The sequence below is a fragment of the Spodoptera frugiperda genome, chromosome 28 (genome assembly GCF_023101765.2).
Source record: "Spodoptera frugiperda isolate SF20-4 chromosome 28, AGI-APGP_CSIRO_Sfru_2.0, whole genome shotgun sequence".
NCBI lineage: Eukaryota > Metazoa > Arthropoda > Insecta > Lepidoptera > Noctuidae > Spodoptera > Spodoptera frugiperda.
In genome coordinates this window covers 7,696,726-7,840,904 of record NC_064239.1, presented here as the reverse complement: position 1 = coordinate 7,840,904, position 144,179 = coordinate 7,696,726, and the positions used below count along the sequence as shown (strand labels likewise).

Genomic DNA, 144,179 nt, shown 5'->3' with positions numbered 1-144,179 from the left:
TAATTTGGCCGGCCACCCGGCAACTCCGCGTCTGCCGCGCCACCCGCCCTACGTCTATATTATCAGTAGATAAATTCAAGCTTTGTCTTTGCCTCGTATTTCGTCCTCTCGAGATTTTGCTTTTGTTTCTTTTTTTCGTTCGCTTTGGACGGCAACAAAAAACTGAGTGGAGGCGAACGAAGTGGGTATAATTTATTTTATAGTCGGCTCGCTCGTAACTCGGCGGTGGACGGCTGGACGCCGATTTATCCCCATCTCGGCGTAATTAACGTAAATGGATTGGTCAGCGTCGGTGCCTGTGAGCGGGCCGCCTCGGACCTCGCTGCGCCGAGCCACTCCCTGCTCATCAACAGGAGCCGGGGCCAATCCGCGGAGGGCAGTGCCAGTGCCTCCAGATAATACCTCGTGTGATCTGGCTTAATCCAATTAGAGTTTTTTCAAACCGCAAGCCGAATAAGATACGAAAATCGTTTGTTGATTACGTACGCTTGGTTCCCAAGGAGCGCGGCGACTTATCCCTAAGGGAATTATAATTGTTTTGCATTCTTGCACGGGTATAAAAACAAAAGGGCGAGGTACGGGCCCCCCGCGCTGCTGCCCTGCAGACCAGACTAAAGTCTGACGACTTGCATTCCCTCGAGACAAAAAGCTACAAATGAATTGGAGCGAGCTTTCGACTGCGCTCACGTGGAAACTGATTGCTTTTGTTTGAAACATCGACTTTATACATTGTTGTATAATCATTTAATTGTTCGTTAATAATCTGGGCTGTTAACTGTAAAACACATTTTTGTGTAAATGAAACATGCCCAATCTTAGTTTGTATACGCCCAGGTTTTATTTCTGTTACTGGACCAAGTAAAAGCTTGACAAAATATAACTTTAATGTCAGTGCTTATGTTTGTTAATCGAAAAATGCGGTAGTAGAACTAATTCTACCTACAGAAAGGTACTACACTTAAATACAGTCCACACGTACTACACTTAATTACATTTAAAGGTTAATCAATGTTCAGTTTCGACCAATTACACCCTAATTTAAACAAAATAATTATAGCTGAAATATCTGAAAATAAGACATCCTCAGAGATTCGTTCGAATTGAAGTATTCCGTCATTCATAGTCGTTTAGTTAAAGTTTTTTTTTTAAATTCGTGCCTAGCAATTCCGAGGTCATGGCATCGATATAACCAGCCTCAACATTGATAATAGCTGTAGCAAAAACTCATTTCACATAATACCCAACAGGTGTGCTCCATAGCACAATATTGCGAAATTGTTTAGTTTACAATGTTTTTATGCAAAAGTAATAAAGTAATATGAAGAAAAAACCAGTTTAATTTGTGCATGCTTGGAATATTTTAGAGGAGGCGTGCGGTCGATGGCCGTACCGCGGCCGCGAGACTCCGGCGCAATACGACGCAAGCCCGCGGATGCGGCCGCGCACCCCGCCATCTACACAACCACCTTATCTTATCAAATGCACACTCAACATACGGATACCATCTGGCCACACGCGGTAACAATCAAACTGCACGCTTTTATTACCTACTTTCATACATTTTTTGACTGTTTAGCTTATCTTAATCTCAAGCTTTTTCATTTTATTTTTTCCAAGAATGTCGTATGCAAATCAGTTTTTATTTTTTAAGACTCAGTTTGTGTGTACACAGAATGCTTACACTTACGTGGCAACCCTAACAACTACTTGCGTTACGTACAAATTATAAGAGGCCGTAATCTGTTTTCTTACTTCGGCTCATTTGGAATTTTCAGAATTCTTGTTCACTTAAACGAAAAAGAATAAGGCGCACGACAGGGCGTGAAATATTTAACACGTACCAGCGACTTGTTTGCGTTTCGAATTTGAGCATCAGAGCGCATCTCGCTACCATCAATTTGACTGTCCATCACACTTTCAACCTTTCCCTCTGATGCTGAAGGTTGAAAAAGAAATATAATTAATTTGTCGAAGTAAAAAATAATATAGTCGCGTGTCACGGAACTCGCACGCCGTGCGTTTTGTTTGTCTCGTACGCACCTCAATCACAATCGACTTTCACCATAAGGGCAGCGCCTCATGGACCATAGTCATATCACAGATATCGAGCCACGCAACGTTACCTAATGCAAGAACCAGAACAAGGTTTTATTTTAAACAAATGAGTACGCCATACAAAGTAATTTAAATGAAAGGGCCCTTATGGACACGCCTTTATCGTCAAGTGCAGTTTGTAAAGCGTGTCACTCAAGCATTACTGCTATCACGCTGAGCTGAGCTTTTGATGTACGCCCTTAGCTCGTTCGCTGTTGTACAGTTTAATCATCCCGTTACAACACTGTAGCGAGCCTTTCTGAAATGATGCTTACATTATAAACGCTATTAATCACTTTCGTGGGGAATAACGTTTATAAATACGTTTACATTTGTTACAAACAATCGTTCTAAGTTTAATTGCCCATTGCCCATAGACCTAAACGACCAAAAAGTAAAGTTCATCGAGTGAGAGTGCAGCTCTAAAGAACAGTTACATGTGAAGCGAAAATAAAGTTAATAAGCGTGGTTGGTAATCCCACTAGTGGTGTAGTTGTCACGTGTCTGTATAACGGTGATGACATATTTAACCGGCCAGCCGGCCCCGCTCCGATGCATGCTACAACGCATCTCTCCGAGTCGTCGCGACTCGCGACAACACTAAACAAGAATTTTGTCACCACTATAAATGCAACGTAACTTGAAATTCTGTACAGAATTGCTGTAAACGGGCCGATTATTGTCCAGAGAATTTTAATTTGGAGTTAATTGCTGGTAAAGTGCTTTGGAATATTAACTAAAGGAACGTTGGTGCGTTAATCGTAGCTAACGTGTCGTATAGCTCGGTACGTGTCGATCGGCTGCTATAATCCACGCCTTATTAAGCCATGCACACTTACAACGTTTTCATAATACCTGGATTTAATTGGCACATAATTTGAAACTGTTGAACTCTGCGAATAACGCACCGAGTAGAGGTAAATGATTAAACTCGTTTGTGAACTATTTTCTTCTTTACTGGCTATGGACGAATTGGCGAGCAAAAATTGGAACACGTATTTTTCACGTGCACGTAGTTGAGATATGTTTTAGTGAAAATAAATTATTGTACGCCACATTCTTTCGCTTATTACGACAGTAAGCCGGAGCTAAGTGTAAATATTAGCGCTCAGCAAATAAACGTAATAGAAGAATTCTAGTTCACAACACGTTGAATAGAAATTAGCACCTTATCATACTTATTACCTATTACTGGTCTTTTGTTCGCTCGTTACAACTTAACACGTCCGCTGCGCTAGTCTTATTAACCGATCGTGTTAAGTTTCTTGTAGCTGCAAGAACTATGTATATATCTTTGTTAGCAACAGCAACAAGTGCCATAAAATACATGTAACGTCTTAACCTCCTTAGAAGTTCAAACGATTTTATATACCGAGTCTCTAAGTGGGGCTTAAGAAGTTAATGAATTTTGTTAAAAGCCTTTTAAGATTTTGATGCTTAAGTTTAAAGTGTTCGAGTGTATGTATCTATTAAAAATGGTGTACTGCAAATTATCAAATGTAACACCCATGTTTCGAAAGTTTGCTCATGAGTCTCATGGAAGCTAACATAGGTACAAATTGAGGCTACATTATTGAGTATTATTCAGCCCTTTAATGTGTTCACCGAGTATGGGTTCTGATTCGCGACCATTGGGCGCGGCTCGCTCAGTACGCTAGACAGACATAAACAGCAATTTATTTCTGGCAACGAACCCGCGTCCTTGGCGCCGACCTTATTGCGCAACACCGGTTTCGAAATGCGCACACGCACGATCTATGTGTACCTATGTGCTTTGCTTATTACAGGTTGATACATATCATCGATTTTGTTTTATGTTACATCTATAGTTATGTGGTGAAGCTATGTAAGTCGGAGAACTAAATGTCTTTTGATTCAGATAATTATCAAACCTTTTTGGTACACCTGTCAGCTGCTACATCTGTAACTAACCCTTCATTTAGCAAGTAACTAATTATAAATAACCTAAGGTTTAAAGATATAATGCGATCCAAAGGTATTTCATAATATAAACTAATACATTAACAGATACCTATATAACTAGTATGTATGTCTATAGTCTATACATACTTGTAATGAAAAAACTATCAAAACAAGTGCCAGGCGCGAAGCACAAGTGAAAAACAAATTGTAGTGGCACCTACATATTGTTTTCAAGACAGATTTTTTCTGGTAAGAGTATGAACCTCCAAAGTTATGGAACTACGAAATGTTGGAGGAGGTAAATCAATTGTAAAAGAATTTATTCGGATTTTTGTACAACATTGTTTACAGTTAAAACGATTATATGGAACACCTATTTTATTGTAATATCTTACACGATCTAATTTGAACAAAAATATACGATAAGTTTGTATTTAAATAAAACAAATAATCACGAAGATATTAAAGTAATTTCTTTATTTTTTTCTAAAACATTAAACATTTTCTAGAAAATTGCCGTATCCAAGCATGTAGAATAAGGTGTTTTATACGGATGCGTTGCGGTGGTCGAGTGAAAGTGGCAGCAAGTCTCTTGTCTCCGTGGAGCGAAGGCCGTCCACAACGAGACCGCTACAACCGCGCGACGTAAATAATATCCACACAAAAACTGTTGCATCTAACATAAACTAATTATACTAGGAAATAAATTTGTTTTCGTGCTATGAATTTGGTAACGGTAATCTTTGCTAACTTCTGAGTCAGGATTACATGATATGTTTTTGTTGTTTCGTCGACAAGGTTTCAAGCGACAGACGATCTCCGTCTATAGAAAATTGGGAAAACACCCTGAATAAAGTAAAGTAGGTCTTACGTAAACCTTGCAGCATTATTTGAAAATAGTACACTTTAAAGTAAACAGTAGACGAAGCTGATGTACGAAAAATCACTAGTAGTATAAGTAAATTAAAAACAACATGATCGATGACCAAAGTTCTTATCTGAAATACATTAACGTCAGGCATTTCGTTTTCGTCCATCAGTCGATGCTCCGTGAAGTGTGAAACACTGTTGATTAATAATATTTTACACTCACTTTAGCTAAATTATACTCGTACGTATAGTATGTAACACATGGTCAGTAGTAATCAACATAAAAACCATCATACATTGGCATAACCTTGTGTAGCGGCCGACATTCTGTCAGTGTGTTAGGCCGCCAACGCGCAAACAATTTTTTTCGACTACTACCGTTATCAAAGTAGTAATAAATGGCTTTGACGACGCTATTTACTGCTATATTTGCATTGATTAGATCAAAATGTAGTTGTTAGCTAAAAAATGTTACATACCTAAGTCTAGTCGGCTGTAGCTATTGTAAAACCATACAAAAGTTGTTATTTACTGTTTGCGCATGAGTCCAGTAACAGGCGGTTATTTATATTTCATGTTGTATGTAACTCATTAGTTTCTAGTTATAGAATCCGGATGTAAATAAATCTTGTAGCAAAAGCTTGGTTCGCGGTGATGTGTGCGGCGGGCGCGGAGCGGCGCGCGCGCTCTACAATTATCGGCGTGGCCCGCGGGGCATTCCTCACAACGCGAGGCCTAATTAGTTCAGCGCGCGATGAGCCTTTGTCTAACAGTTCAGTTCACCTTGCCCACTTTTTACGACTGCCATTCGCATATTTGACCTCTGAGCTAAGGACATGCCCTTTTTGCTTTTGCTACAAAAAATAAAACCTAAATATATACTACTAATATCTATACCTAACAAATTACTGATCGATGTATTGCGACTAGTCAATATTTGACATACCATATTTCCTAACTCATATAGCTGCGGTACGAATAGCATAAAGGTGAATAGGCGGGCCCGAGGACGATGACATCGAATAATAGATTACGGTTGAAAAAACTCTAGATTCGATGAGCCAAAAAATCACTAAGATTTTATCTTTGAATGCGAGTTGTGTTCGAGTATTAGGGCGCGACTAATGTGTTGGAACGGAGAGCGGTGTACAAGAACTAGTCGATGAGCAAACATTGGTTCGTGTGTGTCGTGTGCTGAACACAGTTTGGTGTGTTTGCCGACGGGCACCGCGCGCCGCCGTGCGCGCACCCAGCGCGGCCGCTGCCGACATCTGAACACTGTTACGTAAACATGTCGAACACATAGTGCACAAACACCGGCTGCACTGATCATTAAAAATAATATTTATTCAACTACTGGTAGGCTAGCTCGCCACCTCGCCGCATTGCTACCTCACACACTTTACGTTAACGGATTTGAAAAGCTCGTAGCTCCCAGGTGTGTTTGTTATTGTACTGGCAATTGTAACTATTCTTGTTATGCAGATACATAAATACATTACGGAAAATTATTGACAGAGATGCTGCGCAAAAAGCAAGTAAACAATATATTATTGGGTGTAGTATAGCTACTAAGTATTGTGTACTAGAATAATGTCTTGGATACTATAGAGTCGCAGATGAATAGCAATGCACAACGCCCTGCAACGAGGTAGCACCCAGATGCGACACCTCTTTGCTACTCACGACATAGGTGAAAACAATCTACATCTAGTCAACGTAACCAATTCAAATTACAATTGTCCTTAAGCACTAAACAATGTCGACAATATGTAATCACCTTCAGTCACATGAACATATTCCGTATGAGGTGTTAAACAGCACCTGCCAAAAACGGCTTTCAATGATGTAAATAACGTGGTTAACACATCTTTATTAGGCACACAAAATAAAAATTGCAAACAAGGAAAGCATGGTGTGATATTTGACAAATAAAACATACGTTAGGCAAAATTTGAGAACGTTTATAGCGAAGGCGTGTTGTCTGCGAAGTCTGTAAGGCTTATTCTATGTCGGAGGTACGGTCTGGTTTATAAATAGCTTGCGGCGCGGGCAGGTGTAGCGCGCACAGACGGGCGGACGCCGCGCGCTCCGCTTCCGCGAATCACCTCACAGAATATCTCAACACGCTACACTCGATCATGCAGTCGCCCTCACCTACACCGCCGTCGAGCCTCACGTATACCCTCGGGACGTTCAACATGTCTGCCCGTTAACGTCCACTGCTACACGCACACCTTCTAATAACAGTAATCGATTCTAAAAGACACGGACAGGCATTCCTCGTCTTAAAAAGTATACTCTTTGATCTATGTTACCAGAGCACGTCTCTCTCCAGGACTTATAATTATTATAGCATAGGCCACTACTGAAATAATTGAATCAGAATCTGCTATAATTGTAAAGTGATCTCCAATTTAGATTGCAATCAATAAGACAAAACATCTATTATCTATATACATATAATAAAATCGTAGAAAAGTGCTGTCTGTACATTGAAAATAAAAATAAAAAAAATAGCAGGGGTTATTGTTATGTCGATGTCGAACCCAAAAATGTAATTAACTTTTTTTTTGTCTGTTTGTCTGTTTGTCTGTTCGTCTGTGCGCGCTAATCTCAGAAACGCTGATCCGAGTTGGATGCGGTTTTCACGAATATATTGTGGGATGCTTAAATTTACATTTAGTGTTTGTTTCAGTCAATCGGTTCATAAATAAAAAAGTTATGTCAAATTAAAGAATCACGTCGAACATTCTATGCTTATACCATTAATCTCCGCAACTATTTGACGGATTTGGTTGAAATTTGGTACAGATATAGTTTAGAACCTTAGAAAGGACATAGATATATTTTTATTTCAAAAATCAAAAAATAAAAATAAGAAATAAATTATTTATAAATAATTCAATGTCGATCGTTACACGACTTCGGTTCATGTTATTGTTTTAATTTATCGAAAAAAAGTAAATAAATAGTAAAAAGGTATGAAAAAAATAATATCAATATAATAAAACATTTAGTACAAAGAAAATGCTCTAACGGAGTATAGATAATTCTATGTCGATCGTTACACGACTTCGGTTCATGTTATTGTTTTAATTCATCGAAAAAAGTAAATAAATAGTAAAAAGGTATGAAAAAAATAATATCAATATAATTAAACTTTTAGTACAAAGAAAATGCCCGAACGGAGTATAAATAAATAATCCAAGTTGTCTTTATCCTCGATAGATGGCGTTGGGATCGAAATAGATCGCGCTATGGTTTCGTTACATTCATTTGGTTGGGTATCGGCCGAGCGCTTCGGTACTATCGTAGAAAAAGTGTAGTGGTCCTGCTGTTTCGTATATTCTAAATTGGTTTCGTTGTATTTGTCAATTAATAAGTTTATTTGTTGGGTTTTCCTGGTTTTTTGGTTAAACTATTTAACGTAGGTTTAGTTTGATATCGATATCGATTATTAGTAGTTACTGTAGTTAGTTAGTTTTTTTTAATAAAATTGTAAGTCTAATTTATAAATTAATTAGATTAGATTTAAGTCGTTTCTTTTAAATTATTTAGTTTAAGCTTGGTTATTATAGCATAGAGGATAGGTTGTAATATAGTTTCTTTTTTAATTGTTATAAATTCGTAATTCGTAGCTTTCTTTAGTTTTAAGTTAGTTTAAGTCCGTTTTTAAACTATTTTTTCAATGCCCTAAGTGAGTATACATCTATTAAATTCAAACGCAGAGCTCATTATGTTGATTTTTGAAGAGATCCCGCGAGATCGGGAACTATGTGGTTAAAACCAAAAATTTGCCGGAAGTCACTATTCCACGCGAACGAAGTCGCGGGCAAAAGCTAGTAAAGAATAAAAGTTCATATCCCAAAAACCAAAAAACTGAAATAAGAACCCTGCAAAGGCGTGTCCGAGCCCCGCCAGCGAAGTAAGGCCGCTTGAAATGTTCGCCCAGGTGTGCTCATACATTGAAACCACTTAAACTATAATAGCCTCGTATCTAATCCTTATTTTAATAAACCAGATACGTATTATAAATGTCAATAACAAACGGTCGTATCGAGATATCATATTTCGAAAATTAATGATAAAATATTGATTCTCGTTTAAATATATATAAAGCTCGAATCATAGAAAAAACTATGAAATCGTACACCGATGTTTTAGTTAATTAATAACATTTAATTCTTTCCTTTGGCCGCGAGTTCCGAAGCTTACGTCATGAGAACTTTATTACATCGATGATTTGGCAGCGGAACAGATTAATTAAATGGGGGATCACAAAACAAAACCATTTAAAAGTTATTTCGCCTACCGTCATTATTGTGTGCTTTATTTTTACCCGACTGCGCCAGAAGGAGGGTTATGTTTTTTTCGAGTGTATGTATGTATGTATGTATGTATGTATGTATGTATGTATGTATGTATGTATGTATAATTGTTTGGCACGCTCTGCAGCCTAAACGGCTTGATGGATTTTGACTTGAGAGGTGTCGTTAGATTCGTATTTACTGTGAGAGTGACACTGGATATATCAAAATTAAAAAAAAAACAAAATGGCGGATTTTTGGCGCCAAATTCGAATATTTCTCACTCTCTAGCCTAAACGGCTTGACGGATTTTGACTTGAGAGGTGTCGTTAGATTCGTATTTACTGTGAGAGTGACACTGGATATATAAAAATAATAAAAAAACAAAATGGCGGATTTTTGGCGCCAAATTCGAATATTGCTCACTCTCTAGCCTGAACGACTCGATGGATTTCCACTTTATAGGGGTCGTTTGATTCGTATTTACTGTCAGAGTGACACTAGATATATCAAAATGAAAAAATAATAAAACTAAAAATAAATAAATAAAAAAAGTAATTTAAAAAACTAAAAAACCCGACTGCGTTTCTTTATAATATTAAAATGAAAAAACCCTAAAACAAGATCGTAAAATTTAAGCAGTCGGGACCCATTCTAGACAGCAAGCCGTATGTCACAAAGTCTTTATATTTAGAATGGGTCCCGACTGCTTAAATTTGAAATTGTTTTTAAAAGACCGTTTATTTGAATATACTATACTATACTTTTACTACAGGAATGGAGCTTCAAGAACATATTACTTTTGATTGACCAATTCTTATGGTTTAAAACTTGTTATAATTATAGAAAAGTTATTTGGAAACATTTGAATTTGTTCTTGAAACATTGTAAATTGTCGAACGCAAGATAATAATTCGCACAACCGAGACTGCAGAGAAAAAGCTAAGCTGATATTTATATAGCTAAATATAAGTATGAAGGTTGTACAAGTAATAAAAGTCGCTTGCGATTCTGCGCACTTCGCAATGCGCCTGCGCTCCAGTCGCATGCAGGAGATAGTTGGAAACAGAAAAACACCAACGATACGAATAAATGGAATCCCGATACAGTCGGACCCGGCCTGCGCCCGATGCGCGGACTTTATAAATAAATATTGCTCGCGAGTCCTATCCGCGTTCCTTGACCAGTAAAAAAGGGTATCAGTGACGAATGAAAAACTATCAGAATTATATTACATTTATTTAACTTCTTGCCCGGATAATGAAACCATTGAAATTAATGTGCGGCGTAAGCACAATGGACAAACAACCTACTCGTACAAACGTAATAATCAACAATTTTCCTGTCAAGGAAAAATGTTTCGAACACGTGCACCACGAAACGCTCTGTTGTGGTTTTCCTTTACCAAGTGAGCTTTAAATCGTTGCCATTATGAGATTCGCTCGAGATATTTCTGTGAAGCCTTATCTAAACTTATTTATTTTCCAAACTCAACACTAAAAGCGTTTATCGGTTCGATATGAGCACTAAATATCGCCCGAAGATATTAATATCTCACGAGGTCTACCTGATAAGTGGTTATGCAGTTTGTGAAAAAGGCTTTAGGATAAAAAGGTCGAGTGGTAAATAATGTTTGGATGGGAATAATGATAGGCGGTCGGTAGACGATAGGGCGCCGCGCGGTGACGCCGCGCCGCCTGAGCGTGTCGCGCGCCCACCTACCTACACACGGCCCGCTACACCGCTCAACTTTGAACCGCGCGACACCGTGCCTCCGCCGCGCGCTTATCGCCGCCCCACTTTATGGTACTTTACTATTCATCTTATGAAGAAAGTGACACAACTGTCACGCGACACTCTTCGTTTAAACATGTTTATTAACCAGTCGACCTGCACCTAGGTGTTTATTAACATAAAATTGCCAAGAAGTAATTATACGAAAATAAAAGTGCAACGATAAGTGGGTATCGCGTTGCACTGCTAATGAGTTGCATAAGAGAGTGTAGTGATGTTGGCCGGGTTGCAGGGCCGTAATGCTCGTGTTACCGTACACGTCCCACCTGCGCCTGCGCACCACCGCCACTTGCGTCATTTACAACTTTAAAATAATAAAACTGGTTTTGATTGTGATCTATACGATGGTGTATCACGATTAATGTCCCAAGCAGCGCACCTGGCAGGCGACCCCGTGCTGTCACGACACTTGATACCATGTAACCTGAAGCGCCTCATGTTTGTACAATATTAAATCCATATTCATATCACAATGGTAAACCAACTAGTTTACTGCCCGAATCTGACATAATCGCTCTTAATTATGTATCCAACTTGATCGCTATCGGCCATGTCGAACATGTTAATGACAATTAATATAAAGATGACGACTGATTTCTGAGGTGCATCTCGTTTTTATATAGGTTAAGACTTGATCGAGCATTCTTTTGTGTGTTATTGGTTTTATTGTCTCTTGTGAGACGCAAACAGAAACAATAATGTAAAGTGGTGCATCCAATGTGCGTGAAAGACATTTCTGAACAATGAGTCCTTATTTTCTTTTAAGCATTCATAAAAACGGAGGATTTTACACGTGATTAATTCCGAGTTGATTTTCCATACACGTACGTTCATACATATGAGACAAGTGTTATTTTTTAAACAAAGAAGACAACGACGGAGCAACGACCTGCCCTTATTTGGAGAATACAACATATCGACTCGGGCTGTTCTTTATGAAGTACTGCTTGGATCCACATAGGCAGCTTGGACGCTTTGGAAACAATCTTTAACCATAGTTAACATTATTACTTTAAACCGTTCAAAACCAGATGATACTGGATTATAATTGGAAGACATCTTAAACATGATTTTCTACAGCGAATCAAGAAATGTAATCGATATTTCTGGAAAATGATCAAAATGAAATAAGTTTGGTCTATTATCGTAGTTGACGTGAGCCTGGTCAGGTGGGCAGGTGTAGCAGCAACCTGTTCGATGTCACTATCATGTTACACTAGGTTTCACATTAGGAAATTTATACGACGGCTCATATGACTACTGACTGTTAATTATTGTTTTATTGACGAGATAAATTATTATAATTATTAATCGGTTCTGAGAATGTACTGCAAAACAAGATGATTCATCCACATTTATTTCGCCGTGGCCCGCGCAGATGTGCGGCCGCGCCACGGGGAGTGTTGATTAAATTAAGTGACATTTCATTTTAATTCACCGACATAAATCTCGGACATTACGAGAGACATTATCGTAGCTCGCAGGTGCCGCGCCCCGCTAATAAGCCAAAGGTCTCGCACGATAAACGGACTGACACAATGTCTGAGGGGCAGTCGAGTTGTCGCCGATTATGATAAACTTATTGTTATTGTGCACTCGCTCGCTGCACATAAACAAAGTTAAGTAACCTTATATCAATCGTTTATTGTTGTTTTCATCGATTTTATGTAATCGCGTGCTAATATGATGTAAGCAAATTGTATATAAACAAACATTGAGCGCTTTGTTTACTCTTCAGCACATTCAAGTAGCGTAGCGGTCGTTTAAATAATAAAATCCTACATAACGTGTATACGCACGTATGGGTCCTTACTGTGTAAATAAATATATATGTATACCTAAAGCTGATTTTATTTCTTCGAAGACATAGGTACATTTAAAGTGTAACATAATTATAAGTGTAATAAATGATTTATTGGAAATATTATTTATATTTACTCAGAGCGTGATAATACCCAGTAATACAACATCTTATTTAGATGTATTTTGCGTAAAATAGAGTAATTACGATAGTATTAATGCTAATAAATAAAGTACTACACCGACTTGTCGTAAGTGTGCGATGATAAAACGCGCGGTGCGGTGTGTTGCGTCCCTTACGTACGTCGGATGGTGCGCACCCAGTCCCTGTCACTTTTATGCGTCCACTTCATATATTTCCATGTATATTGTTTGTCAATATTCTGCATTTGCATAAGCGAGCCAGAGGAAATATTACGAGGTAGATACCAAGTACGAATGTGGCCGGTCCGCGGTGCGTTTACATTTTGCAATACAATCAATGCTATGATAGGCACAGGCGGGCGGTACCGCACCTTATTATCATAAGTATTTACGAGCACGGTAAACCAACACATTTATGTGTTTCTACTTAACGCACTGAAGATTAGGCACGCCCGTTAATCGTCCAGCTATAACAACCATTAAATGATGCATTAGCTGATTTATGTTGTATTTACTAATAGCGTTGAGTTTGTGTCCCTGTCGAGCGCCATCGAGACATCTCGGTACTTAGCAGTCGTGTTTCTAGCTAAAAGCGTGCTTAACATGTACGTAGGGTTAAGGTAAGCTTAGTAACACGAATTAACTTCAGTTCATAAATTATTGTGTGTACTAAGATTTAGATTTTCATTAAATCAGCTTAATTTAAATATGAATATTGTGTCTATAAAGCAAAGCAAATTACTTCGATTGCAAAACTTTCCTATTCTCATAACAGTGACTAATTCCATGGTTTTCCATGAGCATTACCTTTTGTAATTCAAGGTGGTAACTAATGGGTTTCAATTACTTATACCTATACATAAATACTTAAACTACTTAGTTGCCGTGGTACACGTGAATTAAGTTCTGGGTAGGTACATTACAAAATAACTGAATTCTGTGACTTCCACCAAAGAAAAACGTGTTAGTAAACTGTAAACATTAATACTACATATCAGTACTTACCGTATTCGAAATTAAAAAGTTACGTACAATGTAGCGCAGGAGTGTCGTAGCTGTAATGTTGTAGCTGCGGCGTAGCAGTGTCGTAGCTGTGGCGTAGCAGTAATGTAGCTGTGGCGTAGTAGTAATGTAGCTGTGGCGTAGCAGTGTCGTAGCAGTGGCATAGCAGATCTTCAATGGTGGGTTAGCGTCATAGCTTCGGCGTAGTAGTGTCGTAGCAATGCCGGCAATGGCGTAGCTGCAGCGTAGCAGAGTTGTAGCGTGTTGTAGCACTTTCGCAGCTGTGCGTAGTATTGTCGTAGATGTAGCGTAGCAGGTTTGTAGCTGTATGTAATGATATCATAACTATGACGCAGCAGGATTGTAGTAGGGTTATAGATGTGGTGCAGAAGTCTGAGGTGTATCTTTGACATACTTTGTTTCTTAGTAATCTTTGATACTGCTGCCGTCTTCTCCTTGGCCATAAGCCTAGTAAGACTAAATATGTTTTTTTTTACATAATGATTAATCAGTTATAATCTCAAACGTTCCTTGTATTTTGAAATATATATATGTAAGGTTTAAACCCTTACTTTTTACATATATATCACCAAGTAAGAAAGGTTCGTATAAAGATGTATAATAAAAGAAAAGTGTGTAGTGATGTTGGTGTGGCGATGTGGTGGTGTGGTGTGACAGCGCTAGGTCACGCATGCGCAGTGCAGTAGCCGACCTTGCGGCGGCGCGGGCGCGGGCGTCTCAAGTTGCGGCCACATTTCTGCCGCTCGCCGCGCGTGCGGTTCAATCCCGCGACGGAATGCCTCCATCCGATAGCTCCGACTAACATTTGATATACTCTCGACGACATTTCTCACATGCCATACACGCAGCCAATGTAACTGTACGAGAATCAATTGATTTCGTGTCACTGCGAAGAATCGTTGAGATCCTACTCGACTTTCTTGGAAAGTCTGAGCATCTATTGCAGACGAATGAGATGCTGTGCCCCAATTACATTACACTAGTGCCTACATATATGTATGTACATAAATAAAGTTTAGAAACGCAAACTACTTAAACTGCATTAAACATCAATGAAATGAAAGATATTTAATTTGACATTACATCTCGATCGTTGATATCGCAGTAGGTAATGAAGTATTATCTACTACTTGGTCAGTACAATAATCGTGCTTACATTTCAAATCGCTTTGTTCATCTGTCGCTCTTCTACACATAAAGAACGTTTGACGTAATTAGATAATAATTAATTCAATAATTAAGTAGTTAATCTGCGAACGCGCTGTATTGATCTAGCCGCCTTGTAAGCAAGATAATCGTGGTGTGACGTCGCGTTATTTATCGCCAGCTACGGAAGCAATGGAAATATTGACGGTAAACATGATTATGTAGAGATATCACAAGAGGCGCACAGTGGCGCACACGTCTGCAGGCAGTATGTAGGCCTGCGCAGATACTGCGCTAAACACGTGCACATGACACCAATCCCTATCTAACAAATGCAACTATTAAAATTTATGTAGCCACTTCTATTAATACCGCAGATACTGGATGTAATAGTGCGGTTCGCATGATATACGGTGGCGTTTACACGTCCCTCGATACCGCGCGCCTGCTCTAATTGAAACTTAAGCCTGCGAGCGAGAACTTTGAATATTCTATTGCCACTCAACAACCTATAATTAGACAAACGCTTAATGCGCCTAGTTAATATGCTAGGTTACAGCCCGCGCAGATCCTAATAGCTTGTATCGTGTAAGCCTGAATTGTTAACGATCTTGTAATGCTATTCGTTTCATTAACGCTGGAGGTGACATCATTATTGTTAAAGGATAAGGAAATATTTACTGCGATTGCGATATAGTATTCAAATTGTGTGAGAAACTATAGCTCTCGCAGAATGTACTACAGGTGCTCATTTACTTGCATAGCTATTAGCTAATTACAATTGCAAATGATAATGCTTTGAAATATGTATGCTTTTACTAAAAATATACCGACCGTTAAGTAAAATGTAAGTGGTGCTTTAGTTCTGAGTATTTGCATCTATTTTTAGTCCGGATTGTTGCACGGGCTCGTAACCACAGGCGATAAATAATGCAAATAGAGCTTTTTGCATTGACATACTATCTTAACTGGAAGCAACTCGCGATAAATTGTAATGCGAACCCCGCGTTCGATCGTGGAGACAAGTGGACCTTAATGTACTTGGTAAGTAAGTAATTATGAAATATCTCCGCACCAAGCACTCAGTTTTCCAATAATAAGATAAATCAATGTGTGACCGGGAATTCCATGTATGTCGCAATATTATTATCATTGAAACGTTAGAGGTGGCACTTGTAATTAATTGTATTCATCAATAATTGTGTGAGGTCTAGTTTGCACATTGTCCTTAAAACATTTATTACTGTCACGTCAATTTGCGTCAGTTTATTTAAAACAAAACACATTAATAAATTATGATTGAGAGGTGCATACAAACGAGTGTTTCTGCTGATATGATAAGAATGTGGGTAAACTATTTTTATTCGCATATTTTTAAATAAATAGGTATTAAATAGTCGCTTCAAAAATGTTTATATCTAGTAGCGCATGTTTGTAACTTTTCCTCGGTTAAATGGAAGTTAAAGTCGCGTTACAAGATTGCTCGGCGCGCCAGGTAAGGCAACTTACATGAAAAACTCACCGTACTCGCTGACACGTAAGCCTCGTTGGAATCTATCGGCTGACAAATTCAGCCACCTTTTAACAGGTAGGTGATCGCACCGCCACGGCTAACTCGAGATAACTTGTGTTTTAAAGGCCCCAAAACAGAGGTCTAACGATCGATCATTAGGACTTATTTGTTTTTTGACGTTGACGGGACACCGACAGGGTTAGTAGTGGACGCGTTTTCGTTATTATCTATGGGTTGCATCAGACCATTCGTCATGCTGTCAGTAGGACAGGGCCCAAAGAGACAATCAAAGTGACCGCTTGATAACGGCGCTTCGTGACCGTCCACACTTTCCCACTGCCTGATATCCTGGATCGTGTGATTAGCTCGACTTGTGTGTATCCTGTGAGTAATAAAAAATGTCAGATGACACTAATCCAGGCGCCATAACCAAGAAATAATGTTTAAGTCAGTAGTTGTCCAACATCTTTTAGTAACTTTTTTTTTTTTTGATGGGGGAAAATCATCCAATGACTTCTCCCGCCTTGGGCGAGGCGAGAGAGAGTGTCAGACTCTTACTGACTAAAAACCACCCCGTTCCTTCTCCTGCTTTTCGAGCCGGAGCCCCGGTAAACCCGCTAGGTAGTCCGCAGCTCCGGGGTAGTCCGCAGCTCCGGTTTAGTACCTACTACCCAATTATAGTAGTATTTTTTATATGAAACACTTTCGTAACACATCTTAAATCTATTATATAAAAATAAGTCTGATTTTCCTTCCTGACGCTATAACTCCAGAACGTACGAACCGATTTCCACGGTTTTGCATTCGTTGGAAAGGTCTCGCGCTCCGTGATGTTTATAACAAAGAAAAATCAGGCTAAATTTAATAGAAAAGCAGGAAAACAGGGAAAATCATTGGTTGCGGCGAAACGGAGTTCGCCTGGTTTGCTAGTTATTTATATGTTTAGAGACTTACTCACGTAAACTTTTTAAGGAATATCGACTAGTTTCAAGCTAGGCTAGGGGTTGATGAGTAACAGTGCATGATACAAGACGCAGTGTATATTTAATGAGAAAAGGTTCCTTTGCACATCCAATAAATGATGAAAAGTACATAATACAATATAACTCTGCATACCATCTCCAAGGCTATCAGGCGTAACGTTATGTTTAAATTCCTAAGACTTGTAACAATATAATACAATCACAATGAACAAGCATGTCGTGACCTGTAAATCATTTCAAGATAGTTCATCTTAATAGTCTCAACAAGGAATAAACTGTGCAGATTATGGTAAACTGCAGTACGCATAATTTAATATCAAGTTTGTTACTACTGAACTTTGTACCGATGACTAAAGTGGTCACCACATCTTGTACTGGTGTCTACTGATATTTTAATCTTACTCTTAGTTTTGTGTACATTATTTTCCTGTTCTTAAGTGAATACGAATGACAAGCTAGTCCTACCATATCCTTACCACACAGTGTCACTCACCAAATAAATGCATTAAATAAATAATCCATTTTAATAGTAAATAGTATTCGTGTGTACATTAGCTATGCATATGAGAACCACTTCTCGATAGTCCGTCGACGACATTCCAATACTTCCATCAATATTTAAGAAAATCTTAAATCCATATTAACTCTTATTAATGTTGATTCAACTTTGTAATCGAAACCTCAAGTAGTTGTCGTTTTAAAGTCATAATCCAAATGGTTGTATGTGACACTGGAATATTTGCAGAAATAATAACTTATTGACGTGGACCCGTCGACGGGACCAGTATCTGCTCCACCACATAAATACATACTGATGTTAGCTTTACCACACCGTAGTAACTAAACACGCCTCTATCAAGACGTCTTAGAGTCTACAATCCCTTGTAAACTAGATCATACAACCGCAAAATTAACATTGTATTGGCGTACGTAAGATTATCGAAGGCAAGTTTTGCATACCGCAGGCCACTACCATAAAATACAATACATTACGAGCGAGCCAGCAGCTACCGTGTTACGTGATACGCGCTTCTAAAAGAATATCAATGAATATCAATAACTATTAGACACTTTCTTATTAATTGGGCAACCGCACGGGAACTCATTTTGGCAGGTAACATGGAGTTGTGTAATTGTTTACTGTATTGTATGAATATGCCTACATTACATCATGTTTGTGATCCTGGAGTAGTTAACGTGGAACCTCAGTGTGTTGACATTCACATCAACTTCATAATGAACGCATCAACATTCCGTAACATAGTGAGATCTCCACTTAGAACCAGATAAATACCTCTCTTCCCGATACATATCTCAAAACGCAATAAAATTAATTTAAAGAATTCTTTACCACATAACATCAACCCTACAACCGCCTCGAAGGTCCAAATGATACGTGTTCAATAGGAATGAAATGACATTTGATTACTCTCATTCATCGGCGACATCATAAACGACATAAATCCCGACCTAAAACATTGTTATCAGTGTTCCCACTCTAATCTTAAGGCAATAAAATTTCGATGGCCCAAGAAAAACGGGGCAGCTCGATAACCATAAATTTGGGCCGAAACGGATGGGACAAATTTTTATAATGGGCCTCCCCCATTTGGGCGCTGAGTCGCGTTAATGACAACCTAACAGTTTGTTTTAACATCATTATAGGAGTGTATCGGGCATTCCATCACAGGTACCTGCAGGCGCACCCGCGCGGCTACACATGTCTCGACTCCCCAGCTTGATACACGCACCGATTATTGTCATTCTCTTACCGATTCCAAGCGATTGTAATCTTCCCGACTCAATTCGATAGCGCTGGGTTAATTAATTACATTCCTAAGAAATATCAAGCCGATGTACTTTATGTACCGACCTGAATGAACATTTCGTCAAGTATGATACGAGGTTTTTGCTAGGGTTCTCAACACTACAAGATTTCAATTTGCATTTTAGCAAATATATCTGTGTATAACATCTCAAATATTGTCATTGTACCTGCAGATATTTCATAGAAGTATTTATTATTCAAATGAATAAGATTTTCATTATAAAACTGACTTAATCGATGCTTTATCTGACTGATTAATTTCCCCTTAATTTGTTGGTTCTGTCGGTAAAGGCAATTTATAGAATAATGTGTTTCCAATCCAATCCTTTTGTTTCAAATCGCAGGTAAGCCTTCGATAGGTTGGAGCAAAAGAAACGAAGTCACCGTTTGTAGTTTTTTATAATTCAAATACAGAACCCAAAAAACGGTAACTGCCACTAATTAGAAACGGCTATTAAAATATTCCATTTTTTTATACATTCCGAGTGTCGTTCTCAATTATGTCATTGACCTTTTCTACATAGGACTACGGGAACGATGTGAAAATACTACATAAAACTATTCATGGTATGTAATACTACAAGGATAAAAATTCAAGACATTTATGAGTACCTATAAGCGAAGGGTTGGGTTGAGGTAGAGGCTCGGTTCGGAGCGATATATCCCAGGAACAGCTACACGCATTCACAATTACCTTATCTCGATCTGAGGAGGCTCCTGACATTATACGACAAATATTCGTAATCATCGATATTTTAGTCCTAAGTTCCTATTACAGCTGATTTATATTTATTACATCATTCAAAGGAATTCGCTTTCACCATCACGTTATCTACGGGTTTTCCTCGTATTTTCCAGTACTTCATTTTACCTAGGAAACTCATATATGATGCGCAAAGTTTCCATTACATTTAATATTTATAATACAAGTAAGTAATATAATTATCATCTACATTATCCTACAAGACATAAAATGTAGCAATTTAGCACTCAGCTATAAAAGACAATAGAATCACCAGTCGGAAACGAAGGTACAAAGCGGTTTTAATTGATTTTAGTTCACAAAACGCGAGGGAAGGAAATTGACGTTTCAATAGCAAAAAATAAGAGTAAGACGGTACAGTCACAAGCAAAGTGATTTAGCGCAGTCGCAGACAGGCGCGGTTCCCATGGGAAAGCGCCCGCAAATATTGACACTAAGGCAACATGTTTATATGCACTTAATGCATCGCTCACCTTTTTATATTTTATTTGTTCTGAGCGCGCGAGGCAGACGAAACGTCGGCCTCTTGTTTAAGTTGTTTTTCTCGTAATTTTGTTTAACAGGTAGTGTCTAATGCCGGTTATAAAAATGTTATTTTAGAAACACGTGATAGATATGTATCTTAATATTCATCTGTGAACCGTTCAGTATTAGGTTTCTCGTAAACATTGTTAACCTCATAGAACCGTTACAAAGAAGGGAGATCTATTAATTTTCAGGCCACAGGTTGCGCCGGAAATATACAAATTATAAAACACAAATTGTAAAAAATTAAACCCGGAAACCGACTATTAAGACAATAAATAGCGAAAGGTTAGTTAAGGAGTTAGTTTTTCTTCTATGACGCTTATTACACCGTACTGTAACAGTACAACTGAATTTTTAACTAATATCTATTCACAAATTAACAAAAATTATACACTTCTGATGTGTATCTACCAAGAAGATTGATTACAATTAGATAACATTACCATACGCGTTTTATAGAATTAATTAACATCGTTATGGTTGAGTGATTCATTTAGATAAACAACGAACGAAAAGCATTTAATTATATTTAAAATCTATTTGACTCCATTTATCAAGAATCTGAAGCTGAATTGGAAAATCCTGGTGCAGTCATAATTTTCCCTACCTCTGCAAATCTATCTATCTGTTTATCGAATCAACTAGTATTTATCCTATACATTTGATGCAGTTTGGTGTGACTGTAGTCATTTTGCGGTCAAAATAATGGTTCGAAATTATGTGTTATGTCCTTGGCTGTCCATGTGGGAATGCGCAAGCTGGTGCGTCACGTCCCTCTAATTACGTGTCGATGTGGATGCACAAATTATAGGCTGTCGGTGACGGTCCTGGAACGAGGTTCCATTTTCAAATGGAATGTCTTTGATATTTTTTGGCCTAATCATTTTGTGTGAGACAAAACCACCAGCAATTTTTTACATGATTTATTGATTCACTTAGGCCCTCCGTTTTTTTCCACGGCGTAGAAGATTTAAATGTCTTTTTTTAGACCCAAGCTTATAATATTGAGAGATGAAAAAATTATCTTACCTTTATTTAATGACTGGCGAAACTTTTACGGTTTGTGTGGAGGATGTGAGGTCGTGGATTGTTATTGCGTCGTTTTAGTACTCCTACCTGTAATATTGTTTCGTTACCCAAGCTTATGGGAAGAAATAATGAGATAACAACATAAGCCCACAAGTTACTAGACTCAACAAGAACCGCGGTGATCTTTCAAGCCGCCAACTTGTTAACACTTGTACGTTAACGTTATCGCTTTTTTATTTTATTCCTGTCTTCAAACCTCCAATACCTCCCCTCTTAGACAAACCATAAAAGATAAAAAAAACATAACAATCCTTTACTTTGAATCCAAGTCTAAACATATTCATTATTCCTTGACATGGAATGTCCAAAACATAAAAGTAGGCAGCGTTTATAAAAATACATTTCAAAACATACAATCGAGAATATTTTATGTTTAAGACATCAAAATCAATTATTATTCCCCAACTGGACCTATCCTTTGGGTTATTTATCATTATGATCTCGATCACAAAAGGACAACAACACGGAATAACTTATTTAGTAGTTTTACACGATTTTATATCTTATGGGCTACGGAAGAGGTGCGTATATTCTTTTATTAGTTCATTCGATGCTCGGAGCGATTTCGATTTGGGATACATGAAAGCGTGCAAAGGATTTGGACTGTTTATGACTACGTGGGTGGTTGTGGGCGTGGCATGCTGCATCCTTTTTCTTCTTCATGGATTTTCATATATCTGTCTCAACTGCGGCCGCTCCCACAGGACCTTTCTTGTTAACGTATTTTTTGTTCCTCTCAGCTCGCTTTATGGAATGGTCAGGCGAGCAAATATTTACTCACGATTTTGAAAATCTTGTTTTCATACTACCAGTGCTTAACGTATAGATGATGACTGGTCACTTTAAAAAGATTAGGATCCCTTTTTAACATTGTATGTATCCTTATGTAAAGCGTAAAGAATGGATTACCTTTTGTATGTTTTTGTTCGATGTTGTCATGTTTTGTCAAGATGTTAGTATAACTAGACATTGAATGATTGCTTGATTAGGTAAATGGATAGATAGAGGTACCTACTTGTAATTTAATTGTGTGGGTGATATTTTCTACAATTGCCTTGTAGTTCGAATGGGCAAAGAAACTTCACAGCCGGTTCAGGTGTATCTGATTCGATTCTTAGGTTTTAGAAGTATATAACTTTTTATTACAATGTGCGCACACGGCATTAACTACCCGACAAAACTGGATGTCACATTTCATGTGACTGTCTCTCTGCCTACCTCTTTAGAGGGCAAAAGGTGTAATCTTATGGTTTGTTATGTCCATACAATTATGTTAAAAGATATCAGTAAAAGGAATTCGACAATTACTTCCTGATAGTCTTATTAAACTTGATTTTCCCACACTAACATTTATATGTGTTATAGATGTGTGTGTGTATATAAATTTTATTTCCCTTAATTGAAAAACACTTACGTAGTTTGGGTAGGTGTTGGGACGTGGCGGCGTGGACCAAAGGCGGACTGGACCTCACGCGCGCCCTCTGCCGACGATAAAGAAATTATCCGCTTTCAAACATCTTTCGTACTAACGACCGCCAATCGTGCGCACGGTGCCTAATTGGTAGGTACCGACAGTACCTATCGAACCGAAGCATTAAGAACATAATTATGATGAACAACTACGTCTTAATAAGCTCCGTGCCGAAGTAAAACCATTTTCCTTATGAAAAATACTTTTTATCATGATTGAAAAATCTCACGTAGAAAAGATTTCAACGCGCTCGTAGTGACAACATTTTTTCAATGACCGTTTGACTTCTTGTTGACGCATACTTCTAGGTTATTCTATTTAGTGTTAAAAAATGCACATGTTCTATCCTATCTTTTACAATTTCAATGACCTATTGTTCTATTATGTAAGGGGCATGTGACCCAACAGGTACAATTACCGGTTCATTCTTGTTCTCAGCTCTGAAATTTAACAGAACTAATACCACTTCACATTGTCGATGAAAAGGTAATTACCGTTCTTTTATCTGAAAACAAAAGGTGTTGAAAGGATTCATTTTAGCTATGAATAGAACAACGTAAAAAATATTGAGTCATCGAACGGGGAGCATGAATCACACGATGCGAACCGCTATTTGCGATAACGTTGTGATAACGTCAATTGTGTAAAAAATAAGGGAACAGTAACACCGACATCTTTCAGTAAAGCACTTAATATGGAGGCTGGATTTCAGAACTAAACATTCCAGTTAAACAAATGGTTTCGGTAAAGATAAAATCAAATAGTTCTAAGTACAGAAGCTTGTGTGCGATGCCGCTGGCGCTTACAGGACAATGACGATTATCTGACGCTCAGACGAATACAAACAGAGCGACATTACACCGGGCGCGGGCGCATGAAAAAAATTGTCAGTGGCGCTAAGGGAAAGTCAACAGGTACACAAAAGCTGTCCCACAAAGTTTTAAGATAACGCAAACAAGCATTTTGTGAAATATGCGGCGAACGGTACCCTTTTGTGTTGGTCCATATTGTGCGATACATGTCCTGTTACATTTCTGACGATGACATCATAGTTCATTTGACATCTCCCTTCATGTAACACTAAGCCGACACCATTCAACTGACAGCTCGCATTGTGGATGGGATTACAAGTATAGGAATAATGACTCCTCAGGATAAGCGGATTAACTTAAAACAATGTCATTCTTGACACAATTTCCTCTCTTTGTTACATGATAGCCTAAATAATAAATCTTTCGTGAACAAAATACTATTCCATCATACGTAAAATTCGCAATCGTCAAACACTGAGCACTTAGTACAAACATACATACTTAATTACTTATACTAACTATTGACATAAAAATATTCCAAAGCAAAACAACGAGTAGTTTTTACAACCGCGAAATCATTTCTATATTTTATTTACATACAATTGTCGTTAAACAAAGTCGACCACTGATTAAACTTTACACTGCGCTCCGTAAACAATACACCTAATTATTAAGTAAACCATTTAAAAATAATTAAACATGCTAGAACATGTGTGCTTATCGATTAATTTCGCGTTTACACAATAAATACATTGACGGCATACCTTTGCCGTGACGCATGCGCAGAGTACCAATTCTAAAACAATTTGGGGCGTGAGGCAGGGTGGCGTTAACGCACTATTTTGCCTCTTATATTAATTCTTTTGTCTGAAACTTAGCGCCACCATAAAAAAGGTCCCGACGGAAGTAAGCTCACAAAGCGAATGCCAGAACAAAAAGCCCATGAAAAAAAAACTGCATAATGCGGTCGAGAGGCAGTGTGGTCAGTCAACTGCTTTTGTAAAATTTATAACAGCTCTATTTTGTTTACCTGCTTGACTCCGCTTTATATTGTCCAGTAATTGGAGGCATTTGACGATGACTTATTAATTTATTGACCATAGTTTCGCTTCAGTTTTTATGGAGGTGCTAAAACGTTCGTCGCTGGCTTTTGTTTATGTAGGTAGACGTTTTTGTGCAACGACAATTTTTACTTTTTATTGTTTACGATGTGACTAATTTGTTGCTTTGCCTATTGAACGATATTAAATAAGAGATGTTATTCAAATTATGTAACGTAACGTCAATCAGAACTAGTAACAAAACTGTAAATTGTAGTTGGTTATTATCATCTCCTAATATGTATTTAAGACAGCAGTAAGGAAGTTTAGTCACATATATTACCTTGGCTATGTATCAAATGTTCAGCCAAAAACGTCTACAGTCCGAGACGTATGTCTTGTCAAGCAATAAGCACAAGCGCGTGACAAGCTTGCAGACTTCCACTAAATTGTGACTATTTGACAATGCACATTAAAGTACCCTAAACATTAACATACTGGCAATACATTACCGACTTTAACACGATATAGTAAAGTTGGAATTGTAATTCGTTCATCAGATTTGAACGTCAGTTTCTTGTTGTGTCATGTATAATATCCTGGACGGGTGCCCACTTGGCTCGCCCCTGGACACTTTGCTTTCTACACTAAATATAACTACAACTTATGCAAGGACTTGTGCATTAATGTGTCGTTACAACAATAGTCAGACATGGACAGACATGTTTAATAATAAACTGAAGTAGGTATATACCATATTTTTATATAGTCACTCACACATGGTTATGTTAATTATGTGTCTACTAAATGTTCCTGAATCTAGAATGTACTGACTGTTTGGATGTTTGTGCGACAATCACGCTGAAACGAGCGAAGTCCCTGGCAGAAGCTAGTATTTAATATTCTGCAAATTCTAGTATATGATTAAAAAAAATTAAAGGACAATAATGTAGGATCATTTCGTTTTTTCTTATCACAAGTGCGATATCTATCACGTTAATTGAATTTTTAGATCATAGAAAGAGTTATTCCATAAAGGAATCAAACCTTCAATGCTACGCAGCGGCCAGTCTATCAGTACATACACTACATACAGAAACAAACTTGTTACATCGGTCAGTTGGTTTAGATTGATGCTATAAATACCACAGCATTACTTGACAATAGAAGAAACAATTGGGTAATAAATGCGTGCATTGTATAGTAAGTCACCATATATGATGTCAAAAGTATTTTCTGTGTATTACGCGACCTATCTCAATAACTATTTAGTAAGGTTAGTAACTAGAAATAGTATTTTGACACATTTTTGTATGGAACTTATCTCATAATTATATCTTTAAGTGGGTAAGTACCCACAAAATAGACTAGAGTACATTAGGTAATCTACGGACTATCTAGCGGGTTACCGGGGCTCCGGCTCGAAAAGCAGGAGTAGGGACGGGGTGGTTTTTAGTCAATAAGAGACTGTCACTCCCTCTCCGCCCAAGGCGGGAGAAGACATTGTATGATTTTCCCCTCTCAAAAAAAGTGGATACCTAATTAGAGCCGGCTTGCAATAAGTCTAAAAAGAAAAAAAGTCATTTGCATATGTGTATTGCGATTGATAATTTGGTAGATAGATACTCATTTCAAAAACTACATTACAAAGATTAGTAGAGGTAGAATTTTAATACTCATATGTTTATATGGAGCTTATAACAAAACAGATTATTGAGACTATAATATAGTCGTGACTTCGTAAAGTAAGATTTCTCACAACTCAATTTTGTGAGGTATTTCAAATAAAGTAATTAGTGAGCTATCTATTTGCCGTCATAATGATTATAAACAGTTTGGAGTAACCGACGCGGGCGCAGCGTGGGTAAGGAATGAGTTCCAGCTGGGTTTGAGCTTACACGCGTTAGCATTCACGTTACATACAGGGGTTTAATACTGAAGTGTTTGTTTTTTTATCATTATTGCTCATAATATCGCTCATTGGGTGTTACTCCTGTGTTGAATACTTTAACACTAATTTGAGCAACATCACTTAATTTGTAGACGAACTAAATTGTTTCGTTGCCACGTTATGCATCAACTTAACTTACATATAATTTTCTTAAACCTAAGTTTGTAATTAATAGGTAGACATATTAAAACATACTTTCCGTGGAACGAAAATTAAACGTCAGCCCGTTCAGCGCTTTGATTGGCCGGCGCGAAAAAACCAACCAATCAGAGCGCCTATCGCGCTCTCGTTAAACGTAAAACAAACTTGTACTAAGCCCTCTGTATGTGTACCTAAGAAAAAACAGTAAAAATGAGTTGTGATTGGAATTCTAGTATAGTTGGCGCTGACGATGACGTTACTAAAATGTGCATATTTGAACGAATGACAGTCGTAATTTCTCTTTTAAAGAATTTTGAAGATTCTTTATTTTGACCCAGAATTTTTACATCAAATACAATTCCGATGAGTCAAGCGTATTTTTAAATACGACGAATTTAATTAATTAAGTATCTTTATGAAAATATAATCTAATATAAAATATCTACTTCCTGGTGTAATGTTTCTGTTTTTATTTATGTATATCTTGACTAATGTAAGGTGCTTTCAGAAAAACGCATTTAATTAGTTTTAATATTACATACCAGCTTTTACCAGCGGCTTCACACATATGTGGATTGAATGATTCTCCGTACTTGCAATTTTGACAACTCAAGAGGATTGACGATACGAGAGTATTAAATCAATTAGCAAACAGAAGTAACAAGCACACATAATTTTCGCTTTAATACTATTAATGGGAATTATAATGGATTAATTATTTAGTTTAACAAAGGGTATCGAATGCGAGTTGTTAACAGGGAGTCCACTTCACAGCAGCCTATCAGCGGGCTGTGATTCTGTAGGAATTTGTGCCTTCACTAAATGATTATTACCTTTGTTTTGTTTTTCATCCGCGCCTCGACTCGTAATCCCAACATTATTATGAGTTTTATGTTCTGAGAGCCTGGGAGTAGTGGGAGTCTGGGATAAATCAATGAATTATGAAGTACACTATTTCATATTTATTTAAGTTTGTGTAAACACAAGTTATCAGTTGAACTTATCATCTAAAAGTAGTTGTCACTAATAGAGTGGTATACACAGGTATGACACCCCTAATTCAGATTGCAAATTCTATTTCTTTAAGGATACATTCCTTTAGTGGGAATCACGAAGTTTAATTATTATTACTTAATGCCTTTGTTTGATTTATTTTCGAAGTATAATGGAGCAATTAAAATAACTTTACCTGTGACTTCGACATTTTATTGATGCCGAGAGAACGCCTCGAGCAAAAATAAATTTCTAGTTTCTTCAACGAACTCAGGATAATAGCTAGCTGATTACCATAAATCGGAACTAAACTGAACCTGACGCTCCAGGCTAGTTCGTCCTAAACAGAAATAACGTGTTTAACTGTCAGAAAATATTTCAAATCAGAACAAAAGGTACAACAGCTCGGTTTCGTTAAAAATCTCCAGCACGTAGGCAAGTATGCACATATATCGATATAAAGTTAATAGTATCAGTTGCATTTCCACATCGTCTGAGCAACGCTGTCGCCCGCGTGTCTCGTACTACTTACACTTGTGACCTTCACCAAAACATGTCAAAATCTCTCACTACGCCGCGACACCTTCTGAATACCAATTACATAACGCCGAGAAACACCGGCGCCCGCTTGCATCGCCGACTCCGAGACGGCAATGGACATGTGACACACGAAATGTGTTATTCAAATGTGCCGCGTGGTACGGCACACAATTCAGGTTCTCTACGGCACCTGTAGACGAATGTGCCATTTACATTGTAATGCACGCGCACTGCTTCCAACCAGTTCGATTAGGAGGGGAATGCTGTCCACATCACACGTCTAATACTTCGGCGTATAGATAAACTGCTATTGTTGTTACCCATTTTTAGATAATTTAAGAGTAATTACTGATCACGTATTGGTTTAGGGTTTTAATTACAAGCCTGCAACTAAGAGAGGGGTAAAAAAGTGGATTGATTAAAAAAGCCGATTAAAACATACCTAATTAAATCATTAGAGCGTTTATAAGTATCCTATTTAATTGATATAATTGGCCGATGTGTATGTATATGACAGCAACAACCCGTGTACAGGTACTTACGTGATTGATCCCGGCGTGGGGGGAGTGGGGAATGCGCTGGCGCAGCGGCAGTGACCGCTGCAGCCAGGTGCGTGCGGCCATCGACACCATAAAATTAATAACCCGTCGAGCCTCCTAACCAATGCACTCTTGAGAATCATGCGCACTTCACGCAAGTATGGGACGCGCAATGAAAAAATGACAATAATTTAAACTGTATTATTATGATCAAGTAATTGCCTGAGGCTGCCTGTTTTATTGACGGACCATATTCAATATCCGATAATCATTTTTCATTATTGATTCTATGATCGTTTAGGAGTTGTTTTGTTTTCTTCGGAGATGATATCACGAACGGGATAAAAATACGGAGGAAACTATTTTCCCTGTATGAATGGTCTCTTATGTCCCCATCGCATTGCGCTAATGGGGAGTTCTCGGAGCTATGTCTGATTCCAGTTGCCATTGATATTTTTTCTTCAGATACTTTATTTATTAGTAGATTTTATAAATACACCTTTAACTTTTTCAATGCTTTGTCGTTTTTGTGTTCTGGGATTATTACTTATCTATAGAAAATGAAATTCCTATGCCACCTAAAGTATATACCTTCTTCATTAAAAGTCTGCTCGTTAAACATAACTGGCGATTGATTAGTTTCGTAAAACGCAGTTGTGTTTAATATGTAAGAAAAATTAAAATTAAGTAAAAATATCATGTTATGTTATTTGAGTTCTGTGATAAACAAGCTCGTTATCAGTGGCTACGACCTCTAGAGGATCAGGTAATTTTGTAAAAAATATCTATCAGATTTATCTTTTGATAATAAAAAAATGTTTTTTATTTTCCATTCATAAATACGTTTTTCAGTCTCAGATATCTCAAAACTAGCTTGAAGTATAAATCGTTGAAAATACCAATTTGTCTCTTGATGTGGTTCTGTGTATGTACCCACTATAAAAGGACACTACATATTATAACACGATTCCTTTATACAATCTTACACGAGTAAATTTTTATCAGAACAGAATTAAATAAAGTCGTAAAAGCTTTCTATCCATAGCACGTTAAAAGGTTTACACAATTTATAGTACACATAAAATATTTCATTCCTTCTCTCACAAATTGAATTATCATAAATTGATCCTTTCAACGTATTAGGCTTCATTGAGGGCTGATGATGTTAGATTCGTATTTAATGGCAGCTCAGGGCGCGGGGCGGCTGCCCGTGCGCAGACGGACCACCGCGGCCGCGATGCGGGGCGCGGGCGGGGGCGCGGGGTGCGGGCGGGAGGAGGCGCGGACTTCGTCGAGACGGTGAGTCTGCCTGATAAAGGAGGATTTTATCCGCTCGATTTAGCATGAAATTGGAACACAAAGTGAATAAAGCCACAAGATTGTAAACATTACGAGGTTCCCTTTTTTTATTGCAGGCATTCGGCTTATTTACGGTTCTCTTTTTATTGGTCACCGGTGTCTGCCTCAAACCCTCTATTTATTACCTTGTTAAACTCTAGTTAACGAACTGATCGCTCAGTACCAGTGCGGTGCTTGCGATGCACTTAATTGGAAATTTATCGTTTTACCCCAACAGAGCTTAATTGATTCGCGTTGTACGCGACTGTAAACGGCGCTGACCATTTCAGAATCCAAATTCGATTTAAAAAAACGCACGGAATTAAAATGATCAGTTTTCGAGTGAGGTTAACTCGATCGTTAACGCGGGTGTAAGACAGTGAGGTGCGTCGTTCCCACGCGAGAGGAGGGTATAAAGTCGGATCCACCGGAATGAATGACTCACTAAACTCAAAGCTCCATTTCCACAAGTCATAGTGCAATTAATAATATGCGGCATCCTGTCGAATTATCTCTCGTCGTGGCAGGGGTCCGGGCGGCTTTAATTTACCACAATGGAAGTTGGTTCTGAGAAGCGTTCGTCGGCGAGGCGGGCCGATTCTTCGACGAAAACAAACAGAAAATAATTATCATAAAGATGAAGAGCGGCCGCTCGAGGCTCGCCGCTGCTAATGGGGGCCCACCTGGCAGCCCGGGCTCCCTCCTCGCGTGTGTGCGCATGCGCACCTACACATTCCTACCGCCACAACCAGCGCAGTCATGTTCCCGACTCACTAATAAACACGTGATTGGTTTTTGATTGCGGCTAGTAATATCTGGTGATGTTAAGGAATACCTAATGCGCCCGCACCGACGCGACGCGTTCCGAACTTGAATTCATTAAAATCTCAATACACGTGCCTACGTAACCTTAACACTTATTACTGTTTACTGTAGAGAAAGTTCGATGCGGAAACTTTCAATTTTAATCAACGACCAAACTACGGTATTTTTAGCGCTTATGTCATGTTATATCAAAATATGAACCTCTAACTAAACCATGTAGTTATTTATCTTTGCTACGACGTAGTTACGCGAGGTCTCGGACTCTTCACGCGATTATTATTATAATATCTGACCAAAAAACATATCAACATATCAAACAAATCAATGTTTTATCATGTCACGTTCGTTCGTTCGTCAATATTCGTTTGCTCAAATTTGCAGTTCTTTACAAATGTGTAACTTGCACATAACATACCTAAGTATTTACTTGCGATAGTTTTCGAAAAACTTGCATTGACAAGTTCTATAACCAATTGTGTAAAGTAAGTTAACTTATTACTCTTGAATGGATTTGGTTAATGGCCAACTATCAATTGTTTTGTGGGAATAGGCAACTCCTTTGTAGATAGCAATTGACGAAGGCAGTGCAGCCAAAGTGTCCCTGCCCTTTGTATACCCTGGCGCCAATATTGTTCATACATTTACTGTTAGCATTTCAAACAGTTTGCTTGATAAAAGAACAGATACAGAATATACAGCGTCATACATTTCTTATCACTATCTCTTCTAAACACCCAATTATCTTCTTCAAAACACCAATTTTTATCTAAATATTCTGAAATACGATTGCGGTGTTCTCTGAACAAATAAAGGAACAGGTTGCAACTTGCTTACCTAATAAAGAACACTTAAATAATAGAGATTAGTCTAAAACTTTGCCGAAAGACATTATGGGGGACTTTCAAAGGCAATAAGTGTACGAATATGTCTGAAGGGTTTCACATTACGTCGATAACTTTGTCTCGGCAATAACTTAACACTGGCCGCCATCGAACTGTGAAAGCCCGAGATAAAATACTTTGACGAATTCCTTGGCTGCCTACCTCAATGGCAAAATATGTTGTTTTTCGTATCCTTTTTCCGATGCCGATATTTCAGAGCGGTTTTTGCGTGGATGCCGCCGCGTATCGGTCGGTGGTCCATTAAATGTGAACAATGGACCACTCAGGTTCTATTTGCCGTTTTATCTAACTTTGACGCACATTATGTGAATTTTGTCGGGACGTTTTTTGTTTACTTAATGACTCTACCCTCCTGATGACTAATTAGATACACGATCTAATTTTTCAGTGATTTTCAACACTTCAAAAAGAACTTGTGTGTAGGTATCTCAATTCATGACTCGTACAACTAAAATAACTAAAATATTATTCAAAACTCGAATTAAAACAGGCTCCGATGTTAACGGAAAATAATTACACCGTCAAACTGCTCAATTAATTATAATCAGAAATTGATATTTCTATAGTTTATGTTTTGTGTTTCGTTCAATAAATGTCAAATAAATTAATATATTCCTTGTTACAAAGGTGGGTCTATCAAGTTATAGAATAACAGGTACGTTAACTTAGATAAATCACTTGTCTATTTATAAGCGTATCATAAGTAGGTAACATGAGCGAGTGTAAACACACGCCATCATCAATGAAATAAATAATATCTAAAATATTATTCACAAAAAATGAGTCACTTCTTAAAATAGTAAAATGTCGAGAAGAAATTGAGTGGTGTGTTGAGAATTTTATCAATTATAGATGGTTCGGAGCCCCGGGCTGCGCCCCCCGCCGGCTTCAACTTTAGCCTTTAGAGCTAACATGGAAACGGCTTCTTTATTATATGTAATTAATTTAAATTAATTTTATCATGTTGAGGTGTCGGCATGTAATATGATATTGCTGTTAATTCAAACTCTTAGTAATATCCATAGATTGTTTAGCTCAGGTGTTCAACTGGGATAATTTATAGGGACATAAAATTATTTTGCAGTGACATTAATACTCTTTACACCTGCAAAATGGTAGACCGAGTCGGCTATTACGACGTATTTTTCATTATTAATATAAATTAGTAAATAATTGCGATTAAGGTACCTAAGTAGGTATCGTATTTTTTAATATTGTTTTAAATATCACCTATATCCATTTGTTCAATTTATATGAAAGAGCCTGTGGCAATTTTAATATAGGTACAAGTATATTAGTTAAAATATCTATCGTAGGTACCTAATTTCAAATGCGTGCTACAACTGAAAATTCTGAAATTGAAAATCACTTTATACTCAAGTCATAAAGGGTCTTGCGACAGGTAAGTTGACATAAAGATGAGTTGAAGAAAAATGTATTTAAAATAGGCAAAGAGGTAAACGAGCAGATCGATGGTAAGAATTACAAGTACGTTGCCAAATTTTCCTTTATCTAGTACAGTGAAAAATTACGCGAGCATTGTTTCACGCCGGTTTCATATGTGTCCGTAATATTACTGCAGCCAAGCCGGCCCATTCATACCAAAGCATTATATATACTACCGCATGAAAATTCATTAACAAATCATGGATCAGGAATAATAACAGTTTCCTAAGATTACCTACGTACAGTTTACGTAAGCATGTATTGATTCATAATCTAATTTTGAGTAGTACCAATATTAGAAGTCCGGGTTGTGCTAATCATAATATGTAGGTAATGCGGAACATCCAAAAATACTTTGTTATGAACACTTTACAATGTTTAACTTTTGTTCAAGAATTTATTTCTCATCTTTATGAACGAAATTTATTTGTTTTAACTTTGGAAACGTATAATGAAAGAGAAATATTATTCCAGTTCTTTTTACTATGTTTGTGTTTAGCATTCTACTATAGATCCACTATTTTGTATTGCAATAAACAGTTTTATATCCAATATTGTAAATATTTTGATTCCTATTACAATGGAATTGTTAACAAAACTGTATGTCCAACTTATGTTTTAATCAAATATATACCTTCATTTACATACCTAAATACTCTACCTATATTTTTTTCAAAATCAAAATATGTAGTTTAAGAATGCCACCATGACTGGTAGGTGCACGATTATAAAATGCTCATTCGTACTTACAATTGAAACGTTTAAAAAAGTTAAAATAATAGAAGCGTCCGCCTTATTTTGTCATCTCCAAAACTATTTGAAACAAGTGCTTCGCGTGTGTTCGGGACTTTTACGATTTCTTCTACATTCCACGGAGCAGGGCGGGCTATTATACGCTGTTACTTACTATATGTAAGTGTATATTATATAATGTTTACATTCAGTGTGACTACATAGTATAATTTTGTTTGTTTAGTTTTATTTTACCCAAACAATGTAATGAATTTCCTTGTTAGATGTTTAGGGTGTCGATAGATACCTACAATTTAAAAATATTATATTGTGAAACTACTGATCATTTTTAAATAATAATAAATGTGTCATGAAAGTTCTTGTTTGTACAAGTAGCGACTTGAATTTTCAAGGGGATGCAATCTCAGACATAACTTAAATAAAAAAAGTTTCTACGCAACCCAAAAATATGTAACCACCATTTAATTAATAAAGGAGCATTTTCTTTGGCCTTTTCTGAAATTGAGCCAAAGAAAAAAGTGGCACTTTCAGAACAGACTCAAAAATTTATGGAGTCGTAATGTGCTCCTTTGCGTGGAAATTTGGAAACCATATTATCTGTCTCACTTGACAGTTTTAATATTTACCGTAAATATTTACTACTAGATCATAAACAAACCAAATACCTACATAAGTACCTGCGTACTGTGCGTAGGTATGTACCTACCTGGTTTTCAAAATGCCAATGATGATGACTCACGAAAACATTCTAAACATTCTTGCATACGAAAACACTTTCTTTGTATCCATTTTTTTTATGTTTCCAATTTTGAAGGAAACTTTTTTCAATTTATCTGTTTTCCACGAAGGTTTTAGCGATGTTTTAGTGCATGAGGTGATGACGTGTTGCCTCATTCGGGGCAAAGTTAGACTCACTTAGATTTTTGAGTGGAGAAAATCATTCAATGACTTATCCCGCCTTGGGCGAGGTGAAAAAGGGGGTGTCAGACTCTTCCTGACTAAAAACCACCCGTTCCTACAACTGCTTTTCGAGCCCGAGCACAAGTAACCTGCTAGGCAAACCGCAGCTCCGAGAAGATAATATGGGCTACAGTTTTCTTTTAACGCGAGCGGGTAAATCTGCGGGCGATAGGCTTATATTATATAGGTAACTGTGTAAACAAATAATTCTTTTCACTAATCTGTTAGTATGACTCACAGTATGAGTAAATACGGTTTATAAACAGTTCATGTGAAGACCGATATAAATACATAGGATAGGTATAGGTCAATCTGGATACACGAATTTACGAACCTATATGTAAGCAGAAACACTTATTAACCATTAATAACTAGACGTAGGGATAATAGGGTAAGTTCTCCTGTTTGCGTCCACCTACTATCACGCGACCATTCTACGGATCGCCATGAATGTAAGATACTGAAAACGTATGAAATGTATAATGTATAAGATCAAACTACTAATATGGTGGTAGATTATTTTCGGGTTTTTTTTAAGAGCATTCCGTAACATGGATTCGAACTATTGGGTGGACGCAAACAGCTGAACTTACCCTATCTGTGAGCTGTAAATTATAATAAACTATTTGCCAAGGTAACTAAAAGTTAATAAATCTGTAACTAATAACACATGTATTAAAAATCCTAAATTTCTCCTCCTAGGTACTTACATTCATTTCCATCCCCGTTGATAATATTTAGATACTGTAACAGACGTTCTCAGATTTGAATGAATAACACAATAACATAACCTACTTTATCTTCAATACCTGAATAACGCACCCATTCTAGGTACCGTGCGAGGGCAATGCACTAGACACTAACAGAATCTTAGAAGAATTTCCTTCTCATAATTGGATGCTGCCCATGCGAATTATCCATCGTTGGAGCAGTAACAATCAGTAGGAGCCAGTAATTCCACTGTTATCAGCCTGTGATTTTATCAGCTAACAACTAACTATTCGAGACTCCACTGGACTTCTAATTGATTTTGTGTAGAGGATAATTTATGAACGATTAATTCCATATTAGTTTGAATAGGATGTAAAAAGAAAATCAGGTTTTCTCTAGGATAAGATAGTACCTATAAGAATGAAATCAAATAAGAATTACATTCGATACTGGCAGTATAGTCGACATCGTTGAATTGGACAATCGGTTGTCATTCTTAAGAAAAAAAAAGGAATTACAGATTATAATATGACCCTTTCAAGGGTGGGCAGAAGTGTTAGTAGGTACATATTAACTTAGTAACACTCAGTCAAATAGGTAACTAGTTCTGTGTAACAAAGGGCGACCCCTACTACAAAGCATAACACGTCATGTACCTAGATACTTATATAATGTAATGTAAATAGATAAAAAATATTTTCATTTCTTCTCCTATAGGCAATTTTGAACAAAGCTTTGGTAAAGAACTTAGCTACAAGTCAACACCAAGACAATAAACCTCGCATTGCTATCACCAAATTGATAGGAACTTCGCAGTTAGGGGCCTACTAGACTACATTTCAAACAGCTACGTATACCTACTACTAATCCCAGGGAATCGCAAAATAAACAATTAACTGTAACAGCTAAAGTACTTTACGGAAGGAAAACAACACAACAATGTTTACATACTTTTCATAGAAAATTATTTAATCTCGCACGGCACAAACGAAAAACAGCACACCGTTGTTTGTAAACGAAACGACGGGAGCCTTGGGAAGTGCAGCTAACATATTCCATCTTTAGCGAATATACTCAACATCATCAACTGAAAAACCAACTCTCCATACACGACATAAGGAGCGATATTGAAAAACCACACGTTCCCAATTCTCATTTAAAACGCTCATTAATTGTAATCTAAAGTAAAATCTAATACCAAGCTCATAAGATTCAGTTTCAGAATTGGCAAGGCAAACACCTGGAATCTTCGGGAGTCGGGCACCAAAAAGTGTTTACTCGTAAACCCCGCTCATTGTTTAAGTAAACTTCTATTTCGATGCTTTACTGTGAAGCGCTGGCCGCGCGAGATTCGCGCTAAACAATATTTCTCAGTACCCATATAAGAAACGAAAGCTAACTGCGCACTTTAAAATGGGCAAGGAAACCCATATTTTAATATAGTTTAGTGCTAAGTGCTGAGTGCTCTAAATGGTCGTATTTTTCGTTGTTTATTTCACATTGAACATTGCGGAACTTTTACAATTAGGTAATAGAATTCGAATTAGAATGGGATTGTCGAAGAACAGTTTTGTTTGCTTTTAATTTTAAATCTATTCTTATAGTAAACTGATTAGGTAAATAATTGCCAAAATGAACTCTGTTATCCGAGTTTAAGTACCTAAATTATAAGTGTTCTATCTAGGTAGGTTCTTATTAAAGCTACTTAGGTACTAGGTAAATAACAAACAATGAAATCTGTACCAGGTTATAATAGAAAGAGAGAATATTTTGTAGTTTGTTTGCACCAAACAGGCATTAAAAGTACTAGACCAATTAGAAAATCCTTCATAATTGGAAAACTTACCTTTCACTCCTTCAGAGATTACTATGTACTCTATGTAAGTAGTATTTTTATTCTAATATTCTTACAACAGGACCTATTTGGAACAAACCTTCTAAATTCTGCATGCGGGCGAAGTCTCTGGCGCTAAACTAGCACATAATATACTAAGTCCATGTTTATATACCTACGCGCCCCCGGCGCCGGCACGAGCCATTCATCACTCGTCACTACCCAAGTAGTACCTAGTTTACATAAGTTCCAAGAATGTAAACAAAATGTCCAATGAAAAACATGTATGTCTAGAAAATTCTGAAAACACACAATGTTGTACTACGAACCTATGGACCTACTCTTTTGTTAAATTGTTATATGAATCATATTGTTATGTTTTGAAGTTTAATTGTTCATTACACATAAAACATTTCACGTTCGTTCCTTTCATAACAATATTGGCCAATTAGAAATAGTTTCAATGTCTAGCGTTGACCAGAACTTTCGACTACTTATATACACCATTCGTAGTGTTTTAGAGTAAGACTGGAGTGTACGATGCTTAGATACTCACTACTGTGAATACTACGATTCCTATTAGGTAGGTATAGGTACCTGGGTGAGGCTTTTCTCAGCTAGATGCTGATGTAAATTAGCAATAATAAAAATAAGCGTATTTACGTTGACTGCCTCTTTGGTGGAGGGTTTGCTAGTCTGCCGATCAATTAGTACAGGGTTGGACTTCCATGCAATGTTAATTTAAATGGTGGCCTTGTTCGCTTTGTTCACAAGTGTGATTATTGATCATGCTGTCTGTAATTCGATTCCCTCGCCTCACCCAGGGCGGGAGAAGTCATCATGATTTTCACACCTTAAAAAAATGGTCGGGTAAATTATTGCTTTTTTTAGAATTAGAAAGCTGATATTGTTCTCGGTATTGCAATGGGCTCTCTCTTACGTTGTATAATTATACGCGTCTCTGCCTAAGGGTACTTTTCCACCAGAGATGTGTTATGTAGCTATGCTACGAAGATGTTAGCTAAGCTGTGAAACTATGTGACAGTTTCCACCAGTGCTAAACTCTGTGTTCCAATGAATATGATTGATAAAAGCCACAGCAACGTAGCATAGCACATGTCTGGTGGAAAAGCACCCTAACACTTCGAGGATTAAAAGACGTGATGTTACTTTGTAGTTAAATTCTAATAAAACAACAATCAACATTATAAAGGTATATTTTATTTATTACTACAAAAATGCTATTCTATATATAAAACTATCAATATGTCTCTTCTATTAGAAACTCCTTGACAGACTTGCTATATCTGTCCGGCAAGATGTCTTGTAGTTCATTGCGAGTTAACCAGTTGCCTTTAGTCTTGTTTAGCTTTCCACTTTTGTAATTAGCGTAGTAGAAGAATACCTGAAATAGAAGAAAATATATTAGAAGTAGTAGTATTAGTATGTATAATGTGGTAAAAGCTAAAGTATGTGAGAATCATATTATATGGTACTCTATGGTCTCTGACTACCCCTATTGGATAAATGTAGCAGAACCTGGGCGAAATACAAGTAAGCAATATGTTGCTGATTCAATTCCTATAAGAAACAGTTCAATACATACAGAAACATTATTTTTCAATGTCACAAGCAAATGTTGGCATGAATGTTACAGAGATTTTCGATTTTGCAATTTTGCAGTTTAGGAATGCAGCCTAGGTAAACTAAGAATACTCTTATGACCCTCAATTTTTTACCCAACCGTAGGAAGGGTATTGTTTTTTACACATATGCTGTATGTATGTATGAGAGTAAAATTCTTTTATATAAATTAAAATCTTAATTTGCCTCATACTTACTTTAGCACCTATTTTCCCATTGACTTCAGAAGGATATTTGTACTTATAGAACCCACAAGGTGCATTTGACAGAAACTGCACATTCAGTTCAGGACCACACTGCTCCTTCACTATTCTTTCAGCAGTCTGAAACATTAAGTTTTACATTAAGTACCTAAGCCTAATTGTTAACACTGGAATTGAATTTATTGAAAGCTTGGTTTTCACCGTGAAAGGGTAATGATTGAGAAATGCTTAAGCAAAATGCATTCCTTTTATAATAAATAGGTTTATATTCCCATGAACAAAGAGTCAGTAATTTAATTTACCCAGCAAGTGAATTTCTACTCTTTCTACAAGCTCGGCTTGTTCTGTCTGACAATTTGGGGATGGAAATACAAATATACAGTTTGTGTTTGCTAATTTAACAGTCCTTATTGGATCTGTTCCACTTGTAGTGAGAACTGGGCTTTAAATGGGTAGGCACATTTTTGGCAATATTCTGATCATCTGATGTATATATAACTTTATTATAACTATAACTATAACTTTTTTTTAAAATTTTATGGCTTATACCTGTCTTAAAGTCTCTCCTTCCTTCAACAATCCTTGAGGTAGTAATGTTTTGGTATCAGAGCCTAGTTTGATAGGTGTCACCAGCACCAGGTGTCTTTGGAGGCATCTTTCCGTTGATGTTTTGTCACCTTTTTTGTCAGCATCTGGATTTAATAAGTTTATACAAATATACATAAATGAATATTTTGTTAGGCTAAATTGATTTGGCCCCAAATTGGTGGAAATGTAACTTAGAACTAAGCAATGGATATAGGATACTTTTTATGCAAGGATTTTCTACAGGAATGGGAAAAATCTGATTGTGCATACAAAGTCACAGGTAGAAGCTAGTATAATTTCAAAATAAATAAAATCTAGTTTATAATGTATGATTCATTTGGAATTTTTAATTTTTAACTTGTATTTTTATTTGTTAAAACATTTACCTGTCTCTATACTAGCGAATTTGAACTGAGCCAGCTCTTCATTAGAAGCATCCTCAAAGTCCTGAGCAGTGATTTTACTCACTGCATCCACATCCACATCAGCTGACTCCTTCTTTAGCAGTTCAGCTTGGATTCTTAAAAATAAACATTGTTAATGCAACAATACATGATAATGTAGGTTTCTTTTAATAAGAGAACACTTACTTATCGCTTTCATGTCGAATTTCATGATCTGACTTCATACTCTTCTCAATTTCCAAGGTACTTTGAAGAGCCATAAATTTCTTTTGCATTTCGTTCAAAGGTGGAGTAACCACTGGCAGCCTCTCCACACAAACTCCTGTCACAATATCCCATGGTGATCTAGTGTTAAGACCTGTAAATAATTAAATTTAAACTGTTAATCACCTGATCCTGTACCAGTTAAGAAAATAACCTAAAACCGACTTACTTCTTACAAAGATCTTCCGGCATAGCGTCACCTCTGCTTGAATAAACGATTTAAACATTGTTAACAAAGTTAAATGTATTTTATATCTATTTTCATTTAATAATCTTGTTTTTTATACAATAATCTGTATTTTATATTTTTCTAACTTCTAGATTCCCGCAACTGACACATGACAGTGAAAACCGATGACAAATGACAGTAACATTTTTGACAGTGACATTATTTAGTTACTGATATTCTCGTTCGCAATGTTGTACTAAACGCAGGGATATAAATGCATGAGTAAATATTTTTTCTGGGGGACATAAAAATGCGCTAGTGATTTTGTGTTGTTAGTGGTGTTAATAAAAAGCATGTAATATAGAATCTAGTTTCATTCGTAGTAAAAAAGTATATCTAGGATAATGTAATAAAGTTTTTCAGCAGCTCTACTGGTATAAAAATTGTTGCATAACATTTAATTAATTGATTGCATTTAAAAACGATGCCATAATAAATTAGTATAATAAAAACTATGAAAAATATCATTTGTGAAATAGTTTGTTTTATTATTTGTTTTATCACACTTAGTAATATTTTTCAGATAACTGAGAATACGCGTAGTGTGACATCTGTCAAATTTGTATACTAGCAACACCTTTTTGGCGATTCTGCCTTTTCCGGCTCTTGTGTCAAAGAAAGTAGGTGAATATGTTTGTAATTACAAAAATCCATGAAAATCCTTTAAAGTATTTAATATATCGATGTGATAGTGATTGATTTACATGAGGAATAACATATAGGATCAGTTGTAAACTATATTTCATTTACTAAACATAAAACATACCCTCCCGAGTTGACAAGTGTTACTACAAACAGGTTAAGTTCTGTAACCATATTTATTATCGTTTTAGGCTTGACCATGAAGCAAATAGTTGCGAATCAAAAAGTGAAGATCCCCGAGGGGCTCACTGTACACGTTAAATCGCGGTTGGTGACAGTGAAAGGACCGCGCGGAGTTTTGAAAAGGAACTTCAAGCACTTGGCTGTTGACATTCGCATGGTGAACCCGCGAGTCCTGAAGGTAGAAAAATGGTTTGGCTCCAAGAAGGAACTCGCCGCCGTCAGGACTGTCTGCTCACACGTTGAGAACATGATCAAAGGTAAATTGTTTATTATATTTTGTTCTATGTTGTTGTTCTCATGAACACTGTTATAACCTGAAAATTCAAACTTAATGGCAGAGTGACTACAATTTCTTAAAATTCTCTAAGATTCCTAATTGTGCATGCCTTTACATGCTTTTGCCATGGGTTATTGTAGGTTTCAAGTTATGGCTTTGTTAGTGTGGTGTCAGTTGTGAAAAAATGTTTAATGCTTAGAGACTAATATTGCTCAGAGACTTGACTAGGCTGAGTTAAGTTTCTAAGATTACTCGCTGACCTGTATTATTTATTAAAGTAATATTTATCAACTTAAAATTTATTTCCACATTGGAGGGTTAAGAAAGTGATTAAAATATTTTTTAATTATATTTACTAGGTTCAGTTGTGCATAGCACACTTGCTACAGAATTTAAATTCAGTTCTGTGCAATGTATCAAACGGTTTTTTTTAATAATACTTGTTGGGACTAACCTTAACTTTGAAATACTTATTATGATTGAATTCTTGCTTATTAAAAACATGTGTCTATTTGGTATGTACTAATTTAGTTAACTACAGTAGAACTCCAATTATCCGAACTCCGACTATCCGAATCGCCGATTATCCGAATCACAAAAATTGTCAAAAAAAGTCTAAGTGCGCTATTATTCTCCCCCCCCTTTTAAGCCAGTGTTTGTCAAGTCTTGACTTGACTTGTCTTAACTTGCCGTTGTGCCTACGCTGACTTCCCCTGCAATTTAATTCAATAAAAAAATAGTGCAATATCAAAACGTAGCTTTTATTCTCTTCAATGGCAATTTTTTTGAAAAAATCCGATTATCCGAATATTTGATTATCCGAATGGGTCCCGGTCCCCATTAATTCGGATAATTGCAGTTCTACTGTAATATTATTTCTTCTCCAATGATTTGAAATATCATTAGTACCAGATACAATTCTTGATTCACATTTTAAAATGCAAAATAGTTGGACTGACGGTTTTTTGTTCACTGCATGTTCTTTATCCTTTTAACAAACTTAATGCTTGACTATGTAGTTGGATCAGTGACACATTGCTCTCCACACCTGCATCAGTCAAGAAGCACCAATATCAAGCCCAGAGTATAATAGTCTTGATAGTTTTATCCCCTATACCTTCAGAATCATATTAATCTATCAGCAGAAGCTAATTAAATATAGAGGTCATCCGTCCACCCCAGTCAAGCTCCTCATAATTACCTCTAAGGTGCTTTTGCCACCTTCGTCTCTCTATGGATAGATAGTCATGTCTGGGTCACGGCACACCTTAGTAACCTGGTGGCCTAGGCACTTGCATTGTTTGCCATATGTAATACAGCTTTGTCTATCACACTTTGGTTATAAATGAGTGCTGAACTTAACCCTAATGATGACCATCATTTTTGTGCTCTCATAAGGACTGCTAATGTAACAAATTTGTCCAATTGCTAACCATCAAAACTGAATGGTTTTATATTAGTAAATTCTCTATTAAACAACAGACTACTTGATCTCACTGCCATGCCAATAAACTTGCCATTAATTATAACCTATATTAACCAATATATTTATTCACATTTCAGGTGTAACCAAGGGATTCCAGTACAAAATGCGTTCCGTATACGCCCATTTCCCCATCAACTGTGTCACAACTGAGGGCAACTCCGTCATTGAGATCCGTAATTTCCTTGGTGAGAAATACATCAGGAGGGTAAAGATGGCACCCGGTGTGACCGTCGTCAACTCGCCCAAACAGAAGGATGAGCTGATCATTGAAGGCAACTCCCTGGAGGATGTGTCGAGCTCTGCGGCTCTTATCCAACAATCAACCACAGTGAAAAACAAGGACATCAGAAAGTTCTTAGACGGTCTCTATGTGTCTGAGAAAACAACTGTTGAAGTGGATGAGATTTAAGGACATAAAATAATTTTAATTTGAAGAAATTAGTTTTATTTATATCCCAAGTTATTTTACCACATTAGTATAAGAGTTGATTTCATATGTTGACTCAAAAGTAGTGATTTTTGCAAAATACACCTAATAAAAATACTGAATACACCAGTTCCATATTCACATATGAACTAATAGGGTTTTAAAAAGGCTTCATAGTCAATTGTTTAAATGTTACAATTTTTAGATGAATAGAAGCTTCACCTCAACTTTGTGGGGTTCGGTCGCCACACCGGCCATCTTTTACCAATTTATTATGGTCTTGCTTTGAATGATCTTTTCGTAGATTCAACAGCCAGTTTATACTCACCCAGTTGCGTATTGATGACCGAGGGACCAGGGTACAGTGTTTTATAAACCCAAAAAGTGACATCGTTATTCCACATTTTTACAGATTGATTGAAAGGAAACGCTAGAATAAATAGGTACGCAGTTTCTATTACATCTTAGAAGATTAAAATTTTTTTGAAAATATATATTTTTATCCTAATTATTAAAAAGTACATCATAATAAATTATTATCAGCGAGCTGATTGAATCCATATTTTAATGGCGTAAAATTACAAAGTTATCATAAAGAAAATAGATCGATTTAAATCGACATTATAATTGGTTTTAGTATTTTCGATTCTATTTGATAATTCGATTACCTCTAGATTTCGCAATTTTTTTTTTACATCCGTCCTGAAGTTTATGAAACACTGCGGATTACCTAGCTAAAATAAAAGGCATGTACCAACATCCAAAACAAAATCGCGTCCTCTAAAAATTCCAAACCTCATGTAATTAACATTTCAGTGGACTATCAGCCAAAATATTAGTTTTGATTTCGATATAAAATGGAGCCACCATCACTAATATTTGTGTATTTTGTCTAATAAGTATGCACCTACCTAACCTAATGAGACCTAGAACAAATCTAGTTAGTCCCAATGTAACTTTCGGATATAAATACTCTAGCTTGGATAAATGGTGGTGTTTGGTACTACAATGTACAATACGCTACGCTCACATAAAACGAACTGAGATGGCAGAGTAAGGTCCGTATCGTACGTATCGCACGCATCGTACGTATCGCACGCATCGTACGTATCGCACGCATCGTACGTATCGCACGCATCGTACGTATCGCACGCATCGTACGTATCGCACGCATCGTACGTATCGCACGCATCGTACGTATCGCACGCATCGTACGTATCGCACGCATCGTACGTATCGCACGCATCGTACGTATCGCACGCATCGTACGTATCGCACGCATCGTACGTATCGCACGCATCGTACGTATCGCACGCATCGTACGTATCGCACGCATCGTACGTATCGCACGCATCGTACGTATCGCACGCATCGTACGTATCGCACGCATCGTACGTATCGCACGCATCGTACGTATCGCACGCATCGTACGTATCGCACGCATCGTACGTATCGCACGCATCTACGTATCGCACGCATCGTACGTATCGCACGCATCGTACGTATCGCACGCATCGTACGTATCGCACGCATCGTACGTATCGCACGCATCGTACGTATCGCACGCATCGTACGTATCGCACGTATCGTAAGTGACCCGGTTGTGGCCACTTTAAGAATTTTGTCGTCTTTGAGGCTTTCTTAACTTATAGTTTTTGTTATCACGAACATATTTCTTGTAAAAAGTCATTTAACATGTATTAAACTTGCCTAAGAAAACCCCTTTTTTAAAGAACGTCCAATAGAAAAATAAGTGTATAAAAAAGAAAAAAAAAAGGGAGTTTGTGCCATTTTTGGCCAGATTCGTGCCATTTCTGGCCACGGTCGTGTGCCAGTTCTGGCCATCAAAAAATACTATACTTAAAAGTAATCAAAATTTATTAATTAAATTGGACATTTTACAAACAATGATTTTTATTTAGTTTGGAAAATATGAAATATTATTACTTCACTTTAATTTAACTTACAAATAAAGAGATCAACATTTATATGACGTTGGTAAAAGCTGCAAAGTAAACTGACCTTCCCTTTGTGAGAAGGCAATTTATTGCATCTCTGAAAATGAAAAATATGTATTTGTTGATATGTAAAGCTAAGGAAAAAAAGCCACGATAAAATAAAGGGGAAGAAGTGGGGTGTCTATGTACTCCAGTTTTGGCCAGCCATGTGGCCAAAGATGGAGAAATTCATAATTTTGTCTCCATTAGTGGCCACCTTCTAAAATCCTCACTTCAGAAACATATGGCGACAAAATAACTTTAGTTTCACTTAGACAATATATTCTTCATGTAGTATTAACATAAACATCCAAACAATAAGCAAAGATTTAAAAAATAGAAACGAAATCCTCACCCACTCGCCTTAGCCTTTTTGTTAAGATCTTAACAATTTCAACCTCAACTAAAAAGAATGACTTGTTGCATCGAAGTGAAGTTTGACACATTAAAGCTGCCAACGGTATCAGTGTCTCTAATATTCAATATTTTAAATACTGTACATCACAGAGTAATTTATTTGTCCATGCCTTAGTTATAAATATTTGAAGGCCCAAATGGCCACAAAGGGGTCGATGGCCACAACCGGGTCACTTGCCCTATGTGACATCGGATCAGTGGACGCAATTGTATGAATAAAAATCCGTTGCGCACGATGCGGGCCTGTGGACGCGCACGCGCGCCTGTAGACACCAACGAAAAGGATTAAAATCACATAAAACGTTAGAAGGCGCGCGCGCGCGTTATATTTTCGCTAATTTAATCCGACAGGCATTAGTTTTTCGTTATGGATAACGGATTGGTAGCATTCAATCCGATAAACCGATTCCTGTCGTTAGATTGAACAGTAGTCACTTTTTCCTCATCTATACATACAATAAAATTGTAGAAAAGTGCTGTCTGTACATTGAAAATAAAAATTAAAAAAATAGCAGGGGTTATTGTTATCAATAATATAATCCGACAGGCATTAGTTTTTCGTTTTGGATACGGATTGGTAGCATTCAATCCGATAAACCGATTCCTGTCGTTCAGATTGAACAGTAGTCACTTTTTCCTCAATCAATAATAGGTATAATCCGACAGGCGTTAGTTTTTCGTTTTGGATACGGATTGGTAGCGTTCAGTCCGATAAACCGATTCCTGTCGTCAGATTGAACAGTAGTCACTTTTTCCTCAATCAATAATATATAACATACTAGCAAACCCAGCGAACTCCGTTTCGCCACCTGCTCTTTTCTTGTTTTTTTTTTTTTTTAATTTTCTTTACTATAAACATCACGGAACCTGTTACCTTTCCATCGAATGCAAAACCGTGGAAATCGGTTCGTGCGATCTGGAGTTATAGCGTCAGGAAGGAAAACCCGACTTATTTTTATATAATAGATATAACTAAATTTTCGAACGCCCCCAAAGGCTTATTCGCTAAGGGTCAGTTATATTAACGCAGAGTCGAAGCGCATCGAAACGTATTTCCAAAACTAAACATAACAAATTCTACCTTAACTCCACATTCTAGCGAAAGCGCGCGTGATCGCTGGAATTCGCTTTGGTTGTAAAGAATTTGACGCTTCGATGCGCTTCGACTCTGCGCTAGCATAAATTGACTCTAATGAGGGATAGGGTGGGTGGTTTTCTTCAAGAATATTAGTCTTTGCCAGGACCTGTTACTTTGTGTAAATATATTTTCGTTATTCCTATAGTATTGATATTTTTGTGGCCAGACTTAGGATGTTACGAAGATGTAGGTAATAGCTAAGCTGTGAAACTATGTGACCGTTTCCACTGATACTAAGCTATGTAGCGTGTGAGGTGTTCCACCAGTGCTAAGCTATGTGTAATGTGTAGCAATGGATATGATTGGTAAAAACCAAACGCATCCACAGCAACGTAGTATACCACACTTCTGGTGGAAAGGCATATACAATTATTATATAGCCACATAGCCCTTGGGCGTGCGCACCAGGAAAAATTTATATCTCAAGACCAAGAAACAGGAGGAGAAAAAAAACAATGATCAATTTTCAACGTAAATAATTTTATTCAAACTATTCTATTGAACATCACTAACTCATAAACATTGTACATCTGCAAATATGGATGTGGATTAAAATGTTATAAACTACATGTTAAAAGACATTATACACTTAATTTGCACAAACTCAATTTATTATTAAATAAAATACCTACTTATAAATGATAAAATAAATAGCTTTAAAAATAAACCATTTTCGTGACTATGGTGTTAATACATGATATAGAATCTTAAAAATAAATTAAAATGTCTATCATTATTATTATTTACATTACACAACAAAATCGTAAAAAGGAACCACGACAAACAGCGGTGTAATTAACGCATTAACGTCGTGTAAATAGTGCTTGGCCAATATTGCTAATATAAACAGTGTCAAATCTCTTTGGTGGATTCAACAATTTAACAGTTCCTTCCTACTAATATAATAATACACCAAGCAAGTTTGCCGTAATGCCTTTCTGAGTCGAAATTTAAAATATTTTGTAATAACCGTCATTAGCATTTGTCATGTATGAGTTAATTAATTAATACTTCAACATTCGCATTATATTTGAAACATATTAATAAAATATTTAAGTACCACGTTTTTTTTAATATTTAAAAGTATATGCATCGTTTTTTATACTAAGGTAATACATAATACTCAGGGTAATCATTACTTTGTTATTAAGGGCACAATTTCAGCAATGCATACACTAAGACGTAACAACAAGTATATTGCAACTTAATTACATGCTCGCTTCTAGTGCCATATTTGCAGATGAGCATCAATTATTCCGTAAGAAAATAAAATTCTCAATAAATAAATGTCAAACACTATTTAATTGGTGAGACATTTCACACCATATAACACAATTGCTTACTATAAAAATGATCAACAAACAACTTTGCACCTCGTCTAAGTGTCAAGGAGGACAACGGTGTGCAGAAATGTCATGAGATTCAATGGTTACGATACGATATAGATTGCCGCTTGAGCAAATAATCCTGATTATGTACGTCTTACACTAGCCATGCGTGAGGTGGGTTCAACTACACAGCGTAACTATCATAACTAGTAGGTATACACTTTATATAACGGTCGGCGGTCAACTTCACCTGTGCACGTGACTCGTCTCATACGTCAATCCACTATCTGAATAATGTATTATATTAAACTCTTAACACTGACGAAAAATTCGAAATGTATCTAGCAACCTGAGTAAATTAACATGTATAATACCATTTTAAAATGTTATTAAATATACAATAACTATACAGTTAATTGAAGCACAATTAGTGGGCATTGTCAAATAAGTAAATAATAATTCGATATAAAACTTGCATTCGACGACACGCTCTCGTTAATAATTTGCACGATAAACATAAGCGTAAGTACAGTGAACAACAGTGAATGCTATCGTTAGCGAGTTCTTGGTCAACAATTTATCCACATGGTGACAATTTACATTAACTTTAGAAATCTCTTTAACGCTAAATTAACTCCGATATGGTCTATCTATCAAGCGGTGATTGAAGAAAGTCTGATCGTAATTCTAAAAAGACGCGAAAATCGTACGCTTAGCGCACGTATAACATGGCGGGGTGGCGCGGGTCACTACTGCTTATTGCTGGGTCGCGAGACTTGTACAAAACGTGTGAGCCGCACCTATGGGAGGGGGGGGCGAGGCACCGAGGCACTAGTGGGGGGAGGGGGGCTCACAGCGGCTCGCGACGCGGCACCCACACGGCGGGCCCGCTCTCCGCCGTGATCACCGCCTTCACCTTCGCGTAGATCTCCTCCGGCGTGTCGCCCGTCACTACCGCTGCAAACACACACGTTCGTTACCACATACATACACACATCACAATACATTATAGTGTTACTTCGTTATAACAAGTATACGAACCAGTGAAATATTCAGCGAATTCCTGTTCCATCTTTAGCGCACGTTCGTATGTCTTCTTCGCTTGTTCTTCAGTCATTCGTTTATTCATTTCCCTGGAAAACAAAATAATATTATACATTTATTATATTAATAGAATTAATCAATAGTACAACAATACAACTTAATGTTAATCTGCCATTATACTCACATTATAGACTCTATGCTCTTTGGTTTTATAAATATGGCAATAGGGTACAACTGCGCCACTTGTAATCTCTTGATTGCATTGCCGCTTACATCCAAAATGCAATGTTTACCCTGTAACACAATAGAAAATACATTAGAATACAGGGAAAAACAAAATAAGTTATTTCCTTGTCATTGCAGAGTTTTGCTATACACTAAATGGCTTTCTTTCTCATACTTGTGTAAGTTGTAGATACTCGACAATTTCGAACCACACCGTGGCCCTTAATCATGATCTTTAACCAACAGACTGTTATTACTATATTGTATTAATTACATCTAAAGATAAGAAATTCGTACTGACATTTTACACTTACGTAAATGTTGTTTAATATATTATTTATTAGTTTACCTTTTCAGCGACTTCTCTGACGGACGCGACGGAGGTGCCGTACAGGTTGTCGTTGTACTGGCCGGCCTCGATGAACAAGTGGTTCTGTATGTCGCGCTCCATCTGCTCGCGGCTCGCTACGAAGTGGTAGTCGCGACCGTCCACCTCGTAGTCGCGTCGAGGGCGGGTCGTATCTGCAGTTACAAAATTATTATTGTAGGATGCTTTCTACAATGAATATAAAATGTAATCATATGGTAATGCAACACCACGTTATACTTTTTATACTTTTATACCTACTCACTAAATATTACAGAAAATGTAATATATTGAGATAAAAATGTTTAGAAAAATTTCATATTTTGACACCATTGCGGAAGAAATTATATCTACATAATTCGTTAGAAACGAAAATTCGTTAGAAATATAAACACCTATTGTCCGGTCGACGTATATAAGAGGTGTATGAGGTAAATTATGTATTTGGATACTCACGAGGCACACAGCTGCCGAATTTCTCAGGGAACTCAGATATAAGATCGTCGTTTATTCTGTCCTTGAGTGGGCCCAGGATAATGACGGGCCGCGTGTAACTTATAGTCAACTGTTGTACGGTCTCATACGATAGCACCGTTTCATCTTGACCTGTAACACATCACATTTTATTATGCATACCAAACACAGTCTGTACAACTTCTAACTTCTTAGAGAAGACAGTCTTTGTGCCCATCTATGTGCGTATGTTTTAAACTATAGGACTTGTCTCTCGTTTATTCTACTTAAATCCACTTCAAATTGTTTAGTTTCTTATGTCCGTGTAACCAATAACCGATCAAATGTGTACACAACATCATTCGTGCGATTTGTGCTTAGATCAAAATAACGTATGACGTGCATTACTTGTGCGGCAAAATCAACCTATTCTCATACCAATACACAGTAAACAGGAAACGAAATCTATGTGTAGAGGTCTTATTGACACAAACAGTTCAATAGTTCATTGTGATTGATCGCAATACTTTACATTAATGAGACCAATATCAAGTGTCTACCTAACCTAAGTCATAATTTATTTGAAGCGCTTTACGTAATACTGAAGTGTGTAATATATAATTAAATAAATAAATTATACATATCATAAGTATAGATACTAAAAGTTGACGGATGTTTCAACTTACTTAGCGAGGTATGCATTAAAACACCTGCCTGCTACATTTAACATAATTCTGGAATAAAAGTTCATTTCGACCCAAGAAATAATTAACATTGTACACCATTGTGTATGTGAATAATATTGAATGAGGAATAATATTTAATATAATGTGGCCAAAATAGTACGTCATAATTTCTTAGGTAACGAATTATGCTTTCTTCTACATTATTCTAAACAACATGAATCTGCTTACTACTAGCCAAAATTAAATAAAACCTCATTGTCTTGCCAACATGTTTCAAGGTATAATTTATTTAATTCTGGCTCAATTATGCCCATCAACATCGTCTTCAAGAGAAGTGTAATAATAAGCAAATGTACACATTTTATTACAACAACCAATAATTATGTATGTCAGCGACAGCTAGGCTAATAATAATTACAGCATCCCTAAACATCTGAAGCGACAAAAACTAACTCTAAAAATAAACCAGCACAGCGTAATTTTGAAAAGGAAAACAAGCTCGTATGAGAATGTCGTGAGATCGAGAGTAGATCAGACATGCGCGTGACGTGACTAGACTAAGGCAAAGCGGCGCGGTGCTGGCATGCGTGGCCCGAAGCTCAGCCGGTGAGACAGAGGCGGCTCTCGTGTCCTCGTGTGCTTCCAGTGGCCCACTCCCGCTACGTCCACCGCCCACTACTCAGTTACTCAGCCCTCACTTACAATTTTGAAACAATCATCCAAACACTTTCGTGAGCTCGATGGTCATATTTTCGAGTGCGGAGAGGCTATTAGAGTAATCGCGTTGTATGAATTAAAAACAACTGAACATAAAGAAAGTATGACAAATAATAAAAACTGGAGTGTTATTGAAATGAAAACTACATTTCTAATTGATGATCATAACCAGAATGCGGGAGGTAAGGTATCGGCTACGGCACTCGCAAGCTACGCCTCACTCCCAAAACTTACTCTCGTCCTCGAGATAAATGAGCGTTATCTCCTCCATCATGGGAAGTTCCACTCGGTACAAGATTTCCCCTACACGTAGAAAAATTAACGTTACATATATTTATATAAAACGCAGCAGTATGCGTCCGTACGTTGGTACGGGACCAGGGGTGGGAACCTCCGTTCGGACAGAATCATGGACAGGTGTGTTCGACTTCCCTAGCATGGTAAAGTTAGCAGAACTCTACAAGTTCGTGAATAGCGGTTGGGAAAATAAATTGCAAATAATAATAATCGTCTCTGGGACGGATGACAGGTAGATGTAATCGTTGGCTCCGGTGAGGCAACTAGAAGCACGGGACGGCGGCCGGATGTGTCTCAAACCAACCCGTGTGCTCGCTGCGACCACTTTCATTATCAACATTAACTACTTGTGGAACACCAAATCGTATCTCTAAGCTCTCATCACACACCCGTGTTTCACAATTACTAGTACAATTTTATTATTTATTAATTCAAAATTGTAAAAGACACAATCCCGGCTGCCATCTGTTAGACATTTAAGAACACGTAACAAACACAGTTATGCGATCAGAGCTGCATATAAAAAATAAAACTATCTAACACACAGAGGTAATAAGTACATAGCTTGTCACCGGGTCGCCCACAACATTGTATTATTCGACAAGCGACAATGATATGCCGATTACTGGCAAGTTTGCTAGACCTATATTTTAATATTATAGGCATCACCATGCTTTTTCCAAACACACTACAAGCGATAATTTACTCACATAGATCCGGCACATTTTGATTAAAATAGATATAATAGTAAAGTTCACTACACTGTGATGTTCAGACGTTCACACAACAATATGATTTGTGTTCCTTCACAAGATTTTGGATTGTGTATGTCCAATATGATGTCAACTTTCACATTCTCATGATTAAATCATAATAGAGTACAACAAGATACATAGGTAATATAGTACAATATAAAATATTATGATAATACATATTTGTTGTTCAAAGTGAATGTAAGTATTACGACTTTTTCTTGTAATTTAATATACGTAGGGCAATCAAACACCTTTAGCACAATTGTTACATTATTGAATTTAACTGTGTAATGACATTACAAATAATTCGATGGCCCATAGTAATCGAGTCGTAACATGATTGGTTCACGTTCACGAAAGCTCTATTCACTTGTTTAACATCGAACGTGAATTGGTTCTGTGGTTAGAATAAGCGAATAGCTCCAATGTAAGACGACCTAACTTTAAATAGTGGTTATTAGCAGCCGCATGAAAAAAAAACTGCGTAATGACCTACATACGATTAACAGCACAGTAGCGAAAGTAATAAATATGAGAGGACAAGGGAATGTGCACTTACCGTCCGCGTTAGCGTCCTCCTGCGTGTAACAAAGCATGAAAGCTGTAACAAAATTGTTTTATTAGTTTGTCTGTGCGGCAAAGCTCTTCATGTAAACACCACACCCCTGTGACGCTTGCTCACGTGAATTACCAATTACTTGTTCTGCACAAAACATACTGATTAATTCCTCGAACTCTTAATATAGAATCATTATCATTTCACATGTACCACTGCACCATATAATACATTATTTATAATGTCTGTGAACAGTTAATGATATTTAAATGTATGGCAAGTGAGACGTGCTGTGGATGTATACAGTAGTGTGAGGAAGTTATGCCATTTGATATACTTACGTTCTTGGTCTGAACCGTCTTCAGATTTGCCGTCCTCTCGACTCTTCATGAATGGGAACTTTCTGCTGAACGACAACGTTTTCTTTTTCCTTTCGAGCGTTGATTGGCTCTGTAATTGGATATACCATTACATTAGTTTTAAAATACGAGTTCAATAACTCATAATTAATACCACAACATTTTGTAGATTCATGTTCCTGAACCAAAATATAATAAACATTTGTTACAAAGCTAATTCTATCTAGTCACGAGAAATTAGCATTCTGAAACAATCAACATAAATAATGTCTAAAACTCGGTTTATTTACGACTTATTTCCATTCCTGGTATCAATGATAAACAATACCGTTGAAGATAAATTGATGCCTTTTCAACGACCAGTGTATTTGTTTATCAAACAGGCAAGGCCACCTACTGGTAAACAGAATGGAGATCTAATGCGCATCAAGAATTGCATATCTGTAAAACGTGTTTTGAATGTAGTAGCGTCGTAAGAAACAATTTACTATTAATTCGTGCATACGATTGACATTCAATAATGGGTCAATAATCTTAATTATACTTCCAAAAGAGCTCCCAGTCAATTTTAACGTCTTGTCGATATGCCGACACCGATTGTAGTACACTAACTACTACTACTACTACTAACACTGGAAATCTATTGTATTGTTAGTGTAGCACGGATTTCCGCAAAGTAACGCCTGATTCTATTCTATATACCGTAGTAGTAGCTAAGTACTTATTTCATATTCTTATCGTAAATGAAGCAACACTGGAAATATAACAAAAATCTGAGATTTTCACCCCTTGTCACATGAATTAATATATCATTTCTTGCTACAACAAGTGTTATTAGCGTAGCTATCTATATCAGTTAGAAAACTTAGAGATACTATGTACTTGATAACCATGTAGTAAATAAATAAGTAATACATATTTAGTAAACTCACAGTGCTAACTGGTGTGCCTTGTCCCTGGAACTTGACCTGGCGATCCCGAGCTCTCTGCTTGCGCTCCCACCGTCGCTTCGATGGGATGATACCGATCGCGTCAGAATCTGTCTTGTCTAGCCGCCTGAAATCAAACCATTGGATATCAAAATACAGAATGGTGCATACCTAAACCTAATATCAGCTATTTTATAGGTCAATTTGTTTGAGACATAACAACGTCACACAAGTGTTATTGAACTCCTTCCTGTAAGTAAATAGAGGAAATAAACGCATGTTTTGATCCATTTTAAATATGTATAACGGTTTCAAATATTACTTAGACTTTATAAGAAAACAAATCTTGTTATACAGGCCTTAATATTAATAGATAAGATCTTTATGGAAGTATTTGGTTGGGTCTATGTTCAGGATGTCTTGTGGCTGATATGATGATGACGATAAATTATAATACTATGATAAAGTAAAGATTAAATGAGTTATGAGTAATTAGTGTTGTGTACTGTACCTGGCTTGCCACCACTCGTCGTCCGAAGCGTTGGTCACGTGTAAGATGTCGCCGTACCTGAACGGTAGACCTCTCGACGGCAAACCGTCGTCCCTGATCGGATCGTAGTCGAACAGTGCTCTGCAATCGATATTATTACCAGCATTAACATAAAAACCCATAAACAAGGAAATATGAATTATTTTCCTTCATTCCTTTAACAGTGTAAATTCCGATTTTGTTACTGGATACAATTTATTACAATTCAATCTTTAGAAAAAATCAGAAAATTTTATTAAATGAAACAAATTGAATTAAATATTGATAAGAAACATGGTTCATTAAACTTTATTAAGTAGTTAAGGAAAAGTTAGTTCATAACAAGAATGAATAAGTGCATGATCTCACCTAACATAGAGGGATCGTTTTTGAGACGTTCTCAGTAGCGTATGATGTTGTTTCAGTTCATTAATGCGCGCTTCAAACTTGTTGTACTCCTGAGGCCTATACACCACTGTTAGTTTTACATTCTGTCCCGTACTCTGAAATATTACAACATAATCATTATTGCGACGTTATTCTATGCTTATGACGGATTTCTTAGCTTTTCTATATTTACCTAAATAATTATTATATTATACAGTAATAAGTAGAATTTGTTTTCAAATACTTCAAGTTACTTTAATTGTGTGAGTATGGCAAACAAATGCAGTTATTTAGAAAAATACCAAATAGATTTGTCATACTGTGACAACTCCTATTGTTATACACTCAGTGCAACTTTACTCCAGTGCATAAAGCAGGTACAAGGTTGAATTTAATCAAAACATTAAGTTTAAATTATAAACGCTTAACTTCCGCGTTCATTTCAACACTAACAATGTCATACAATGCATCCAGTAGTTTTGAAATGACACTACGACAATTTATTGGCTCCTACTCAATGCTACTGGTATATTGATACTTTAGTAAATAGAATCATGATAATATAGATTACCTTCAAAGCTTTAGCGGCTTGTTCGTGCGTAGCGTGAGTAATGTCGACGTCATTGACAGCGAGCAGTCTGTCGCCGCGGCGGAGCTGTCCCGAGCGCTCGGCCGGGCCCCCCGCCAGCAGGAACGACACATAAATGCCATGTCCGTCCTCGCCCCCTACTATGTTGAACCCTAACCCTTGCGGACCCTTCTCCAACTCCACAACCCTCGACTCCTCATTGCTGTCCGTCACGTCTTCACGTCGCAGCGAATTTGCTGTGCTTGACGCTGTTTCAGTATTTTCAATTGTCATTCTCGTGGCTGTATGTGCAATATTTAATGGGAAGATATAACATATAGGTAAACAGTGGTCGGGTACACATTACATCAGCTTGTTTAAACTAGCAATAAAGGCTGGCATTGGGCGGAGGCCTACAGGGCCGGTGCAGATTAGGGCGAAGCTGTGAAGGTCGTGTACTCACGCGTGTTGGCGCGCGAGGTGCGCGGCGAGGGCTGTCCGTGGCGCGGGCCCGGCACCAGCACCAGCAGCACCCGCTCGCCCGTGGCCTTCAGCGCCGCCACCGCGTCCTCGTGCGTCACGTTGTCTAGGTTCACGTCGCCGTGCTGGGAACCGACACACTCCGCGTTACATACCCGTAGCGGTAATTAGCACATCGGCATGTGTAAGTTCGATAACACAACTCACCGAAGTATTCTTGACCATTAGCAGTTTATCACCGACCCTCAAACGGCCGTCTCTATGAGCAGCACCACCGGCCATTATCTTGGTCACGTAGATTCCATTGTCGCCTGGGATATGTTGATTGCCGAGACCCCCCGCTATACTGAACCCGAGACCTGAGCCGCCTTTCACCAGCTCGATCTCTACGGATTCCTCGGGCTTCGTAACTTGTAAAACATTAGAAGTATCTTCTGTCGCGCGACGTCGTATTTTCTGAAAGTATATAAATATTTTTAATGTATCGAAGACGGGCGAGTTTAACGGCCGTGAGTCATGTATTTTGCGGGACACAATGTTTATTGTAAAAGAGTCCTTGTGCGAAGGCCAAACGCTGGAATTTCACATAACTGACGCCCTCAATAGTCCGATTATGAATCAAAGTTGGCAAGAACCACATGAACAATCAATGTTCTTAGCATAATGACGAATTTATTCTGTTTATGTATGTCACTCATATGTTCAATGTACACATACATTGATTCTTCTGATTGCATTTAATAAAACCTCCTTCATGGTTTGTTTAATTGTGCGATACGAGCGGAGTGCGGCATGCGGCGACTGCTGTAACATCACGCAATATTACGCGCTCGAGGCTCCGTTTATTCGTTTCTGCTAGACACTTGTCACTAATTTCACAACAATAAACGTTTTACGATACGACCTTTTCACTTGTAATTACACACCACACCTTGACAGTAGTTTTTGAACTTCTAATAAGTAATGTGGACACTCCTTGTATGCTGAGATGACCGCGTTATCAAGTGACGTAAATGAGACATCAGGCTCAAAGCTTGAGTCATGTATTTGCTTAATCTCGACACAGCAGCTGATGAGAACGTAATAAAGTAAATAAACAAACTCACCAGTCTCACAGTATTGCCAGCCTTTTTCAATGCATCCACTGCTTCAGCGTGCGTAACATTATCGACGTTCGTATCATTCACCTGACGACAAAAGTAAATAATAAACTAAACATTTCCAGCAAATTATGGACCATATAAATCAATTGGCCACATCATTCACTTAAAGTTTACAGTACAAATCTATGCATTGGCATTTATTTATGTGCATTGAAATATTTTTATATAACTATTGGAGACGAGAGAGTAAAATAACTACTGCTTATGAATACAAGTCCCTAGCTTGGCTTGAAACTAGTTGAGCTACTCTGTATGGTTATGTGTGTAAGCTGTTAAACATAAATAATAGTGTTTGTTACCTGTAATATTGCATCATTGATCTGCAGCTGACTGGCAGCAGCTGCCCCCCCAGGAATGAGTTTTGTGACATAGATGTGTGGGTCATCAGCCACATGAGGGTTGTCTGACCCTCCTGCGATGCTGAAGCCAAGCCCCGCGCCCCCCGCACGCGAGAGTACCACCGTCATGTATAAGTACCCATCGTCACCTTGCGTGCGGTCTGTGCCACCACCTTCTATGCCATTTACCTGCAAAGGCTGTTACATATTGTTAGAGATTATGCTACATTGGTACCTACTACACACATGTTAGTTTACTAAAGTCTATAGATTAGAGTTTTAAGTCTTCAAGGGAATGATGTAAGAATTGATAACATATCAGCTAACATAATGACATCAACTACTGCCTGTGTGAGAGAATATCTACATTTGACTGAAATACAAATTTTATTCAGATACAGATCTTAATGCAAATCATTGATGGTATCAATGTTTAGAATCCTGGAGATTTGAAGACAATTTATAAACATTTACTTTCAGGTAATCAAGTAGGTCATTAGGTCACGTTTCTTATAAAATAATAATTAGTCCTCACGGAAATTAAATGTCTATTTTACTTAAAGCATGCATGTAATAACTTAAATTCTTTATTTATCATGGAATTTCTATAAATGATTAAATATCTTTCACAGAAAAGGTTTATATCTTTTATCAATAAATGTATATAGTAATTGAATTACCTGCTTCATTTCTGGTGATGTGACGTGAGCCTGAAAATAATGCTTAAATTAACTTTTAATTTGCAAACTAAGGGCCATGTTTTCCATGGCCGTATTCAGATTATTATCAGTTATGAGAAGTTAATATGACATCTTATCACCAAAGTAAATAAAAAGAATGATAATATCAAGTTAAACTATATACCAAATAGAAATAGGTAACTATAATTAAAAATGTTATAATGATAATATGTACATACATATAAATTAAATAGGTATTGTTAAATAAATTCAATAAGAATGTTACATACACATAAAAATCTGGATATTCCTGAATAGATACATTGTTTTAGTTTTCAATTATTATTTAAAAATATTAATAAAAGTACATCAAATCATGTTAATGGCAAACAACGACAGGAATATGTTTTAAAAAATATGACATAAACAGGTTGTAATATCTAAGAAAACCATTAATATGTAGGTATGTTATATTGAGTACTTATTGACATTGTGATTATTATGAATATTAATTATTATAGTGGACATTATGGAGGGCCAATCCAAACTGGTATATATAATTCTTACATGTCATACAATTCATATACTTATTCAACACCTGGAAGCAATTAAACGCCAATGAACAATTAGGTATTGATGTAACAGATAAGAAACACAATTTTATATAGATAGATATCATATAAATATTATATAATATTGGTTTAAATAAATATCTTGATAAATACATGAACCTATTGCCAATTATTAAATAGTCTGGGTAGAAATATAAGCAACAATTATTGTCATGTGACAATAGTGAAAATTCATTAATGTTTCATTGACTGTCTGCAACTGAATCAAATTGAAGTCATGTCACCTACTCACCGTATCAAGATTAAACAAGGATGACACTTTCCGAAGGAATCCATTATGTGATTTTTTCTTCCGTCTTTCTGTCATTTTCAAGACCAAGTGTGCATAGCCCTCAGGGAATTTATTTTGATGTCCGTACTACACTATGTACACTGCATGCATTGTTAGTTACACACTTGTGTCCACTTTCAGCTTACTTGACGATGTTCAGCATGCACCATTCTCTACCTAGAACCCACAACTAACTTGCACCAAAACATATCAAGTAGGTATGTGACCTTTTAGAAGGTATGCGACCTCTTTTCAAGTTGCAGGTAATCCCATTACATTTAAAGCTCTTTATCATGTTAGCTTAGTTTAAATTGCAGCAGTCCTTATCTAATGAATGGACGAATTTTAGCCGAGCCCTTTATTGATAGCGTTTAGTAGATATGGTATGTATGGCTGGGTAATTATTAGGCGTGTTACCAACTTGTGTTCGATGATAGGATGGTATGAATGTCAAAGCGATGAACCTTAATTAGAATGTCCGTGTTACATTATTAGTGTGCAATTTATGGACACTTGATAGTATCATAGTACTTATATTGTACCTATCAACCATGGGCAAGTAACAGCGAATTGTTACAAGCAAAACTAACTCCGAAGTCGCATTAGTCTCACCAAGAATTGAAAACGTTCCCAGAGTGTAAAGAAATTACTAAACGTTTAAAAATAGATTAGTGTTTATTAAATGGCCTTACTTGCAACGAATACGAAATCTCGGCAGTGTGAATGTCAAAATTTTGTGTGCAATATCATTTCACTGATTATCATTTAGAGTAGTATACTTTCAGTCGATGTAGCGTTCGTACGTCATTGGCACAATTGTGAAATTTAACGGCACCAATCCACACAACCAAGAAACGTTAGCGCACATATCGCCGAAAACTTGTACTATATTTTAGGTTATAAATAGTACTACGAGACGCGAAACACCAACCATCCGCCATTACCGTCCACTTGTTGTACCTAGCGCTCTGTTCAGCCACTTTCGTAAACGTCACGTCATCAAAATAAAAAAAATGAAGGAATCATCGTATCGATCCACCGCCCGATCCACGACTCTATTCTTAAAACTATAAACAATTTACAAAAGATGGCGCTGTATGTTGTAAGATAGTGACTATGGCAACAACATTATTTTTATTTTATGTCGAAAGATTAACGAATTTTCACCATTGTTTTCTTGACTTTAGAAATTAATAATGTCAATAGGTTCAAAAACTTATTTTGGTCATAAATAGCAGAGACACAAATCCTTCAAGTAGGTGGGTAAACTCTCACGAACTTACCTTTTTTTCCTCGATTTCTCCAGTCGGTAGAACGACAGAATAAGCCTAAAGCAAAAACATTATTATTATTAAAAGTATTACTTTATTGATTTATATGAATATCTAGCTTGGTGTAAATTCTCTACCTATTATAGTTTATAACATAGCTGGCCGCATTGTAAAGTTGGGTAGGTAGGAAGATACAAGTAAAATCAAAATTCTATATCTGTTAAATAATCTAGCTCAAATTAAGTTCGGTTCAGAAAAGGCATTAGAAATTCAAGTTGCTTGTAGAAATCGGTGAGGTCGCAAAGTCGCAAACCACCATGAAACCGCTCAGTCCAATACTAAATCCAGTTTGCTGAGAGCCGCAGTAACGACATCTAGGGGCAACATCGTTCATTCAGTTATTGAATTCATCAGCAAGGAGGCTGTACCTAACCATTGAGACTTATTCGCAATGAATCGAATTGCTGATTTACTTTTCTGATAAATATAATCGTACCTAATCAGAAATTGGTCACACACAATGTTGAATGTATTATTGGAGATTTATGTGTAACTTTATGGCCTGTATAAGTAATAAGTAGGTAGGTAACGTATATAATATACTACTACTTAGGTAGGTACTTACCTATAGACCTTGTGAAAATTGATTCATAAGTGTGGGAAAGTTGGGTAGGTAGTCATAAGCTTACCTTCGTCGAATCTGGCGTAGCATTTCGGGATTCGGATTTTCTGTGGTTCTCTTGCAGGAATGCATTGGATACACTACGGTAGTCACTCTCTTCTGTGTGTGCAATCTGGAAAATATATTTTATTTCTAATATCTTCTAATAAGAACACTGGTTATTGGACCAGATTAAAATAACCATTATTATCTAAAGTGTTCACCCGCATCTAGGTGACTTTATTAGTTGTTCAAGCAAAGTTGACCTAGACCTGCTAGTAAGTGGGTAGGTAGGCACACACACGATATTTACCTACATTATTATGCAACTAATTGAACTCAATGAGCATTATTGAATCAACAATTAACCCACTACTCATGAGGAACAAACACAAAACGTAGATTTTAAGTAACTAACTAGATAAATCACATTAATCTCATAGTAGCCAATAAAAAAAATATCTGACATAACTGTCGATAGCGGTTCATCTCCTACTTATTCAATTATGAGAACCTCCTACATTTTTGGAAGTTGGTTAATAAAAATGCTCCCTCATCAAACTCATAACTGCAAATTCTGAGGGTTAATGAATATTTGCATCAAAAGGACGTTTAAAATTGTGTCTCTTTTAAGAAACGGTGAACTTATTTGGGTTTCCAATAACATAAGTAAGAATTAAAGTAGAATAGTAAAATATTCGTGTCATAACATTACTAGCTGAGCACCACTGCTATTTGTACAGCAACTACGCCAATGGTGAGGTAAGCCACAATGAAATAAGTCAATATTATAAAGACCAGCCATCGGCAAGTTTACTACGGATCTGTAAATAACCCAGTTAAAACTGCAGACTCAAGAAGCAAAGACTGCATTAAACAAACAGATATCTGAACCAAATCTTTTATTTATGAATACTCGTATTTCGCATTTAATTTCGCAGCAGTTTTACGTCTTGACTTGTTATTGAAATACATTTACTAATTAATATTTACTCATGTTAAAATGTACTTACTTCGCGTCGAACGTTGTCAGCTTCCCATTTGTTCGCGATACGTATCGTTTCCGCAGTCTTTTGCTGAACTGACTTGGTGTCATCGAGAAGTGTGAGCTCGTAGAACTCTTGAATATCTGTGACACAGCAAAAACGTAATTGAATAGAATGCTTCCAATCGATTCTCTCAGGGCCTTGAGTTGTCATAACTTATTAATGCATTTAGGTGAGCCGTTTGTTTACTTGCTACTGACAATAATCGATTGGGAATGTAGTAGGCATATTGTTCGATATTGAAAGAAGGAACCGTGTATTGTATTGTATGGTTAAATAGGTATTCGGCCTATAAAGGCTTATCTGAAAGAGTTAATCTGGAACAATTCCGTTCAGTTGTAGGTAGGTGGGTAGGTAGTGGAAACTATCGCGTGAGTCGTGTTGTATAGAGATCGATATCGAACGTGCGGGCGGCGACCCCACAGTGTTTCATGTCGGAGTGGATGAACTTAGTGCATTTTGTATTATGAAAATAATTAACAGAGGCTAAAAGGCAGCTTTTAGCTTGAATTTCCAGAGGTTTACACTTCATAGCATCTCTTGATCATAATCCAGAGTACATTATGTAAAATTGTGAGATGCGGGCTACCCTTAATGACTAGACTATTAACTATGAGAAAGGCAGACCTAAGTTACTAGAGGAGTCTTATGTAAACTTTGTTTGGGTAAGAAAAGAATTTAAAAACATCGCAAATACGCCAGACAAAGATGTGGAAGAGCGTCGTTATAATGATCTTAGTAGTAGGTATTCGAAACTACAGCGTCTATCGTTTCGTAATTTTGACGGAACTAACAATATTTTAACAAGGATCACATGGAAAATTAACTAGTCTATATAATTTAGGATACATTGAATATACATAGCGAAATACTAGAAGATAATTAATCTTCTAATTACATCTTCTTTACATTTCAGTTTTTTTAAAATCCTATTATCGTTCAATCAGACAATCTTACTATTATACATATAGTACATACTAGCAAACCCCGGCGAAGACCACCACCAATCACCAGAGATTTTTTTTCCTGCCTTTCGTTACATCAATTTTTTAATTTTCATTATAAACCTCACGGATCCTGGGTCCTTTTAGCTGACCCAGCAGCAGACCTTAAGCAGTGTGATATTGGCATTAGTGCATAATAATATCTACTTAGTATTTACGTTCAGATTATTTTACTAAACTATTTTTCATCGTGTTAAAAGTAGGTTAGTTATCGAAAATATTGAAAACACAAAGAAATATTAAACTATTGATAAGCGATATCTCTACGGTTATTAAAACGCGCACAGCGCACAGGCTACAATAATAAATTGTGACGCAAATAGGTACCAACTGAGATTTGTTTCGTCCAAAACGAAACTGAAGCACCTATTTGATATTGAATACAATATGACATCTCAATACCAATTAAGGAAACCGATTAAAATTTTAAAATCTAGGTATCGATATCCCGTTGCGATCAAGTTGATGCAATTGGATGATGGATCATTACCACTTTGCTCTTATTGACAAATATTCATATTCATAAAAAATAAGGTTTATTGGCTGCTCAACCCCCGACTGAAGTATCTACTGAATATGGTATAAGTTGAAGTTAGTTCTCATGTTAAACGAGCGCTCGCGTTCCGCCGATGTTTATTCCCGTTCCGTACAGTCAGTTGCAGGGAGGTATTCAATAAGAATAGTTGGACAACTCAGCTAGGTACCATAGTTTAAAATTTTAATTAAAACATGTCGAAGAGCGAATGTGTAGGCAAAGGCTCGGTGAAAGCCGGTGACCCGTATATAGGGAGATGTAGGTCAAACAGACCAGCGCACATATTGTTGAGTTTACGAACATACGAACGCATACGTTTACCGCACTATGATCGGTGATGGATTTTTTAAATTGTCAATCAAAGTTTCATACAGGTTGAAAATAGACTGGCCGGTAGAGCCACAGTGTAGGTAAACAATAAACACAACAAAATCACGTTTGCTCGAAAGGGTGAATTAGGGCGGCGATGCCTCAGCCTGTTAATACACGGTGCATTAAACACAACTCCCTCTCTCCCTCCTTCTCCCACTAGCTAGGTAAAACAAATACTATGTATGTACGAAATAGTAAATAATTAAAATAGAAATTAACTTTTAATTTTCAGTGTGTACGTTATCCTTTCATTTCTCTCGTTGTAAGATCCAAGACACATTTCTTCAAGTTTACGTCGGCGTCGTTGAGTTGCGCCAGAATTCATTGTTTCAGTATTTTGTCGACGAGTCTCTCTCTATTTCAGTTGCAGTTTGGTAGATCTTGACTTGCAGGAGTTGCAGTACTTAGTTGGGTAAATGAGTATGAGACGGACTTGTCTTAAATAAGTAGTCCAATACATCAAAAGGCACACCTCACACAAAATTTCGGATCTTGCATTTAACGATTCAGATTCTGCACTAACGAAACACAAATATTTACTCCTTTAATTGCCGGGTTCGCAATGTTCTGCACTGATATCGATAACCTAGCGTTTACAAGGAAAGTTTACTAATGAGAATAACAATATCAAAGTGCAGTTCATCATAATAAGGGTTACGTCTTATTATTGTTATCTAAATCATTCAATAACAATGACAATTAATTTCAAACGGCACCTATGAATGAGAATGTTTCGAATTTATAGTGGACAGACATTAGTTCCTATCTATAGGTACCGAAGTATTGTACATCCGTGTACAATGGAGTTCCTTCAACACAGGATGTATTGTCTAAACATCGATGCATTATTAGACACAAGTCACATGTATCTAACCATGTTTCTGGAGGTACCATTTGAGACTGAAGCTTAATTAGGTGTAGGTCAACTTGGTACTCAAGAAGATAAATAAAAAATATTTATCGAAGCACTCGCATTAACTGAGAACATAAGTTTCAGCAATGATTACCTTTTTTGAGTAGGCTAAATCATCCAATGACTTCTCCCGCCTTGGGCAAGGCAAGAGGGAGTGTCAGACTCTTACTGACTAAAAACCACCCCGAAACCCGCTTTTCGAGCCCGCAGCTCCGGGTCGGCATCAATGATTACCTACTAGTACTACATAATATGACTGACGTGGTTTACAGGCTTGAACGGTACCCATATTTTGTCAATGTCCTATCGGGCTAGAGTTAACCCACCCCTTTGCTGTAGTCCCTGGTAAAAAATATGGCGTTTAAATACTCGTATGTCATGTCGAATAAATGGGAGTCGATTATGGACTTGGAGCGGTAGACTCTCCTAAGCCACACTAAATACTGGTTATGGGGAGGAGTCATTTTCATTACTTTGGGTTTTTTACACTCTAAATGGCTGTAATCGATGGCACGTGATTTTTTTTTTCATTTTATAAATAACCAGATAAGTATGTACTTAGCTGTAGTGAACTAGTGACCCAGTAGCTATCCATAATAACCTTATCTTAAAGGTCATTCGGTAACTTTAAATAGGTATCTCTACACACATAAAAGTCATCAACAGAGGCTGGACTAGTCAGTTATCGCCTCAAACTAATAAACAACGGGATTGTGTCAAGATTATTCATATTATTTTCAACTGATTGCGTGCGTAAGCGACATATGATAAATAACACAACAGTTTAACTGCGTGTGTACCTACTCAATCACTCAGATCGAGTTTAATTAGTATCTGTTGAGAGATTAGTGTCAACAGTAATACAACGTTACGTCGACATTCAAATGTTATAGGATTGAATGCTGTAGGGATGTGGGCACAGAATTAAATGTGGGTAGATACTTTTTGATATAATCAGTATATTCTACCAAGGTCGCTGGCTTAAAATGATTTGCTAGTTCTAATTAAACAAATCTAATGTCTATTCAAAATTGCCTAATATTAGGTAAAAAGGATTCATCGTCACAAGTAAAGTTTTTAAACATAACGTAAATAAACCGTTACGAAATAGAAATATTAAATCGTTAACAGGTACAGATTTATCACTTCAATTCACTTTTAATTTTGATAACTGAATTTTATAAACGGGGAGGTATTTACTTTTCTGAAGAAGTTTTTCTATTTTTCAAAGCAAGTTGAACAACTTCACCTCTGTAACTGTGATGCAGTGAAGCCCATGTGTGTTCGTTACATGACGCATGCAGTCAGCTGCAATCAAGTACGCATCGACTACAGGGCAAGGTTAATCCAATGTAGATAAATATATCGACATAGCCCTAATTGAACTTGGTCAAACCGCAATCGTGATTGACGTAAAACAGAACGAATTTTGACTAGAAATCTGATTTGAAATTAGTTTAAAAGCTGTACCTACGTTGTTATAGCGATTTCGTGTTTATCAACAAATCTGTATAAATTAGAGATTGTATCGAAGTGTAGGAAGTGAGATTCGGCTGGTTAGGGACCCTAGAAGTTTTTGCGGCTAGATGTATCGTACCTAAGTTCGACTTTTCCACGGACTGTTTCTAGTTTGTGTGTGATAGTTATGGGATTGGTCAGCTCCAGACTGTATTAATTTTGTTGTCTTCAAGGTTATTTTCTTTTTCCATCTCTCTAGAAAAAGAAAATAACCTTGTCTCTTGATCTCTCTGACTGAATATTGGCACGAATATAGTTGAAGCAATCGAATTCGAAACAATGTAACCAAGAGTTGAACCTGATTGAAAACGAGTAACCTATGGAGTTTCTTACTCGTTCTTCTCCATAGGAATCTACACTTTGTAACGACCAAATGGCTTCACTAACTGACTGACAGACAAACGGATATTTTTAATATGATTATATTTGTTTTGACATTCAAAAGTGCCTTCCTGGTCATGAAATAAATAATTTTGACTTTGACTTTGTATTTGGGCTTTGTATTTTCGGCTAAAACTAATTATTTAAATGTCATAGTTACCTACATCGTAAATCGGGAACGACAATACCTAACTGTTTATGAACTGTAAAACGGACTTGGCACCGATTTTGAACAGTTAACCTATTAAGTAACGTTTAGTATTCGTTCCCACGTTCAGTCTGTATGGTAGGTAGATAAGTATACTACCAAATAAACCCTCGGGAGTCAACTGTTCAACTGTTCTTTGTCAGAATTAGGCAGTCTGAAGGCACGACCAAGGTTTGTAGCTCATACTGAGATCTCTATCAGTGCTTAGGTTTCGCTTATAGGGCGGACACTGGACAATTAAAGACATTTTATACAATCCATATTTGGTATTCGTCTGGTAGCAGTAAGCAGTATGTAGTTACCAACTGTTTCACTTTATAAGATCTGGGTAAGTACCAATTGTAAAAGATTTTACGTACTCGAACCTACTGCTCTGTATTCGATACGCCAATAAAAACAAAAGTATTTGAATCCGGAAATGTTAAATTACTGAGACATTCCACATTATGCAAATTGATTGGTTTTACATCGCGACCATTGAAAAATGTGTGATTGAACGTTTAGTTTCCTAGAGAGACCTTCGTTTTGTTGATATCAGATACTAGACTAGCGTAATGTTCAGTACAACTGGCTAAATATATCGTATCACAATAGCAGTGTCGTGGTCAAGGAAGATTCAAGAGCGCCAGTGACGTGTTGTGCGGTCACGCGCCTGTTCCGTATATTTATAGCATACTGAGCTGAATCGGTCCCTTCGACCACTGAACTTCAAAGTCGAACTGAAGTTCAAAGCTAAATAAAAAGGGGTGTGCATCTTTATTGTTATTCATATAACAGTATGACATCTTTTTATCCCTAATGGGGTAGATACCTACTAGATAGAGGAGCACAATACTAAATTTAACTACACAATATCGTAATCGCTCGTGTACCTATTGCCATAACTTTAGGTACATTCTTATTGTTGTAGGAGATAGGGGTGGACGCCTGCATGTCCTATTAATTTCCTTTTATGATACCAGCTTAGTAGCTTGTCAGCTCTCCGGTCATATATTTAGCTATCTAACGTAACATCCATAGCAATCATCTTTTGCTTTAATAACAAACGGATAAGCAATTAAATTGTGAAATCGAATTTCACTGTCAGTTTTCTGTAACGCATTTTACGGGTGGTCCTAGGACTGTGCCCTGAGGTACTCTACATTTGTCCGTGTGTTTATGTATCTTGATCATCACTTACAACGATCATGCATTAGGTATCAAATTGAAAAAACGATCGTCGATATTGTAAAAAATAAAAGAAATAATAGTTCAAACATTTGAACAGGATAACCTAGTTCGAGCATTCAAATGCTATTATTAAAACGACAATAATGTAGACACCAATAAATTAAAAATTCCTATAGAAACAATAGGAATCGGGAGCAATGTCTGACATTTGGCTTGTTTTCATATCATTCTGGGTAACCTATTTCTGTTTAGTAACAGTGGAACCACGACTAAAGAACATTGATCTAGCTGGAGGTTAGGGGTGACCTCATTTGAGACATGATAACAGTGAAAAAGAATATCTGCCTACTACTCCGAGTATGTATCTATGATTAAGTGCACCTTCCGCTATGTCGGTAGTTAACATTTTCGGTTGAAAATCCTTCCATTCATTATAAACTACTTACGTAAAGTAAAGCTCCTAAGTATTAGGTAAGTGAAAATATTTTATCTAATAAGTCTTTGAATTAGAACTACAAATAATAATCCCATTCACATAATGTTTACGTCGTAAGTTACTCTTCGATTCAACCCAGAAAAATAGCAAATAAAGCAGTGTATGTAGATGGTACGTCATTATGTAGGCCATGTGAGTTGTTAAAACCTGTAAGTAGGTTCATAATACACTTGAGAGTTGGTGTAATGTTGTACGTACTATTCATGCTTACTACAGTTAATTGACGCTGGTATTTAGATACTAATCGCCGTATTCAGAGCCATTCAATAGTTACTTAACCCAGTCCTTAGTATGTAATTGTTTTCGATACAAAATCGTAACTAATGAAAAGTTTAAGTAATCATTAAATTACTCTGAGTACGGTTGTGGTTTTCACCAAATGCCGGGCCGTTTTTACAGTTAGAGTTTATTAAATGGATCTTTAAACTCACCAAGTAAAGCTTGAAACAGACGTGATTTAAATATCCTAATAACTCTCTCGATGGCAAGGCGAAGTTGTCGGTCTTGCGGCTTCACCAGTTTGCTGTGGTAGTCTTCCAGCAGTTCTAATGCTCGATGGGCCTCTGTTTCACCAAAAACAATAAGTACAATGAATAATCTCGTATAAAAGTAGGCGTGCTGAAAATGGGTCATGTTTACTTCTGTTATGAAATTTATTTTGGATCTGTTACCCAAATAGATAGTAGGCAAAGGACAAAATTGTTGATAAAAAAGCTCAAGTCGTTATTGAGAATACGCAAATAACATGTTAGGAGCGTATAAGTTAACGCGCTTAAGATACCTATGTCATAAGATTGCTTGAGTGGCTACTTAGTGCCTAGTCATATTATGGTCGACCTACATTTTACGAAGGGCATGTTTTCCAAGCGGTAATGATGAAACGAAACATTATACATTTTACTGTTTTAGTACAGAAAACAATGTGTAGCGTAGGTAGGTGTAACATGCAGCATGGTAAGAATAAATTACGAATGTGTGTGTGCGTTACAACCCTCATAATAATATCGATACGGATCAACAATAGGGTGCTGTGCTGAGCGCTGCCAACCCCTGTGCAAATTAAATAATAAGTCGATGACAGCGTGGACAAAACACGGTGACTGTAGACACTAAACGTCGATATTGGAATATCGAAATTCACCTTGCTTACGAACTGGCATCACGGCACCACCCCCTCACGTTATTTTAGAAAACTAATACACTTGAGATAAAACAAAATGGAAATTATTTTTCACAGAGACAAAATGATGACACCGATCATTTTATACAATTTTAATCACAGCTAGGATGATTTTGGAACGGCACATATTGTCGCACAACGAAAACATTAGAAGATAAGGTACGAAGCGAAGCGCGCTAGTGATGCCGCGCATAAGGGCCATCGAACACTGCGCCCGATGGGATTGGTCGATTTTCACGGTGACGTCAGGGGGTGGAATCATAGACAATGGAAAATATAGACGGGGGTTGTGAAAAGTATATTAGGGATGCCAGAACATGAAATCTTTGGTTTACGATAATAAAATATTAATAAACGAAACCGAACTTTGCAATACCTATCTACTTGTATTTCAATACCAAAAGTGAAAAACGTAATAGAAATAGTAAATGGGAAAGCTGCTTTTAATTAGGTACTATACATTGAAATTAAGTAGGTAAGCACCTAGTTTAATAACTCAAAAAACTACTCAGTTTTCACGCATATGCATAAGTGAACCACAAAGGATCAGACTACACGCACAACACACTTGATTTTCTAATTAAGAAATTTATAACAACTTCTAAACGACTAAAAGGAGCAGAATCCTTAACATACCTACCTACCCTACCGTTAAATTTAACTAAGTATTTTCTTCTAAATTGCGCACGTTAGTAGTATTGCGGTTTCAAAATGTTTATTTTTGTTTAAAAATGTTTCATTACTACATTCATCCTTTAAAGTTAATAAACTTAGAAAAGATATCAATAAAATAATTATTATAAGTGCGTCTCTTTGTATTCTGTTATCATTTAAAATTATAGTAGATACCTACCTACTTAACAATATTATTATCATTACGTAACTCATCTTTGTTAGATTATGGAAAAGAGACGCACAGTATTGGAACTGATATGAATAAATTATACCAGTTCTGCACGCATGTACAAATTCATCTCAATCAAGTGCTTGTAGTGCAAACTTGATTTTAAGAGGGGTAATGTGTGTCGCGCGCTAGTGTGACATGTCGGTGATAAACTTTACGTTTTATTTTACCTAAGAGTGCTTGTTATCAACTAGTTTGAATTTTTAAAGTTCTTTATTTTATAGTAAATATTGTTTTTTGTTATTATAATAACAAAAACTTCATACTGTGTGTTAAAATAGAAAATACGATTAGTGGAAATGCCACTGTTATAACAAAAACCATTTTCTAATAATGAAGTTTACAGCGAATAAAACGCATAACGGATTTTTGACAAATCGTCTGACCTTGGGCGCCCTGCGCAACATTCGTGAATCCAACCGAGCAAGATTATTGTTCTGTCGGGCTAGTCTCGACATACCTATCTACATTCTACAGTGTGTATGTAGATATTTATTAAGTAGTAGAGTAGTTCAAAATCTGCGAGTTTGGGGCTCGAAGATGCCTTTATTTGGCAAAAAAGATTTTGGGAGGAAGTCCAAAAAAGATGCTAAAGATTCAGAGAAACAGCCATCAATCGAAGACAAGTATGTCGTCAAAGATCTGCTGGGTACAGGAGCGTTTTCCGAGGTACGTTTGATAGAGAGCAAAGAAAACGGGCAGATGTTTGCTTGTAAAATTATCGACAAAAAGGCTCTCAAAGGCAAAGAAGATTCATTAGAAAATGAAATTCGTGTCTTGAAAAGATTTAGCGAACAAGCCAAAGGTGAGGGTGCCGAGAAAAAAATGTTTTCTCATCCGAATATTGTCCAGCTGCTCGAGACATATGAAGACAAAAATAAAGTGTACCTGGTGATGGAACTCGTCACGGGTGGAGAATTGTTCGATAGAATCGTTGAGAAAGGGTCATACACTGAAAAAGATGCGTCCAATCTAATTAGACAGGTGTTGGAAGCAGTAGACTACATGCACTCTCAAGGAGTGGTACACAGAGATCTGAAACCAGAGAACTTACTGTATTACAGTGCTGATGAGGATAGTAAGATCATGATAAGCGATTTTGGATTGTCCAAGATTGAAGACTCCGGCATCATGGCAACGGCATGTGGTACACCTGGATATGTTGCCCCCGAGGTACTGGCACAGAAGCCTTATGGCAAGGCTGTGGACGTGTGGAGTATAGGAGTAATATCTTACATTCTACTCTGCGGATACCCTCCATTCTATGATGAGAATGATGCTAACCTGTTCGCTCAGATCTTGAAAGGAGACTTTGAATTTGACTCCCCCTACTGGGATGATATTAGTGATTCAGCTAAAGATTTCATTCGGCATTTAATGTGTGTGGATGTGGACAAGAGATATACTTGCAAGTAAGTACACTAAACTCATTCTAACATACAATAGTTATTTCATATTTTGTTGTTCCTTTATTAATAGTGACTATAAATTACTGTTATAAAACTGCACTTGTAACTATTACCCTCTTATTTTAGGACAAAGATTTTTTTTTATGTCACATATGGAGTCTGTAGCCTATGTTTAATATGTTAGTTTGTCTCAGTTTTGATAAACTTACTGTTTAATTAGTTTTTATATACATTCTATGTTTAAGTCCAAGATTGGTATATTCAAATTTAAATATTTTGTTGCTTCCTTTGTGGTAGTTCTTTATGTATAATAATATGCGGGTAACAATTAAGGGCCCTGTTATTTTGAAGGTAGTTTGGTAATTTTTTGTGTATTAAATACTAATAAATATGTCAAGATTACGATTACAAACAAATATAATTTCATTATAATATTATGATGCTGTCTTTCAACACAAGGAAAAAATATATAAAAATGTTTTCTGTATAGCGAAAGAAGCTTAAGCTTAGACATACCTATTTTTAAATTGCTCATCAACACTGTAAAATGTTAATTGATGCATATATTATGAATTTATCTATTAGAATATTATCAAGTGAAACATAAAAACTTACTTTGTTTAGTAATTTTCTTATCCATAGGAGGGTAAAGAAAAAGTATTCAATGACTTTCATATTTGTTTTCAAAATTGATCCTTCAAGGAAGATTTCTTATAAATACAAACCCTTTTTTATATTATTGACTTTCATCATACCAATTCTGTCTCCATGATACTTGGGTACATTTCATGTGCATTAACAGGTTTCATGTAGGGATTTAGTTTAAAATTAATGATATTTTTGTCAATATTACCAACCAGTCTATTTTATATTGCATTCTGCTGGTTAAAAATCTAAATAAAACAAGAATAAATTATACCTACATATAAAATAGCCACAATAAATATATTTTTTAAATAACTTCACAAAAAATCCAACTTGTCTTTTGGCCTTGAATATAGTCTGTATTATGTGTCTATTCTATTAGCATATTATAGTTTAAAAACAAGTAATTTTATTTCAGACAAGCTTTGGACCATCCTTGGATCTCTGGAAATGCTGCCAGTAACAAGAACATCCATGGCACTGTTTCTGAACAGCTCAAGAAGAACTTTGCCAAGTCCCGCTGGAAACAGGCGTACCATGCTACTACGGTTATCAGGCAAATGAAGAAAATGGCACTTAATAGCAGCAGCAGCTCAAGTCGCAATGCCAGCGGCTCAAGCAAACAATAGCTGTATTGTCTGACTGCCCACCTTCCGATTGCCATTGTTACACTTGCCTAGAAACATAACTTATATAGTAGGTTTTTAACGAAATGACAAAGTTCGACGCAATCCCGTTGTTACAGCACCATTGGGTGAACGGCTTGTTAAATTGGTAGATATCACAATTAATTGGTATTCATTGTCAAAACAGTTGCTAAGAAACGCGTACGAGATTCGCGTCAGCGCTATTATTATGGTGACGCCTTTATGCTATACAATTGTTCTATAAATCAGCGCTTCTCAAAAGCTATATATTTGGAAGCAGCTTATAAAACTAAATTGTAGGCATGTTACATAATGATTAAAAATCAACGAACTGTTTATAAGACATTATGTCTAGTCATTTATCATTTCTGCTTGCATAAAGGTATATACCATTTTTAAATTGGGTAAATAATTATTATGGATAATATGGTAATTGTAGTGAAAAGTAAAAATATGGAGTTACACTATGCTTACCTCTTCAACTCATCGGTATTCCTATAATCATTTCATTACATGTGTATCTCCTCTTTGATGCATATATTTTCTCTTCATGTCCAGTTAAACTAACTGTGACAATGTGTATCTGTAATACTATCTCTGTTAAACATGAATCTTTTTTTACGAATTTTCTGATTTAATTTTTACTACATTTTGAAGCAAATCAATATTAATTAGGTAGGGTAATAAAATGTTCTCTTTAAAAGATACTGACTTAATAGTTATTACTTAGGTATGGTGATACTGACAAATCATTTAAAATAAGGTCTGTTGCAAATTCATTAGAGTTACAAGTTATAAAGTAACGAATATTTACATTAAAATGATAATGGTTGGATATGATAAAGTATATTAGGCGATGAGAATGTTGTACCGCTTCTTACATCCCACTTATATCCATTTGGAGTATCTATTTAGATACTGGTTAACGAAATTTGCTGTAGTGACATCATGTATTGTGATTATTCTATTTGACCCTTGAAGTAGTTGTTTTAAAGTTTGTTAAATGATCACCTATGCTATGCCTAGCGTAAGTTTTGTGATTCTAAAGCTAAGTCCTATATATCCACTGTCATATTCAAATACCTGTTAAGTAGTGAATTATGATATCTTACCTATACGCACTGTTGAATTCAATGTTGTTATATGATACTCCGCGTTTAAAACGATTATAAAATAGTGCTGTTTTTGCTAATATCATCTCGTGACATTACCTAGCTACATGGTTTATTCCAACAATATTTTGCGCAACTCGACTTATTGTTTTATCGGTAAGAGTGAAAGATCTGTACGCAAGACTGAAATTGTAAAGTGATAGCTAGTTTTTTTCTGTAAAACCCTGTGTAGGTAATATCCGCAGCATTTTCAATGTTCCGTTGTTTGAGTAAAATGTAAGGTAAAGTTAACGAGTTTTGCATTTGATAAAATATGTTGTTTCTCTGTAGCGGTAGAATAGTGAAAATATTTATTGGTATAAACAACGTAAAAGGAGTTATACATTATGAATTACACGGAATTTACGTAACGCATTATGTGCCAGCTGAAGTGCAAATTATGCTATTCGCTACATTGTTGACAGCTTATCTATAGAAAAGAGCGTATCATGTACAGATTCGATGAATCTCATTTTTTCCTTTTGAATATTTATTATTAATGCAGCTTTTGCTATGAAGAAAATTATTTATGAAACCAGCTTCTTATAAAAGAGCTTTGGTTGTATGTCTTTCCCTGTCGCGTAATATTAACATTCCACAGAGAATGATTATATTTGGCAATGAATTTATTAACTTGACATTCCATTTCTGCAGTATAATTTTTTACAAAAATATTATTTTTAATAACTGACTTGTTTATATTTGAACAAACAGTGAGGGAAGAGCATTTGTTTTTTATTAATTTCATTGATGTACTTATCTATATTTTGCATCAATTTTGTATAAGTACTTAGTAGATTATCATCATGCCTATTTGCATATTATTTATTTGCAAAGCTTATACACAAAATTAATCAACATTCCAATTAGGACTTTATTTAGTTACTGTTTAAATACGAAGCTACTTGTGTTCATAATTATGATTGTTTTTAATGTCTATTTATATTGGAGTGGTATGGGCGTCGATGCAAGCTTTTTCTATGTCATATTTTAATTTTATAATATGAAGTTTATTATTATATATCTTCCGTCCATACCTTACACTGGGATTTTTCTTTAAATCGCAGCTTATGGAATTTGTCTGTAAATCCGTGCCATGGTGTTGTTGATATAATGCATATTATATTATATGAACCAATTTTTCATTTCATATTTATGAAAATTGGCCTAATGAATCTTATAAGTCTGATGATGTGCGAGTTGTGTCTATATTAAATCTTCCGTTCCATAACACTTTAGAGATATGTATTTGCTTCTGATACAAGTATTCAACGAACGCCGTGGCGCGGGTACGTACCGAGTGTATGGTACAAGGTATACTTACAATTTTATCTCAGTAGGAGAAAGGACAGGAAGGTATTTTATTCAAAAATATTATGTTTTGTGCAATTGTTTTCGTTTTGTTATAGAAATTTATTTGAATCCGAATATTTATTGATCTGACTTGTTGGTAATAATTAGACGGCGCGCCTCCCAGAGCAAATGGAAGCGCGTCATTCGTTAATGTTTTCGATCTATTGTCATAATAAATCATCGCTTGATTGTTAAGCATGCACTGCTTTAAAGTTTTTAATAATTGTAAGTGTAGTAATGTTCAATAAATAATTGTCTAAATGCGCCTTAATATCTGTGTAATTTTAGTAGTTCTGTCAGTGCTCCTTGTATTTACTATAGTTTAAGTAATAAGAGTACTATTATAGGTTTCGTAATACTTTTTAGAAACTGTTAAATTTCATTTAAAATCTAACGTCCTATACCTAATTTATGTAACTCCTCTGTGTATGTTTTATCAAATGTTGGTATACTATGTAAACGTGTTCTTAATGAGGATTTTTGTAGTCATGTATTTTATGAATTGACATACGGGCGTAGATCCCATTATAATCTCTTAATATAATAATAATAATATTCGTTTTAACGTTTTTTAACCATTTTGTGTCAATGGCTACCTATACATGTGCCATGTCTCTACCAAGTGTATGCTATTACTTATTTATAAATTATGATCGATTTTATAATTTAATTTCCGTATGTAATGTTTTGTTTAACTGCGCACAATGTTTTATGTAAGAGATATTTTTAAAGCTAATTATTGTTTATGTAAACTGTACCGAAACCGGTGTTGGAACACCTTATTTGATTTCCGTTCCTCTTTCTGCACAAACATAACCACTAGATGTTTGTTTACCACATATAACCGAATAATAGTAGATACGCTAACGTGATCTTGCCATTGTTACACACTTAGCAGTATACACGACATATGTTTGCTCTCTAGTTATTTTCATTATGTTGTTAGTTGAGTTTTCACTGTGCCAAAACCATATCATGATCAGTGATAAATATTATACTTAACATACTATAAGATTTCTTGTTTGTTAGACACTTTTAAATCGAGTTTTATCGCAATAGATAGCAGACTGCAGTGCTAAGCGAGATAAATACAAGTTCCTTGTCATTTGAATACTAATTATTTTTTTCTTTATTCATTAACGTAATATGTTTAGTCTAAGAGTAATCTATAACATATTTACTATTTTTCGAAGGTTATTAACTATGTATATGTTTTAAATAAACATACACGTTTTAGTTTCTATATTTATCTAATTAAGCACAATAGTCTAAGGGCTGGGGGGAAATTCAACAAGTTTATTTTATTCGATAGGTATATACATTGTTTCTGTTCTATCTATTGTTTGGGTTGTGAAATTGTTTTCTTTTTCAAAGTCTTCTTAACAGACATTTCATCGGGAAGTTGTAATAACTTGTGACTAAGATCTGATTAATGTTGAAAAATCTTGTGATTTAGATTTTATACTTCTTGTTTAAAACAATCAAAATTTATTAGTAGATTCTTAGATGTTAGCTATATTTTCAATGTCATTGTAAATAAAATGCCAACTTGTTGAGACATTCGTTTCATTGCCTTGCAACAAATCACCGATATTTATTATAATTTAATTATTTATAACATTTACTATATATTACAATATACATAATGAATATAATATCAGAAGTGACGGGAATGTCTACTGTATCTCCTCGCCGAGAAGTGACAGCTGTTTTAGGAATTGCGAGGCGTTCGGGAGGGTAGTCGCACCGTAGATGATTTTCCTGGAAGTCCCGCTCGTTGCTTGTTGCTAAAATAATAAAATTATGTTAAAGGTTGTATATAATCATAATATCACATGGATAGTTTCCACAGTCATAATTTTTGTATGATAGAAAATCAATGGTCTACAAAATTGCTAAGTGTGGGAGAGCCATGCTTCGGCACGAATGGGCCGGCTCGACCGGAGTGATACCACGGCCTCACAGAAAACCGACGTGAAACAACGCTTGCGTTGTGTTTCGTTGTGTGAGTGAGGTTACCGGAGGCCCAATTCCCCCCTTCCCAATCTTCCCCATCCCCGATTCCCGAACCACAACCCTTAAATTCCTAACTCCCAAAAAGCCGGCAACGCACTTGTAACGCCTCTGGTGGCAAATACCAAATCAAGTGTCCATGGGCGGCGGCGATTGCTTAAGCATGACGTTTCTTTATCCTTCCTCTATATGGAAATAGCTAAAACTTGAAAAACGCTGTTATCAACGAGGATGGGGCAAGGAGGCAAGAAAAAATCACCAAGTAAATATTTTATACCATATGTAGACTGCATACCTTAGTAAAATCGATAAGGTTGTGATACTCGATGTAGTTACCGCCGCCTACGAGGAAGACGACGGCGTCGGTGGGCGGCGAGTGCTTGGCGGAGCGCGCCCGGGCGGCCGCGTCCGTGCGCGCGGCGCGCGGGTCCAGCCACAGCAACTCGCCGGCACCCTCGCCACTGCCGCCGCCACTCAGGGCCGCCTCCACCGTGCGGCTTACTGGCAGTTTCTATACCGATACAAGACAATGGTTTATTATACTATAAAAAAGATAGAAAGATTTGTCTTTAATCAACAGAAATGGTAAAAACAACTTTAAATCTCTATTTACTAGACAAATCAAGATTGTTTTTGCTTGCACTCATTCACTTCTGATTTACTTAAATTTTTTACCATTTTGGTAGCATTTCGATATGATGTTTCGATCATGTTGCACTGATCGTGGTCATAAAAAAGTTGACCGCGATATACACATTCACCACATAAAGAGGTTACCTACAGTTTTCCATCTATCTTCATTTACATTGTTTTATAAAGCTAAAATTATATAGTCTTACATAAAGGAAAATAAGAAAAATATCGAAGGATCTTCTAGTTATCTTCTAGTTTGCATGCAACAACATAGCAAATTCGTCACACAAGTTGTAAAAACTAATAAGTACTCACTTATGCAAGAAAGTAACAATGTGTATTTTTATACTCACGTGTTTCTTCACGACCAAGTTTTTGACTCCTTCCATCACAAACGAAGATCCTTGGGACACGAGTTTGGAGAACATGGAAACAGTCTTGGTGCCACCACCTTCGTATTGACTAGACATCTTCGTGAAACCTCTGTGAATGATAATGCAGCATTAAAGCAGTAACTACCGAAAGAAAACTGTTAAAGGCAAATCTACCGCTAAGCGTCGGTCACCATTGTCCGACGTTAACGTGTTAAGCTATTTATCATCATCATCAGTCGGGAGGTTACATTTTAATTCCATCTGCCATCATTCCATTGGAGAACACTGCTGTTAGATAATACGGTGGTCGTAGTTTTAGGGCACAGCTCAATATCATCGTTATAAATAAATACTTTTAACCGATTAGGTGGTTTAGGTATTTCTGAGAGATACATGAAAAAATAAATGATTACACTCACTTCCATCGCCTCATGTAAGCCATTGGTTTGATGTCACACTCCGCGGCTTGTAGCGCTGCCTCGAACCTCTTGTACTCGTCCTCAGGTATTTGTGATGTGCACAGATAATAAATAATGAACAATCGCATCTTATCCTCCGGCGTCCCCGCGCTGGGGTCCGATATAAGGTCCATAACCGCTTTACTTTCAATACCGCTGCTCTTACTCATTATTTTTTCTTCTAATTCAAAAAAGGAATCTAGTCGCCTTGATTTTATTGAGTTTAGGATGGCTGAAATAAAAAAAAAAATATATATAAAATAAATAATGAACCATATTATCATAAATTGCATTAGCTCTTCTGTCATCAAATGAGAAACCCAAACAAAATTAATGACGCCTATGATAATAGGCTTTATTTAGTCTTTTGATTATACTTTATCAAACGTAAGCAAGTTTTACAAACTAGTTCAGTATTTGACTTGTAATAGAAAACTGTTGAAGGCAAACCCTCCGCTAACGTCGGTCACTGGTGACCACCACGGCGTTCAATGTGTTAATGATCAATAGAGATTCAATTGGAGTAGTTTATTTTTCTTGAAAATGGTTCAGATCAGATGTCATTTTAATCTTATTGCGCCTTACCAGTAGCGATAGTGGTGTGCATATCAATAAGTCGTTTCTTCTCCATGAGTTGTGGCAAAGAGTTGACGGCGCTCGTCAGTCGCTGCGTGTTGTCGCTGACCATGCTTAGAGCTAAATCGCTTTCACCGTCCAGGCCCATCGACGACTTTAATTTCTTCACTTCAGCCTCTGAACTCCTATAAAAATAATCAAATTATTTCGATAAATTGTCTATATTGTTCACCTGACTTCATAAATCCCTGAATTTTAAAATTGCAGCTAATACTAGTAACACAAGATGAGAAGTTTTGAGAAACCTGAGGCCCAATTCCCCCCTTCCCAATTCCCGATTCCCCAACAACCCTTAAATTCCTAAACCCCAAAAGGCTGGCAACGCACTTGTAACACCTCTGGTGTTTCAAGTGTCCATGGGCGGCGGCGATTGCTTACCATCAGGCGATACGTCTGCTCGTTTGGATAGGCGTGTTCCATAAAAAAACCTTAGTTTTAGATTCAATATTTATACATACCTATATTTATCAAGATCTTCTTGTATAGCTTCAGCAACGGTGGGGAACGGGCTGCCTTTATGTTCAGACCATAACGGATCTTTGGAGTCGAGGTCACAGACTCGCGTCTTCGATTTCTGATCCTGCACCGTCGGCGTTTGGTTTTCAGGTACCACTGCTCTGAGGAAAATAAATATATATTTTTAGTATTCTAAGCGTCAAATTACAGCCAAGTTCACCTCACGGATTTCATTGCTAGGTAGGGCAAAAGATTACTGGGTTTTAAAATTTAATTTAGATTGTTACTGTAATAGGTTTATCTTCTGTTAGTGGAATAAATAAAGGACCTCGCCACCCTTTGAGTAATTAAAGATATCAAGTTAAAAATATGTAAAATTATAAAAAAAATATACCTATTCAAAGAAAGATCCAACACATCATGCGCCAAAGCCTGGTAAGTCCAAGTGTGATGTAAAGGTGTTGCCATATCAATGTTCCTATCCAATAATATCAACATCGGTCGTGTGAAACTGAAGGAACCAGTTTGACCAGTGTTGCCATGGAACAAATTATTTCTTGCATCCCATAGATTTTCTCGCAGTTTCTTATCGAGCTTTTTCGCAACCATTTCCGCGGCGTTACCTTTGCTACTTCGAATTATAGGAACATTACCTTTAAATAAATAAAATAAGCATTAAAATAGAAGTAAATAAATATACTATTATATTAAAATGTCTAATAATTTATGCAGTACAATTACTGAACTGTTTTCTTCATTACTATTGTTTTGCATATTGATTGATGAATCATAGTTGTGATAGCATAATACATACCTAATGTCACAAATACTGAGAATAGACTTTCAACTATATTATCCATGATAGCTTCCATTTCTGTGTCCTTGGTATCACCTCTATTAATGGCTGAAAGAAGAAAATTTTACTATATTTAATTTATAGGTTAAAAAAGGATAGTTTAGTAGAGCTATCTACACATAGACAATTAATTCAAAGGACATGGCTAAACCAAAGTATGGACGTCGTAACCCGTACAAATAAATATGGTATAAATATGGTACCTAGCAATAAATAAAGCCGCATAATTAAAAATTGATATTTTGTAATTAAGAAGGTCCAGAAACTTGGCATATCTGCGCAATCCTGAAAATAAAGTAGCGTTCCTACGTCAAACAACGTTACAAAAACTTCAAACTATAACATTGCTGTGAACTTTTATCAAGGCGTTTTGATGTACCTGAGCCGAAAGTTATTTATACAGAGGTAGATAGGTAAACAATTCTGCTTATACTAGATAATGAACACAAAGTAACCAAGGACAGACACAAAAGATATAGTAAGATTGTGCAATCTTATACAAAATATATATTTTGTGTCGATCAAAACATTTACAATTATTTGGTTTCAGAAAAAAGTCATTATATTACCGTTATTAAAAATTGATGTTCGTTTAATTATTTCGATTTCATTTTCGGGGAAACTAATGTCCTAATAATAGCTTGCAGTACCTACTTCCGTGTTGTCATGTCAAACCACAACAGAAAAAAATCAAATATGAAACTTATTTTTTGTTAATTTTTGTTCACCAAGTTATAAGAATTAGTTAAACACAAAATAATTCATAAGTGAATATTTAAATGATACGGGTTAGCGTGAAATTCGTATTCTTGTTATTATGCCTGGGTCAGTCATTTAGCCATCTCCTTTGAATAAGGTATCTTTCAAATAGGTTGGTTTATATTGGGGTTAGTATAAGTTATTCAGAAAACCATTGGTATTTGTTTCATAGGTTTTCAAATGAGACTAAATTGAGGTTTATTAGAATTGTGTTTAAAATCATTTTACAAAAACAAAAGTTTTATGTTGAAAAACTACCATTATCAATTACTGCTTAATTTGAGATTTTATCTAAGCAGTAATGTTTTAAATAAAATCTGTAAAGTAAAATGTACCTACCATAGTAAGATAAAGAATCAGACTGCTGATGTTTCATTATAAAAAGATCATCTTCCAGACAAATGAAGTTCAGGTACTGATCATACACCTTATGAATATTTACTGCGGAATTTGACTGAATCGCTGAAGCTGCCAGATCTTCGAGTTTCTGCCTTGTTATTGGTGAGATAAAGTTCAAATGGTATTGGTCGTAGACGCCATTGTCCAAGTCCTGGCATATACGACCGAGGTTCTCTTCCGTTGGTGCACAGAAGTATACTGCGGGAACCTCCGGTATTGGGTCACGGTCTGAGTGGAGTTGTCTGGAATTTATAATTTTAATAAGATTAATATTGTAATGTATAACATAATTTATAGATAACAATCTAGTTTTATTGATAATGAAGAAAACATTATCATGAGATTTTTATCATAATATTTTTATTATCTGTAATATATTTTAATAGAACTACATTGTTGAAAAAAAGAAAGCAAATCCACATTATTTATTAAATTCTTATGGCCTGTATTACATTCAAGTATTACAATAAATTATTATTTAAACAATAAAAACTCATTTGCAGCTGTTAAAAGAAAACAGTGCTTGTTGTATGCAATGATTGGACCCTCTATTATAATCACAAACTGGTGAAAGTTATAACAGACAAACACCTTTCTTATAAGATACTTATTTTGTTATACTTTCTAGCTTAAGAGGCTTTTTTTGTTATCAATGAAGAATATCTATATAGTCTCTCCAGGTACTCGAGGTAGGTATGGATCAATTTAGTTTATTTTTGTCTCCGATTTGGGTGAATTAGTCTTGCTAAAACTCGAGAAAGGATGGACCAATTTGGTTTATTTTGGTCTCTGATTTGGGTGAATTATTTGTGTAAGTCCAGGGCAAGCTTAAAAGGTGAGAAAATTTTTTTTGAGGCAGTATGAAGTTTGCCAGGCCAGCTAATGAGATATAACATTACTGGATTAAGACTAGAATAACAATTATAAGAGTAGGACAAATAAATTACATACTATTTCTTATTGTCTAAAATGTATTGACTAATAAGAATGGATACTATGAAATGGTTTTGCAATTGTTTGCAAAACATACAACTAAATCATTCAACTGCTGTTCATGTTTAATAATGACAATATTAGCTTAATATCACCTTGTCACTGATGATATTATGATCCCCTATTGTTTTAATATTGTTGTTTCATTGTATTGATTGTAATATAACTACTTAATATACTTACTTTTAAGTTATGAGTTAATGCAATTATGTTTCATTTTCTAGTGAAATCCGTTTATAATTATAGAAAGAAAGTGATTGTAAGCACTTGTAAATGTAGAATCAATTCCTTTCACAATGAATCAACTAAGTCTGTTCATATTAAGATCTTTAATGGTTGGATAACAGAGTCCTGGCTAGGTACATTAAAGTACCAGTAATTAAGGTTCCTAAGTACATCATTTAATGGTTACTCACACATGCAGAGTCACGCCGAGCTCTCTAAGTTCCTTGACAGATATCAATGGAGATATCACGTCTTGGCCCACTCTGTCGTAGATCAACACTTTCCACGTAGGTTCACATGCCACGCTCTTAGTCAAAGGCTGATTCAAATTCAACATTTGCTTCAAAGCATCTGCAAAATTATAACACAAATAAATAATCCATTATCCACTACGTGTAATCTCCAATTAGTACTTAAACACAATACGCACTCAGTTGTCGCTCTCGTAAAGTACTCATTTTGTTAGGCTAAATAAATATCCCTCTCATTCAATGGCAATTTAGGTTTAAAACACTAATTATTAAACGTTTAATTCCATTTATTTTCTTCGGGAGTTGTATTTCTTCAAATGTCAAATTTGACGTTTGGAACAGCGACACGTCGGCCGCAGAGACATCGTTCAGAAATAATTCGGATACATTGTCAAAATGAAAAAGAATTAAAAAAAGGCATGGCAGTAAAGAATTTATGAACCATTGAAAACCATTATCTTTCAGAAAAAAATAAAATGTTTTTTTCCTTTTATGATTATATGGCTATGAAACTATTTTTTTCTTGAAATATAGCCAGTACTTAATGTTACCAAAGACTATATTATTATGAAATACTTTTTGCTTGAAAAATAAACAAAATATTTTAAGAGTACCATGTAATGGAGAAGAAGATGAGCCTAATGCAATACGAGAACCATATTTACTTACCGGGTATAACAAACCTCATGCTACTATTGAAAAACTAATTTAGTACAGTTGGTACCTATCCGATGATAATTATGTGTAACACATCGACTTTTGGAAAGAGAAGAATTTTGCAAGATATTATGATCATGAGGTAAAATTTTTGAAGTTAACTTTTTCTTAAATTTTTTATGGTTCGAGGAGAGTACTCTAGCTGCTTATATTCGCGGTGCGTTGGTCGAATGTCTCATTTCACAGGACGATGTACCTACTATATAATATTTTGCCAGACCCCGGAATCGAACCAGACCAGAGACCAGAGACCTTTTGCTCGTTTTAACGAGTTGCAATTGCGAATATTCGATCAACAGGATTTTTTATGTTATGTATGTCTTAAATAAAGAAACAATTTCAGTTTCTTTACCCATATTTGTTTAAAAAATAATTGAAAATAACGGCTTACTCAAGTACATCACTACGTCCTTACCTTGTTATCAACTGTCCCTCTAATATGTAAGCGTAAGTAAATTAACCTGTTAGGTACCGAGCAGGATTCTTCGAGTGCAACAATGTCCAATTATGGCATCCCCGTTACGAAATCTAAGTAGCTGTGTTGTGTATACAGCATAGTAGTACTTAGGGACACGATGTATAAGGATCAAACCAGATGTATGTAGATCGTCACTCACTTAGGTCGTTTAAAGTTAAAACTTTTTAGGCTTAAGCTAATTTGAATCATAGATGTTAGTTTATTAGTTAAAATGTGACCATGCAGCGCGGTTATAGCAAAGTTATTGTCTGGGCGATCGGCTGCTATGCAACGTGTCATGGGTTGGATTCCTACAAGGAATTTTTTGAGTTTACACAACATTACTTGTTTGTCAGTAGTAAATAATAATACCTAGTAGTAAAAGCATGTCGACCGATGGGGTTTACTATACCTACATAGATGCGTATCTACTAAGCTTTCTATATAAAACTATCTACCCTCCTTTGCATCGCACAGTAGAAAAAAATGATAACCAGTTTAAAAAAGTTAGATTTGGATACTTTATTTAAGTTCCACTATAAATTAGAATACAACATGATACGGTGCCACCAACTTTTTTTTTTAATGATTATTGCGGATTTAGTTAATGTGGCATTGTCAATTTGTCACTCTAATTAGAACACTAAAATACGAGAATAGCAGTAATAAGCACATAGTAGCATTATCCAATACTAAGTGCTGGGAAAAGGTTCGCATTCAGTAACCAACAACAGAAATCCCTTCTTCAGACTGCCCTTTTTTGTTTATTTCATCCGTATTTCAAACTGATTGCAGAAATGGGTTCTAGACACATAAAATGATTCGGAGCTGCGGACTACTTAGCGCGATTACCGAGGCTCCGGCTCGAAGGGTCGGAGTAAGAACAGGGTGGTTTTAGCCAGTAAGAGTCTGACACTCCCTCTCGTCTCGCCCAAGGAGCCCAGGAGAAGTCATTGGATGATTTTACCCCTTAAAAAAAGACACATAGGTAAAATAAAAGCTCTAGAATGATCTATCAGTAAAAATGCACTAGCAATACTTGCATCAGGTTTGCATAATACCAACTCCTAGATATTTGTTTAATTGCCTTAATCTAGTAACTAACGATTTGCATACGGCCTAGGTGGGTACCCACTTCAACAGTTGGTTTCCACCACATGGCACCTACATCGAAATAGGATTTTCTTTTTAGCACCTAGAGGTACATTATTGAATAGTAAAAAAGTATATACTTATAAGCATATCAGAAGGAAGTTTTGTTAGGATGTTTGGAATATAAACACAGTAGATGTATAGGTATAGGTAATATGAACATGGGAAAGGTGAGCATAATTTTATATAAGGGTCATCTGCATCCTTCACGTATTGCATCAGCTCCTTTCCATTTATTTAAAACCGATGGATATATTGTCAATATCATTGGCTGCACACGGAACCTAATTTGACACGAATGCGCACGTAACCAGCACCTACCTTTATTTGACGAATGTCAGGGGGTTTGAGGAGAAAGCCGCCCGCGGAGGTCGGCTGGCGATGGCAGCGTGAGGCGCGAGCCCGGCGGCTCGGCGCAGTGCGCGCGCGCCGGTGAAAGGCGTCATGTCGATACTATACGCAGTGAACAGTGTGCGGACCGCGAACGCCATGGCCGGGTTACCTTATATGCGAATATTACTTATTTGTGCTATTTTAATCAATGGTTAGTCCTAATTCCTCCAGTAAATATTGCCTATAATTTTGTGATCATTATTTGTTCTGTTTAGTGATAAATCACCACATTACGACGGTTTTCCACATATAAATAATGATTTAAAAAAACCAATGCGTAATTCGTAATCTTATGCAAGCTGGCCGACGATCAATTCGTTACTCGTTAACGTAACTGTTACAACGAAATGATACTCAGTGAAAGCTATTCATCGTGTTTAGCTAGAATTTTTACTATTTCATAAAATAACGTCGAATGTGAAAGCGTGTGACAAAATGTTTGTAGAAGCGTTTTGCATTACATTAGTAAAGTACCCGATGACATGTTATATTTAGAAAGCGTCAGATGTGGCTGAATAATGTGCCTAATTGTAATTCGTCTGGCACGTCCTTTCTTTCACTTGACATTGAGGCCTGTGACCGGTTGCGATCGAGAATATTGACACTTACGACTTACGTCGCTGCTGAATGCAGTTACCTGATTTACGTGTACTTATCTCACAAGGCTCAGTCCGGAAATTTATGGCCCACGGCGGCAATGTCTCACTGATTTCTCGTCTTAAAGTCTTTCGATTCTCATTTGCTCTGTGCTTAATTACGTGACCCGAAAGAAGTTTAGATAGATAAATCTTAACAAGTCTGAAACGGAGAGAACTTTTAAATTAACTTCAGATCTAATAAAATCCACGCTGAGACGTCTGCACCTGTAATTTAGAAGTACTGCTCCAAGTGTTTAGGTTTACCAAAACGAATTTCGTAAATTCAAAGCTCACGGGAGCAAAGCGCGTCTAACTCTCCGGGACAGAGCCCTGGTACAGTCTACAACAAAAGTAATTAACAACTGTCAAACAAACCAAAAGAACAAACCAGTACCTAAGTGTAGCCAGTCTATGACTACGAACATGTTCTGTGGAAACATTTCTTTGAATTCAGGCGTTACGTGAAGTGAAGGTGAAGAAACGTCAGTGCATATTTGTTTGTAATACCTACATATATCTACAACATTTCAAAACCGACGCCTATAGTTTCAGAATGAAACAATTTATTGGCACGTTAAACAGACACACAATCAATTCACAAACCTCCAAAGGCCCACTAAATTTTGTAATCAGTTAGCTTATAAATAATGAATGAGGAATGCGATGTGGTTTGTCTGTCTGCTTGCAAACTGAGATAAGCACTTAAAGATTAATCTACAATTGAATGAGTAGGAAACATTGAGCTACCAAAAACTCTCAGACCTATTGTGCCTACGGCTGATTGTTTTGTTAGAAAAATGCCGGTATGAATAAATTGAGGTCTGCCTTCTAATTATCTTTTTGTTTTGATGTCTGTCGTTGAGGTTTTTTTACTTAAAAATTAATTAAACACAAATTACCTTCGGAGTAGAATGTTCTAAACTTATTTAGAAGACAACTCAAATGAGATGAAGTCTGTTAAGATTCTTTTTGATGATAAACTAAGACTTTGTAAACGTTTTTTTAAGAAATATGTTTTTTTATTATATTACATGGATGATGGATTGTGAAAATGAAAACAATGTTCGTTATTTTTTAGTGTTTTCTAGACCTTATGGCATTTTAAAGTGAGACCGAGACTCGCGTTAGAAATGTAACTGGCCGTAATTTGGCAAGATGTCTAGACAGCTTAGCGTCAGTCTTTTCTAATAGCTTTTATATTCAACGAAAGTCCACCGACGTGATTGCATTTGTTTTTGGTTAAAATCTTTTAACGAATTTATCAAGACACCCAGTACCGTAATAGTGAAGTTCATAAAACTTTTAAATAATAGTGGCGCGTTTCATCCATTTTTAACAGGATCAAATTAAATTCTTCAAACGTAAATTGAATTGCTTTGATATTAATCATATTTAAAGTTAAAAGTAAAATTTAATTATTTACGTCTACTGTACCTACACGAATTAGATAAATCCTTGAAAATCGATTACGTATAATATAGATAATCGATTCATTAAATAACGTAACACGTTTTGCATTTTAAGTGGCTTCTTAATTCTTTATTTGGCTAAAGAATTCGATAATTAGTTTGATAAGGAAGTTTTATAGAATTAATGATATTTAAATCGTGACTTCCCTATTTAATAGTGTTCGATCATTTCGGGAGACTATAAAACAATTGCGTAACATACTTTCACCTTTCTATATAATAATATTAAATTAGTGTTGAAAGTGTTTCATACATACACATACATATAAGATAGCGTAACCATACATGCGGTAGATGATTCCTGTTACATTAATTTACTAATAGCGATTAAAATTGTGAAATTACGTGAAGCGACATTAAGCCCATCCGACTGTTAAGAATGCGTCGTTATGTATTTAAGAGAAATTCCACTGAGAAAATCAAATAGAAACTGTTCTCAGGTTTTCCCTTAATAAAGTAAAGACTTTGTAGTCTTCTGTCTGCGCTAAAGCTTGTAGCTCGTATTTGTACAGGACGAAGTTTTAAATACCTAGGACAAGGTGACACAATGTTAAAAGAATGATCTCATTTTATATCTTTCAACTAGTTTGTTGATTTACAGGAAGCTACCAGCAGAAGGATAAACCTGAGGACTTCGTGTGTCCTGAAGGAACACAGGGCAATGGAAATTTTGCTGACCCTGCCACGTGTAGGCGGTTTTACCAAGTAAGTGGATCTTTGTATATAATATACCAGTATTGATTTTTCAATGTATCGAAAAAAGTTACAGCTATTTCAAGACAGGAGTATATATGTATTATGTTCAGTCATTGGGTTGTAAGCTTCTGTTTTATTGAAAGTTATTAGTTTTCCAAATACCCAATAGATAATTACTAACAATTAAAAGTATGAAGGTAGAAGGAAAGTGATCGACTATTGTTCAACTCTAAACGATGTAACGCTAATAAACAATAATTGTATAATTGGCCTGACTGACTGAACTTCCGCGTTCTCGGCAATATTTAAATATACCCTTTATATCTTTCTATGAAACTGCTTCCTATATTGAATATTATGTAAGGAAGATTCACTGTTCACTTTGCCTCACTGATTTAGCTTTTAAAATGAGAATTTGTATTTACTATATTTTCGAAGTGTTTTTACTTCAATTCATAGAAAGTATAGAAACATAACACATCACAAGAAATGAGAAATGAATTAATCTTAACGACAAAAGACTTGACCACGTAACCAACAACTCGTTATTATTATTATTTGAGTACCTATATACCTAATTGAAATATTACAGTCTTAATATACAATACTCAATCAACGTAGATACATATGATGTATCCATTACGTATCATAATCTTGGATATACATACTTTTACAACATCAATTAAGTTGCATACAACCATATTGTATGTTATATGACGAGGTGTATTTATCACATGGCTATGTGAAATTTCAGACATAATATGGCAATCAATCAGTAGAATATTTTATTAGCGGAACAAAATTGCTATAATAATTGCCATATTTTTATTAAGCAATCTAATTATTAGATACAGAATACCTATAAATAGATACTACGTGTTTTTATTACGGAGCTATAGTATTTATTTTGGCAGATATTGACATTTTCAAATCTCGATCGACCGGTTTCGACACAACCAATAATAGCCTACAAGAGTTTTAGCTTGTGGTTTAATTCGAAAATGTTTTTCTCGGAATTGGAACGTAAAAATGATTGGGTTCTAGTTTTTCGTATGCGGTGTAAGTATTTGTCGAGAATATCGGTATTCGAGGTATTTTTGTATTGGTGACCGGACTACAGCGAGTTTTTTGTTATTCACGCGTCTTTATTACCTATGTCCGTTGAATGTTAAGTCGACGGAGGCGCGATGGTACGCGGTCGTGACGAACGTGTGTGAGGGTGCTTCTCCACCAGAGATATATATGCTATGAAGCTATGTTATGAAGATGTAATATAATAGCTAAGCTGTGAAACTATGCCACCGTTTCCACTGATATAAACTATGTAGCTGTGCGAGGAAGATGCGCAGCTCGAGTATGCAAAGTATCGATAGTAGGGAAGTCATCCATAGCACACATCTATAGCACGCATCCATAGCACGCATCTTTCCACAGCAAACAACATTGTTTAGCTGCGTCGGTTTCCACCAGTGCTAAGCTATGTGTACATATGAATATAATTGGTGGAAGTCAGACGCATCCACAGAGACGTAGCATAGCATATCTTTCGTGGAAAAGCACTATGACCCTGACTACACACGACACGCGCAACACTAATAGATTTAGGTCTATTTATTCATATGTGACACAGCAAAAATGCCTCTCCATTTTCAAGTATACGAATAAGAATAAGACTAATTCTCTTTTATTTAAGTTTTAACACGCATAAGATTATGCTGTACAGTATTGTGATATTTTTTCGATAAAAATGAAGTTGTAATCGAATATTTTTATTTTGATTATTGCTTTTATTAAGAGATTTTTAACATGCAATAATGCAGTAACGTCGGTGTTTTCGTTATAAAGTCTGGCCTTGATCTTGATCGTCTTTAAGTTCACTGAATCTGAGACTGCATGGGTAACAAAATTAATAAAAACACGACAGTATTTTTTTAATGTAAATTTTATCCTTAACGTAACAGGTTTAAGATTAGGAGTTTCGGGGTATTATACACAGGTAGTTACATAGGTGCTTTTTTGCAAAGGACACCTACAAGGCGAATATGGCCTTATATGTTATTCGAAACTAGTATTTAGACTTTTATTCCGATACGATCTTGGGGAAACCGGGCCTCCCGATCATCAACATCTAATAATACAAAGGTGGAAACCCGAAGCGCTTATTGCTATTCTCTTATCCTGCGAAGCATACACTTGGGGTAGGCACAACCGCTACATTCATATTTTTATGGACAAACACCGAACATTTTTCGCATAAAACGGTGGATTCCTTTTTTCGTATGCCGTTGTATGTAATAACGTAACCCCGCGTGACTAACCCCCCTGGGATTACACTTGAGTTTATGTTACGTCCGCGAAATTGGACGGATTCAAAAATAAAAATGGCCGCCCATAACCGTAACTATGTTATGTCTAGTTATAGTAGTGTCTCCTTTGTTTTACCTGCTGTGGTTATATTGAAGTGTTGGCCAGTATAGTCAGATTAAGAAATGAAATATGATTATAAACTAGGAACCAAGTTACAGGATGTTACGAGAACTTTAAAGGACACCTTTGGTACATATTACTTACAAAGTCTTTAGTACAAAAATTACCTATTAAATCTGATATACATAGGTATAACATATGGTATGATTATCTCTATGATTTTAGTAAACATTAAAAAGAATAGGAGGAACCTTGAGTTCTTCCAAGGTTCCTCCTATTCTTAAACCGACTTTCCAAGAATCTAAATACCTACCTGAATATTCTACCCAGTTCTATACAATAAGTTTATGTTTGTTTGAAACATTTATAGATTTCCAGGTTTGTTAATAATGTCTCACAAGTTTCACTTTTGACTGACAACAAATAATCAAGTTTCATATCGGAGTTCAAAATGTCTGAAACAAACATATTTTTATACACGAATACACTTGAAAGTAACATTTGGGAGGAAAATTGAAGTTGATACGTCGAAACATATTATTTCGCTCATTTCGAGGTACATGTGTAAGTAGGTACCTAAAAGACGTGTCAAGTTTCGTTTTTGGGTAGATTGGCTCCAAGAAATGTTTGCTAACCTGATCGAATAAGCTTCACATTTTCATTTTCACTTTTATTTTTTTCGACTTCCTCTTACGGAAGACATTTGTAGGATTCCATTTTCCATATTAGGTGTTCGTGTATCTGTCAAATCGTATATTGCACACATTGAATGTATAAGAAATAAACAGTAGATCATTTATAAAAAAGTAATTTGTAGCGAGTCTTGTAATCCAAGAATAAGTTTCTGGGGATAAAAGACTAGTGAGTGTGGGATTCTTTTCTCACTTAAACCACCCCGGTGGCAACCCTGGGCACCTCTAATAGACCTAGAGTCCCCTCGGTGCGACGTCTGTTACGGCACATACCTACTTAGGGAGACGGCAATGTTGCAAGGCAGCAAGTGAAGTATCCGTGCCTACATAAAAAGTTAGATTATAAGTACCTAGAGCCATCTTTTTTCGATGTCTATGATCAGACCAGGGCTTTGACATTATGTTTGCAGCAGTTTCAAATGTTTACTTTAATCAGCTTCTGATGTCATTGAACTTTATTTAAATTCTTACTATATGTAGATATCAATTTAGTTGGACAACAGAAAGATCACACATACGATAAGTTTAAGAGCTAATTCTTTTTAACTTTAGTTGATGATTAAATTAATTTACTAATTACATTTATTATCTTTCAGTGTGTGGATGGCTATCCTTACTTGAACAGATGTCCCTCTGGATTATATTTCGATGATATCAGCAAGTATTGTACCTTCAAAGCTGAAGCCAGATGCGGCCCCATCGCCACAAGTAGGTACCTACTTATGTTACAAAATTTTGTGCAACTTTTGAATTAATTTCGAGTTTTGGTATTAATTTTAAATGTTTTAAAGTTTGAGGGAAAGTTATTAATATTCAAATATTTTGTATTGCATTATTTTATTAATTAATCAACAAAACTATAAACCTTTTAATTGGGGTGAAGACATTTTACACGTCTGTATGTCTTCGTAAACAGTTTACGACACAACTGGATACAATTCAGTATTTTTCGTAAACGGGGCAGATTTGTGTACCCTCTTATAGTTTTATTGAGTTGAATGAATCATAAGAAATATAATGTATTTAATTACAGTAAGTGTAAATAAATAAGCAAATAAGCTTACAGATTAAGCGTGACTATTGAATGCACGTCTATTGAATTTTATCCTCACACCTTGAATTATATTCAGCCTTGTAACATTTAGTTTTTTGAGATTTTTTGCATGATGATATCACGTTTAGATGCATTTATAAATAGGGAATTTGTTTCTTTATCTGAGGTCTTAAAGATCATCCACATTTGTTTTTTTTTTTTATGAAACAAGCCGGTAATCGAGCAGACGTATTACCTGATGGTAAGCAATCGCCGCCGCCCATGGACACTTGAAACAACAAAGGCGTTACAAGTGCGTTGCCAGCTTTTTGGGAGTTAGGAATTTAAGGGTTGTTGTTCGGGAATTGGGGATGGGGAAGATTGGGAAGGGGGGAATTGGGCCTCCGGTAACCTCACTCACACAACGAAACACAATGCAAGCGTTGTTTCACGTCGGTTTTCTGTGAGGCCGTGGTATCACTCCGGTCGAGCCGGCCCATTCGTGCCGAAGCATGGCTCTCCAACACTTTGTTTTAGTGAATATAAATGACAATGACTTACGAACTAAATCGGAGTTCCAAAATTAATTTGTTTTTGTTTTTAGCTCCTGCACCAATAACTGAAGCACCTTTGGACCTGGCTACTAAGTGTGATCCTGCGGAATGCCAGCTGCCATACTGCTTCTGTTCCAAAGATGGCACCCTCATACCTGGAGGTCTCGATCCAGAAGACGTAAGTCTATTAACTAATGAAATTAATATTGATAATAGGAATTTCTATTACGAGTGTTTAAAATAATGAACTACTCATTAATTTTGATATTAAACTAAACTTGTTTTCGTTTCTTATAGAGTTCCGGATAAGTTTGGGTTATTTTGACTCTGTGGGATAATTTTGATCCAAACATTTTGTTGCATTATTGGATAGATTGGATTAATCCAGAAAAAAGCGTATATTCGTTCGTTTTTAATTTGTAAAACTTTAGGTCATAATCCCTAGGTAGGGATCAAGCCCCCGTAGGTAATTTATGGGGTATCTACATGTATAGTAGACGTAAAATAGGTAATAATAATCTTTTAACTATTCTCGTACAAATTATTAAATGCTTTTTCGATAAAAAACAATTGATTTTGACTGGTACCTGTATTCTACACAAAACAAACAAATAATAAACTTGTTTATTTATTGAAATACATAAACATTCACAATAGTTATTAATTTTCAATGAATATCATGTGATTTCCTGGTTTACTCCTGTTTACGCACAGTTCCAAATAAGCAGATTTTATTATGATTATGAACTTTATGTTAAACAGGTATACCTAATTAGAAATCGGCCGATATTATTTACACAAAATTAGCATGGCACTCACAAAATCAACCTTAGATATATTCAAAATTATAAAATCGTACCTAAACAACTCCAATAAATGTTTTCGAGAAACTATATACCTACTGTTGATAAATTAATATTAAAACCTTTTTTTTGTAGAACCATTTGATGCGAAAATATCTAAAAAAATAAGTTCCTTAAAATTTATTTGTGCATCGAACATTCTATAAAAAGACCGTGTCTAACATGTTTACAATTGGGTAATCTGAGATTGGAATAAAAAAAAAAATACTTACGCATGCAAAAGTCAAGTCGTGCATACTAAATGCCTGAATCGGAGTTACGTGTGCATATGTAAACACGGTACTTTTGGTCATGGCCAATCTTTTAAGAGCTTAACGTTTCGTAGAAATCGTACGTTTAGAGAAAAAAGTGTTATGTTCCGAGAAAACAACAGGGGTTTTGCTATGAAAAAAGATACCTCATAAAATTTCTTGTTCGTCTCTCTACCTACCTGAGAAAATTTAACGTAGCTTGGCCAAATTCAATAAGTAGTCGCCCTTACTTTACTGTATTACTTACTGTAGGTACCTAATGGTGTGGAAAACCAAATAAAGTAAAAAAGGTGATAAGTAAACTCTACGGTCGTCTAGTACCTAAATATTTTTACAAAGTATATATTCAGTTTATAAAGTATTCTAGTCGTTTACTTGGGTCATATATAAAACCGCTGAGTATTCATTTATATTATGAAATGATACGATAATAATAAACACCCATTATTTGTCAATATTCACACTTTTGTATTAATTATTTTCACCATAATTTTATAGTCAAATTTAAAAGCAAAACTATATCTTAAGTATATTAAACATAAATGTTGTATTTGCTTGCAGACGCCCCAAATGATAATGCTGACATTCGACGGCGCTGTTAACTTGAACAACTTCGAACTGTACAAGAAAGTGTTCAATGGGAAAATCAAGAACCCTAATGGCTGTCCCATTAGAGGCACTTTCTTCCTGTCACACGAGTACAGGTAATTACTAAATGTGTCATTGTTTACATTAAGGAACATTACTTTTATATACATACGTGTGGGTAAGTAATCCGAGACGAAGAAAATACCAGTTACTGTTGGAGCTATAGTGACGTAACACCCCAAACATTTCTCTGTAATTTCGCAAAGGTTAAGTTACACTTTTCAAAACTATGAGTATATTGTTCAACAGAATATTTCATTAGCAGACGAGTCTATTACAAGAATAATATAGTATAGTAGTTAAACTCCATGATAATTATTAGGTACTGAGAATCCCATTTCGCCCCCTCTGGTCATTTTGAAATAACTAATTACGTAACAATTTACATTAAAGCTTTACGACGTCTTTAATTAGAAAAAAGTACCTAATTAATTAATATTATTACAACGTAAAAGAACATTTCAGATATTATTTTTGCGTTATATTTTTCTAATAATTATCATCTGTGTAATGAAGTTAGGAATAAAAGCTACAGATAAAATTAATATCTCCGTCTTAATTAATTAGTGATAAACAATTTACCAAGTTCCTGTGATTAATTTGGACGATAGTTTGGTAATTACTTATACAAGTTTCACGTTAATTACAATGTGACTATTATTCAACCGCTTTTGATAGCCGGTAGCGGTTTTGACTATCTATAGCTTAATGTCTATGTATAATCCATTAGTGATTGGATTCTTATTGTAGTTTATTTACATAACGATTTGCATCGTTTATGAATTATGTTAATATTTAATTTTTAATATCTAGCTTTTTAGAATTTCCAGACTTGTAATTTTCATAATGTTCTAGGTATTATGCTCCTTCTATACATATGTAGTAGGTGAAAAATATTAATTTCGATTTTTTCTTTCAGTAACTACGCGCAAGTCCAAGCCCTTGCACATGACGGTCATGAGGTGAGTTCATTTAAAATTGGATAAAACCTTGTCAATTTATCGATATCCCGGCCAATGTAACTGATTTCTAAGCAGATATATTTTCAAGTATCGACAGAACCGACCTGTAAAAAACAATGCTTGTGCAATTCTCAGATAGCGACGGGCACGGTATCGCAGCAGCAAGGTCTCCAAGACAAAGGCTACGAAGAATGGGCCGGTGAGATGATTGGCATGCGCGAAATTCTTGGCAAGTTTGCCAATGTGTCGCGGTCAGAAATCGTCGGCACGAGAGCACCCTTCCTTAAACCTGGCAGAAATACCCAGTTCAAGGTATTGATTGAAATTTTGTCTTTTATATTACAAAGGGTTGTATGAGGTTTAGTTTATAAAATAACTTTTATTTTCATAAGAAGTGTATACGATAAAATAAGTTGACAACCATTTTTCATTAGTCATTATGAATTCTGTATAGGTAAAACTGCGATTGATTCTATTGTCATAATTTAAAGCGTTCGATTTCAACTAGGTACTAAAGTCCAAGGTAGGACTTATTTCTTAAACTATTTCATAGAAATCTTAATAAAAACGTACCCATTCAAAAGGGACCTTATATTGTAACTTTTATATTATTGCCGGTGACCGAGAAGTTGTGTGATTGTGTGGGAATATATTTTTATTTGTCAAGTTTATGGGAATGTAGTGTAAAGGAATTTCGTACCAATGTCATGAGAAAAGTATTGAGGTTGTGCTTGGCATCTGGGTAAAGTGCGGCCTTGGAAAATATGGTGGATTTTGTAAAAGATATGGGCAACATGAATCTAGGTAGAATTGTGAAATATAGGTATTAAACAGGAAGCTATGCTATATCAAGACTTAGTCATAATCGCTTAGGTATCATGCCTATATCACTTTCTACGATTGAGGAATAGATAAAAATATCCATACTCGTAGTAGGTACAACCGCAGACAGTTGGTAGTTTAGTTATGTATGTACGAAAGATTTTCAATTCCATTTCAATAGGACTTAAAGTTGGCGATCAACCTGCTTTTTAGAAAGTTTACACGGGGAAAATGTACGATGCTTTTTACCTCGGCTAGGTAGGCGATTCCTTTGGGTAAAGAATAAAATATGAGACTGAATAAATTCTCTTTGTGACGTGAGTCACAAACATCAATAAGTAATTTTACTAAGTTGGGAGTCAACGTTTAAAACTATTGCAACGTCTCTTGTGAATAAATAAGGACGGTTGGTGATTTTTTTCCCAGAATGTAGGCGTTGTAGGACGTTCTAGAGAGAATACTTTGAAATAATAACACAATCTTATTATGTGATATTCATGTTGAGAAGACACAAAGGTTTTTAACGAAATTACATATCAGCTCGTATATTTCACATGTCATATTTTATTCAATATTCTTATTTCTGACGATTTTTTCGTACATTACTTTGTCTCCAAATTGGCTCACATCGAATATCAGGTAGCTTATTAGGGTAATATTTTGACAGTCATTCGATATATTGCGTACGTCCGTAGGTACAGTTGGCGTCAATATTTTAGCGTCGCGTCTATTCGTTACCTGACAATTACGGCCGTCACGTTCCCAATACAAAGTGAAATACGTAGAGATTTTTTTTGCAGTGCGTCGTCATCGGGGAGGTACGTCAGTTGTCAAACAAGCCGGTACGCCCGAGTATCGACGTTTTGATAGGCACCGATCGACGAACGTATCTAAATAAAACTGATTGAAGTACACTTTGTATGGGATTTGTTGTGTGAAGTACTGTTTGGAATGCACGATTAAATTACGCTAGGAGTAAAAACAAAAAAGTGAACGAATGCAAACGTAGTTACGGAATTGAACATCATTGTAGAACAGGATTTATTTATCAAATAACAATCGCAACACACATTCCTTAAATGGATCGTGTAGCATAATTGAATAATTTACTAAAGCCATAGTAAAGATGGGACGTTTACTCTTAAGATCGTTTTTAACACGTAACCCACGTTGTTCACAGGTGTTAGAGGACTTTGGTTACATCTACGACAGTTCGGTGGGCGTGCCTCCACTGCCGATCCCCGTGTGGCCATACACACTCGACTATAAGATCGCGCACGAGTGCAAGTCAGGCACTTGTCCGACCAAGTCGTTCCCAGGTGGGTGAACATAACTTACGTCCTCGATAGTTAGATAAACTGGCGAAGAAGTAGAAAAGATTTGTTAGGTAACCTGCACTGTGAGCAGATGTTTGGGCGCATACGATGCTTTGTATGAGATCATAGGTGCATATAGTTTTTTGTATAGTTAGAACTTAGTTATTTTTAAAACTTTAAATAACACAGAGTCGAGGTAAATCTAACTCGTAATTATATGACTTAACATGTAAGCAATTATGTTTTGTAACTACATTTTATAATAGTTTTCCCAATAGCCACGTGTAACACCAACATTGTGTGAAACCCTATATTCAGTACAGCGTTCCCGTTACCAAGTTTTAGTATCGCGTGCAACGTGGCGTTAGACAGAACGAGGTGCTCACACATTTCCTATACGAACACCAACTTGCTTCACGTGGCTGGAACAATGTTCTCAGAGTGTAATTACTGCTCACCGGAGCCATTCACAGATTGAATTACGACATTTTTACCAAAATGTTTCTTTCGATATACGAGGATAAAAGTACACATTTGGTGTTTACTTGCCTCTGTCAACATTTTTTGACCTGCGCCGAGTTTAATGATTCGACATAAAATACACATGATAATATACATTTCATTGAATTTAAAGTATTGCTACAAATAAAATGGTTGTTTGTTTTGCAGGTTTGTGGGAGGTCCCGTTCAACGCTCACTACGTAGAGACGTACGAGGGCGGACACTGCCCCTATCTCGATCAGTGTGTGCTACATAATCACGACTCCGATGAGGTTGGTACCATGTTGTTGCAGAAAATATCGAGATATGTATCGTTATTGGTGTCGATGATAGAAAAATGTACCCTATTACAATATTAGCACAGTCGGTAATATTTTAATTAAACTTTCATGTTCTCAATAACTAAGATAATTATGTATTAATGTTCTCATGTAAGTGAATTGTTGTATTCTTAGAGAAGACCATTTTATGTAGTATAGTATCAACTTCAAAAACAGATTGTCTGAGCAGATTGTCCTTTTATTCGTCTGTGTAGAATAAAGTATAATTAACTCAATGTAGGAGTGAATGCAGCGTGGGTGATGACTTCCACGTTTATTTTATATCTCTTGGTAATGGAGATTATAAATAGGTATTAGTATTTATAGAAATATTTTTACCTTATACCTAATATCTACTAATCCAGGCAAGGGGGAAAAATATATTAAATACGACCTTAAATAAAATTTGGCCCATGATCTATAAATCACTACCACTTATCCGTAGCCAATTCTTGTAGTTGACTATGATACCCGCCCTTATTAGGGAAAAATACATCGTACATCTTTACAGCGGAAACATGTAGAACTTGCTTGTAGGGAAAATACGCATATACATAAAACCGTAAAATCAAGGGAATAAAGAATATTGTCAAGAATATTAAGATTTATTTAAATCTCTTCGGATAATAGACGTGAATTAATGTATATAGGTACCTATGTATAAGGAATAAGTACCTATAAATACATAAAAGGATTCAGTAACACTTGACCCCTATTTAACCGACTTCATTATTTAAACTAACGTTACTTATCCACACAAAGCGTTATCTGATTCGCATTATATAATTATCGTACGATATGATATAAGCTCTATTAAAAATTAACATTTATGTAAAACTTTTGGAATTATGAATAGTTTGCGTCCATTTGCATTTTTATGGCTAATGTGATTAGCATTTTATGTGTGTACACATTTACACGTCCACAATGGACATGTTTCAAGTTATTTGTGGATAATATGTTCTGTAATAGACGCGACTAATTATGTATGTAGATTGTAGCCATTGCAAAATTTAATCGATATTATTTAAATCGATTTCATTTGTACAATTTCGAGTATAATCATTATTACCACGTCATTTATTGTTTGTTTGTTTTACGAAAATTCCTATTTTCATCACGGAGTTTTGGAATATGCTTAATGGGAGGCTCAGTCTAATGAATAGAACTGTATAATACTGGAGAAATACTCACTACTTTTTACCAATTAGTTCTATCTAATTAACACAAGCACAATTACAGACTCCATGTTTTGCGTTTTGTCTGCATGCTTTCGCGAATTTTGTACTCAAAAACCGAAACACGAAAACCGAATATTCGGCAGTTGTGGATACAACCACACAACCAAGAGGCAGTCAATTAAAAATTTCCAAGATAAATTATATTTATATTCTTTAGTCTGGTATTTCGGAAGCGGTTTCGTTTATTTACTCCCCGACTCCCAATAACCTTTTAACAGATCAAAAACAGAAAACTGCTTTTAACCCGTACTGTATATTAAATAAAGGATTTTACGCTCTTTGATCCGAAATATTATAAATTGAGAACAATTTTATGCACTGATTCTCAGTTGTATTTATTTATACGTACGTACCTATGTATAACGTTCCTTTTCAACATAATTTTATTGCGCTGTTTGCGCAGTGGCCGGGCTGCCGTGAGACGAGTAGCGGGTTCGATTGCCGCACAAATTATTGTTTCGTGTCTATGTGTCATGAGTATGTTAAATTGAATGTTTATACCCACCACTCAGGAGAATTTTTATTATGTATATAAAAAATATAATCACTATAGACAAGACCTGCTTTAAAAAGTTCTCGAACTATATCGTGACTGTTGCAAATACTAAAATGAAAGAATTTAGCCACTAGTTGCAGTCATTCCAAAGCGATGGGCTAAAGCTAAGCTTTTGAACTACATATCAATTAAAATATATTCTTATATATAAGATAAACCTATACACTGGCTACTTAGTAAATATTTGTACATAGCTGTATAGATAAGTGGAGCGGAAGCCGAGAATAATTTCTAGTACCTACGCACGTACGCGGTCACCCGACTTGTTATTTTATCTCTTTATAACTATACATAATAACGTTATAACTAAAACGTGAATAACAGGTATAAAAAACTTCGTACACCAGTGTTTTATCAGTTAGTAGTTGGTTGCTATCTAGTTATTCAGTTGCTACAACTAGTTGGTTTTAATTTAAATTGCTGTGTGCTCTTTATGTTTTTATTTACCTAGATATCTACTACAATAATAATGATAACTGAAAAGTTAGTTTAAACGTGGTAATATCCGAAAGTTTTAATAGTATTCGGTATTTTTGCTTAATGATGCTATAATTTCTAGTACTTAGTGAAACTATCTAGTTAGGTACAACTAGTTGGTTTTAATTTAAATTGCAAAAGTATCTGCTATTGAAATGTTACAATTCAGAATCGGTATTTTTGTATTGCTATTTTCTAGTACAGTGAAACTGTAGTTTAGTTTAGTAATTGAAATGTTACACCGGGTATTGTATTTAACAAACACCGCTCCAACCCAGCAATTAAATTGTCATTTAAATTTGAACTTCAAATCGTATGTCGTATGATATATTTTACAACGTCAGCGTCAACGTCAGCAAGCACGCTGGCAGCGCGCTTACCACCTTTTTGTATTGTTTTCAAAACAAAAAACGCCGTGCTGGTTATAAGTTTGTTGAGATCTTTAGAGGACATTGCGTCCTCTAAAAATGCAAAGCTCTTGTAAAATGTCAATGGACTACTAGTTATACATATAATAACAATAATAATCTACTTGAGACTTGACCAGACGTTATTGCAAAGGTGCAATAACCCTCTCAAATGTGGATTTTTCCGATTAAATCACGTTTGAGCGCAGTTATTGAGAAGAGTGCTTAAAAATTTTAGGCTTGAAATATGAGTACAAATATTAGCATTGAACTTCAGCAACTTGTTGATAAAACAGGTTCGTTTCTCGTTCTGTGTATTTGCAGTACATGCTCTTTTGCTCATCAATTTTTGAATGACTGTTAATTTTTCTGAAGAATTTTGCTTTTAGTTCAATTTCAAGCATTGGTAAGTTGTTGGACTATTTAAGAAATTATGACAGAGAATAATGTGAATGTTTTCAATTTCTGAAACATATTTTATTTGTTACATTTCAATACAGTTTAACATATTTTTGCACCATTAAACAAGATCTGGTTTGTTACTCACATTCGCTTAAGAGCAGAATTAGTTCGAAATAGAACGAGTCGAAATTTAAAAACTCGATGTTCGGAATTTAAACATCCACCCAAAATATTTTCTTTTTATTATTTTTAGAACATCTTTTTAGCTCACCCATAGTCTGCAAATAAAGAATTTGAATTTGATTTTTTGAACTAGTTTTTTTTTTCTTGCAGGTGCTAGAATGGTTGCAAGAAGACTTCAGCCGGTACTACGAACAGAACCGAGCTCCTTACATGATGCCGTTCCACACGAACTGGTTCCAGATTAAGGAGCTGGAGCGAGGTCTTCACAAGTTCTTGCAGTGGGCCTCTGGCTTGTGAGTAAAGCTTTAAGTACTAAGTATTGTAAAATCTTGGCCTATGTTCAGTAGTGGATAGAAATGATGGTGATGATACTTTCTATAGTGAAAAACTATTGCGTGATCATTTTTCCGTTTTTATCCTCCAATGCTTTTAAAATGCAATGTTTGGCATAGGCATGCATAAAATATTTTAAGTGTTCCATGTAGAATTTGGAAAAGTGCAGTTTTTTTACCTGAGTCCTTAAGCTTGTTGATATTTATTGGTAAAACCCCGTAAAGTTAACATTAATATTACTAAAGTAAACACAGTTTATAAGGTGACAAAAATATTCAAAGCAATAATAAATTTTCCGCTTCTTGTTTCCAAGCAGAAACGAGCCCATTTTGAAGTAATTGTAGGCTTGAAAGGTCAATTAAAACAAAAAAGATTTATACATTTTTTTAATCTAAAATTTCCTGTTTTCGTATTAATTTTACTTTCAAGTTATTGAGTGGTTTAGTCAAGGTAAACATGTAAATTGTTATGTATTGATTTGAGTTTTTTATAGTTCAAGTGATTCGAAAATGGATGGGTATATTTATATATTGGTCATGATATTGACACATTATTAAGTTTTACGTACATACTTATCCTCACGCCTATCTCCCATGGGGTATGCAGAGGCAATGGAACGCCAGTTACTACGAAGCTTACATACCTTTTTCGTTTCATCAACAGTGATCAAGTCTTTGAATTTTAATAATCGTGAAATGTACGAATTTAATAGTGTAGTACTACTACGCAAACGATTTGGATATTAAAAAAATTGTTGAAAGTTTGTTTATGTTATCAGTTGATGTGATTATCACTATTCATATCTGTGAGATAGCACACATTTAGTTTGACCTTTTCTTTCAAATAAAATATTAAGTAGTACCTACTTAGAGGGCACCGAGTTGTTGAAGTATAAATAACTTTAAGCAAAGAAATTGTTTTAGTTTATTCAAACTTACCTCATTTACATTAGAAAAAAGTATTTTTTTCAACATTTTCAAGCATTATTACAAAGTAGGTATAGGTCATTATTTTAGTTCGCGGTTTCGTATCTAAAAAATTTTTCGAGTCAAATATTTTTTGTAAGTAGTGTAAACTTTTAGTTTTAGCCACTTATATTTTTATTAATTGTATAAATCAATAGAGTGTAAAGGAATAAACAATATTCAGTTTAATTATAAACTAATTACGTAAAGAAAGGTGTTTATCATGAGGTGAGACTATACAAAATACAGGTTTTTATATACATATCTGCTTATTGACACTTAGTTACCATGTAGATACGAAATTATTAAGATTTAATTACTTGATCCGAGCGAGCGAGAGATACAGACTCGTAATTTTAAATTAAAACATTAAAATTCTTTTCGAGGAAAAAATTTCGTAAAGGCGTTCTCGGATATCGAGAGTTACATAATATGTAATGATATAATGATGATATATAATATAACATTTCGTATATTTCTGTATAAAATTAAAGGGTGAAATTAATATTAAGTAATGATATGGACCTAATGGGCGCTCTTGTGTAAAATATCTTAATAACTATAGTATTTTGTAATTATAATTATGTTAAGTATGTTATGTTGTATGATGATAAAAATAATAATTTGTTATGACTGAGTGCTCACTTCGGTGAAAGGTATAACGCGGACTTCTAAGGAGAAACATAACATTCTCTGGTCACTGGTCAATGTAATAGGTAAAATCTAAGATTTAGAAGTTAGTCAAATTTTTTTTTGAGGTGTAAATCATCCATAGTCGAACTCCCGCCTTGGGCGAGGCGAGAGGAAGTGTCAGACTTTAACTGACTAAAAACCACCCCGTTCTTACTCCTGCTTTTCGAGCTGGAGCCCCGGTAAACTCGCTAGGTAGTCCGCAGCTCCGGATCAGTTAGCTTAATCTTATATTACATATTTATGTATAATAGAGGTACAATGAAATTTTGTTAGAACTTAAGATAACGAAACGAACGGGATATTTACCATGTTTATTTATGTCTATGAATTTCCGATATTTCGGCACTGTTGCAAGCACCACGATCACGGATGAACTGTCTTAAGCCCGTCTTAAGTTCTAATATTAGTGTTAGTGACCATGTCAGTTTAAAAACTTATATAATGAAATGTTGTGTTTAACAGGAAGGACGTATGGTTTGTAACCGTTACCCAAGCCTTGACCTGGATGACAGACCCTAAACCAGTGAAGTCTCTCAACAACTACGAAGCTTGGAGATGTGATCGCAAGGACTTCCCGGCGGCTCCATGCAACTTGCCCAACAAATGTGCACTATCCTTCAAACCTGCTGATACCAATTTCACTGACACGAGGTATATGGAGACCTGCAGTGATTGCCCCAACCAGTAAGTATTAAGTATAATGTTTTATATTTGAATTGCTTTAGTTTTGGTACTTTCTGTATCAACATTTATTATTTCTTGATATGCATTAATAGGTACACCAACTTCAAAACTGTACTAAACAAATGATGCAAGAAGAAAACATCAAAAAGTCGGTTGGTTATAGAAAGAAATGTCGCAACACTAAAAGTAGAACTAAATTACAAAACTTCCATGTTTCCCTGTGCTAAAAAAGGGGGCCAAAAAGAAAAATAAAATAAAACAGAAATCCTTTGACACATTTTCAGCTGTAATAAGGCTGTAGCTACGAGTATGATTATACGACGTACATTTTACGACGCACCACGCAAAGATGGGCTTGCTTACTTTGTTAGCGGAGTTTTAAAATTTAAAACTTCCTACCAGGGTGTCACAGCTCCATCTATCGAATAAAAAGAGGAAATGTTTTCCCTACATCGTTGTGAATTTTTGGTAGGCGCCTGAGATTGTATGAGCTGGGAAATGGCGGCAGAATAGCTTCATTTGATTCAGAAATAGAATGTAAAAAATCCATAACAACGTTGTCAGAACCAAATTGGGTGTATTTGGATTGGCTAATGGAAAAAAGGTTCTGTGTAAGGACAGACAATCTCTTTAGGCTAGACAGACTGGTAAAGACGTTTGAAATAAAAATTACTGAATTCAGTTCAGTATATAATATTATAACATTTTTTAATGGAATATTAAACGGTTAACGAGCAGACGGATCACCTGATGGTAAGTAATCGCCGCCGCCCATGGGCACTTGAAACACCAGAGGCGTTACAAGTGCGTTCGACCTTTTGCGGGTTAGGAATTTAAGGGTTGTTGGGGAATCGCGGATTAGGAATATTGGAAAGGGGGGTTATTGGGCCTGGTAAATAGAACCATATTACTGTTTGTCAATGTTTTACAATTTGCAACACCAAGATAAAGATAAAGGTATAATAAGGACTTTGGCTATTAGTAAACTTGTAATTTTTTTTCGCAGATACCCATGGCTAGGTGACTCTGGTGGGACGGGAATTCCTGGCAAAGACAACTATATACCCGACAACCTTAGGAGGAAGTAGAGAGTATGAGTAGTCCTATATTGACATTAAACGAGTATGTTATCTATTCAGAATAGATTTGCCTTAAAGTTTAAGTCTTAAAATGATTCAAATGGTGTTGACATTGTGTATTGAGTTTGGGATGATAAGTAGTGCTAACATGTTCCTTAATATCATCCATAAAGTAGAAATAAATTAGTAAATAATGCAGAATAACATGCACTGGAGTAAACCACTTAGAATCCAGAGAAATTCTGAATGTCAGTAGAAAATTACGCAGTGTAGTTTAATTAGTAACATATAAAAAACCCTTTCTCTCACACATACAATTTTACTTTCATTAATTCATTTTAACGCGCTGACATAATTACGTAATTAAATGTAATGTCGAAATGTAACTACTTAAATGGACAAAAGTAGTCTAGACGCTATCATTCAATTCTACACAGGAGTCGTTAACCATGTCTCTGAAATCCAGAGTCACATTCTATTCTGAATAGAAAACATACGAACATTTTGTATATATTTCGTGTTCTAAGTAATTAAGGCATAGTGACTAGTCGTCGCAATTTATTATTTGTAATGATTACGCATGAGACGTTCTTTCTAGTACTTTGTGGCGAGACAACTCGAACAATTTATTTATAAGATATAAAATTTCGTGTAATTATTATTTGTACTTATTGAACAGTTGCCATGTTTTGACCAAAATACTCCTTAACAATGACAACACTGAGGGCGAGTTGCGTGACAAGCGAAGATTTTTTTTTAAATTAGCAACATATTTGGTCTAAAGTTTTGTTTGTAGCCCTCAAAGTTGTTAAGAAATACCTCGAGATACTCCTAGCTTGATTTTACATTAAAATATATATTATATAAAATATCTCTGAACAACATTGGTGCTTTGTAATGATAAGTGGAATAACTGTTTTCATTGTTAACGAATAAAATAATATATTTTAGAAACGCTTGTTTGATTTATTACCTCACAGCCGTAAGTCACCGGTTTCAGAATTACCTTTGTTCTTTTTGCAATTTATATTTAAAATTTTGTGTAAATAGAAATATTTATCAAACACGACACAAATGATTCTGAAAGTACTGATCGGACTTCTATTTTTTAATAGTAAACGTAACTGAATCTTCGCAGAATCTGTAAATTTTTATAGCAAAGTTTGGCTTCGATCCCATTTCAAATATTTGTATTTGTGTAGTAAAACTATCAGGACTAGTACGTTTATTGTAAGTAGAATTTTTGCCCATTTAGAGAATAATGGTCTTCACAGAACAAAAATCGTCTAGTCATTTATAATTTTGACAGCCTTAACAAAAACAAATCCATATTAATCTTACGTATGATACAGTGTACTACAGTTACGGTAGCAGTGTAATTATGAAATAATACGCAAGATGCAACAACTAATTCAGTTGGTCTGTCCGTCGGTAGCAGAGAGTGGACGTCGGCGCAATGTGCACCGCCCCTTAATATGGCCCAGTACATTGCTAAGCATGCACTGTGTTGTATTTTGCAGTATGAATCTTGTGTTGCTATAATACAAAGTTACTTATTCCTACATATGTGATGTATTATGTTAAGTCGATGTCTTTCTAAAGATCGCTTATACTAAACAACTGTAAACTAAGTAAAATTTACGTTTCGGTAAACCACTATAGTCTGTAACAGAATGATCACTGGTCTGAGACTATTTCACGGGGAAAATCAATCAAAATCAGGAGGCGAGCGGGAGTGTCAGACTCTTGCTGAAAAACCACCCTGTTCCTACTCCTGGTTTTCCAGCCGGGGCTCCAGTAAACTAGGTAGTCCGCAGCGACTTAGTTCGACTACTATTACGATTTCATCTTAGTGTTGGACTATAACAGCAATGTGAGTCAGTTTTTTAGAATTCGAAATTATTCGTACAGCTGGTGTTGTGTCTCGTTGTTACGAAATAAAGCTTTAATATATTCAGCATAAGGTATTACAGAGTCGTACAAGTAGAAAAAAGAGCTCGGGAAACAGTAGGTAACAATAAAGGAACTTGTCTCAACTTAGCCTCTTACCTGACACGAACGAGCGAGAGCTTAAGAAACAATTTTTGTTTTGATCTTATAAAGAGCTTCGTGGTCTATACATTACCTAATAAAAGTACCGAAAAAAAGACTATTGTATACATATTTTATAACGACGGTTGGCATTCGCGACTCCGACCCGACGGCAGATTTAATTTGAGATTGCGCTGCGGATGGCTGTTCGGAAACTTTCCCTATATTCACATGCATTAGCTGCTATTACAACGAGTTTTTGTTATATACATATAACAACATCATTTCTCTTATTCACCAATAAGACAGGCAGATGTGCGATAGTTCATACTTTACACCAGTTGTGTTAATAGTCTTAATCGATAGGATTGCACTTATGAGCTAACGTCGGAGGAATTACCAACGCTATCCACGACCAGCATTCAAGATTTCGTGCACAATAATCGTAGGAAAATGATACATATAATGTTTAAAATCCATCACACTCTACCTCTGAAGAAGTAAATCTTTTGTAAACCACATCAGAATATAAGATCAGTTAAGGTATGTGTATAGCTTTAACAGTCTGAGTTGTAAAATGTTAGATTTTACAGTTCAAGTTTCCAAAGTTGTGATACATTGGCGTATCTCGTGTCATTCACACGTAATTTGAGGATGTGTCTAAGAGAGGTAGAAAAAGTATTTCTTTTACACCGTTTTGGGCTATTTTAAGGCAGCGTTGAAGTGGGTATGCCTAGACTACTGAATATAAGATCTATCTGACAGGTAGCCGGTACTAAACGGTGAATGGTGCTTAGTAGATAAAGCGTTGAATTTTCATTTAGTTGTTTCTTCTGCAGGACAATTTTATTTTGTAACTAGCAATTGCATGCGACTTCGTGTGCATAGAATAATGCCTTCTGATAGAATATGGGTGTATTTTTTCGATTATAGTACATCAGCTATCTGCCAGTAAAAATCCCGTCAAAAGTTGGTCCCGCTATCTCGGACGCTCGATTTTAATCAACTTATCACGTAATATATCAACTTATCAATAACACTAAATGAATCACTTAGTAATGATTTGCTTGACTTTGGGAACCCATATCACATGGCTCCTCCGACTCATAACATCAGGCTTTCCAAAGCCTTTCTTTCGTACTTATACTTATGAACCTGAATAGTTTCCGAGATACCTAAGACATAATACAATTATAAATAGTTTTATTTTATATTCTCATTGTCTCATCTTATTAAGGCTAATTCTTTGTAGCCTCGTAGCTTCGTAGCGTCGTAGCATTATTACTCGTAGACGGCTACGGAATGACAGAGATGGGCATTGGAACAAACATTTTATTGGAATAGTTTTTGTTATAGCCTAGAAATAAATGGGCCTAAATGTAACGTAACGCTTTGTCTGAAGGGTAAACAGTGTACTTACGTTATATTATTATTTTTATTACAAAAGAAATTGTTGAAAATGGGCTATATTTTGAAGTACACATACTAATATAAAATGTACGTGTATTTGGAAAATTTAAATTGTAAATATTTTGTGTTATAGAATATATCTATTGTACTTGTTGTAGAAACCCATTAGCATTATATATTATTTACCTACACATAAAAATATAGTAGCGTGCTAGACTTAGTACTCGCCAATCGCGTTTACGAAAAGAAAAAAACGAGTTAGTAGTCTGCGTATGTACCAATCAAATATTACATGATTAGAACTACTTATGAAAAAGAAATAGTATTACGGAATATGGCACCCGAACACGCCAACAAGAAACAAAACATTTTTACGAATGCGTGGATACAAATCACGGCACATACGAACATAAATACTACGGCAGAGGATAATGTAGAAAGGTGGTAATAAGATCTAGCGACATTGTCGCCGAGTGGCAAACATTACAAATCCCCTCAGGCATGCAAGGGAGCTTCATAAAATATAATAAGAGCACGCGAGCCCCCGCTGGAAACAGGTCAGCCAACTGAACGATACGAAATAGCCTGCTTTACCCATTCCTACAAGGTTTGTTTTTATTTGTGCCCGCAAATAAATTAGATTTACTATACATGCTACATCTGGAGGCTTTCTTCGCAATTCCCAGCTTTCACTAAAATGGTTTTATATGTTAATAATGTAATGACGCAAGAACTTTATGAACAGCAAAATCTCTATGATTTATCTTGAATATCTGCCGTACCTAATATAATTTTACGACGCCGGCTGGTTATGTGTGTACGAGAATTGATGTGCCAGAAATCCATTTCATGCGAAAATTATCCAAGTAGTCATCTGCCAACGATGAGGTGAAACGTCTAACTTTACCAAATATGTAAATGGTAACATTGGAAACAGAGATGATGGAGTTTACGACATGGGGCCGGCCAAACCGACTCGTACAATTCCGAAGAAATACTTTTCTGATTACAATCTCAGTACGAATTATCACATCAGACTTTATTAACTCGACCACAACAACAAGTTAATCGGAATCGAGCCGTATAAGTCTTCTCATTATTTTCCCTTATCAATGTACGTACGCAGATAAAGTTCCAAGTTATTCTCTTGGACGACATTTTTATGTCGTAAGAATAGGGAAATAACGAACTCATAAATGGGAGTCGGACGATAAACAAGCCATAGCCTGTGAGATAAGAGTCTGTTCTCTCTGCGCAGTAATGTGACTGCGAAAACGCGGATAATAACTATACTACCTGCTTTACATACGAACAGCATACGAGTGCCGAGGGCCCTCTGGGCGTTCGATACATGACGTCATAAATTACTTAGATTAGCCTCTTATTTGGCCTCCAGTTGATTTTATTTTCCTGGTGTTTATACAACTGAGTTTGCGGTTATTTTCTTTAGCGAATATTTTTAGCCTTAAACATTTTTTCATTTTCACAAGAAGCAAACGAATTTATTTCCGTATAAAGACGATGGACGACTAACCTGCGAGTTGAACGAATGTTGTTTATAGCCTCAAGCGGTTCAGCAAGACATGCATTTCTACTTACCCTTTGTGAGACAAAACTGTGCTGTCTCTGGCAACACATACAAACGAATACACAATGTGTACGAACTACAAACATTCAGGGACCCTTCCCTAGAAAGTTGTCTCGCATCGATTCCACATAGTTGACAGTATAACTAAAGTAATTATTGTGTAGAAGTAACCCCAACATCTGGACACGAATAGCGTAAGTTTCAAGTGAACACGGATCCAAAGATGTCAAGAGTTGAATTTCAAAGGAACTCCCGTTTCCTTCGTGAAACTAACAAAAACATAATTCCAGGGAAGAAATGTGGAGGATTCTAACATTTCACAGTACTTTTTAATAAGTACATATCTGTGTAAACATGGCTGTTGTGAGGTTTAGGAACGGTCGCCTGTCGCTGACATCTGACCCGTAGGTGACATTCAGGTAGCAGGATCTATATTCGGCGGTCAGATACCGGATCCTCCTTGAAAACATCACACGTCCACCTACCCACAAAACGTGGATATTCCAATATTATTTTCTGGAGTGCGGCTATGTAAATTGAGTTTAGAATGAAAGATAAGCCAGATTCTACCTGAAAAGTAGGACTTCGTCAATCGTATCGTATATCGCGTCAAACATGAAGGTTTTCGTTGTTCTTTCCTTCTTAGTACTTTCCCCAAAATTCTTGCTCGCCCATAAACCTACGAGAATATTGTTTAAATTAAACTCACATTTCTAGGGATGCCTTCTAAAACGGCTGTTTTGTGTTCATATATGTTTACTTTGTATATTTCAGCGCAGCACTACATAATCCTGTATGTACGCTAAGTATGGCGTGCATTTTTATTAGATCAGGGACATTTTGTATTCCTAAACAGTTCGCCAGCTTTGGTCTGTCCGGACGAAGGCATTTGGCTGACTTTTGTATTTTCCTCAAGACAAATAACATGTTTCATCTGATAAGGGGCTGTCGTCGGCTCGTCTGTCTACGGAACCAATCGCCTTGTGGACGTTCCTTGTTTTTCCATCTTGTTTTTATTGCGAAAGCTTGAGCATTTACTTTTTGAAAGCCTATTAGCGCCCTGATGTATTTGTAATAACGTAGGATTTCAAAATAATGACCATATCTACATGATGAAATACATGAATACCGAGTTACGTTTTTATTTTCTTAAAACTAGGCAAAAGTCGTAAGTCAAGATTTATTTAGTCCGGTATTCAAGAAAACTAGTAAGTACTTGTAGTCTCGGTGAGCGATAGAAGAGACGCGTGCTTATTGGCACAATAAAATGGGCATGAAATTCAAATAGTGTGAGGTGAGAGGTGTACGAGCATTCCTGTAAGCAGAGAGTGAGTGAGCGCTGCACGTAATCGCTGCCCGGCTGCGGCTGCATTATGAATTTGTACTCTTTTGTCCGCAGTTTTTAATTCTACCGGTAAAATGTATTGTTCATGGAACAAAAGTCTCTAGTGTCATTGTTGTTGGCCAAAGTTCATTTAAATTCCGTGCCCGTGAGAGGGAACAGTAGCAAATATGAATTCCTTTGCTCCTATTGTCAAACTGCTTTTGCTCGCTTTGGTATAATGCTTTTGAAAGCCACATTGTGTTTTATATACATGTACGAACACAACTCTATTTGAATCTTTTTTAGTAAACAAAGAAACAGAATGTGATGTAACCGGGTGGAATTAGCGTGTTTTTGTGAAATAAACTTGAACATAAAGGCTAAGCTGCTGGCCAGGAAGTGTGCTGTTGACGGCCGACTCCATTTACCTGGCTCACTTGCATGTGCTTGACGTGAATAATTCAAAACGTTGTACTAATTAAAATTGCAAAATGAAACAAGACGTAGACACTTAGAAGGAATTTCCAGTGTTAAGCAGTTGTAAGCTGATAAAAATGTGTTTGTAACAATGTAATAATATAGTGGTACATATGTGGCGCAGTGGTAATCGAAGCATTGCAAAGTTTCGATGGTTGGCAAAGAAAAAGGAATGACCGCTGCGCACTGGCTCCGGTCCAGATCCGTCGCTTTTCATCACGTTTTACAGGCGTCGCAACAAGTTATGGGCCTCTTTTTGGATACTCTCCCCATCATACTTGAGGAATAGCGTGCAATACGGGATATTATCAATTCGACATTACTTCGCCGTATTTCATTTCGTTTCGTAAAAAAACTGTTTTCTTGGGTTGTGTAACATTGACATAGCTTTTAGTAGACTTGTAAATGCTGTAATTATAAAGTGAATGAAGACACCGATGAACACAATATGAACAAGTACTAATTAGTATTATAATTAAAAAAGCATTTTATACTCTGAAGAAACAATACAGAGAAAAAATTTACATAATTTCCATCGTACCATGTACCAGTACTGAGCCGAGGAATAATTTGATTCATGTAATTATTACAGTCAATTTTCATCATTTCTTGGTTTAAATGGCGGGTTGCGGAGCCGAAGTAATTTTGTCCGGGCCAACAGAAGTTGAAAAAGGAAAATTACACAATTTGCTAATGGCCACGGTACGAATAATAATTTGTTGCGCGGTTTTTATTACTAGAGAAAGATATTAATGTGAATTGAAATTTATATTTACGACTTATGATTGAGTTACGGAGCGGCGATCGGGGAATATATTGGGTCCCTTTTTATGCTCGTCGATCAAGTATGAAATGTTTTCGGTTAATGCCAGTTCAGTAAGTATCAGATGAGTTTGTTAGAAAGCGACATTATGAAATTGAACGTAATACTGAAATACTCTTTTAATCGATTAGAAGATTATTATTATTTATGTGCCGTGCTGAATAGGTCTTCGCAACATTTTTTTATCTCGTAAATACTCGTAAATGTCACAAAAGTCTAGATAAGAATGCCTCGTATAGCAAAGTTTCTATTTAGTAGTTCAGTAACTGTCGTAAAAGACCTAGCACCAACAAACGGAGTCTCCATCGACACTAACACAGTTGCACAAAAAACTTTACCATTCAATGTTGGTTAAAATAAAAACGAGGTAAAGTTCGCGGAAATTTTCCCACTGTCAACAATGGCCGCTTCAAACAGAGGGGACTTTGGAAAAAAATGCAATGTAATTAAACTGGGCGAAATACAAAATACAAGCAGTTTTTAAGGAAGTCCGACCGTTGTTGCCTTTCTACATCCCGTGAACTTGGACCATGCTCTGTCGAATAAATAACATTTCATGGCTCTGAGTGTGGTTGTTATTTGTAACAAAATTATGTTCCAAGAAGATCTCTTGGAAGAAAGGCGGGATTAAAAAATCCCGCAGAATTACTTTTTTACAATGAGCATGTTAGGCACAGAGGAAAATGAAATGGAACATTTCGGTTGATAAGTAGTTCAGTCAACCAAATAAATTTTCTGCGGTTTATTCCTTTTTTCAGGATACTACTTTGTCTCTAGATTTTAGAAGTTAAATTAACCGCCACAGAGACATTTAATGATTACTTAAACTATTCCTTAGTAACGATTTTGTTCCAAAAACAATTGCTAAGGATTGTGTTAAATAACCATTAAATGACTCTGAGTGGCAGATAGATCGTAAATATTACAAATAAATAATACCCAAGCCACATGTCATGTCATCAAGTAATAATGATACTTTATTAGAACAATTCCCGGAGTCATCCAAGAGAGTTCAATTTGGCAGATCCGTAACGAAAGCGGTTAAGGCTTTTGAGGTCAGTCGAGTTGTATAAACGTCCAATTCGGCGGCAAATTTACAACTTTTTCTCACTTCCCTGTCTCAAATCGAGGCAGTAAACTGGGAAGCAATCTCGTCCCGACTACAGAGTTATTTCGCAGAATATTGCGGAGCGAGACTAATAAAATGACAAATGGCTGGTGTTTGTGCACTAGAGAGCTGACATGAAGCAAGATGCATGCGGCGACATACTTTCCGAATGTATTTGCCAATAATTTGCATAATGCGGTCTTACTATCAATATTGGAGTATTGTGTTTCGATGTAGGCAATATTGATGTGTTCCGTCCAAGTTTCCATCGGGCGAGCACAATGGTAGTGTGTTCAATGTAACTGATATCTCAACGGGCTCGCTATGCTCAAATTCTTGAGTAGAAGTGCTCTTGCCGACAATATCGGCCGGCCTCTAGTCGACGTCTCGATTTCGCCTTAGCCGAAGGACATCGATACGTTCTACCTGTGGAACCCTAATCCAATCTGTCCGTGTCTGTATGTATGTTAACGTATATAGTGACTTGGGTGTAGTGTAGGTGTCATGTAGCCACTATCGAACCTCGTTTTTGATGTAGGTATGTATGTGTTATAAATTATGAACTTTGTGGATAATCCGGAAATATGATATAACATAGAACAAACACACATAAAGGAATAAGAGAAATATCGAATCACATCCGAGAAATAACACAATCGAATTATTCAGACTACAGAAGCGATTAACAAAGCTGAGTTCAATCACAGTTCCTTCGACCCTCGATTCCGTAAATAATTATGTCTTACATACATACGTCAGTCACAAAGAAAACGTGCCTAACCAATAAAACGAAACAACGAGGCTATCAGAAACAGACGCAAGCGTCACTGCCGCTCTGACATTGACAAATAAGCCATTCTGAAAAAGATCCCATTTTCCCCGAGACCCCTACCACGTACGACTATTAATAACAATTAAAGAAACGAAAATAGCGCCGAAATGCAAATTAATGATACGAATATTTCAAGGATACTTGTTATTATATTTTTGTCTTTATTAAACTGTCGCTACGTTCGCCGTGCCGCTTTTTTCAATTTACGTGGAGACACGATCAATTTTTCCAATCGTTTGTGATTATAGTTAATTTTCTTGAATTTCGATTTCGATTTCCATTTACCTTTTTCAATAATGGTCGTGTTTATTTAGTTACTTTTCAATATTCCGAGTTGTCAACATATTAATTAACCATTCTTGGAATAATTTCACCGCGCTAGTTATATGAAATCGGACAAAATGGTTACCCGCCGCCATATTAGTGGTTTTAAAATGTATTATTCGAACGTGGCGAAATGTAATTTCGTTCATATTGATACAATGTGTGAAGTTTATATTTTTATGGAGTGAACGTGAGGCTATGAAAACCGCATTCAAGGAACGAATGTTCGTTAAAATGGCTTAGCAATAAAGATTTTGTGACCGCTAATGTGTTTAATCTTGTATAGATCAGAAGTTAACGACACGTTCACGTAGTTCGGGGACATTTAACTCGGTATTTTCAATGAAATCGTTCGGCAATAAAATTTAAATCGAAATCAAAATACTAGGTTGGAGTAATGATTTTTACGATAGACTTGTTGGGTTGACTTTGTATTTATTTACTCACATTTAATTTATTAAAGTTTTACTTTTTCATAACGTTTTTTAATTACGAGATATTTACAACTCTTTGAGATACTTTTCCAAGAAATAAAATTAATCTACGGAAGCTCTCGTTTGACAACCTTATCTCTATCCTAGATGTAAACGTGACTTCTTCGAAACACAGACGCCATCAAAGGCGACTAACTAATGCACTCGGTAATCACACAGAGATATCATCGAGTTGCATGTGATTCGTGGAGAACTCGATATCAGATAACGTTTACGCAAATTCCTGTAGTAGGCGTACTGAATACGGAACTGAGCCAAACGGAAGCCGTATTACGAATTTAATCTCGCAGAAATGTGGTATCGTGGAAATTGCAGCAACAAAGCCTCTGTTTACGACAAACGTCTAGAAGCAATATTACCTAGGGGAAAAATTTAGAACAGCTGGATTATAATATTTTCTACATGAGTTTTAAATGAAAATCTTAGAGTTTCGTTGGTAAGAACTAGCGATCTTTTATACGTTTCGATGGTTCGATCGTTGCTTCAATGGCTTCTGTTTTGTGGTAATTCTAGTAGATTCAGTTCCAATATCGATTTCTTCTGGAAGTTATGTTGTTTTCGAGTTTTATTGTTCTCAGCGAAATTGATATTGGTTTTAGCTTCGATGGATATGTTAGGTAACCTACTCGATCTATTAGAATTATTCAAAAAATATGTTTTGATATAAAATATAGAAAGATCTAGAAATTATTGCACAATTCGTGAATGAAGGTTTTATCATGGTTGACATTTTTCAGTTGAAGGGTTTCAATAAATAGACGTTGCTGTTAGTTACGGTAATATGAGAAGCGGTGGAACAGGCACAGAGCAATAGCACGTTGCAGCATGAGAAGTTTTCCAATCTAACTTCATGGTACATCAGGAATTGCTCGCTTCTTACGTGCCGTTCTCAATGTAATTTTCTGTTTATAGGAACACCGACGTTCCACAGCTCAGCCTTCGATGGTTCTTGCATCGCACCGCCGAATAATTTCGGTAATGAATACTGTGTGAAGCTTTTAACATAAACTCTTTTAAGAATCCCTTAAAAGAGAGCTTTTAGCATGTTTTTTCAGTTTATTTCCGTAAGCTATTTAGAAGGCAGTCTAGTTAGAAGGTGCTTCCTACTATTTTAATGTAGCAAGATTAAAGGATGGGGTTATTCAGTGTGTCAAGTCGGCAAGTGAAATGTTCCGTATAAATAATCCCGAATAAAGCCTTCACACAAAACGGGCGACACAAGTGGGGGGAAGGAGAGATTTATCCTCTTGAATCTAATCTTGCGGATGGCGAAAAGAGCAGTTTCTACAAAAAAATTGTCTCAGTTGTCGCGTCTCGACCCGTCTCGCGACTGTATACATTGAGACAATCCCGCCGTCTGTGCTCAACTCATCTGCCGCTCTAGCGATGATGCCATCCGAGCGATCTTTAAAAACTCGTACAAAACGTAAATCTTATTTGTTGGAATCCGCACCGACACAAAAACTTTGTTTAGTTAAGACTACGACTTCATGCTATTTCTTCTTTACATTAGAATCTTTATGACTTTGGCACACTCATGAATTGCGTATTTAAGATGACTTAAAATCACGGACACATTTAATCTATCAATTCTTCCTTTGAACTTATCTGAGTTAAAGGGCCATTAAAAAGAATTTTCCCGTAAATTTTTAGATAATTAAGGAAGTTTTTTGTGCAGACTGTTTTTTATTTACCTTTAGGCACATTTTAACGGAATACTTTTCTCGCGAAGGAAAGGTACAGTCGGATGTAAAAAGGAGAGATAAATTACAACAATCAGAATTTAACACAGAAGAGTTTGACATTATTTTAAAAGGAAATTGGTGGTTTTCTTACTTCTATTGTCGAATAACACGTTCACAGTCACGATGTAGGTTCTCTAGTGGAATTGTTTCAGAGTTAATTTAAGATTAAAAGGAAATAAAGGTGGCCAGTGAGTTAACTCGCCCGAGGTGAACCAACTTTGTGATTAAGTGGACCACCCCACTCTCACACTAATTTTGTATGGATGCTCTCAACTCTGGATTAGTTTAACACTTTAACGGAAATATTTAATTTAAAACTTATTTATTTATTGTGGTTGTGTAGTCCGTTTATTACACGAAATTTTATTTTATGCCCAGGATAATAAGGTATAATAAAATTATACCAAGTTTCATCGAAATCGCTTCACTGCTCTCCTGCTATTGATCGTAGCGTGATGAAAAGTATACTATAACCTGCCCAGGAGTATAAAGAACAATTGTACCAAGTTTCGTTGAAACTGTCGAGTAGTTTTTGTTTCTATAAAGAACATACAGACAGACAGACAGACAGACAAAAATTTTTCTGATTGCATTTTTGGCGTCAGTATCGATCACTAATCACCCACTGATAGTTATTTTGGAAATACATTTCATGTACAGAATTGACCTCTCTACAGATACTCAATATAATACTCATACTTTATTGTTATGTGTACATAAAAACATTGGTATGTTAAACAATATTATTAACGATATAAAGTATGAAGTATTTAATAAATATTAACATTTTGGTATGATAATTACAGAGGAAGATATTTTCTTATGTTTCCATACTTTCTGTCTACTCACACGAGACACTAGTGTGTTTTTGGATCATTTTATATGATATTATTGTTATGTCTTATCCAATGTACCGATTGCAACATGTAAAAAATAAATGTAAAATGAGCACTGTACTGTACAGCGCACTACGTGTAAAAAACTGTAGTTACAGCATGTGAATAAATGTACACATTGTTTCTTACTTTTGTTTCCGAAATAGGTGAATATTAGCAAAATGAATAAACAGCAAATATAATTCATAACGAACATTAGCATTGGATTGAAAACACTCAATCCATCTATGTAGTGTTATATCTTTTCGAACGAGTGGCTTTGCGTCGACAACGGTTGATACTGAATTAAAATTGATGAGCGGGAATTTATTCAAGCATCTTGATTTCAACATAGACCATAAATCATGCTGCTTGTAAATGTTTTGTGTTCTCACAATTTGTAATGATGGACGAGAAAAGTATTTCTTCAAGGAGTTGGGTAAACGACTTTATTGATATCTAGGACCTGCTTTAGCGTTGAAATAAATTCGCTCGAGTTCTATTGTATTTTTGTCTCGAGTGTGAAATAGGACGTTTTTATTGTGTGACTAAAGATTACGACTATTTTCTAATGTTTCTAGGCAATTTTTGTCAGAATCAGTACCACTTGAATCCTTAAACTGTGACTTTGTTTTCCCGTCACTCCCAAATCGGCAAGAAATCATACAACAACGCATTATACGTACGCATCAATGTTTCTATTTGTCACATCCATTTTGCTTGAAAGTAGAACCCTTGAGGAATAAAAATAACTTTTTGTTTGACGAAATCCATGTGAGTGACGACCGGGGCAAAAGCCTATTATAGGTGAAGCGGTAAGAAACACAAGTGCTACATACGACATCTGTGTAAACACACACGCACATAGAAGAGCAAACGTAATCACAATACCTTAAGTAAGGCGTTAAGCAATTTAATAGTTTCTCGAAAGTTGTGCAAGTTAAACGAAGCTTCTCTTTGTGTTTTACCAAGTTAATCTGTTTTAACCTTTAATTCTAGATAAGCATCTCGTGTGTTAACAGTTGGAATGTTCGAGACAGGGCTGCCGATACGTAGTTCCGTAAGTTTGGCCGGTTCTTAGGGCGAGTCGACGTCGAGAGTCAGATTTATTTAGTCACGTAACCCGCGCTCGGTCCGAACTCGCTTCTTTCGCGTACTTTCTAATCCGCTATCAAACTAACTTTTTTATTACTTGGTAACTAGTAAACAACGGTGCAGGAACATTTGTTCCTGTAACATGAGTGGAATTTTCTCATGTTGTTTGTAGGAATGTTGGTACTGGAAGGTTTTTAGTAAAATTACTCCTTTTTAATTTTATTTGAAAGAAAATAAAAATAATTATAATAATTTCACACAACTTTAATACAAAACGAAAGGTTTATAAAGTTTAAAGATCACCTGTTGGTGTGGGAACGTGTCTAAACTTCACTCTCGCTCCACAATCTCCTTTATTTATGACGCGATGAAAAATCTGTAGCTATCATCTATTCAATGAGTAAAAAGCCTCCTCGATAGACTGTAAATAGCGTCTAATCGCCATTGAAAATCGGGCCAGAAGAAAAAATACATGATTGAAAGTAATAACGTTTTCCATTTTAATCATGATTTTCCTAAGGGGAACGGTGAAAAATTGTGAAATCGAATCACGATTGCGGACGTGAGAAAGTAATCAAAATTTATTATTCTTCTCTTCAATGTCGGTGATGTTACTTACAAATCGAATATAAGATTCATTCTGTGTTTTACTTTTATATTTGTGCGTACGTAGCTGTGTGCTCTCGTGCAAAACTTTCGTATGGAAATAGCGGAACATTACTACACACGACTAATTTCGGTGGCGGAGTGGTGTTCCGTGTTTTCCTTGCAAACGTCCATACTATTCGGTTTTTCGTCTATTAACTATGCAAAGCTAATTTTCTTAACTGTAATTAGCAACAATTGTAAACACTAGACGCTGGATCTCACGAAATAGGTTCTTATTTTAAACAATTTATTATTAAAAAATTTACGTAACAATATAGGTACTTATATTTAATGTGCAAAATCTACCAAAACCTAAAGTCTAAACTAGTCCTTATGTAAACTCAAGACTAGTCCGACTAGATAATGACTTCTGCGAACAATAGAGAAAGTTGTGATCAACGTATTGTATACAAACTATTACGAAAGGTTTGATACGCAATCGGAGGAGGCTCATGAATAAAATTATGTAACTCGTCGAAATATTCAGCATTATCCGTCGCCGGTGTAGGGGCTGGCATTGCTCTACTGGGTGTAGTTACTTTCATTTTAACTTCCACAACGATGTGAAAATATTTCTCGAGGCGTTTATTGCTAGCCGGAGAGTTGCGGTGTGAACTGGAAGCCGGGATATAGTTATTCCGTTGAGTTATTATAACTACTGTATGTAACCTTCGCGAGTTATATTAATGCCGGTTCTGTTTTTACCTGCTTTCCTCTCTGAGAACGGGAAATGTTGAATCGCTTTATAGTAAATATTTTTATAGTTTGTTTACGTGAACTTATGTACAAGGGTTGGTTTGGGCAATTTGTTTTTATGTTGATTATAGTAGGCTGCAGTTTGTTCTAAATATTGGTAAAACACACTATTGTGAGTATGATAATTTCAAAGATACGAACACTTACTGATATTAAAGTAAATTCAAAGTAAGAGCTCTATTTCGTAAAATAAATGTTTATTTATTCTATACTACAAGTACCTAGTATTTACAAGAAATATAAAATAATAACATTGTTTGGAAAAATACAAACTGCAGCAGAGTTGTCATAGACAGAGAAAATGAAATATTTTATTTATATTGTAGTTGGACATCTTACTAGTACACTACATATCATTCCTATGTGGTGAGTATAATATAAACTAGTGGTCGCCTAGTGGTCGAAATTCGACCATATACGATTTAATTTACAATACCACTTAACATACGTTCAAGGATAATTTTTATTTAACTCAAACTCAAACAAACTCTTTTATAAAACTCTATTCATATGAGACGTCAGAATATCATCGCAATGTCTATTGATTTTGACGTTTTGTCAAATACGATCAGATACTATGCATGTGTGTGTAATGTTTTATTTATTGATTTAATGTACTTTATAAGCATTATTTTTGAAAAATATTAGCGTTGTTCACTTCTCCTACACATAAACTATAAGTGTACCAAATTTTATGCTCCTACGTCCGCGCAATTTTCGTAAAAAGCGGTCCAAAGTTTTTGCATCACGTATTAATATATAGATATTGTTTGTGAAGATGACGTTTCTAAAAATAAAAGTTTCTGTACCAAAACTCAACTTAAATATGAAAACAAACAAACAACTCACTAAGATGTATTATTATAATATTTTGTAAGTTAGGATTAGCTTCGACTCCTAACTAATTTGTCGAAAAGTTATAAGAAACTTTTAAAAGCAATGCTTGCTTATTGCCTACATCTTTGGCTGTAGATATACTTGAGGGTTTCAACATGCCCATTCAAGCATAGTACAACTTCGTTAGATTTAGATGCCATAATTTCCGAAAAACGAGGGATGAAAACTTTTATAGCTTCGAAAGCTTTTAACGCGGGATGGTGTATCGGGAATGCTATAATTTTAAAGTATGTTCCTCGTTCCCGCCCGAGGAAAGTTTTAGTGTGTTTTTTGTTTCTAAACTCACTGTTGTTCATAAGAAACAATTTCGATCCACAACAAGCCAGATTAATATTGTGAGAGTAAATAAAACACGACGCAAATGTACCACAATAAATAATGGCTTTGACTGAAAGAAATTGTATCGGTTGTAGATTGAAAATGTAGTAGTTGTACCCACTATAGTATCGATAGGTACTTCGTTATTATGCCGCCTCACTGGGCACCAAGTACTGAGCACAGCTTCGCTGGTAAGTACTGGATTCTCGACAAAAAATAGAAAAAATATTGCTGTTTCATTCAAAGCGTACCAACGTTGATTGTCGAGGAGATTCTTGTAAAGAAAAATCACCGGCAGACGTTGCAGTCACCATCCGAGCCCAACGCAGTTACCTACGTTTGTAAGAATATCTTGGAAGTAGGTTTCATAAAAATGATGTTACAAATATATCGGGTTCCAACTTGTTGTTGTTACTTTGTTTTGATCATTAAAACTTATAATCAGTGTTATCCGTAATTGAGAGGAATTTTCTCAAAGATAACAAGATAGAACTATTCTTAAAACTAAGTTTTAAGTCTTCTTGTTAAAGAATCCGTGAGCTTAATAAATAAGTATTTAGCACTAGTTCAAGTTGGAAAACTTTTAGTAAGTAAAGTAAGTACCTGTATAGCCGGGTATAATGAATAAAGGCAAAAGTTTTAATTTTAAATAATCACGTTTCTGTAATTTGTTCATACTGGACTTGCACAAAGTTGGCAATAGGAACGATATTGTCGATTGTTAAAAAGCACGAGGCGCCATTATCAGGATTTAAACCGCAATCGAGTTTATACACAAAGCGGCACGGCAAGCTTACTCGAAATTAAAATTCCACACTTAAGCCAAGTACTAAAACAGATTCGCGGCAACTTCGCCTTAATTCTCTTCGCGTGCCGACTTACCTACGTCCTAATTTATTGGAACAGTGGAACAAGGAAGAGTTCGATCGGTACAATAAATTTCAAATTTCATTATTTGAAGAGGAAGTCGCGAGTTGCCAATTGCAATTTGGTTTTCCGATCACGTCTCCATACTATTGGTGAGGATATTCGAGCCACCTGTGCCCGTACTCTATGAGGCTTTAAACGCGCCTCTGCTCTTTCGATAAACCGACTGTGAAATATTCGCGGTGTACGCCAGACGCCGCATTTCCTTATGAATGATACATGCCACACCGGTCGCGGCATTTTCTAGCTGCAAACGTTATCGAACCACTCGTATCTGGCAGTCAGTGCATAATTTCTAACTCCGCCGTGAAATCTGACTCGCTACCAAGTGTTCATATAACTTAATAACTTTGTGTAAAGCTCGCCAAGTTATTTGTCACCTCTGTGCGTCCGCAGGGCATAGTACCGCTTTGTAGTATTACACAGTTACAGGTAAATATGATAGCTTGTTAATAACTCCGTTTGCTTGGCTATTGTTTGCTCACCCACGTAATTGTATTAAACATTAATATCCAACATAATAACTTTACTCGTTTATAATTGGGAAATATTTTGTATCGCTAACTTTTCGACTCAAGTGACTAGACAGAGTTTTAACATAAATATTACTATGGTCTGCGTACTAGTGGTTGCGTAATGATGCCTTTCATATGGGTTGTTAAACTTGAATCACGTCATGATTATTTGTTTGTTGACTTTCATACAGGGCAAGACAAATAGCTAATCATACATCTTTCGTATTCAAAATATTAATCATTTTTTTTGTTATAAGTTTCTTCAAAATCTTGCTAGTTACGTTCCAATATATCATCAAACTGCTAGCTTCAGAAATGTGCCGAGAGCAGTATTAAAGTAATACAATGGCAGCTAATTCTGTGTATAGTTACGTAAAAACTTGGCGACGGCGGCGTGTGGTCGCGACCGTATCTCAAATTAAATCTCACCAACAAATCTTCGCGGGGGGATGAACCGCTGCGACCTCTACCATCAACCTTTTATATTCGCTTTGAATTTCCCGTAACTTTCTGTTTGAACTTCGTAATATACACTTGTATACTAGTACCTACAAATAGTTTTAAGCTGATGTTCAGACTTAACACAAACTTTAAGTAGACAGATAACTACCGTACCGAAGTTAATCTTTGAAGATTTACGAAGATACATTTTATGCTCTGAAACTGGATTTTTCTTCATCCTGTTTTATGTGTGGATATTTGCAGTCAGTGTACATGTTTTTACTAACATTTCTCGAGTAACTTAACACCTGTATGCACAATGAGGACAATGCACCTTCCTTTCATTATTCCTCATCACAACTCTCGCAGTGTTAATATCGCCGTGTCAGTGAAACAGTGTGAGTACCAGTAGTAGGGGCGCGTGCTCGCGTCCTGGCTGCCTGCGAATGTTCGGAGTCGCAATTTGTTCCCGTACAGCCTTAAAAATCCACATTTTATTGTTCCGCCTCTCATTTCTACTTGAACTGTGCTCGCTAGGGTCTCAATGAGCTCACCCATGCAAACTTTTCTTGTTTTATGTGGTATAATTACGTAATATCATTTTCTATATGCAAACACAACATAATTCTAAAATAATTAAATGTCTATGTTTGTTATAAATGGCGAGTGTCAATGAATAATTTATTTTAGATAAATATATGATGATACGCAACAAATTACACCCATGGGTGTGTACTGTGTACTGAATATACACGCAACGCAATTAGAATTTGAACGGTTTACAAACAAAACTTTAATTATTCGTCTATTGAGGTCAAAGAATTTTGGTGATAGAAGTTAATTAAACCATTTGTGAACCATCTAGCTGGAAACTTAATTTTGATGTTAATAAAGTCAGTTCGGAGAAATATAGAATTTTGATGATGATAAATCTCAATAAAGAATTGGTTTTGATAAACAAAATGCAGACTATTGAGTTGACAGGTTATATGTTTTGAGGCACCTGTCTATTATTAAAAGTCAATTTTCTACTATGAAAGTTATTGTTCAAAATATAAAGCTTATTTCATGCTTAAATATACATACTGAAAAAAATAAATTCACCATTTATAAAAACATCACAAATGTCACACATCAATCTCTTTATGCATCCGTCGTTCATGCTGGACTTCATAACTGGATCTGGGAATATCATCAGCCGTCCAAAATATACATTTCCGAAATGAATCCGATAAAAACTCTGCTATCTGATATTCTTCAGTTCATTTACATTTAATCAATCGTAGAAGCCATGTTCACGGATTGTGTTACTCGCGTAAAATTCACTAACTAGTTTAAACACCCTGATTAAGGTAAATACATGTTTTAATATCGTTATCAAACTAATTGATCATGCATGGTTTAGTCTGAATTTAATAATGTATATTATTAATCGTTTGATTGAACATTTAATTGAATAGTGTAACGTGAACTATGATTTATTTGCATATTATCACTGAGTATAAATCAGCCAAGTAATTTAGTATACAGGTAAGAAAAGATAGTTTCTGTACAAAAACGGTGGCTATCTTTATATTAGTAGCTATAGTTCATTCGTTATAGTAGTTACATAACACTAAAATTGTAGACTATACTGTACACTATGAATGCATTAAAGTGGTTTGATTTGGTTCAGTTTTTCAAGGAAGTCCTAACTTTTGAAACTAGATCGGTTCTTTAGCAAAGCGATGATTATTATTGGCTATGTACTGAATCAATCATTATTTTCTTTCCTTCATATCAAATTAATTTGTTTGGTTTTACATTGAGTGTAACATAGATTCTACTTCATTATAGCTTCTAAAAATACTTTAGTAATGATTACCAAAACAGACGTGTGCATAATGTACAGTGATCCATCATGGCGTCATACAAGAGATACGCATTTGCAACGTTAGCTCATAATTAAAGGATGCTGCCCATTTACATACGAATTTTGGACCATTTTGAGCTTTCGAATGTAACACGAATTGTTTGTATTTAGTTCTGTCAGCATTGTCTGCGTATTGTTCTACCAACTTATTATTTTTGTGAGGCAGCTGTTTCTACTTTAATCTTTGTAAATCTTTGCGATGTTTTCAAGCATATTTGGATACGGGCAGCAGATGGTTTTAGTTCATTTAAATATTTTTCATAATTATAAAATCTCTAGACTTTCAACGTGTACTAAAGGCTGCTTTTCCACCAGAGATGTGCTATGCTACATTGCTGTGGATGCGTTTGGCTTCCACTAATCATATTCATTGGTACCCACAACTTAACACTCATGGGAACGGACTTAGCTAAGCTACGCTAAGATGTGTGCTATGGATGCTTTTCTACTATCGATACATCGCATACTCGACCTGCAAATCTTTCTCGCACAGCTACTTGGCAACGGTGCATCTTCATAGCACATTATACTCGAACAGCTACATAGCCTAGTATCAGTGGAAACAGACGCATAGTTCCACAGCTTAGCTATAACATTTTCGTAGCATAGCACATCTTTGGTGGAAAAGTACCCTAAGATAATATTTTGCTGAAAGTAAAGATATTTATTACGAGTGTGGTACAAAAAGTGTTGGACATTTTATTATTAGACGTAGGGTGTGTACTTACATCAAAGGGGAACGGAAGTGGATGTTTTTCGGGACAGAGCAAATTAAAGAACGGATAAGTATGAAATTAATTTGTTGTGAGCAAAAAAGAAAGGGGGAAAGTAAACAAGACACACGTAATTAAAAGTTAATTAAAACACGTTGTAGGTCACTGCGGAGGGATGATGAAGATGTATATTTTATTTCACTTTTTGTCTCTTATTCTGTGAAGAGGTAAGAAGACAGATACTGCAATGTTTTTTGTACATTTCTGTAAATAGTCTGGTGCTTTTAGAAGAAAGAAACATACTCTTTGGGCTGCACGGTTGGTGCGGTGACTGGGCAACTGGCTGCCGTGCACCGGGTAGCGGGTTCGATTGCCGCACGGAGCAACTCTTTGTGTGATCCATAAATTGTTGTTTCGGGGCTGGGTGTCATGTGCATGTGAACTTGTATGTTTGTAAACGCACCCACGATACAGGACAAAATCCTAAAAATCCTAAGGTGGGGCAACGTTTTTTTAAAAAAATAATCTTATTTACTTACGTACTATGTTTCAGAATAGTAAAAAAATCATAGATATTGTCACGTTCAAGGCCTACTTTTAGTTTTTTTCTGTAGTCTTTTTGTCCGTTTCCCATGTCCCTTTTGTTCCCCGATCAGTATGATAAATACAGAATAAGTTGCACGGCCGAGTCCCGCTGACACACAAAGTGAAATAAATTGTTTGAGTTGGTCGTTGCGTGCGATCGGGTGCGCCGCGCCACTGGACAGACGGTACACCTGTCAATGCTTTCCGAACTTTTTATTTTTCTTCATTCTACTCAACTGTCATTTTGATTTGAAAATGGAAGCGGTGACTGGTCATTTTTAATTTTGTACAGGTTTGATTAATTGTAATCAACTTTGATTTGTTTAATTGTAACTTGCTCTGTTGGTTAAAATGACGTGCAATGGAATAACATTAAGAAAATCAACAGGCATCAAATATATTAAGGCATTTAATATATTTTGTACATTGTTTTAATTTCATTCATAACAGTTAAATTTAATTCAAATGGGATTTTGTATTGTATATCTGTATCTTGACAATTGTTTTCAATCCGACAATACACCCTAGCATATCAAACGCGGATAAAAAACATAAAAAAAGAATGCATACAAATGACGTCACGGGGAGAAATAAAATATTAAAATTGTGAAAAGAGGCCGTATTACGCGGACGTTTCCCGCCGAGATTCGGTTCGCGCTCGGAACAAATAACGTCAGTGGGGGCCGTGCAAAATGGAGCGGATAAAACGCGCCTATCACAGCGTTCTTCAAGTACCTCTACATAAATTGCCTGGCCTTAATATACCTGCGGACTTTCCGTGTAATTGCAGAAAAATGTTTTCATTCCTACCATAGATGTTTACTCGTATTTGTGTTAGCCGTGGATGTGAAATATACCCTTTTCTTTTTTTAAACGTCATTGATTGCTGACCTTTCTGCAAATTGGATGTCAATGTCAATGTTTTACTTTTTTTTAACCATTAAACGAGGTTTTCATTTCGGGATATTTATTTTTCTTTTCGTTATGGTATATTTTTGTACGACTATATAGACTAACTATACCTAGAATGTAAAAGCTATACATATAGTTTCATGTACATATTTGTAGAACCAAAAAATGGAAACATTGTACGATATTGTTTCAAAAGGTTTTAGGTTATTAAATAATAATGGATAAAATATAGAGTTTTGTTTTTATTTTAAAATAAAATACAACACGTTTTTTGTTGTTTTCAGTATATAAAACAGCCACGCTAGCACAATTGTAATATTTAGGAATGCAAATGGTTAAAACCGAATTTTAGACCATCTAAAAGTTTTCTACGAAAAATACTAACGAGTACGATGAAAACTTTACTAAAAATTCTATCAAATTTGAATTTTGGAAACCCACCTATGAATTCTATGACTCTTATGATCCACTGGAACCACAATTCTACGAATATGGAAAACGAAAGAGTGTATCTGACTTCTTTACCATTTCAATATCGAACTCTAAAGTATTCGGTTTAAAAATATCTGGTTTTAAGTTATACCTATTCTATTTTCAAACGTAGGTATCCTTGACCAAACAAAATTCCACCAACAGACCTCGAACAAGAAAAAGACGCCATTAATAAAAGTTTCCCGCCACGCTTCGTTAGATAGTGTTGCCATCACGAAAATTAATTACCCCAAATCATCAACGTAATTTTTAACTGGCCAGAAGTGTTGCCAGCTGTGACAGATGTAATTACTTATTGGCGATGCGAACTCGCCATAAATGTAATTGGCTTCATCGTACTTTAATGGACTCGCATTAATACAAATGGATTAAGTGAGATTTTATGCATCCGTTGCGGATTTTAATATTAAATTTTACGCCGAATATATCTCTTGATGTTGATGCGACAGTTAAATCAATGTGTTGGTGTGCACGCACATTGAAATTGTTCAACTGTGTTTTAATTAGAGTATGCATATTTGATGGTGTGTTGTAAAATGATGCAATTGTAACAGAGAATTTTATGATTAGCAGATACTGTTATGTATTGTTGTTGCTCGAATGGGATTAAACAAGAAGCAGAGGGATTAAAATGAACTCGATTTAACAACTTTACCCGCATCGAGAATTGAATCATAGAACCCGACAATCACGATTGATAAGTCTACCAACAAGACAGTTCTAATAGAATACTTATACTGATAAAAATGTATAAAATAAGTGTCAGAAATCATGACAACCATCCAGAAAAGAAAAAACAGGAAAATAACTTAAAAAATACATCAGGATACCTATTTTATAATTTAGTATAAAATTTTCTTTTTCTTTGCCTCTACTACTATGACAGTTCAAATAATATAATTAGAGAGCAGCCATTTTGCAAGAATACGAAACGTGTTGGACTACTAAATGTCTGTAGGTGTACACAATACAAAAGTCTTCTACAATATTCTGTTACAACACCTAATTACTGTCAAGTGACAAAGAACGAAGAAAATGTACTGTACAGACTGTTACCTTAGTCTTAAATGGTAAGTTTTTTGTTTCAGTCTTACGTAAAGAGATGGAGGAGTTTGTTTATAGTAGGGATGGTTACGGCGTATGGAAATTAAAAATCTATTTAGTGCGTCAGTTTAATGAAAAAATATTACACAGCTATTTGTTATTAGGTCGTATAAGAAAACAATATTTAGACAATACGAATCAAAGTTAGGAGGAAAGGAGCAATTAAGTCATTTTTGTCATGTGATATTTCAAATCAATATACATTCGAAAGTATTTGTTCCGTAAGAAAATAAAAAAATACATGTGTAATATTTTAAAATAATATCTACAGGATGGGCATTACAATAAAAATAAGTCATCTACCCTATTATACGTTTCAATTTAACTTAAAAAGGACTAATCTATGAAAGAAACTTCACAATTGTATATATCCATAAAAATTGCAGGTCATTTATAGGTTACAATCAGGGTTGTTGCGGATGCTGATTTTTTCACATCCGCGGATGAGGATGCGGATGCGGATTCCAGGGGGCAAACATCCGCGGATGCGGATGCGGAAGCGGATCTTTACAAAAATCTTAAGTTTTGGGAGAAAAATTTAAAAGACAAGCAATAAACTTGATATTCACAAGATTAGCAAACGTGCGCGTCGAATCTTGTCACAACACAACACAAAAACCGGCCAAGTGCGAGTCAGACTCGCACATGAACGGTTCCGTAACAGCAAATAGATGACATAATATAAAAGTTGTAAGATAACTTGGTTTTACATAGTGTTTGTATGAACGACAAAGTTATATTTGCGGTTTTTGAAAATGTGTTTTTTTTTAACTAACAATGATATCTCATTTAAACCAATTTTAGTTGTTAGTTTCCATTGAAATCTACAGCATATATTTTTTTATTTTTCACTCTCTTATTTTAAAAGTTAGAGGGGCGTCTAACTTTCAAACGATTGATTTTGACGAATAATGGTTTTAGGAACTTTAACGTCTTTTAAAGACCTAGCCATAGACACCCATCACGGATATGTTAGCTGAAAAAAAATTTTTGAATCAGTTCCATGTATGGATTCCATTCAATTTAATTTTTAAATTTATTTATTTTTATTTACTTATATTATTTATTTCAAAATTCGAATAGCGGTTAACGGAATACATCAACCTACAAAGTTTCAACTATGTAGGCCCAACAGTTTCGGAAATAAATGGCTGTGACATACGGACGGACAGACAGACATGACGAATCTATAAGGGTTCCGTTTTTTGCCATTTGGCCACGGAACCCTAAAAACAATAGCGAGGCGCGGCGCTTCACCGAATAACTGACATCGACATTAAAATAATTGATTTCTTATTGGTCAATTAGCACGAGCGCGAGACACGCGCCTCTCGCCGGACCCACCCCTTTCTTTCTTGTCCTGACCTGCAACACATTCGCATCCGCATCAGCTCCGCATCGATTTTTGCGGATGCAGATGTGGATGCGGATGCCTAAATCGATGCGGATATTCCGCATATGCGGATGCGGGTGCAGATATTCGCAACATCCCTGGTTACAATCCTGTAACTTTGCGCATTGTATTGTAACAATACGATCGCAGTGTTGCTGGTTCAGATTAGGATCGCGATAATTTTTTTTCTTTGTCAATTCGCTATTTGGTAGCAGTAGACCATAAATGGTCACTTATTATAAGATCCGACACAAAATATACAATATGCGAATAACATATAATATAAACATAAAAGTACATAGAATAGTGATTGAACGGCTATGTGAGCAATCAATACCCATAGGAGACTAGATACAGGACAATATGCCTTACCTTTAGACGTATATAGCCAGTAATCCGAGCTAAAGGCAGTTCAGGTCAGTAGTTATTTACTTCCTGCGTACTGCGTATCAAAGGAAAGTGCGGAAATTACGGGCAACTCAGGCTGTACAAAGTGTTCACACCTCACTAATGGTGCTACGGAAACGATACCCCACGGCTCTTCCTAACGGCTATATTATCAACCCAAAGATAGCAGTCCGCACTTTTTAAAGGCCTGATATCACCAACTACACAACACGGACCTCCATCCCCCACACAATCTCTGTGTTGTCGATCGTCAATAAGAAATAATTGGGTAACGAAAATATCTATAATAACATCGTGAGCTGTTAGTACATCCAATAACAATAGTCGTTTAAAAACACTCCTACAAAATTGTACCGCTCTCAAATCAGGAGTCTTTATAATTATTATGCTAAAAGGAGAAGTGGAACGAATCGAGGATTCGTAAAATTGAAAATAAGATGTTAAATCAGAGCCATATTTTAGGGGACGACCAGTACAAAAAATGTATTTACTTTTTTAAAAGACACTCAGTTGTTTATAAGGCGGCCATTGGCCGGATCCCATTCAGTTCGGTCTCGTCGACTACATTAAACTGATTGCTGCAATTAGCGAATGGTGTAATTCTCGTTTTTCAAGCGTCTCCCGTCGCAGGGGCCGCGCGCTCCCCTCACCCCCTTTAGGAAATTACTTGAGCCCCGCAGGTCGTGGCGACTTTCCTGGGATTAAATAAAATTGAAGAACTCGAATGAAATTGTTTTGGATTTCTCGTCTTGATCAGTTAGGTTTGTCGGCGTTCAACTCAGGATTGTGGCCTTAATTATAGTAAGTGGATTGCTAATCGCATTTATTTCGAGATTGTGCGGAATTTCTACGAATTGCGGCGAGCTCGATTTGGCGACAGAATTATAGTGGTATTACTTTCGTCATTACCTACCCCCAGACATTATTGTTTTTAGGCTTTGTTTGTTTAAAGAAAGGGTGGAATAAGACTCTAATCCAAAATAGGTATATTTCAACAGCAATGTAATTTACATTTATGTGTACCTAAATCGTCTTACTACTACTAAGTAAGAACATTTTGTTTTTTCTGTAAACAAGCTTAAGACTTCAACTTTGTATCTACATTTTTTCAAATCACTTGTTTCGTACTAAAACTCTCAAATACATTACCGTCGAAAAAGAATGTTATTTGATTTGAATTTCAGTGCAGTCGAATATTTCGACATCTTTGTCCTATCGTCGGAGAAACGAACGTAATAAAGATAGCTAACTAGAGTCACATCACTGGCTCATAGGAGCGGAGCCAAGCAATATTCTTAACAAGATGCAGCTTCGCCAACTATTCGGCTCCGAAATAAGGCAATATGTGAATCCAAAGGCGACGGTAAAGTGGTAAAATGATATATTTCTGGCATGTATCGCGAGGACAATAGCGGATTGTGTATGGCACTGTTATACTAGTTTTGTATTATATGGAGGGGGACGGCAATAAACAGGACGATTGCACGGCCGGCCCTCAGCCCAGCTACACACCAATTTATGTACGTGTACACTACATGTGGATACACTCGCCGACATTGTGTATACGATCTAATAAAATATGTTTATTAGTTGGATTTTTCTCGTATAAAATATTGTGAGGAAACGCTCAATCGCTTGTAATGCATGAAGATCTTGGACTTAACACTGCGACAGTAGAGATTTAATAACATAACATGTTGAATAAACGTGTAATCATGTCACAAATGTAATTCAATTTACGGTCACAAATCTGAATACTTAAAAACGAGAACATAAGTCGTAAAAACCAGCAGATAAATGTGTGTATACACGCGAGTAAGCATAGTTGACAAAGTTGAGGGGTGACTCAATAGTATTCTATAATGTGACGCTTAACTCCAGCATACCGGACATACAAACTTTATGGTCAAACGGTCACGCGTGAATTGTTCAAACTGCTATTAAATCTGCGACTACGCTGCTGCGATGTAGTGTGGTGACGTAACGAAGTTTCAACCGCTCTCGCCCCTCGCAGTATATCGACGGTAAAATGTAACATAGTGGCTAAAGTCGGAGTTAAGAGTGATTCATGCGGTACATACATGCAAATAAAATACCTCATCGTTATACTAATGTGAATTTACAACAGAAACACGATGAAGGAAAAATTGTAAAGCAACAACGGTTTTAATAAATTCACAGGTAACTACTGTTATGGACGACTGTACGCCCGCACATATCATGTAGAGCATATATTAAAGATGCATCCATTCACTGTTTTATGTTGCCGTACCTAGGAAGGAAATGAGAATAACATTTGTTTTATTGTAGTGTAATGCCCTCTCCATAGCTGCCAAAAGCGGAAAGGAGGCCGCGTCACGCATCAAAGCGCTAAGTACCATTAGGTAACAAAATCTATCCTAGGTGTACCGTCCAACTATTCCAAGTTTCAGGGAACTATTTGAGAAGTTATACGACAAGTCTTAGCAACGTCAGGGGTTATTAGGCACATAGCTTAGTCGAAACAATATCCTAAACATCAGAAGTACACAGTATATAACTAGCTGTCAGTTTCGTATTATAGGTGCGGCTCGTGCTTACCAATAAACACAAATATATGAAAGTTAATAACATTTACCTAACGCAATAAAATATATTAATGTCAGTCCCTTGTAGGGCTGGCGTGGCACAACGACGCAATATGGCCTGTTTTCGTACGATCAAACATGGCTGCCGAACTACACGTACGAATAATTCATCGCAACGTATTGTTAATCTCTCACGCATCACTCTCTCCGTTAATTGTTTCTTGTCGTCTACAGATAGTCATATAATAATTAATCTCTTATTTATTGGTAATAAGTTGATATCGGATATAGCACGGGGAAAAGATCTTCTTGTTAACTTTGATCAGCTTTAGTGATTGTTTCTTTATTTTATTTTAGCACCAATAGATATAAATAAATGCTCTACTAAAGCTAAGTATGTAAAACTCTTTGGTTTATGAGCGTTTAAATCCGCATCGGTTTCCAATATTCTCACAATTTTCTCACGTTCGCGAATTTTCGCAGGTATTACGCTAAAATAGAATAGACGTGATAAAATAAACATTTTTATGACATTGCTCCGGCGAATTGCTTCATAAAACGCAATTATCCCCGGAATAAGGGCAACCTAACGATATAGGGAGGTCATTGGTTAGTTGGGAAAGTATAATCTGTTTTATTTTGATTGAAGTATCAAGGTAATGGACTACTTCAATAGGGAGAAAGAAGAATGAGAACTTTCTTTGGTATAATTATGTAGATAGTAGTAAGAAATGTCGATTATTTCAGTGTTTACTTTTGGAAGACAATAAAAGACAATATCTAGTACTTTGGGAATAAGAAAGTCTTTGATACATTAGGTCTGATCTACCTAAACAGTGAGCTGGACATGGCGCCGGCTGTCTGTAGCTCACCAAAGAAAATGAGCAAAAGTATTGTCTTACATGTTAGGTAATACCGACTATTGTGTAATGATAAAGGTAAAACGTATGACGATAGGAAAAGGTAACGCTTCATGATATAGGAGATGTCATTATTTATTAATCGTGTACATATCTACTAATCTGTTCGGGTACCAACCGGGTATAAATGTATCGGGTAAAGAAATATTAATATGTGCCTTTGGAAACTGTTTTTTTTTCTCGAATACAAAGCTAGAGACGTACAAAAATTTGTGATGACAAAGTGATGGTCGAATTTTGATTAAGGACAAGATTTTTGTATTCTCCGTAAAATAATTATTATCATTAGTTACTTAGTACTAATTCGATTCTTAACATTATGTAACCAAACCACATCAGTACCTCTATCATGAAATTTTAATCCACAGGTAACCGGTAGAGGCGTTGTAAAATTTGACATACAAAAAAAATTACGTCGTCGCTAGCGACTATCGACAAATACTATTGCTTCAAACTCATGGTAGAGGTACAGGCCACTTTATAAATCAAACCATACAGATCACAAAATCTAACTAAATCCATTAAAGTATTCCATACATACTCTCCACATATCCCTATGTCAAGTTTATTCCATTCTGCTTATAGAACTATCACATAATGTAGTTTTTGTATGACCTTCGTCCTATTATGTTTTTGTACCCAAGGAAAGGATTTAAAGGGTCCAAGCAGGCTCTAGTCCTAATGTCACTTTGATTGAAACTGTGCCATTTTAATGTAAATAAATACTGAATTATATTTATTCACAAGAGTGACCATTTATACGGTATACACTTTCACTGGTTAATAGACTTCGTTTTTATGTTTTTTTTCCTAAACCTTTAATTTATCTAGGTGTAAATTATTCATCCTTATTCACTTTTTAATCCAAACATAGGAAATATCAGGAATACATTTCCTTCAATTGCTGCTAATAAAGAGCTTAAAACGAAGTTTTCGTTATTTATGAGTATACAATAAAAGTGTTTAAATATTAAAATCGTTTATGAGTCCTAAAAGCTAGGGAAAATACCTCATAAAGAATGGTGTTTAATAATAATTTTATTATTTTTGGCACAGCACCACCGTCGATTTATGGTAATGGACTGTTGTTTGATGTTATAATCGGAAGCACAAACAAAGTACCCACTTACCTATACCAATGTTAAAGTACACAATAATATTGAACATTGTTTTATGCAAACTAACTTGACCGAAAGAGAATCGTTTCCTCATTGAACGGTCAACCTCAATCGAGAACTTTATTTACTGGAAACCCAAACATTCCCACAAAATCTATCTCGCATTCACTAAAATAGTTGGAAATCCCGCCGACTGCACTTAAAAATCGCATATCTCAATCCCTTTGTTAGCTTTAACAATAGGTAACTGAACCAGTTGGCTGTTGAAAAAGAAACAATGGGATACAAATTTATAATGCAGTCTGGAAATGAATCACGTCATGCCTGGGTCCTTCGGGAGCCGCTCTGAATGAAAATGAACAACAATACTGATTCAACGTGGACATGAATATAAAATATTTTCAAATAATCCATCATAGAGAGAATCTCCCCGCCGTTGGCTTATTTTCAAAGAAACTTGCAATTCGAGGTAACTTTCTACAGGAATGCTTCTTTTGCCTCGTTTGATTGTTTGTCTAGACTTTGTTTCTCTTTTTGTAGAGAGCTTATCTAAGGTAGGTACATATAATACTCACTACCACGCAACGACCACAGTGAGTCGTAGTTTTTATTGACTAACGAGGTTTTGATGGTCCATTGATGGCAGGATAGTCACTATCTATTCTGGGGTGCATCATCTGGACCACAGAACATTTTTTTTTCTGTAGGCTGGACCATATGGCACTTCACTTGTACTGATTGCCTTCCTAACGTTAGAATAAACAAACAATTCCCTAGTTCCAATTCACAATCCATTAATGAAAGCACATTACAATCCGATGCAGTTTCAATATGGTACGCCGCTGACAATCACTGCTGCGATCATGCTGGACAAGAGATATAAATAAATTAACATTGCGTGTCACAGTTGTGTTAATTAGGGTCCCAATTAACAGTAATGTGCTGTGTTCATTATGAATTAATGTTACTTATAATTTAAGGTAGGAGACGGTAAAGGGGCTTTTAAAAATAGTAAATACGTATGATTCCGACCAAAATAGTGGGTACACTCATGTGGGATTTATGTTCGTTTGAGTTACTGACTACAACATAGTAGGTAGTAGTTTCCCAACAAAGTTTAGTAATAACGTTGCGTGAAAAAAGCGATGTTGAAAAATTTTACGCAGTTTATAAAAAGTGAAAAATTGTTGGATAGGTCTAAAACACGAGTCATCCATTTTGTACGAGTACGTAGGCAGTGCCGGTTTACGGATGACTGATTTTTAACTCCATTACTGTGTGCCTCACTAAGATTTTATACAGGTCACGTCTTTGTTCTTTGCAAGGTAAGAAAATGGTTTACTTTTAATTAAATCTAAATTAAATCTTTGCATTTACTAAAAATACATTATGTTGACGTCAATGTAAGTATTTAACGATCTCCTTTTTGTTTCGCAGTATTTAGTGTAATTGTAAGTTTTAAAAAGACTAACGACACTGTATACGAAACAAAATAAAGTAATTATTTCATAACAGAAGAGAGAATGGCGCGAAAAGTGTTAAAAATACGAAGCTATCAACCGAATTGTTTTAATTAAAATTTTAATATGTATTTAAAATTACTCGCTCGTTACCAGCGTGTCACTATTTTATTTCATTGTTCTCTTTTAAATATAATTTTGCATTCGTTATATTGCTATTGAAATTAAACTCGTTATAATTCTGTGATTGTCTGGGAAACAAATTATCTTGTGATCCTGAAATGATTAAATATATAAAAAAATACTTTAAAATGTATTTAATTTTGAAAATGGTAACCGTTTAGTATCTTGGGCGTCTTTAGTGGGAAATCTACAGTTATGGACGAGCAAGTGACTTTACTAAAGGATAACATACCGACGTTATTTTTTTATTTTGATTGTTTGAAGTTAAAACCGTTTTCAGTCTAACAAATTGGTTAGAGATTATTACCTACATGACATAGCTTAAAAGTAGTTTTTATACACAGTTTTTTTCCGAGCTATCAATACAGATTTATAATAAATCGCAGGTTAGTGTCCTGTGTATGTTTTGTAAAACCATTGTAAAAGGCTTGGGTTCCGCAGCTAAGCCGTTAATCCCGGTGGTTAGCCCGTTCACGACGGCACAGCGACACGACAAACCATACCGCGTAATTGATTTTACACGACTAACTGCAAAGTGCTAACCCTGCTGACGCGAACGTTGCACTTGACGGAATTCATTGGCACGCATGTACGTCAAGAGCGGTGTTTTGTTGCTAGGGCTGTCTAAAGATGTTGTAATAGGAGAACGTATTTGATTTTGTTTGCATGCTCCTGTTTTTGACCTATATGACTACAGTGTTTGTGCTATATACTTCGATGCTACTATCTATTAAATCAATTGCTGTCACTTACCAAACGAAAAAGGATAGTCACGGCTTTTATCCTCGAAGGGGTTGGCAGAGGTGTACATTACACTTAATGCCACTGTACAATGTACAGTTATACACCCACTTTTCACCATTTGTGTTATAAGTTCCATGTAATAGGTTGTGAGCCTATTGAAATACTGACAAATTATATTACGTATTCAATTTCAAAACGATGCTCATGTTGCCGTATAAAGTGTTAGTGTGGACATATCACAATATCAAATATGAAATGTGTTAAAATATTTTGTAAAACTAAACCTACCACCCATTCACTTCTGGTTAGTTTTTATTAACACGACAAACCGTAATGGTTTCTTGTTAAAAAAAGTATGGAGCGTGTTTCAATGTGACAAGGGGTAGAACTAACTACGTAGCAGCACTCGTCGCCGTCATAAATCATTGTAGTAAGCAAACTTAAGTAAAATAAACATGCTGGAAACTAATTAGTGTAGAAAATTCACGTGGGACCAAACAGGGTAATATGGGGGAAGCACAGTTTGATGTTGCGCTCACAAAATTAGGGAAGTTTAGGGCCAAAGTCGCCCCTGCCCGAACAAGTTAATTTAAACTAGCCGAGTAATTTGCACAAAACCGTGACACTAATTCAATTAGTTACAAGGTATGCAAACAACGCGTGCCCGACACAATTGTCTTTAATTTTGAGCTAGTATTATGCGTACGCCTAAAGCAATTATAAAAACACCCTAAAATAATCCTATATTCCAGTAAAAATATCTTTCAAGAGGAACAAACGGACACTTCATATAAAATATTAACATAGTTTCCCCACATAAAAAGGTGTGTAATGATCATCTTTGCTATAGAAATATTGTTTCCGGCGAAGAGGTTCGCCAAGAAAGTCGGTAGTCATTTTCTCAACACGTCTGATATCAAGCGAACTGCCAAAACCTATAAAATGAACCTCGGATGGTTAGTTCTACTTACATGCATTTATTTATTTACTAGCTGACCCGCGCAACTTCGTTTGCGTGTATCCCGCTACTTCGACAAATACAGTCAACGCACCAACACATATTGGATACTAATTTTCAATTCACAATAACTTCTCTTTCCCTTAACCGCGTTTAAAATATTAAAATGTTTTTTGGTTTCTGTGACTCTTCTTTGATCGCCCCCCCTATCAGTTTTTGGAAAAAATATTTAAGTAATGTACAGTTTTTTTTTGTCTTATATGTATAGATCAAAGTCGTAGTACCTACTTTTTAATATTATTTATTTTTTATGTACCGTTTTTTTATATTTTTTGTTTTTTTTTTTTATGTACTTACCTACTTTTGTTATACATATACATCTAACTATTATTTTCTTGTTTACTTTTTAAATTATTTACATTCTACATTTTATTACTTTCAAAGTGCTAATGGGGAGCCGCTGCCGCCGACGCGCTATTTATAGGGACGCTGCCCCCGCCGCCGCGGCCGGCCCGTACCGTGCCGCAATACTAATATCGTGATATCTCCTAAACTATATGTCTAAATAACACACTGTAAACTGCAAAAATAATCTAAATTAAATGCTCGTGATGATGAACTTACTTATTATGATAAGGATATATGTATTATTGGTTATATCACCAGTTAAACATCACCCAACGAATTAAATGTTTTTTTAATACAGAAAAGTAGTTTTTGTGACTTAAATAAAAAAGCTGGATATATGTCATCGCGGACTTTTTTGTAGAACTAATAAAGACCAATGTTTTTGCTATACATTGTTCTTACTTGTATCCAACGGTATAAGCGGCGCACGCACAAATGCAATCTTCAATTAGATTTTTTTCTGACTTCTTGGACATAAATCGCTATAACTCAGCTAATATAGTTTCAATGTATTTCAATTATATATAAAAACCTGTCGGAGAAAATATTCTTTCTATTAGTGAAAACCGCATCAAAATCCGTTGCGTAGTTTTAAAGTTTTATGCATACGAAGGGACTACAGACAAAATGGGCGACTTTGTTTTATACTATGTATAGATACGTAGAGAGATTTGTATATAGTACAACAGAGATCTTAAGGCAGTAAAAACGATTGAAAGTGAGACATTATTGCTTAAAGACTTTTGAAGGAAAAAGTGTAATATATTTAGAGTTTGTACATGTTTTTAATAATATATTCATGAATATGGTTCAATGCCGCCCGAGTTAGCGTTAAGAGTTAATATTCTTCTGTAAGAGGAGACGGCAAAATCCTCTCCATACCACGTAGGGATTTGGAAGGTTAACCCACTTTCTGCAAAGGTAACTTTAATTTAGTTACGTTGTTGGTCGTTTGTACCTTTGTCAAATTACATATCTCTACGTAATTCGTTTGTAGGTTTCTTGTTTATTTGAACCATGTTGTAAGCGTTAGAATTTCATGAATAATGGTGAAATTGGCTTAGGGATTTGTGTTTTGGTAATCAAGCTTGCATTTTGT

At 35.9% G+C, this 144,179-nt stretch overlaps 6 protein-coding genes and 1 long non-coding RNA gene across 19 annotated transcripts; 4 read left to right on the top strand and 3 right to left on the bottom strand.

Moving 5' to 3' along the window:
* Positions 1-9,228: 9,228 nt before the first annotated feature.
* LOC126912670 (uncharacterized) lies at positions 9,229-9,553 on the top strand. The gene is made up of 2 exons (XR_007707330.1): positions 9,229-9,377; positions 9,521-9,553. It is a non-coding gene; the product is annotated as an uncharacterized LOC126912670 (long non-coding RNA).
* A 29,712-nt stretch (positions 9,554-39,265) lies between these two features.
* LOC118282116 (39S ribosomal protein L46, mitochondrial) lies at positions 39,266-41,475 on the bottom strand. The gene is made up of 6 exons (XM_035603044.2): positions 41,337-41,475; positions 41,090-41,261; positions 40,886-41,019; positions 40,461-40,603; positions 39,906-40,031; positions 39,266-39,469 (listed from the first exon to the last, which is right to left on the bottom strand). Exons 1-6 carry the CDS (start codon positions 41,392-41,394, stop codon positions 39,326-39,328), a joined length of 777 nt encoding a protein of 258 aa, XP_035458937.2. The 5' UTR covers positions 41,395-41,475; the 3' UTR covers positions 39,266-39,325.
* A 396-nt stretch (positions 41,476-41,871) lies between these two features.
* Positions 41,872-44,422, top strand: LOC118282119 (60S ribosomal protein L9-like). Of its 2 annotated transcripts, none has more exons than XM_035603048.2 (3): positions 41,872-42,016; positions 42,230-42,478; positions 44,062-44,422. In XM_035603048.2, the coding sequence occupies exons 2-3, from the start codon at positions 42,238-42,240 to the stop codon at positions 44,391-44,393; spliced, it is 573 nt and encodes a 190-aa protein (XP_035458941.1). In that variant the 5' UTR covers positions 41,872-42,016; positions 42,230-42,237; the 3' UTR covers positions 44,394-44,422. The 2 variants fall into 2 exon arrangements, with proteins under 2 accessions (XP_035458941.1, XP_035458942.1); XM_035603049.2 differs by having other exon boundaries at positions 41,997-42,020.
* Positions 44,423-48,422: 4,000 nt separating this feature from the next.
* On the bottom strand, positions 48,423-71,689 carry LOC118282114 (disks large 1 tumor suppressor protein). Of its 11 annotated transcripts, none has more exons than XM_035603033.2 (22): positions 71,444-71,682; positions 70,734-70,865; positions 63,673-63,788; positions 62,688-62,792; positions 62,011-62,055; positions 59,825-59,854; positions 59,106-59,342; positions 58,750-58,830; positions 57,851-58,099; positions 57,627-57,768; positions 57,167-57,432; positions 56,578-56,711; positions 56,191-56,310; positions 55,683-55,806; positions 54,733-54,841; positions 54,395-54,436; positions 53,018-53,086; positions 51,384-51,533; positions 50,910-51,082; positions 50,520-50,629; positions 50,333-50,424; positions 48,423-50,248 (listed from the first exon to the last, which is right to left on the bottom strand). In XM_035603033.2, the coding sequence occupies exons 1-22, from the start codon at positions 71,460-71,462 to the stop codon at positions 50,142-50,144; spliced, it is 2,652 nt and encodes an 883-aa protein (XP_035458926.1). In that variant the 5' UTR covers positions 71,463-71,682; the 3' UTR covers positions 48,423-50,141. The 11 variants fall into 11 exon arrangements, with proteins under 11 accessions (XP_035458926.1, XP_035458925.1, XP_035458928.1 ...); XM_035603032.2 differs by having other exon boundaries at positions 57,167-57,465; positions 71,444-71,681; XM_035603035.2 differs by lacking the exon at positions 53,018-53,086 and having other exon boundaries at positions 57,167-57,465; positions 71,444-71,689.
* Positions 71,690-72,458: 769 nt separating this feature from the next.
* On the top strand, positions 72,459-79,147 carry LOC118282113 (calcium/calmodulin-dependent protein kinase type 1). The gene is made up of 2 exons (XM_035603031.2): positions 72,459-73,798; positions 74,859-79,147. The coding sequence occupies exons 1-2, from the start codon at positions 72,720-72,722 to the stop codon at positions 75,067-75,069; spliced, it is 1,290 nt and encodes a 429-aa protein (XP_035458924.1). The 5' UTR covers positions 72,459-72,719; the 3' UTR covers positions 75,070-79,147.
* On the bottom strand, positions 79,141-88,310 carry LOC118282112 (protein sly1 homolog). Of its 2 annotated transcripts, none has more exons than XM_050705933.1 (11): positions 88,292-88,310; positions 85,585-85,744; positions 84,116-84,417; positions 82,976-83,065; positions 82,556-82,814; positions 82,164-82,322; positions 81,655-81,830; positions 81,031-81,301; positions 80,591-80,720; positions 79,900-80,115; positions 79,141-79,378 (listed from the first exon to the last, which is right to left on the bottom strand). In XM_050705933.1, exons 2-11 carry the CDS (start codon positions 85,728-85,730, stop codon positions 79,268-79,270), a joined length of 1,860 nt encoding a protein of 619 aa, XP_050561890.1. In that variant the 5' UTR covers positions 85,731-85,744; positions 88,292-88,310; the 3' UTR covers positions 79,141-79,267. The 2 variants fall into 2 exon arrangements, with proteins under 2 accessions (XP_050561890.1, XP_035458922.1); XM_035603029.2 differs by lacking the exon at positions 88,292-88,310 and adding an exon at positions 85,824-85,994.
* Positions 88,311-88,346: 36 nt separating this feature from the next.
* Positions 88,347-109,529, top strand: LOC118282125 (chitin deacetylase 1). Its single transcript, XM_050705934.1, has 12 exons — positions 88,347-88,514; positions 91,072-91,175; positions 94,882-94,993; positions 95,923-96,050; positions 97,548-97,690; positions 98,554-98,596; positions 98,732-98,908; positions 100,599-100,737; positions 101,404-101,507; positions 104,972-105,114; positions 107,275-107,496; positions 108,503-109,529. The coding sequence occupies exons 1-12, from the start codon at positions 88,415-88,417 to the stop codon at positions 108,582-108,584; spliced, it is 1,497 nt and encodes a 498-aa protein (XP_050561891.1). The 5' UTR covers positions 88,347-88,414; the 3' UTR covers positions 108,585-109,529.
* Positions 109,530-144,179: the final 34,650 nt, after the last annotated feature.

Bases quoted from the DNA above. Each gene is read 5' to 3' on its own strand.
- LOC118282116 (XM_035603044.2), bottom strand. From the start codon at position 41,394: ATGTTTAAATCGTTTATTCAAGCAGAGGTGACGCTATGCCGGAAGATC. The intron at 41,262-41,336 runs GTAAGTCGGTTT...AATTATTTACAG, and splicing joins CCGGAAGATCTTTGTAAGAA to GTCTTAACACTAGATCACCA. The intron at 41,020-41,089 runs GTAAGTGTTCTC...TTTATTTTTAAG, and splicing joins ATTCGACATGAAAGCGATAA to AATCCAAGCTGAACTGCTAA.
- LOC118282119 (XM_035603048.2), top strand. From the start codon at position 42,238: ATGAAGCAAATAGTTGCGAATCAAAAAGTGAAGATCCCCGAGGGGCTC. The intron at 42,479-44,061 runs GTAAATTGTTTA...TTCACATTTCAG, and splicing joins CGTTGAGAACATGATCAAAG to GTGTAACCAAGGGATTCCAG.
- LOC118282114 (XM_035603032.2), bottom strand. The intron at 59,343-59,824 runs GTAATTCAATTA...AATATGTAACAG, and splicing joins CATCACCAGAAATGAAGCAG to CCTTTGCAGGTAAATGGCAT. The intron at 54,842-55,682 runs GTGAGTTTACTA...ATCCAATTACAG, and splicing joins AAGGCACACCAGTTAGCACT to AGCCAATCAACGCTCGAAAG.
- LOC118282113 (XM_035603031.2), top strand. From the start codon at position 72,720: ATGAAGTTTACAGCGAATAAAACGCATAACGGATTTTTGACAAATCGT. The intron at 73,799-74,858 runs GTAAGTACACTA...ATTTTATTTCAG, and splicing joins GACAAGAGATATACTTGCAA to ACAAGCTTTGGACCATCCTT.
- LOC118282112 (XM_035603029.2), bottom strand. From the start codon at position 85,851: ATGAGTACTTTACGAGAGCGACAACTGA. The intron at 82,815-82,975 runs GTATGTATTATG...ATTTATTTAAAG, and splicing joins CTCAGTATTTGTGACATTAG to GTAATGTTCCTATAATTCGA. The intron at 81,831-82,163 runs GTATGTATAAAT...TTATTTTTATAG, and splicing joins GAAGATCTTGATAAATATAG to GAGTTCAGAGGCTGAAGTGA.
- LOC118282125 (XM_050705934.1), top strand. From the start codon at position 88,415: ATGTCGATACTATACGCAGTGAACAGTGTGCGGACCGCGAACGCCATG. The intron at 97,691-98,553 runs GTAATTACTAAA...TTTTTCTTTCAG, and splicing joins TTCCTGTCACACGAGTACAG to TAACTACGCGCAAGTCCAAG. The intron at 101,508-104,971 runs GTTGGTACCATG...TTTTTCTTGCAG, and splicing joins ATAATCACGACTCCGATGAG to GTGCTAGAATGGTTGCAAGA.